The sequence below is a fragment of the Aquila chrysaetos genome, chromosome 6 (assembly GCF_900496995.4).
Source record: "Aquila chrysaetos chrysaetos chromosome 6, bAquChr1.4, whole genome shotgun sequence".
NCBI classification, from domain to species: Eukaryota; Metazoa; Chordata; class Aves; order Accipitriformes; family Accipitridae; genus Aquila; species Aquila chrysaetos.
The window spans coordinates 43,897,547-44,041,725 of NC_044009.1; the positions used below are offsets into that span (position 1 = coordinate 43,897,547).

At 39.4% G+C, this 144,179-nt stretch overlaps 3 protein-coding genes across 4 annotated transcripts; 1 reads left to right on the top strand and 2 right to left on the bottom strand.

Moving 5' to 3' along the window:
* The first annotated feature begins 29,402 nt into the window (after positions 1-29,402).
* CCDC93 (coiled-coil domain containing 93) lies at positions 29,403-82,892 on the top strand. Of its 2 annotated transcripts, none has more exons than XM_030017812.2 (23): positions 29,403-29,694; positions 30,850-30,959; positions 32,672-32,766; positions 35,341-35,452; positions 39,574-39,672; positions 41,083-41,139; positions 45,914-46,014; positions 51,146-51,185; positions 52,612-52,704; positions 53,184-53,234; positions 54,319-54,405; positions 59,054-59,170; positions 63,565-63,627; positions 63,825-63,898; positions 64,443-64,524; positions 65,845-65,916; positions 67,022-67,093; positions 67,353-67,461; positions 70,765-70,847; positions 74,998-75,035; positions 76,463-76,547; positions 80,380-80,493; positions 81,721-82,892. In XM_030017812.2, the coding sequence occupies exons 3-23, from the start codon at positions 32,684-32,686 to the stop codon at positions 81,772-81,774; spliced, it is 1,686 nt and encodes a 561-aa protein (XP_029873672.1). In that variant the 5' UTR covers positions 29,403-29,694; positions 30,850-30,959; positions 32,672-32,683; the 3' UTR covers positions 81,775-82,892. The 2 variants fall into 2 exon arrangements, with proteins under 2 accessions (XP_029873672.1, XP_029873671.1); XM_030017811.2 differs by having other exon boundaries at positions 29,404-29,694; positions 30,846-30,959.
* Positions 82,893-90,211: 7,319 nt separating this feature from the next.
* Positions 90,212-101,131, bottom strand: LOC115342801 (5-hydroxytryptamine receptor 5A-like). Its single transcript, XM_030017813.2, has 2 exons — positions 100,083-101,131; positions 90,212-91,039 (listed from the first exon to the last, which is right to left on the bottom strand). The coding sequence occupies exons 1-2, from the start codon at positions 100,863-100,865 to the stop codon at positions 90,707-90,709; spliced, it is 1,116 nt and encodes a 371-aa protein (XP_029873673.1). The 5' UTR covers positions 100,866-101,131; the 3' UTR covers positions 90,212-90,706.
* Positions 101,132-107,534: 6,403 nt separating this feature from the next.
* On the bottom strand, positions 107,535-122,917 carry DDX18 (DEAD-box helicase 18). Its single transcript, XM_030018243.2, has 14 exons — positions 122,696-122,917; positions 122,373-122,555; positions 121,223-121,366; positions 120,522-120,657; positions 119,939-120,039; positions 119,623-119,822; positions 119,420-119,534; positions 117,720-117,859; positions 116,148-116,309; positions 115,057-115,209; positions 114,213-114,326; positions 113,419-113,475; positions 112,376-112,553; positions 107,535-111,730 (listed from the first exon to the last, which is right to left on the bottom strand). Exons 1-14 carry the CDS (start codon positions 122,811-122,813, stop codon positions 111,588-111,590), a joined length of 1,944 nt encoding a protein of 647 aa, XP_029874103.1. The 5' UTR covers positions 122,814-122,917; the 3' UTR covers positions 107,535-111,587.
* Between the last annotated feature and the right edge of the window lie 21,262 nt (positions 122,918-144,179).

Below are 144,179 nucleotides of genomic sequence, written 5' to 3' on the forward strand. Positions count from 1 at the left end.
ATATATGTCCATCTGCTCTGGGCATAGGTGGAAGAGATGACTGAGAATCAGTGCTAAAAATAGCTAGTCTGTGACTCATATTAGGAGTATGAATTGGTGGAATATCTGGTGTGGTAACAAAAGACATTTCTTCCGCTCAGGTTGGAGTTTACCATGTTGCAGAAGCCTGGTACGAAGCCAGCACCACTTATGTTCCCATTTGGCTGACACAATGCATAGGTCTTATGTGCTGCACAGGGATGAGGTGTTATTTACATTTACTTTGGTTTTTTAGTCCTCCTAGTCAAGCAGAAGTGTAAATGACTGTAATTCTTCTCTCTATTAACTAGATATGAAACTTCAGCAGCTTCTGCCTAACATATATCTGGTTTTCTGGAGTACATCAGAGGTCCCTTATCCTGAGGGATTAACTGGACCTTCAGATGCCCTTCAGATATTAGATATCAATATGTGATTTTCAAGGTAACCCAGGAAACCCCAGGTAGGGTTTTTTTTTTCCTGTTTATTGCATATTTCTTCTATGGGGAAGGAGTATTGCAAAGGGTATTGGAAATACTCCCTCCCCTTTCTGAATGCTTACATTTGTTCATTAATTAGAGAGTGGCTAGAGGCTGCAACTTGGATGCACTGGCCTTCTTTCAAGAAATTTGGTTTTGAAAACTTGGCCACAAGCAATTGGCCAGGAGGGTTTTCACGTGTGCTTTTTTTAAGATGGAAGACCTAACACAACATTATTACACACAGTGCTCCAGCAAACACATCCCTCACACTCTAAGTGATGTCCTGCCTTGTGTCCTGCCACACAGATGTGTGCAGCTGTGCAGACCCCAGCCTTTACCTCGTGGAGGTAAGATCTATGGGACAGCAAGCTCTTTGGGAGAGGTAGCATCTTTTCATTACGGGTTAGCGCAAGACGTAGCATAATTGTGACATCTAGAAGCCACTGCAACATTTCTAGGAGCAGGCTGTGAATCTCTGTTGTAATAAACCTTTGCTTACCCAAATGACCTCTATGAAACTGGTGCTTGCACTATGGACCATAACAAACAATAATGACAGAAATAATAATAATAACAATGCATTTCTGTGGCTGCCTCCCTCTTCTATTACATGGGAGACATTCAGGTATTACAAGGTGGATACAGTATAAAATATAGATGTATTGTATTTGGGAGTAATAATAATGGCAGCACACACAAGGTAACTAAACGAACTATCTTGGAGAGTGATGACAGCGTATGCTCAGAATGTTACATGTCTCCAACTCTTAAAATTACGTACACTATTTACAACACCTCTTGGTTGAGTAAGGTTTTATTTATGTTGCTCCATGTCCAACTAAATGTTAAATATGACGTCACGCAGTACTGCTCCATCTCTGGGTGAAGGTACAAGTGGAAAGACATACAGAACTTTCTTCTGTGACATTCCCATCTACAGATATGTATGAATTGATAGAAATAACCTTTTGTAATACCCACAATTTTCTGTAGTTCTAATTTTTATTGTGCCTGCTGCCTGAAAGATGATAAGACATTCATAAATTCACACTCCAGTGGTTTGATAAATATATAACAGTCTGAAAAGGAGTTTCTTGGTGCAGTGCATGTTATTCATCAGGTCTCAGTTTTCCTTGGTTTTGGTCCTAAGGTTTATTTTTTTTTTTTTTTTTTTTTTTTTTTTTTTAATTTGACATTTTTGGCTGACTTCTCTGATCCTTTTCCTACCAATAGCCACAAGCAAAAATAGCACTTGGGACAACTAAAACTAAATATGGCATGACGAAAAATATGTTTATATACCTTTATTATATTATCTCTTATTTTCTATCTGACAAATGAGGAGGCGAGAATATTGTAAAATGATATTCTATAGCAGGCACAATGCTTATCAGTTATTTTCCTTTGACCTTCTGCCTTAGAAAATTAATTCACTTGAGCTGTTCGTACACTAGAACATTAGGGAAAAAATAATGTTAGCACTAGTGAATATAATCTCTGCAGGAAAGCTGGGCAATTATTCAATGGTCTAATCTTATCTCTTGTTTCATTTTTATATGGCAAGTCTACATTTAAAGTATTAGATATACTGTGCTTCTGCTCACTACCATCAAACCACAGTAAATAAATGCCGCTAAGTGCCACCATGAGTGAAGGAGCTTATAATGAGAAGTGTGAGTAGACATGTGCGCCATTCATCATTCTGTTCAGTCCGATATTGGGGTTCTTTTTATCAGCAGTATTCGTAGCGGTGTCATCACCTCTGGTATAAATCTTCTGTCAGTGTCTGTCGTCCCCGTGCCCTATTAAACTCATGCTCTCACATAATCACTGAATGACCTTTGGATGTCTTTCATTAACCTCTGACCTGAACCCTGCTGGCTTCTTGTTGGTAGGTAAATCTATAACATGACATTTGCTTATGACTCAACCTTTATCCTTGCTTAATAGTCGTGCCTTTCAATTTTTTTTTGTTCTGGAGCAAAAAGATAGTTACAATCTTAAAGCACAGCTTGGATTTCAAAGGTTGGAACACAATATTCACCTAAGTGTCTCCTAATGGACTTTCTAATATTTTTCCACTGCTGCTTACTGAATCTTATCAATTGTAAATTGATGCAGGATGTTAGCCTCCCAAATAATATTTTTGTTTCTGACAGAAGTTTGTTTTCTGTCAGATATTTTCTTCTTACTGTGTTCCCCTAATCAGGGATTAGGGATTGATTAATTCAAATTCAGTTGTGCAGCTGAGCCACAGCTTAGCCTAAAAATTCTGGTGCTGGAGATGAGGGTAGCTATTACACAGCAATAATAAAAATAATGCAAGATTTTGATCTCATGAGGATCAAGTGGGCTGGAGAGTAGTTACTCCAATGCTCTATGTTGCCGATGTCTTACTGCAAAGCCTTGGTCAAGCTACTTGCTTTTTCTATGACTCATTTACCTCACTTGTAAAATGGGCCATGGTAAAACTGTACTCTGCAGAATAAAACATGAAAAATGGCTTCTATTTACCTCTTGTGTGCTTGGGAACCAGACTGATGCTCTTATTAACCCTGCTCAGCTAAGTGTGTGTACAGAGTTGAGAGCGTATTGAATTATATTTCTCCTCCTTCAGCCCTGCCTCCCCCCTGTGAATGTGCCCCTAATTACAGCTAACTATAATTACTACCAATTAACTAAAATTCTTAGCAGTTGTATTCCTGCAAACCCATTGATGAAAGGGGCTCTCAGCAGCGCACAGGAAAGTAAGCGCTTAGGATTTGTGCGGGCATTGGAAGCGGGGGGGATCGTGGAAAATTGCAGGACTGGCTGGTGCTCCCTTGGCGAGGGCTTGCGGGAATGGGCTCAGTCTCTGCAGGGAAATGCGGGAGAGGAAATGGATATGGCACCGGGGGAAACGGGGGAGCACAAAATGCGGGTATTAACTGAGGGAGGTTGTGGGGAGAGAATGGGGCAGGTGGGTTTGGTGGGGGTCTGTCTGCAAGGTGCTGTAGTCCTGATTCAGTCTTTTCAGTGACCGCAGAAAAGAGCACGGGGCTTCCTGCGGGAAAATTAAAGGAAAAAACTGAGTGAATGTACGTGGAACGGCTTTTGCATTTTCTGCTAAAGTGCTATAAATCATCCTGAAGCAATGTTAAAATAAGAAAAGATTGGATGACATTATCTTCTCCTCAAGTTTATACATACCTTTAATAAGGGTATTTTAGCAGACTTGTGTACTTATAAAAATTTCAACTAGCTTGTTTAATGGCAACAGTGTCTCCTGAGCCATATAATGCATACACACTCATTAAATCCATGTCTTGATTTTGCTATGTAGAAAGCTAAAGCAAAATGCCATCAGTTTTTTCCTGAGTTTTTCTCTCTCCATTTCTTTTTACTGTGTTCAGGAATGGCAAGCAGGTTATACTTCTCTTTCCTGTTTTGGTATGAGGCTGTCTCCTCACAGCTGGAGGGCCCATCTCTTCTCAGCTTGTGATGAAGCACCATCAAAGTGGGGAAAAATTCAGGGAACTGGGAATGGAGAGATAAGCAGTTGGTCTCTTCTTTAACTTACTGTGGTTTGATATAGCATTCTTCCCTGTTTTCATCAGTGTTGTTCTTATTTCTCCTTTTTCTCTTCATTTTCTTCTGTACTTGGGTATGTCTCTTGATATCAAGGGCAAAAAAACCTAGTATTGATATTTTGCACTTCATAAAATGCCTGGAACAAGTTACATGGATAGCAAAGGAAACAGTAACAAACCGCAGATATCAACACATGCCCGACGGTGGTGTTGGCTGACTGCCGTAACTCTTCTACCTCTCCGGAAAAAGACGTTGTTCTGGGCATCAGCCACCTCCACTAGAAGGAGACAACACCACACGCGCTTGGGACCGGTGATGACTTGTGATGACTCGGGCATCGTCTGAAACAACATCAGGTTCCTTGTGGTGTCTGAACTGTGGATACAGGAGATGCCACCGAGGGATGTGGCTGCAGCCCTTTGGCAGGGAGCAGAGATGACAGCGTTGGTGTCTGCTTCAGTCCCTAAAACCATCTTCCTCATTTTCAGGTCACCACAGAGAAATCTTCATGTCCTACAGATGCGGAACAACTGAGAATTCATTTCCTGACCCCAGGCTCATTACATGGATGGTACTGTCAAACGTAATACAACTTATGTGTGGATAGTTTGATAACACTAATGCCTTTTATTCAACATGCATGTACTTTTTTTATCTTTTGTTAAATCAAAATGAGAAAGGATAATGACAGGGTAAGGAAAGAAAAGATTTCCATTCACGTGTGACAACCCATACTTCCTAGCTCCTTTGTAAGCACCTTGCCCTTCCCAGTTTAACATACAGCTGTTTTGGAGCTCACAGACAGCACACGGGGTAAACATTGAGTAGTGCGATGGGGTAGGTGGTAAATTAAACCAAGAGCTGGTTACATGCCAGTTCCAAGAAAGGGTGTACACAAATGTCCTGGTAAGATGCTCTTGCCAGGGCAGATTCTTTTCATTGGCAAAAGGGAAAAAAATGGGGCAACATACTGCATTATACTAATCCCTTGACCATTAAGGTCTATTAGTGCCCTCAGGGCACTGGCACAAAGTCCTGCAATGGCAGGGAGATAGGGGCAGACAGGAGGGAACCGTGGAAGATGCGACGGAAAGGTCGTTTCCCCCCGAAGTGCCTAGTGCCAGTCTTCACTTGGGCCCCAGCATCCCTGGTGGTGCCCGTGATGTGACCTGGTACCTGGGCGCACGTTTGTCATGTTACTGGACAGGGATCCGTTATGTCAGGTTTCATTGGAAATTAAGATTATAATTATGAATAATGGTAACAATAATGATAATAACAATAAGATACTAGAGTACTCTGGAGCTCTAGCTATGGATCAGAATAATATTGCGCCAGGCACAGCAAAGCCCTTTCCATCACCGCTGGAGAGTGAGACGAATAAAGTCACAAATGCATGGGAATAGAATGAGAAAATAAAGGATTGTATCTCTCTACTTTTTATTTGGATTTACAAATACCTTTGGAAAAGGTTGTCAGGGTGGAATTTGGCAAAGTGCAGTTGAGAACCTCTGGAAAAGAGTGGATTTTGAGGAGAAACATATAGAACAAGGACCCCATCCCTTAGATGGCTCAGTCCCACAGACCTGAGTGGGCTTTAGATCTGGCCATGGCAAAGCAGAAGATTTTCAACTGATGACGACAACCGAGAGGACTTGGGATGACGGCAGCAAAGAAACACAAATGGGTAGTTAATTGTGTGACCCACAGGGAGCACCGGAAGACATTAATGGGTATAAAGAGGCCATATTTCCATAAATGACCATTAGTCTTCTGCAAATGTTCCTTGAAATGTAAAGGAATGATTTTCTCTCTCCAATTAATCATCCCAGAAATCCTCCTTCGTGTAATCTTGAAAACACGGGAGAGGACTTAGTATCGGCAAATGTTGCCAGATGTACAAAATGGCAGAGTAATGTGTTGTATAAAATGATTTTGGGTGGCAGAAACTGGATAGGAAGCCAAGAATACTGCACCAACATTTGAGCTTTTCTGCAAGAGGCGTTGCCAGCCTCAGGAGGGAGCACTGGATAATTTATAGGTTAACATTTTCTTTTTATGTGAATAGCATTTTTTCTCATTTATAGTTAATTAGGTTAAGCATGCATGGGGAGCGAGGGAGGAAAGACTTTCAGAGAGAATCTAAACGATTAGTAATTTGAATGAAGTAAAAGAATCTGCTAAAAGATGTAGCTCTGGAATTAAATATGTTGCTATAACAAGTGTAAGTATCAGATAGGAATTTTAAAGGTTCTTACATTAATTATAGCAGCAGCATAAAAAGAGGTAGAGCGTATTTACAGATTTGGCACGTGGATTCTTTTCACAAGTAGCTGCTGTTTCATTTTACTAGAGGAAGAGAAACTAGTTGTCCCACCACTTCACAGGTTTATATCTTTTGCACACATTTTTTGTCTCAGGGGGGGTTGGTTCACATACAGGATCAGTTAAGGTGAATTACAAAGTAAAATGAACATTGACTTAACCACTGAGTTTCTTCAAATCTTTTTTTCCTGTATAAAATCCTCTTGACACTTCCTGGTTGGCTGAACATTTTTTTGGCAGATCTTGCGTGTCCACCTACACGCAGGGAGTGGAACAGTTTCACTAAGACCCATCTATCTAGACCGGGATAAACTTTTATGCAGCCACTCAGAATGGTTCAGGGCGTTAAAATCACCTGGGCTGCAGTTAGATTACTGGTATACAGACTTGTCAAATCCAGTATGTTGATGGTGAGGATCACACAGTGTGCTGTCACCTCCCATCTCCCACCACGAGGGCAGTACATCTCTCCTTTGCAGCACTGCACCACGGGCTCTCTCCCGTCCTGATGCCCCATTTGCCAGACACAACTGGCTGCTTGCCCCCACACGACCGGTTCTTCGCTCCCTGCCTCCCTTGGGTGATCCAGTGCATGGCTGTCATGGCCAGAGCTATCACGTTCCGGGATATCTGTGATAACAAGACAGAATTTTACAAGAAGGAGGACATTTATGAAAAATTAGTTAAAATGCATTTCCAGCTGGAATGCCTTCTGCTGTGTAATTTTTGAAAATGCTCAGAACAGTTTTGAAGTGATTTTTGGTTTCCTTTGCAGATTACCCTTAAGCGTTGGGTGGAGTTTTTACATGTAAGCATGTAAGTCCACTTTTATCCAAGGGATCTGATGTACAAGTTCTCCCAGCTGAAGAGCGTGCGGTACTTCTGAAAATCAGGCAGGACTTTGAGTTAGATACTAAATATACATTTAACGGTTTATCCCCTGACACCCAGATAATTCAAGAAGTGAATGATTTATGATTTCAAGAAATGAATGATTATTTATACTGGAAAACACTGCTGTTTTTATTGCATATGAGCAGTTCCACATGGAGGGTTATTCAAAGTAGTTTAATGTTTGTGCTGTGCCCATAAAAGCCAGTTTCTTTTTCTAGACAGGGATCTTTAAAATAGCCCGAAGGAATTGAATGCTGAGCCCCAGTGAAAGTCAGGGAGAGATAACCACCTAATTCCCTTACGCCTTTTAGAAAATCCCAGTGTTTATTGGCTTACCCCCAGCTGTAAATTAAGCCCAAATTCTGCACCAGTTGTGCCACATAACCGGTACGGTTTGCAGTCCTCTCTATCAGGCGACTCGAAGCAAGATGTACCCCGGGTTGTTCGGATTTACGCTGGCTGCATGCTTTTGTGTTTTTAAAAAGACGGAAATTGAGTATGCACACGTTGTCCGTGGCTGCTTCGTGTGTGTGGGATGTGGTCAAGGGATGCCTGACTCCGGCCAGAAGTAGATCGAAGCTCGGTGGAGCACAAAGCCCAAACCGGGGGATGCGGGTCCGGAGCCAGCCAGGAACGAATGAGCGCAGCCCTGAACTGCACTGCCCTGCGCTACGCTGTACTGACACAACAACATTTTAGAAGCAATTTTGGGTTCCTCTGACGTGACACGTGTGGTGCAATGAGTTTAAATGCCTTGCCTTAGGTCACACGGGGAAGCAGAGAAAACCACGTCAGAGAAAATAACGCTTCATCCAAGCTCATAATGAGCTTGGATAAATAGGTTTTGGTTGAGCAGCCAGAGCTGAGGACCAGAGCCCAGAAGTTTGAGTTCGGTTCCTGGCTAACTGCATCTGTGCCTCTGGTGACTCCTGCAAGTCCTTCACTCCCCCACCAGCCTGCAAAGCCGGGGCAGAAATGACTTGCAGATTGATTGTGAGAATTAGTTAATTAACACTAGGCTAGAGCTGCTCTGCCTTCAGTGGATGCTCTTGCAGGGTAGGATTTGATTGCACAAGGGCTCATCTGTTGCTGCTGTGGTCATTGGGAGGTATTTTGACCCATCCTCTAGCCTGTGTACTTGCTCCACCAGCCCCACTGAGCAAAGATACACCGAAGCAGTGACTGGTGCAGCAGGAGGTGAGTTTAGGCATTTGGGGCATCATCCAGCTCCCACAGAGCCGCTCAAAGAAGGAGCTACGTAGAGCTGTGCTGAAACAGCAAAGGAGAGCGTTGCTCCTGTGGAGCAGCACCAGGTCTGGAAGGGCAGCGTGAGCTCTGCCATACCTAATTGCTGCACCTCTAAAGCATGTCCGCAGCTCTCCATGAAGTGATTCCAGCACAGCTAGAAAGCTAACAGGGCTTGTCCCTCTGCCCATGTGTTGGTTCCCGCACATGGCTGGAAGGGCCACAGCGGAAGGATCCGGATGGGGAACCCCAAGAGAATTCATTTCCTAACGTCCCTTCTGCTTAGAGTCAGGCCAGTTCACAGGGGGACACCTTTGGGGTTAGGCAGGTGGACTGTGTGCAGCTGCCTCTTTATTTGTCCCAGCAGCATCGAATGTCTTATGGCTTTTGGTCTGAGAGAAGAAGGGAAGCAGACACAATATTTTGTCCCTGGTAAAAACTGCGATACCCAAGGTGAGGGGTCAAGAAGGGATAGGAAGGTTTGATGGGGCATCTCTTCCGTTCAAGACCTGGACCCCACTGTTGTCAGGTGAAACACTTCTCCTTTCACCGGTTGGTTTTCCCATCTTTGGGAAGGCCTCCTTCCCTTGCACCTGGGCTGTGTCTCTTCTCCACTCCTGTACCTGACCGTCAGGGCAGTGGGAGGTGCTGGGGTGCAGTAACATACGCTCTGGGGAACTGCATAGCTCTGCACAGCTTCTGCTATTTCCTCGTGGCGTCAGTCCTGGCGCCTGTGCCAGTGGACGTACCAAGGCTTGGCTCATAGTAACGTTCCCTTGAGAAATAATGATTTCACTGGAAGAAGTTGCCAGTATGTTAAAAATGTAAGAAGGACAGCATTTTTCATGCAAACACTTGCTGTCTATATGGATAATGAGCTATCTGCTGCTAGTTTTCTTCTTTTTAGGGCGGGAGGCGAAGAAGGAGAACTGGACTTCGTGCTGAATGGATGGTTGTGAGAAGCTGGTACTATTCAGTCATTTGCGAGCAGCTTGCAGACATCGGGAGTAAAGGTTCGTTACACCTCTAATTTTTTTCTTCCTTTGGGCAGGTGGCCTAACAGCCCAACAGCTGATCCTACTTTTTAAATTTAATTTTAATTGAATGCACTGCTAGAGATGCCTTAAATTGACTCTTTTTGTTTGAATTTCCTAAGGGAGTTTGCCCCAAGACCTCGATCCTAGTGATAACTTATTCTGGCCAATGGAGCCAGTGTGTATTTATTGTATATCTCTCTGTCCCTTCTCTGGCTTCTGCTACCGTGAACACTGCAGTTGCTGATGACTAGAAAATTACTCAAGTGTGAACTGTTTCACTGTCTGTCACTTTCCTCATTAGGCTAGTGAGAAAATGTATCTACGACTCAGTCACACACAGCCCTCATTAGGTTAGCAGCACATTGAGATCATTGCCTTTTTTAAAGATGGCTGCAGGAAAATGGCTGGGTAGTTTGATGCTCCTCAGTAATAAGTGGAAGTAGCAAAACTAGGGCTCACTGCACTCTCTTCTAAAATAATTGCATTGTTTGCAGAGCCTGATCAATGGAATGAAGTGTTACTGCTGGGGAAGTCAGACGGCACTGCACAATCCCACTTCTTACTCTGAGTAGAGGGGGCAGGAGACGCTCAAGGTAAGACTAATTCATTGTGCAAAAGAGATTTAGGACAGCAACACTATCCATTTTTGGCATCTGCTTCTCTTTGTGCCTGTTAAATTGGAGGAACTCTATTGAAGGTGGTATCTTTTCTTTCGTGTGTCAATTAGAGTAAATTCAGGTCTATCAGCTATAGCTCTAACTGCTAGCAACGAGGGCTACCAGTGCGTTCCCAATTCCTACCTCAAGCAGTTAGCCAAAGTAGCGCTAATCAATATAGACCCGTTATAGCCATTCCCAGAAGGCTGGATTTAGACAATATCACTGCCAAATGTCCGTGCTGAGTTTCTGCTAGAAAAAATGTGCTAAATGACTGCATGCCTTCTCTCTGACCAGTGATACTTTCTTTTTAGTTCTTTTCCTGAGCAAAGAGTGCCACTGCCTTCCACATTGGCATTTCCTCTGAAATTAGTCCATTAACACCTATATGCTCTAGAAAGACAGGTAGTTATTTTCATGCCCGGATTTCTTTATTTGAAGAAAGAAAGAAAAAAAAGAGCAACAGTAGCAATAATAGCTACTGTTGAGCTGCAACATACTCCAACCACTAGAGCAGCTACATAATCCTACTTGCGCTAGAGCCACCGTGTTGAATGGGACCATTGTATTGACGGGAACTGCTACTTGCTTTGCTGGAAAGGGGACTTCCGAAAACTGCAGCACAGCCCAGTCTGCTCTGGCTGTCACATGCTTGCTTTGGTGCAGTCTGCTGGTGCGCCAGGTTGGTGCAGACATAGTCTAGCTCACCTACTTGCTAGATGTTGTTAGCATTGGTAGGTGAAGCGTTGCATGTCACACTACATATAAAATTGCTCAGAAAAGTCATTTTACATGAGGAACTTCTTTTATGCTTTCATTGTAATGTATTTCTACTGACGATTGCTTCTGTATCGTGATCCCAAAGACCTGAAAGGCAGTTTACGCATAAACTTTTGCACCCACTGAATCTTGATAGAACTATCTGGTTGCCACATCAGACCTGCAGTGCTGATGATCCATCTCTGTTCTGCCATGTAAATGTTCATTCATTAGCACTGGCATAGAGGATCAGTGATGTACTGTAGTTGATTAGGTTCATAGCAGATATGTATCCCCTAAGGGTAAGGTGATGAAAAAAATTATGGCCTTTTTGCTTATTTAAAGTTGATATCCAACTCCAAGTTAAATTGGATATCAAGTACTTGACTTGCTCTGCATATACTCTCTTCAATTCCATATACATATGATTCTTCTCATTATCTGCATTTACAAATTCAAAGGCAATTAGCCCTGAAATAGCTAGAAATGTAGAGAAAGAAATGTTTGAATTTTTATTTCCCATGAAGTTCATATTTTCTTTTTCATTTAAGTGGGACTTTAATTTCTTTTGAAGAACAGAAGACAAATGATAAAAAAAAAGAAAGTCCCTCATGGCACTGGAGGCTGAAAAGGACCATTATCATGAAATAGAATATTTATTTCCTACGCTGAGTCTGAGTCTATACTGGCAGGTAGAAAGCAGCCCCTGATCTGTCATCCACATGTTGAGACTGCCAGCGCCGGGATAGCTGGGCTCTGGTATTTCGGTGGTTCTTTTTCTCTTGGCAGCTGAAGCTCAGGCTGTGTGCAGTGCTGAGTATTTCTGGAGGCTAGTCTGGTTTGTCTGCTCGATACCAGCCTGCAATGTCACTACAAAGCACTGACAAACGTGCAGCACACCATCTGTTGTGCCCAGACTGTGTCTGCAGTGGGCTGGCATTCAGCTGGCTCTATAGTCAGTAGTAGGAGCTCAGATTTTCATCCGCGCCAAGCTTTGGAGCTACCTATACAGGAGCACCTGTGTTCAGCCAGGTGCTGAGTGGATGTTAAGGAACATGTGAGCTCAAGAAAGGGCTCAAATTCGCATTGAAAACGTAATCCCAGTGTAGCCTATGTGAAATAAGCCATTCCAATTCCAAAGGAATAGGTGTCCTCATGCTAAGAATTAGCAGACTGAGAAGGGTTGGCTCACTTAAAATCCAATTACCGAGCAGCCATAGGATAGGGGCCAATTTCTTGGATTTTCTTCCTTTATGTCAGAATCGCACCGCTTTGGTCAACAGGAAAGCCGGAGTTGTGACTGCAGTGCCTGGTGAGGAGGGTAGCTCTGGGAACCCCTCCCCAGCTCTCTTGGCCATCGGTATATTCACTGAAGACCAGGCTGTACACCCCTACGCCCAAAACCAAGCAGTATTTCACATGGCTCGTACCAGCTTACCAGTGTGAATAACAGGGTGACACTCCGTGTTAACTTCATAATTGCCTTCAGTTTTATATTAGCAATTAGGTTTCCTTTTCACACATAACTCATCTTCAGACACACCAACTTTTCAGGAAAATAATTAATTTACAGCAATATTACTTAGTTCATCCAGCTTGCTGGTTGTGCCTTATTAATGCCTAGGTACAAGACTGGGTTTTTTTCTTCATTCTGACAGGGATTCTTGGAGTCTCAATGAGCAATTAGTTTAAAAAAGCTGTCCTGGGGAGACAGAATTAATACTAAAAAAACCCAAGCCCAAATCTGTAAATCTTCAACACGTCTGGGATTTTGCATATTTTTTTATTCATTAAAGGATACTTTATTAACTAACAATCTTCCCCAAAATACATATCAGCTATTAAAAAAAACCCAACAGACTAATAGCTTTTTCATAAAGGTTTTACAAGTTAATTTTAATAATTTTCATTTAAAGCAAAAATATAACGTCATATTCCAAGAGATCAAAGAGTGTCCTGTTTAACAGATGATGCTTCAAAAGTTGTTGTTTTTTGTTTGTGTTCATTGGGGGTTTTTTTGTAGAACAACATTTTCATAAATTTCCCAAAGCATAATTATCACAGGAATTTCCATTTGGAGTTTCAAAGGACTGGTGGTGGGATCAGTTTCTTCTTCTTTTTATTAGAGTTGGTGGGAGCCAAGGCTAGATTATTGGGGTTTTTAACATCTGTAAACTATGCAATTCCTTCTGCAGTAGGAAAAATAAATAATTAACAGCAATGCATGAAGACATTATATGTAACGTGGCCCGAACTAGTATCTCACTAATGTGTATATAACTTGCTTTACAGTACCATATCTTAACCAGGCTAAGGGCTTAATTATTATTGATTAGTTCTGCCCACTGTTCCAATATCAGTCGTTATTGAAATAATCTCCGTATCCCTCATTAAACATGCATCTGTTTCCATGGGAATGGATTTTTAAATAAGAAGTGCTATTTGAATATTATTGGTTTCACTGGTTGTTCAGGCACTTGGTACTGTGGTTGCCCAATCTGTCATAGTTAATCAACTCTCATCTCTTAACACTGGCTGCAGTTATCAATGAGTTGAGGATTAATATTCTGGGCGAAGCAGATGATAAATCATTTGTATATAATTAGTGTACAGCAAGGTTACAGCTGACATGAATTTTTATCTTAATTATGAGAGAAATTTGTTCCATTAATTTAATTTAGTTTGCATGAGTGGCTAGACACCTAACAAAGTTAATCTTACACCTGTCATTACAACATTAAGGAGAGTCTCATTTTCAAGCTGTAGACACAGATACTCTAGCATATAAGGATAATGTTGCTCATTCTGATGTGAAAATAGATGATCGTAGACAGAAGATATAGAGCCTACTCTTTTTAAAGTCTTCCCAAAGGATTTATGTGTGAATATTACAGAGATTCAAATCCGGTTGCCACTGTACTGAGTAGACTAATTTTCGTTCAATCTTCTGTCTGTACTTCCTCATGAAAACAGCATGCAGTACTTACAAACAAAGGGAAAGATTTTTCCCTAATTTTTATAGATATGTATTTTAATTACTTTAGCTATATACATATAGTTAACATGTGACAATGCCACAGCACTTGTATGACATGACATCTGCATTAATGGCAATGGGTGAGGAAATATGTGCTGCCTGCAATCCAGCCTTCATATTTATGTGAAAAAGAATTATTCATAACTTCATCTACTACACAAATGGCAATTATGCAGGCATTTCTGAGGTTTCAGCACACTGAGTAAACCTAAATTCTGTGTTAATTATCCAAGCAATTATCAAGCCTGATAAATCATACATGATTGATAGATAAGGTGGGGCTGTTTGGGTAACAGGATATGGTGTTAGTTATTTTGCTGATAATTAACCAAGCACCTAAATGAAAGAAGACTATTTGTGGCATCCCTTATAAAAATGTTTATCTTTATAGATTTCTTGATTATAGTTATTTTATTCTGGTAGGATGACTTTGGAAAAAGAAAAGCCAATACGCGAGTCTTTTTACAGCTAATGAGATGAGACTGAATACAGTGGAGACAGAAATATAACTGAAAATTGCATTCGGCACTAGCTCAAGTCCAAATACATATTTGTAATACAAGCCACAGTCTCCTTCACATTTGCAGCATAAAAATAACCCTCGAACAGAAACATTAATTGAACAGTAACTCAGATTAATGTTTTGTAATATTAGTTCACAATTATTACTCTCAGCTAGGGTCAAGAAGTATATAGTTGGATATTCACAAAGAAATGACTGATTTAAAAACAAAGAGCTCTAATGGAATTCAATAGTGCTTTTCAGTCATTCCAGTTGGCATCTCTATTACCTGAAATGATTCACAGTCCATTATGGGAGCTTCCATGCTAATAGAATGTCTATCTTCTGTAATACAGACACATCAGGGCACTAACTGAGAATCTGTCACAATGAATTTCATCTAGATTTCACTTCATCTCTTCATGGACTGTAAAATTTGCTCTTGTACAATGCCTAAATTTACTGTGGGTAATTGAGAGAGATCTATAGATGCAGCACACGGTAAAAAGCAGTTTTCCAAAGATCTATTGTAAATTGTGCAGATTTGGTTCAGTTAGGAAAAGATTATGAAGCGCTGGACACCAGTCTCTGCTAATTAAATGTTTTTGGTGAGCTCTGAAAATATTTTGAATGGATCATGGTGAATAGAAAAGTGAAAACAGCAGCCTGGTTAAAATGTCTCTCTTGCAGCTAGAAAGGCAATGAAAAAGCTTTTGAAATTTAAGAAACCCCAAAAAGAGGTAGGCAAATGAGTGAAAGTAGGCTCCATTACCCCTTGTAAGACTTATGGATCATATCAAGTAGACCTATGATATTTTTTATCTGTCTTGTGTTTACATAGTGCAAAGTGGGATATTAGCCACTTAATCTGACTTACTCCAGTTCTTTAGAAAATCCTCCTTAAATAGGGCCAGGCAACTCCATTTTATTTTTGTGACTGAGATTATTCATCCTAACTGAAAATGTTGCTGTTAAGTTCTATTCATGGACTGTTGATAAAAAATTAAAATAACGTTTAATGTGTGGCTCATTTTTTTTCCCAGCTGAATACTTACTGCTCTGCTCATGAAATAGATATGCTGAGCATTTTCAACTATTTCTGTCTTTTCTTTTTTTTTTAAATTTTACTTGTTTCCATTAAAAGCTAAACAAAATTATTGGTAACCTTACCGATCCCAGACTTTAATATTTGTTAGCCAATTACAATTGTGATATATTCTATAGCTTTTTTCCTAAGCAACAAACAGAATAATAGCATCACGCTCCACTGCAAGTGAAGTGATCTCAGCCTTTACATTAGGAGAAAATCAGAATGGTATGACTGCAGTTCATTACTGAAATAGGTAACTGATGAACTGAAAAGACAAAGGGCATTGTTAAATGAAATGTCATTATTAGAGCTGCTCATGTTTAACAAATGTACTGTAAGTTAATTCAGTGGTGTTTTCTCCAAAGTTCTCTGTAGGATGTTCACCATTCATGTTTATGTTCTTTACATGTTCAAGGTATTTTTATTTTCTTCATGGAAACAATGCTTACTAAATCTTAAATAAACACCAGTTAAACTGTTGCAAAAAATGATACATCAACTTTTGTCCAAGGTGTACCTCCAGAGCTATTGCTTATCCAGTGATGTCTGCAAGACAAGCCTTTCTGAATGTTTTTAAATGTTTATTTGTATTATGTTTGAATAAATGCCTTGTTTTCCTTGAAGGAAAATGCAAGGGAAATTTTGAGTTTCATGGGAAAAAGATTTAGTCTTTAGGCTCCAATTCAGCAATCTATGACTATGCAGCAAAGCACTTTGGCGCGTGTTTAATGTCAGGACCTGAAGCATCTGTTTTAATATGTTGCTGAATTGGGGCCTTAAAGCACAAGCAGAATCTTGGACCTCATATTTTAAGAGCTGTGTAAAAGTGGTGTTCTGATATTAAATAAAAAACGTATCATACTTTCAGCATCTGTGGGAAACTGTTTGCATTGCCCCAGAGGTGATAAAAATAATTTATGGACCTCAGTATTTTTCACAACAAGGAAATGACCTCAGCTTTGGCAATCTGAAGTAGTTAGTGAAGCTTTTCTGCTACATTTATGGATTTACTTGAGCTACATATTCTTTGACCTGTATTTTAGATTTATTGGCAGATACATAAGTCACAGTAAATAACCTAAAAAGCAATTGATGCTCTGTGCATTTTGTGCATGGACTGATTGACAGATTAAGAAGGGCTGCTTCTTCGCAAGTGATTGAGACTTGTGCCCTTGCTTGGTATAAATATGTCTGCTGGGGTGTCATGCACATTTTTTAAACAAGAATTCTAATATAACCGGAAGATTAAAAGCATATTCAGACTATAGTATGTGTAAATACGAACTTGAAAAGAAAATCTGTAGTTATGCATGCTATGATAAGGGCAATCAAACTCTTGAGAGCAGCCTTGAAGCCCTCTCTTCTCTGAGCAGTCCCACTGGCTTGATACCTCTCTTAGGAATAGGACCACAGAGTCCAAGACTGTGTTGCAGAGCATTAATGGTCCAAAAGAGGGGGACAAGAAAGATTCCTCTCCTTCTGTTATCACAGTATTGACATTCAGATCAGCACTGTTGATAGCTGAGGACTTCAGCCAGAACTTGCTAATGTGTTGAATAGGTTTTGAAATGAAGATCTGGGCCTTGAGTGCCATATGCAAGGCATCTTCGAGTGCTTTGCATAATCATACAGGATTGAGTAATTACCTTGGTATGTGATGGAGGGAGAGTCGTGCTGAGTTTCCTCAGGTGGATCAAGCACTGAGCAGTAAATAAGGGAAATAGATACTGTATTTGACGGTCTAGCATCTGATTGGAAATCACAAACCCCGCAAGCATGTTTTTTTCATGACACTGCTATGGAACTAAGATATTAATGACATTAAGTAGATATCCCTAATATCTTTTCATCCCTTTTTCACTTTAGGCAAGGAACTTAAAAGTTGCAATCAAATATCTGTACTGACATCTCCATCATTTGCCTGCTTGAAATTGGAAAACAAACATCCCCCTCTCCCATCCTTCCACCAGAAGTGAGATCAATTTAAAGTGTAAGGCAGGACTGTATAAAAGTTCACCCTCAATCTCTTTGTTCTTGTGGCTTTAAATTGATATCTTATTAACCCTTTCACACAGTTTTTTTGGTGGTAAAAAAATTGGCATTATAAAAGTTTTAAAGCAACCCATGGTGATATATCTTCATTCTCTCAGATGCAGCACAAGATATGTAATAAACAATAAAAGTTTACTCACTTGAAACTGAGCTCCATCCTCATCTGTTCAGCTATGCATAGGTTTTAAATACAGATGTAAGAACGAAATGATAAGAGATTCTATCTGTTCTACTGTTTCTATGACCAAAAATGTCACAAACAAAATAAACATGACATGAATTACAAACAGCTATGGATGAATTAATATCTTCTGCTACCTGAATGTGCCACGGGTGATCTGTCCACTGGAAATGAACCTTGCACTGGCTGAATATGCACGGAGCTCGATGAGCTCTCTGCAGCAACACCATCCAGCAAGCAAAACCCATTTTCGCGATTTATTTCCACCCATTTGTTTAACTTCACTGCCATCTGCTGTTAAAGAAGGGAACCTGTACCGCAGGCCCGGGAAATATCGGGGATGTGCCCAGGTATTGATTGCTATAGCACTTCTAACTCTTCCATATTTTAATGTGCTATAAAGAACAGGAGGGACATACTTGCCCACAAGGCTTGTGTCCCACGGGAGACTATGCTACCGCTACCATTGCCAGGAGTTCTGCTAATAGACTAGAAGATGCTGCGTTCCTACTCAATCAATTGTTAAAATGGCCACTGACTAAATCTGACGCAAGCCTGGCCCCCCAGTACAAATTGTTGCTTGATGCCATCCTGTGCATGCTTATGCTCCCCACCAAGGGAGCATTTTATCACCATCACATCTTGTGAAGACTCCAGCAACACCAACCTAAGTAAAGCCATCATTTGTGCATGTTTCCCCTTCTGCATCTTCCTCCCCCTTTTGCTCTAGAGAAAGCCTTCCTCATGTTCCTTTTCACAGCACTATTGCCCTATGTTCCTTCAAACAGATCCTGGAAAAGCCCATCTTTTCCACCTAACTTAAAAGAACCTAGAAGAACAGCTTGAAAAGTAATCAGTAATTATAACATCTCTCCTTCTGTGCATGGAAGCACCAGCAGTTTATTAGGCAGAGAGGACCAGACCAGATGGATCATCGGCTCTTGTCGTTCAGTATGTCAGTAGTTCCTTCCAGTCTAATTACTTGGTGCTGGCATTTTCACTGTATTTAACAAATAGAAGTACAGTCAGTATGGGTAATGGGTTGCATCCAAGAAAAAAAACCAACAAAAACCAGGGCTATATATAAAAGCTATGAATTTAAAAAAATAGAGTTTGATTATGGAAAAGATGTTAAAAGTGGAAAATATTCTACCACCGATGGGTGCAATTAGAGATAGGAAGTCTGTAAAAGCATGACATTTTCTTCCTATGTACACTTATCCAGCTTTGACTCAATGACTTAATTCTTTGGCCTGATTCAATATAAAGCAACAGAAAACTTTATTTTGACCTCACTAGGCTTTGGATGAAACTGTCATTCAAACTACTGCACACACTAAAGTGTTATTTGAAGACTAACCTAAATATTGTGTTTAGATAGTTAATCTGATGGCCTTGAAAGGTAAATGATGATATTACACAGTTATATACATTTATTAGAAATAGTTTAGTTTTCCTCTGCAGTGGCAGGGATAGGCTTTTGTCAGAAGCAGGTTAGTACTCTAGTATCAACTCTTTCCCCATGGCAACACCAACTATCTCCTTGCTTTTCTGATTTTTTTTTAATTACTAAAAGGTTTGATAATCAATACAGCTGTAGAAAAAGCAAGATACAGTCTCTCTCCCCTTATGCTTTAGCAATAAAATTGCAGTTCAGTCCTGATTTCAGAATATCTGTTGCTCTCAAACCTAAGTTAGGAACTATATGGCAGAAAAAAATGGATTTTCAGATACTCCAAGTGCAGACCTGGTTAGAAAAATCTTGTTTTGCCTTATAAATGGAGTGAATTTGATATAGAATTCAGTGAAAAAGCATCAGAATGGAACACCAACATGCCAGTTCCCAAGTAGAACAACATCCCTTGAGGCAACCAGATTTGTATGAAAAAATATTATCCAGCATTGGGTTACCTGTTAGCACCAGAGTGTGTTCCAGTGGACAGAACGTATTAACAGTCATACTCATGTCCAGATTGCCTGAAAAACTTCTGCATGAGATGTGGAATGAATATTCTTGAAATGAAAGAGTTAAGTAAACCACTTTGGAAAGAGGTTGGTCTAGAGCTGACCAAGGTCAAAGGCCAGAGACGTGCAGGTTTTTCTTTATGTTTTATTTCTCCATAAAGTGTTTAAAATAATTGTTCTGACTCTAACCCTTTGTCCATGCGTTTCTTCTTTTCTTTGGTTTCTCCTATGAAACAAGTGGATGCTTTCCTATGAACATCCACTCTTTTGCACAATCACCCAGCATATATGCAGGCAGGGTTTCGTAAACCAGAATCTCTTCAGAACTGGCTCAACATTTGAAATTCTGCCTCTGCTGGCAAGTTCATGGGAAATCACTGGTACTTCTGATTTACTGCATGGCATGAGAGCCACTGCGTGCCAGCTCACTCTGGAACCCCCAGTTCACTTCGCCTTACTGAAAGCAGCCTTGGCTCTCACAGATCAGCACAGACCTGTTTTCTCTGAGCAACTGTGAAGCATGCTGCTTCACTTCATAAACACTTCCAGAAATAAAGGCAGGAGAGTCCTGATGTGATGTTCTGATACAGTATATGCAGCTCATTTCATCCTACTTTCTAAATCAAAAAATTACAGGATTTTTTTCTGCTATACAAAGGGAGAAGTGTAACAGAAGGATTGACTACAAGGCAGCCAGCTAGGGAAGCAAAGAGTGACAAAAAAGAAAATGCATTGTCTGATTTTTCTTTAAATCTGCAATAGAAAGGGAGCTCGGAGAGAGTCTAGCCAGAAGAAATGAAGACAGAGAAGTGGCTTTAAGCTCAGTAGAACAATAGTCAAGGTAAAAGGTTAATTATTCTCTCTGTGGAAGTTATAGTCCCTGAATTAAAGTGGGCAACTGCATCTCCCCCCTAGAAGCAGTTCCTGGATTCGGTCATTTCTGCTCCACATGGACTGTGCTGAACTGCCAATTTATAGCATTGCTCAGTGCTCACCGCTCAGCTTCCCACCAGCCTGAGGCTTCCCAAAGTGAAAGGAAGTAATTTCTGCTAAGTAGTCCATCTGCAGGGAATGGATGTTTTTATAGGATGGCATTTTAGTTTACAAAAAGTCTGAGTAAGAGAAGCAACATGTTTCTGTGATCACAAGACATCACAGCCAGGGATACGGTGCTAAAGGAGTACCAGTAAGTTCTAAGAGCAGGGCCAAGAGGTAGCAAGCTGGAAGAGGTTATACTCCCTATACAGAGGCAGATTTAGGAGAGAAGACATAGCTGCACATCTGCTTCTTATACTAAGCAAAAGTAACACGGATCCCAAGAAAGAGGGCAGCAGCCATGGGAAGCAGAGCTTGCTGGAGCTTTTAATGCTTGCTTTGTGAATGAGCTGCAATTTTAATAGCCTTTCCGAACAAACTAGACTGGACAGCATATGGTATAGCCCAGGTGTTTGTGTATCTGTAGGAACTTTTTTCCTAATTTCAAAAGTCATGGAAGTTACAAGGCATCCTTTTCCATCTTCGGTTTCTAGAAGGTGTAGCCACTGATAAGAGGGCATGCTTTGGGGATATGCAGCGTAACTCCAAACATATTACTTCTAGCCTTTCAAACTCACAAGAATATGAACTACTGGAGACAGTGGAGAAATTGCTAGGAGAATTCTACAACAAAAAGACCTCATTAGTCTTGAAGTATAAAAAAATCCAACACAGTCACTGGAGTCAGCCAAACTGCTGCTTTTGAGTTGACTGATAAGAAAAATGCTAACAATCTTATAGGTAAAATCTTTGTCCTAAGTGGCCCTGCATAAAGGATGTGAAGCTATGTAATAAAGCATTGCCAATTCTCCCTATTTTTATTATAGGCCTTGCAATATTTGATGTTTGTTTAAAGCCCAGCTCCTGGAATCAAAAGATTAGGTGAAAGTCTCTGTTTTAATTAAGAAACAAACAAGAAAGCTTTTCTTCATCTTGTGGTTGCTGGAAAAAAAAATCTCCAAGGGTGCAAAAGCCAAAAAGAGTAGATAGAAAAACCTTCATATTGATATATGATTTAGATATATTAAATCACCTGATTTAACTTGATTACATTATTTACGGAGACTAAATTTTTAATGTTCATTGTTTAGTAACACTAATGATGCTAAACCCAAGAGGAGGTTTCTCTTTTAAATGACCCATCCTTTAATTAGCAACAAAACAGATTCAAAGAGATCCAAGCTCAAGCCAGTTGATTCCTTTGTGATAGCACTTGTGAAGGAAAAAAAAGCAGGTAGCACTGATAGCTGATGTTACCTGGATGACTGCAACTAAGCAGGATATGCAGCATAAAGATAGAGCATGCATCCATGGCTGTTTCCAGACTGAGTTGCCACATGACTGACATTAGATGCAAGAGATAACGGCAATAGTATGATGCTGTAGCACACAGAAAAGGACGTAATCTTGTCTGGAACACATAAATCTGCCAAAGAGGAATCTTCCCCTTCTGGTATGTGACATTAGATCTTTGGCAAGACTCAATTGCAGATATCTGATTCTAAAAGCAAGAATCCCCACTGAAGTCGATTCTCAGTTGTAAAAAATACACACCTTTCTGGCCACATTGGGCATCTGGTCTTGCCTTTAGAAAGGACAGAAAGCTATCATAAATCAATGTAGGCTGCTTATTGTCTCTGCACGAGACAGCTTCTTCCAAGTTGCGGAGAGTGCTGAATTTGATGAACCTTCACTGTGAATGTAACCCTACTAGGTGGCTTTTTAACAACTGAGCTAGAACATGGGTCTTCTGAACTTGGGTCTCTCTTGCCTTCTATTTTTGACAACTTGCCCTCTAAGAAGACTTAGAAGTCTTGTACAAATTGGAAAATAAAGGTTTTGGAGATAAAACTTTTTCCTTCCTCATTCTTTTGGGCAATAATGGACCTGGTTTCTAAGTCACCCTTTAGTAAGAGTGATTTTTCGCCGACTCAGTAACTACTGCAACCTTCCTCAATATTCCTCTCTGCTCAGAACAGTAGACTTACCTGTTGGGTGTTTCTGCTACAGTGTGTTCAACATCGGAACAAACTTAACACTTTAGATGGCATCACAGGCTGAAGATTTACCATCCCACTGCTGTGAGAAGGTGGGAGGAAGCAGGACATACCACTTTCCTTTCAGGAATATCACCATATGCTATGTGAGGACTTATTCAGACATGCCGCACAGTTTTATGCTAGGTGACATTCTGATCATTATCTTTACAATTTGGAGATGTAATGCTTTATTATCTTATTAAATAAAAGAAAAAATAAATATGATGTGGACCAGATTCATATGATAAATTAAAAAATGACTTGGTACTTACATGACCATGTTTTTCATGAATTATATACTTGAGTCCCATGGAACACTTAAGAACTTCCATGGTTCCCACATTCTTGACCTTTATCTAATTTTTGGCAAGGTTCCCTGAGGTTTAGGGGTTTTGAACAGCTTTTGAAGTGTGAGAGAGTTAGTCTGCACAAACCACAGACTTTGAAAACTAGTTCTTTGCAGACTAGAATTCCAGAAAGTGTTTTCTAAGCTTATTATAATTACTAACTGCTTTTATTAATTCCTAACCAAACTCACATTAATTTGCCCTTGAACTTTAATGAAATGGGTGTCATCATCATTGTGAAAAAGAACCTATTCAGAAAAATCATGTATTTTATTTGTTAGCATATTCAGGTTCAATTTGTGCTGAAATGAGCTATGATTTGCAAATAATAGTCAGGTTAAGATCCATCCTTACCTCTGAATAGCTAGAAAGGCAAAAGGTAATTCATTTTTCTTAATAATTGCTTCTGTGGAAAAAGAAAATCTTTGAAAAGACAGCTAAGCCAAGTTTCTTGAATACTGTAAGAAAATACTTGGATCACACACAGAAAAACCTTGAAATGTCCAGTGCAATAAAACTTGGGACTGCATTTCATGGTGCCCATAAAATCTGCTCCAAAGCCTCCTAAAAAAATGGCTCAGAACAATTCAGAAAATGTTTGATTCGAATTACAAGAACTTCTCAGTGATTTAAGGGACAGTAGAGATAGGGTCACTGTCAGCTCAGATTTGTTTTCAGGAAGTTCACTCTTGTATTCCTTATGCATAACTGAATAATGAATTGAAACATATTAAAACACATTGAGACAGGCTTTCCAAAATACAGGCTGTACACCACAAACATATTTTCTAATGGCAGCAGAATATAGTGATGTGCCTGGTGTCACCAGATGGTGCTCTTCCACCATTTGTCAAAGTGTTTGTTTTCATGTAAGCAAGATTTGATTCTTAAAAAGAGATGTTGTTCTAATGGCGGTTTTGGATTATGCCAGAATCCACTGCTTAGAAGTAGACTGAAAATGGAGGGAGTAGAGTGAATGGTAGCAAAGTTTGCTTTTCATTTAAGGTTAAGTTGCAGTCAGGCTGAAATTCCTGAAAAACTTTGCTCTGTAGGACTGTTTCATTTCAGAACACATACATGTATAAATTACTCAAGTTAAATTTGATGTCTACCCAGACACTATACAGCTAATTTTTTTCTGCAGGCAAGCTGCATTGTAAAGCAGCTTGTAAGTGGTCCTGGGTATCTTAAAGTTGTGTTATTAGTGTCATAATGAGCCATTAGTATAAGAAGAAGATGGAGGATTTATAGAAGTTAATATTTTTCATCCAAATTTTTCATCAAAAAAGGCTGTAGATTAAAGTTAATGAAGTGAAATAATTGTTGATGCAGTGCTTGTAATTCACAGAAAAGGCAATGTCCTATTTACTTGAATAAAACAGGAATCAGATAAGAGGAAATGTCTTTGTTCGGTACTTCACATGCCTTTCCACTCAGTCGTTAGCCTATTCTCCTTTTTTGCTTAGCTCTGCTCAAGATTACACTTCAAGTGCTCACCTTGTATCTACCTTCCTGTCTTTTCTACCTCTACATCACTGGCATTTTCTCTTGGTCCTCTTACTACTTCTCTGCCTTTTCAATTCTCTTTCACAAAAATTGACATGGAAGAAAAAAGCCAAAGAAACTCCTCAACCTCAGATTGTCTTTCTCTTGGGAGTGAGGAGTGAGACTGTGAGAAGTCTCTTACTGTTTCAGATTATTTGACTCCATCAGGGAACTTAATTGTTCATTCTTACAACTATTTTAAGTGAAGGCTGTGCCATACTATTATGACACATAGAAGGTAAAGTCTAAATCCATATATTTTGCCTAAAAAAGACACAGTTAAAATATATACTTCTCTTCCCCTTTGTAAGGATTTGTTCCAAGACAGCCAGTAATCCAACAACCTATATTCTTTTGTTCTTTGAACATCAAAAAAATCCTAAAGCGTGACTCTGTTTGGAAAAGTTTTACCTTTTAAAAGTATATCATAAGTTCCTGGGCTTTTAATTTCCCAACAATTCCAAATCAGATTTACACAGTCTAAATATAAAAACAAAACAGAACATTTCTTCCTGGTGCTAGCATCACAGACACAGTTGTGATCTGAAATTTAATATCCTGGCCCAAATCGAGGACTTGTGACGCACTTACAGTGCAATTGTTCTCATTTTCTTTGTACCTTCTCAAGTAAAGGCTCAATGACTCAGACTTAATTAGTTGTTCCATGGATGATACGTGAGTCAGAAAAACCCACTTCATTCTCTCATAGATTAATTTCAACTCTAACAGCTCCAGATGCCCTGAGACTTTCAGAAGAGAAGATGTGTAATGGCACTGTCCTGAACAAATTCCACTATGGGTAATTACTCTGTGTCAGGGTGTACTGTGCTTGTCCTTGCCTGGACTTTGCGATGTGTACCCATGTAGAAACCGAGAAACTCCTTGGTAGCCTGATTTTCAAAGAGGGCACAGTAGCCAGTCTCTGAAAATCAAGCCTCTCATAAAGTTTCCCAAAAATCGAAGTACCCAAAATGACTAGTTACTTGAATACTCTGACCACAGTCTTTGAGTGATGTGACCAAAATCATGACACTGCAAAACAGAAGTCTAGTAAAAAACTTTAGTATTAATCAGATACTTAGTTATAATACTCTCTTATTCTCCAGATAGACTGCTATGAGAGAGCTTGCACAGATGAAATTGTAGAGAGGACCAGCCACCAATTTTGTCAACTTTTGTCACGTAGACCATGAGGGAGCCCTGTTTTTTCTCTTACCAGAACATCAGCATTTTCACTATTGGACTGTCTTCTCCTCTGCAAATTCCACAGCCCATAATGTCTTTCCTCTTCTTCCTGCTTAAAAAAGGAACTATTGTGTGGCCCTTTGCTAACTACATCACCAAGAAGGTGACCATGAACGGGAGCTTCTTCTGTTTTCTCATCCATTATTGCTGCCTGTTTTACCTGTGTTTGCCTTGGGTTTGGTTGGGACAAACTAACAGCTTGGTATGTGAGCTAAAAAATGTTCATGTTAATACTGCCAATCTTAATAAAACAATATTTAAAATGACACAAATAAAACAATACTAAAAATGACATCTCAAGCAATAGATGAAGGGGAGCTGAAAAACTATAAGGAGATGGGATACTTCCAAAGCAACAAATAAAAAGGAAGAGTAAATGCACACAGAGGAAGATACTGCTGCTGTGCCTGGCAGTATTGCTAATACCATAAAACTAGATGAAAACCTTAATGGCAGGAATCATTTAATTAGGGATCAGGATGGAAGTGATCTCTGTGCTGGAGCTGCCAGGCAATGAAATGGGTTGAAAACAGACCTCATCCAAGATATGAGCCAAAGAAAAGAATGCAAAAATTGATACTGACTTTGGAAGGCTTGGATTCAGTCCCCTACAGATGACTTCAGCTTCTCTTATAACTAGGAATACAAGTCAGAAGATGCAGTCATGGCATTACTGAGGTCCATAGTCCAATGCAATCACTGGGATTCTTTCCATTTACTCCGAGATCTGTCCATGACACTTTGTTTTATGGTATACATAAAAGAACATTGTACCCTAACAAAAAGACTCTGTACAAAGGACCATTGCGCAGGGAGTTATACTTACTTTATTTTATCTATCATGCAGAATTTATGGAAATAAATCTTTCAGGCCTTCTCAGCATAGAGAACATTGGAAAATTACTTAAGTCTATCTATTTATTTATCTAACTGTGCCTGCCCATCAAAGAGTGAAGCCCTTGCTGTTGCTATTATAACCTCATCTCATGTTTTAATTCTTGTTACAAGAAAAAACAAATATGTGCTAAAAGATACAGTGAAACCTATTGCTACATTTTCAGTGGTGACCAAGTCTGATGTTGTCCTAAGTCCGGGCTGAACAGCAAAATAAATCGTGTGGTTATAAAAAAGGGAGGAAGCTCTTTAGCTCAGCTTCATGGGGTCAAGATTAATGGAATTGAAAAATCAAGACAGGATTGTTCAAACCAGCTGCACCAAGAGCCAGAGCTTGCTTAACTTCACAAAACAAAACAGAGCAGGGAAAGCAAAAACAAAGACTAAAGCTGAACTTGCTAGAGATTTGCAAGCACAAGATCTAGAGATCTGAAGGAAGGGAGGTTTTTCTTTTTTAGACGGTACCCCTCTTGGGACTTTTTTTAAACCTAATTGGTATTTAGAAGATTGATTATCCGAATGTCATAGGGGACAACGGCTCTGTCTGGATAACTGGGTGAATTTGCATCACAATTAGGTATTGGAAGCAATGCCTTTGCGGAGTATTTTATTGAGGTTCAAGTATCAGAGATGAGTTGTAATGACAACAGAGATACATTTTTGTGTTTTCATGCCTTTCCTTTTAATTTCCTAACCATGTACTAGGTGAAGGAAAATTCTAGCCTTCATGGTAAATAAGAAAATTGTTTCCAGTTCTTGTGGTCGCATAGACATAAAGCAAATTAAAAGAACCTATTACATTTCTGTAAGTATATCATTTCAAGCCAGCTTTGTGGTTTTGGGTGCCAGGTGCATGAGTTTTAAAGTCCATAGGAGTTAATTAGCCCTGTCTCCTTTACTAAGCTTTAAAAAGCCAGAGAAACAGTGACGTTTGCCAGGGTGGGTTTGATGCCTCCCTTGTCTGACACGCAGTTACTACTTAAGCTCCTAGTTTATACCACCCTTGGCTTTTTATTTATCCTTTTTCTTTAATGTGTTTCTTTGAAAAGGAATTTTATGACCATATCATGGCTCAGGAAGCTTTTTTCCAAGTTGATGGTTTTTTTTCAGTAGTTATCTTACAACGTGCACTGGCCACTGCATCTGAAGGTCACGTACATCCCTTCCTAACACTCTTCTGTTTCAAGGCTTCTTCTTGTCCCTGTTTTTTGTTTGTTTGTTTCAGCCTTCCTCTCCATGACAATCAAATTAGAGCCATACAGTTCTCTGTGAGGAGAAGGCAGACAAAAACCAGAAAGCCTGTATTGCTCTGGTGAGCGTGTTAGCCTCAGGGGCCGCAAAACTGTTTTCTGCAACTCTAATTAGGACGTGGCCTGTGGTTAGAACCAATACACGGCCTGAGCCAGTCTGGCATATTTTTGCTTTTATTATTATTGTTTTGATCGCTCTGTCAGGGCAGCTGCCTGTATGGACCAGCTCGTGCATGCTCTGCTGCCCTCCAACGGATGGAGACGATGCTCTCGCGTGGCTTTTCTTGTTCCTTCACCTCCCTGAGATGTTTCTAGTCACAGCCTAACACGAGTTTATTTTTTATAATGCTCTGTGTATGGCGAAGAGCCTAGAAACAGAACACCTGGGGTGGACTTGAAAAGAGATCACCGTCAGGTATTTCCGAAGCCGTCGTCAACAAGAAAGGCTACCCTGCCTCCGAGCTGCGGATTAGTTCACTACCAGGCTGTTGTCACCCAGTAAATCCTTGTGCACCGGTGGAATTTTATTCATGAGTCCAAAGCGTGGCAGAGCCGGAGCAGGGCATTACCGACCGAGCCGTCGGGGCGCAGCTTTCCAGCCCCCGGCCCTGCCAACGTACACCCATCGCGCCACGGGGCCTGCCCGGTGCTGCCAAACGCGGGATGGGAGGCCAGGCTCCAGCGCACCCCGTCCCTGCCGCAAACAGACTCCCGCCCTCCCAACAGGGCTGCGCCTAGACAAAGGCTCCTGAGCGTGGGACCTGCGTGCGGGACAGAAAAAATACGGTTAAATCCCCCTCAGCTGTTAGGTCACCCAACGAGACCCAGCTGCCCATGAGGAGGGTCGGTGCCCTGTGGGGCACCAGAGGCCGTGAGGCGTCTCTCGGGTCACGGGGCACTCAATAACTTGTCCTCCGTGCTGGCGAGAGGCCTCAGGTCCCCTTGCAAAATTAAAAAAAAAAAAAAAGAGAAGGGCGAAGGCCAGTGAAACAGAGGGGAAGTACTCGGCTCCAGTGGGCGCGGGCAGGGAGGAGACGGGCCCCGAGGAGACGGGCCGTGAGGGGACGCCGGCGGGGCCCCGGCGCGGCCGTGGGCACGGGGGACCCGGGGGGGGGGGGTGCCCAGGGGCGCCGCCCGCGGGCACGGACGGACGGACGGACGGACGGACGGACTGACTGACTGACTGGCGGGCGGGGGCGGGACGGCGCTCCGGCGGTTGCGCTCCGTGCAGTCAGTCACATGAGCCGCCGGGGAGCCGCGCAGCCCCCGCCCTCCTTCCCCCGCACCCCTTTGGCCGTGAATGGCACGGCCCGGATGCGCTTGTACGCAAGGAGGGTGCGGGCGAACCATTGAGCGGGGGCGGGGGAACCCGGCAGCCGCCGGCTGGGAACATCCCTTTGCCCGGGCGTTGCGGCGGCGGCGGCGGGGGGGAGCGGACGTGACAGGCTGAGCGGTTGGGAGCAGGCTGCCGGAGACGGAGGGCGATGGTCGTCCCCAGGGGACAGGAGCACCAGCCCCCCCAGGAGGTACCGTAGCGGCGTCTCTCTCCCTCCCCCCAAGTCCGGGCAGAGCGGCGTTGGCGAGGCGCGGCCGCCCCGCTGTTCCCCCGGCTCCCTGCCTGCTCCTTCCCCTCCTCGCCTCCCCGCGGGCTGGGGCGCTGACCGGCCCTCGCCGCCGCGCTGGGGCTGCGCCGGGAGCCCGGGGCTCGCTGCTGTTGAGCGGGCTCGGCCCCACCGCCCTCCCTCGCCTGCGGCCCACGGCCCCGTGGGGTGGGGTCCCTCGGGGCGTGGGGTCCCTCGGGGCGTGGGGAGCCGGGCCCCTCTCCGCCCCGCTGCCGGGGGAGGCCCTGTGGGGCTGCAGGCAGCGCCCGTGTAGGTCACCTTCTGTGCACCGCGGCGTTTCCCCGGCCCCTCTGCTTTCGAGGCTTTTCAGGTTTCCGTGGGAGGGAGAGGAGAGGAGGAGGCTGTCGAAGAGATTTTGGGGAAGGGAGGTGGGGAGGGTGTGTAGGTGGGTCCCTGCGGCCCCTGAGGGGGAGACCTAAAGCCCTGTTAGTTGTCTGTCCGGCCTAGGTACGAGGTGCCTCTAGAAAATCATGTATGTTCTTGGAGCTGTGGGGTTTCGCCCTGTAACGCGGGGACAGGAGCACTCTTACAAGGTTGCTGTGCTGATAAGGCTTTGGAGCACTGAAACTATCCAGGCTGCCCGTCACAGTTAATTTTTTTGTTACTGCCGTACTTTGCCTAAAATTGCGTTACCCAAAAAGTGGAATTCCACGTGAATTTCTTCTCCTGTTTCTGTAAAAAGATTATAGAAGCGTTAAATTGAGGTGTACGATTTTGTGAACCCTGAAATTGAAAGAAATGTGCAAAATGGAGAATAAATTAACTGTCTTATGGCAATAGGAGCAATCTGTCTAGCTGGAGGCAAGCAGTGGACCAGGAGTTTGAACAGCAAAAGCAGATTAAAGTATTTAACTGGCTGAAAAAAATGTGATGTTAAATCCATGTAGAAATGCATTACCTATTTCCTTAATGTCTTTCAAATTAACTACCACGTTGGTAATGGAAGTCATGGTTTTCCCTGATAATGTAGTCTATGTTAAGATAAAGTTTGGAAAACGTTCATTTGAAGAACAGAAGAGAAACACTGAATTAGTGTTGCGTTGTTCATTTGTCAGGTAGAAACAAGAGAAGATGAGGAACAAAACATCAAGTTGACTGAAATTTTGGAACTGTTGGTGGCTGCTGGGTATTTTCGAGCAAGAATCAAAGGGTTATCACCCTTTGACAAGGTGAGACCAATGCAATGTTTTTAAAAACCTTTTTTAAGTATATGAGGATTACATATTTTTTGCTAGTTAGTTTAGCAGTTTAGGTGACTTAAAAAAAAAAAAAGACACTTGCAACACATGACTCTTTCCTATGTAAATAATTATGCAAATGACCCAGTTTCAGACAGATAGGACCTCCTCAGTCTTGAAAAATGATTTTGTGCAGCAAGGTGTGTTTTAAAGGAGACAGTTGGATGCCAGGTGATTGCTTGTGTGCTTTTTGTGGGTGTTATGGCCAAAGTTAGTCATATATGGGCAATTTTGCCCTTCTCTCAACTGCACTTAGAATAGCTAGAAAGACTTGACACTTTGAGATAGCATGGTAATTTTAAAAAGACGTATTCATTAATGAGGAAGTATTTGTGTTGAGAAGCTCTGTGTAAGAATGGAACAGTTAGCCTAGTGAGATTATTTTGGAGTTGTTTTTTACATATCTTTAGAATGTCATGTATGTTAACCTTTCATTGTCCTAGACAGGAAGTATGTGATACTGACAGCGAGCAAAGTTCAGGTTGAAAAGAGACTTCTGAATTGTTTTAGTGCTGACTGTGAGAAATCCCTGAACCAAGGTTTGAAAACACAGAACTACAGCAGCCTTGAAATGGACTCCTCTGTTTTCTGCTGTTTCTTTGATCATAGCACAGCCTTACTTTGCAATGCAACTTTAGTTTCTTCAAACTACTTGGTGTTACTGACCTTAGCTGCTCAGGAGGCTGGGCATACAGACACAAAGGAGTTTCAAGGAGACCGCCTTAGGATGTAATATTGTTGCGTTTATGTGTAGAAATGGACGCATCAGGTTTATACTTGCCTAAATACAATTGCAAAGTTACTATTTCATGACAATGCCCAACCTTTAAAAAAATGAGCGTTGGTATTGAAGATGATCTAGCTGCTAGTATAAAAGGGATACTCGTTAACTGTTTCTGAGGGGAATATGAGAGGGGTAATGTGTTAGAAAACCTTGTATAGAACACCCTAATTTGCTGTGTGACGTTGGTAAATTATTCCACGTTTTAATCCCTTTTTCTGTTCTTTGCCTTTGCATACATTTAGGTTACCTTGCATATGTTTATGCAAGGTTGTCTTTAAATATTTATGTAATTTATGTAAAGTTGATGAAAAGGCTCAGGAGTTTAAATATGCCTAAGTATCTGTAGGAATAGGGCCCAAAATAGAGATTTCTGCAGAGCTGGGAATTTCCATTACTATGTTGATATAGCACTTGGTGTTGTATATGTCAGCGGGTGAAGAATACTAGTAGCAAGGTATATATAAAGGTAAATGTATGAATACAGAAATTATGATCCTTGATAAAATTTTGATATGGTCGCTTTTTAAAGATTGTGACATTTAACATACTGTCGTGTTTTATCTATTTTTTATTTTTTGTTTTTAATCTGAGAGCTGTTTCAAAACTAATATATAAAGATAAGAGAGAAACTTAGAATGTCACTAACTGCTGGGTTTTTTCTGTCTTCTTGTATATGTGTATTGTATGTAGACATGATATATGTATGCTATTTATATGTATTTCAGTCTCTGTATAAGAATACTGAGGATGGAGAAAATACTAACCTGTAGTTTCTAAAATAAATAAAGCCTTTAAGATGTATTTGGTTTTACCTCTTCAAATTAAAATGGAATTAACCATGCTGTTGCTCCTTTGCTAGGTGGTAGGCGGCATGACGTGGTGTATCACTACTTGCAGCTTTGATATCGATGTTGATTTATTGTTTCAGGAAAACTCTACTATTGGTCAAAAAATGTAAGTTGATTAAATGGCAAATGTGGTATTTTTTTTCTTCTTAGAAAAGAAGAAGCAGGCGGGGGGTGAAGTTACCTGATATCTGCTTGTCTATAAGAAAGGTTTTTAGTCCAAGTTTCCTGCTTTTCAAGACCACTTGTTTGCAAAACATTGTACTGGTTTCTGGGTTTCTCACACTGTAGTTCCACAAACTCTAAAACCAAAAAGAAGCTTACTCCAAAAAAGGCGGTGCTATTTCCCCCTGGGCTGCCATGTTCTTAAATCCTTACTAAGCAGTGAAAACACTTATATGGCTCTACATTGAACTGGATTGGGAACTGATCCAGATTGAAACCTACAAAAAAAAAAAAAAAAGAGGAAAATAGTTTTAACATGAATCAGTTTCTCGATCCAGTTCTCTATGCAGCTGTACAGATGCTTGTGCTGGCACAAGGAGATGATGTAGAGGCCAAAACAAAGGGCAGAGGGAGACCATGCTGCTGGAAAGTGGAGTGTAACATTAGAAGACCTTCCTTGAGTTCTCTGTCTGCAGTTTTGTTGTGTAAATAACCTCTGGTTCTCCTTTATGGTTCTGGGTTGGAATTGTAGGAATCGGCCAACACAATTTAAAGCATGGCACTGTTGCCAAAACAGTTACGTGCCCCATACTGAGGAGGAGGAGTTCCTTCCTGATAGTGACCCAATGAGACCATTTCGGTTTGATTCATTTCTTATGCATGCAATTTACTCATAAGCCAGTTAATTCCTGTATTAGAGAGGTTGTAAAAATTGTTTATGCTGAGAAAGGGAATACATTCTGAACTACATTATTGCTTTATGCATTTCTATGATAAAAGAGCCGTAATTAAAATTTGCAGGAAGTAAGAATAGCCTGTCAAGTTACAGTTGCATGAAGAGACTTGTTTGCTCAACATTGTTGAAGAGAATGTCTTCCTGTGCTGTTTTCTTGAAAGTCATTTAGCATTGGCAAGAATGGAACACATGGGAAAGTAAAGATTTGTGGTTATTGCCATTAAATTTGAAGACACTCAAATCGTCACAGATAACTATATAAAGCATTGTTAAGTGCACAGAATTAAGCAGAGACTAGGAATGAAGATGGTGGTGGTAGTTTTTATAATTGCCAGCTTTGTTATCCTTAAGAACGGCAGGATAGGAAATAGTTAAGTTGTTCTGAAAACATTCTGTTATCTTTCCAGCTGACTGGATGCAAAACTGGCAAAACAAAACCCAGGCTCCTCTCCCAAAACAGCAACAATGATTTATTTGTAAATCTAAAGTGTTCACAGTCACACAAGCATAGGCTGTTTTGATGTCCATGTAATGTTTATATTGGTAGTGGCTCAGTGCTTCTGTGATGCTCTCAAGATAAGGAAAAGTTAAGTTGTGTTTTCTTACTATTATTCTGGAGACATTTTGATGGTGTCCTGTTATTTAATTGCTGGGTTGAAATAAACATGGGAACATATACTAGGAGAGTATCTTGCATCTATCGGATAAATCTTTTTTTTTTTTTTTTCATTGCATTTGCTTTGATTGTGCTGAGAGGTGCTGCTATTTTCTTGTTGAATATTAGTATGGTGCCGCAGTGGAAATTGTCTTACAAGAATTATGTCAAAGTTTTCACTTCTGTTAAGAAGTATAAGTTTTCAGGCTCTGTTCCCAGACTTTGGTCTCTGTCTCATATCTCTTGTTCCCCTTTTGTTCTTCCAGAATATCAGTTGTCCATTTGGGCAGTACTGAATATCACTGAGGTCAGTACTGGACCAGTTAAATTTTTCCTTCATGGAAAAATAGTTTTAGTTTTCCCAGTACAGTGTTCATCCTCAGTGCTGACACGTGCTTTAAAAATGTGCTGTATTGGCAGCAAAAAAAATACCTTGCCCTAAAATACAGGATTCAGTAGAAGCAGGGTGATGTTCTTGTAGATTAATCCCTTGTGTTAGGGTAATCCTTTCACTTTACCAGCTCTTACCTGAGCTGTAGAATGAGATGGTTGCCAGCAAATTCAGTTTTACTCACTTCAAAACCATGTGAAGTATACCGTGTATTTAGCTTTTAGGTGTAATACATATTTAAACTCAGACAGTTTCAGTAGTAATGTCAAGATCTATTTTGGGAGTTCTGCTAAAGAAATTTTTAAGTCCTCGCGTTTGATTCTGGACTTCCTCTGAGTGCATGTTTTTTACTTACTGTAACTGTTCTTAAAGCTAGTGTTTCTTCAGGTGTGCATATATTATAATATATGTATGCAAAGGTATTTGTGGATATATCTTACATGGGCATTTCATCTGACCAGACATGCAGATCTTAAAATTTTGTGTGTCATACTATAAATGAAATCACAAGCTAGGAGGCTGTAAGAGGGGTTTAATCACCTCTTTACAAGCTAATAATATATATAGTACAATGTAAAAGCTATTTTGTAAATGAAAGTTTGATTGCTTTTCACAGCTGTATACAATGGAAGCCACTAGAGGGAACCTTTTAACTGCTAACTGTTTGCAAAAATTTGTGATTTACAAAAGAAAATTGTAGCATATATACATGTGTGTTTTTGTTGTTTTATAATAGTGCCTTAACTGAAAAAATTGTGTCAGTGTTACCAAAAATGAAGTGTCCTCATCGTTTGGAACCACATCAGATCCAGGGACTGGATTTCATTCATATATTTCCTGTTGTACAGGTAATAATTTTGTGATGTATCAATACTTTGCTGAAGAAGACCATAAAACTTGCATAAAAATTTTAACAAAGATCTGTATTATTGTTTGGCTCTTTATTTAACTTTGGAATGAATAATCACAGAGAAGTAGTTTAATGTTTTTAAAGAACTGGGTGACGTTATGGATGATAGAATTCTTAAGTATTGTTTGATCCACATTTAAGAAAAACACAAACCAAACTCTTTACGTTCTTTGAAATGGAGTCAGATTCTGCCTTTTGTGGAACATCTGCTTAAAGAAACTAAACTTTAAGCTTGTTTCGGAATCTGATAATTTACTTTGCCAGACTAGGAAATAGAACAAATATCTTACAGTCTATGTTTAAGCTTATGGAGTAAGTTATGCAGATAGTCATTCAATCAAAAGGATATGAATAAGGCAAAAGCCAGTTGGGGTTGTTTCTTCAAGCATAATTCATCCTTCATTCGTATCACGTAAAAACTGTATGCGTGGAAAAATAAATTGCTCTGACGTGTGATCCTATTACTGTGTATTTGTTGAGCACTGCTAACTGACCATGTGCATGCTTATATTTCTCCATTTTATTAAGCTTTAAGCTAACATGTGATGTGTTCCAGTTATGTGTGGTATCTTGAGAATCCTTGGTATGTTGTTATCATTTTTTTATTTTACTTTCATCTGCACACAGAAATGTATCTTTGATAAATAGGGAAAATTAAGACCATTAAGCAAGCTTCTTTTTTGTTAAATATCTCCTTACCTCCTGCCTGTGAAAGAATTTAGCAAGTAAGAGTTTAATCTAAATTCCAGTTTGTAAGAAGTAGGGAAGACTTCCTGTTGTCTCGTTCTAGTTATCTTCTAATAGGAGGCTCCTGAGGAAAACCACACTTAACTGCACTCCCCACAAAAAGTTATGTGGTGTGTGCTACTGTTATACAGCTTTCAAGCTGTGCTGATGCTGCCTAAGGTGGAAAGTTTGTGTCTTGTTAATGTGAGTTTTTACTTCTAAACTTTTATTTTCCTACCAAAAAAAAATAATCCCAACGCAGGTTAATTTCTTTCCCTGGTCATTTGATGATAACGATGATGATGATAATGAATGGTTACATTTATCAAATACAAGACTTCTCTCACAGGAAAAATAATTCCTCTCCTGAAGTGAGAACATGAACTATTACTCCTGCTGTAAAAACTATAGCACTAGGTATTCTTTTCTCTGACCTGCTTTATCTAAAATCCTTATTTGGGGTATTACCTCTGGAAAGGAGAAACATTAATTCTAAGCAGGGAGGAAATCGGCTTCTAGATTCTCTGAGAGTAGTGATTCTCAGTATTATCAGCTGGCCAGTAGATGGTATATCTAATCCATACTTGGTGAAGAAGTCTTTCTTCATGAGCTTAGTTTTTTGTACATAGAGGATCTTTTTTAGAAATTGTGGCTTTCTGTCAGGTCCCTGTGAAGTTCTGCCTTCTCCATATACTACTGTTGGTTCCTCATTTCGTCCCAACCAAGATAGGCTTTCAAGAAAACTTTTATTGGTGTCACCAGTATACTATGTTCTGAAAAAGACCATGCAAGAGTCATAACAGGCTGCCCACACCATGGCATGTAGGAGCTATGTATTTGATAATGACACTTTACTCAATGCCTTGTTAAATTCCAGATTTCACTTGCTATCTGTAAATCTCAAATCAGTCCCCAAATAATACAGAAGCTCTTTCCTCCACCTGGCATTGTCTCCCAATAGCTCTTGCGCTGTGCAGGCTAGTCTGGTGAACTTGATGGGAGGAATTTAGATGAATCCTTCCCTACAGGAAGAAATTAGATTGAGTTGGCTCACTGCCATAGACTGTAGCAGAACTTTAAAAAAAAAAAAAAAAAAAAAAAAGAAGAAGAAGAAGAAAAGACTAAAAAAAGATTCCAGTAGGCAGAAATTGTGTTCTTCCTGTTAAAGTCTGCTTATGTTCACAGGAAAGTATGTACGCAATCTTGTGTTGAGATGTGCTTTGTAATTAATAGTCTGCCTTTTTTATCTCTCTTGTTGTCATCATCTTCCCCTCACTTTCCAGGGGTTCATAGTTACAGCACAGAAAACAGTTGCTGGTTCAAACTTGGATCCCAAGATTGATCTGATCTCTTATGTGACCTCCTGCACAGGCTGTCAACAGCCCACAAGATTTATCTTCTCCAAGATTATTTAAAATGTACTTCAATCTTTTATGGCTTTTTGTGTGGTCTTATAAATGTCAGGAGAAGTCTTTTTTTTCTTATATGGGCATGTGGTTCTTCTTGAACACTTCATGGGCTTGACGATACGTCTTTTCACGATGGAGCTGTAGTTTTTGAACACAGTAAGGGATCTGTAGTAGGAAATTTTGATAGAAATGCATATAACCTAGTTGTAATGGCTTCTACCTGGGGTACAGCCAAGATTAATGAGATGAGGTCGTGTTCCAAGTGGTGTCTTCTGTCAGAGTGTAATGGACTAATGATACAAGACAGGTTCAGTGTTGGGTCCTGGCACTGAGAGCCCAGAACGTTTTCTGTTCAACTTCTAATTGCTTCAGATTCCAGCATAGCTCCAGCCCATCTCCTCCCACTCAGACTGATAGAGATGGTTGCTGTGAACCGTTCAAGCTTGCTTTGGAGAAGGATGACCATACCATAGCCCACAGGCTGTATAAAAGCCACCTGGACTATCTGTTTGTTTTAAAGTATGCTCCCAAGGGCTTCTTTGGAGTAGAGGGGGATGAACCTGTATGTATTCAGAGTATAATCACATTTTTGTATACGTGCTGTGAATCCAGTGCTTCCTAGAACTGAGGGTTTTATTATTTATTCAGTATGGCCTGCTCAGTAGAAGGATAACATTGATAGCTTTTACAGTACAGTAGAGTTTTGAGTTTTTTGAACGTAGAATAGAATGTATGTTGTGGAGGCTGGTACAGCTGAGCTCTTGGTCTGGTGAGTTGAGATGTGCTGGCTGTTCCATGGTATAGACGAAAACAAAAAGCCAGAAAATTAACATTCCTTTGTTTCGTGAACTACTGCTGTGCATTTTTTTATATTATGTGTTCTGTATTTTGATAACATAATGTTATTTATGTTTAGCAAGTAATAACAATGAATAATATAGATCATATAACTACTTAGTGTGGTGAAATGTACTTTGTTAAAACATTTTTAGCTTCAGTAGTAGATTTCTTCTGCTAGGATGTAGGGTTTATGCAACTCAGATTTTTGGGAGGGCAATTTAGGGGTTTTTTGGGGGGGTGGGTTTTTTTTTTTCCTTCTTCTTCCTTAAAGATGCAAGCTAAAAGATTAATGTTTAAAGTGGCCCACATCCATTGCTGTTCCGCAGATGTTCTTTGTTTTCCTTTTTGGAATGATTTATTGAAGGTACAAATATTGCTTATGAAGATTTCATATGTTTTTGTTTATAAATGAATTTGTCAACTAAGAATTCCTAATAGTTGAAATTTGCAATAGCATTTTCTTTCCATACTTACTATGAGAAATAAATTAGAATGTAAAAGCAATTCAGTATATGAGAAGTTACAGTGCAGGCTAAATAAAGGGGAAATCATGCAACAAAATAACTATTTTTGCAATACACTATTTACAAATAACATTCAGAAAAGTGTTTTTTTGGGATAACAGGCTCTGCTCCAAGGAGCTTATAAGGGAAGGCAGTTTGATCTTCTTTGGACTATTGAATCCCACTGTAGTATGAACAGTATGGCTCATTGAGGTTTATATGGTTCAATATAGTTCAATAGGATGAAGAATATTTAGGTTTTTATATGTAAAACTTTGATTATAAGAGAAGCCATGTAGTTTCTTAGCTTACGCATTATCTGATTGCTCTGTTGAGCTTTTTAGTACATAGAAGAGGAGCAAATGTGAAGTTTATAAAATAGCTAATGCTGAATCATTTTGTTAGGAGTAGGTCTCTAAGTTACCATGTTTACAAATAAATGTTCTTGTTTGTGTGCTTAAAATGTGTTTTTAGCTTTTATCATATATTAAAAATAATTATACAGTAGTTAGGTGTTTGCTGCTGTTATTCTTCCCCTTTCCACTGATACAAACTTTTTTTTTTTTTTTTTTTTTCCCCAGTGGCTGGTGAAACGTGCAATAGAAACAAGGGAAGAAATGGGAGACTATATCCGTTCTTACTCTATATCACAGTTTCAAAAAAGTCACAGACTACCAGAGGTAAGATCAAGCCAGTTCTTTTTTCTGTTACAATATGTCAAATGCTCAGGTGCGGTACCAGCTTCACAGCTCTGAAATCAGCACAATATACCAGAGTTGCATTTGCTATCATTTTGTTATTTGGTCCTAGACGAATCCATGTACAAATTCAGCTGGGAAAAAAATTAAAACGTTATTATGACAGAGAGTTCATAGATACTGGTTTAACTTTTGCTTAATACTTGCCTTAGTTTTTCTGCAATATTTGGTACTTCTCAGTCAGCCTGTCTTGCCAGGTAGCTTGCTTCTGGAGTGGATGTAGAGCTCTGTGCAGTGTATGCCGGCTAACCATGTGACTGGAGCTACACTGGCCAAAATGTGTTCGAAACAACTGGCGTACTGTGGAGAAGCTGATCTAGCTAAATGAGAATTTATATGCTGTTAATGCTCTATAACTTGGGTTTTGTTTTAGAGTGCTTGAAGTCAGCTCTTGTCTCCCTGTATCCAAACTCCAAAATTTGTTCTTGAAAACTAGATTCCTAAAAAACTTCATTCAAAAACTGAACTTGGAAAAAGAGAGAGGGACAGGTTTGGGTTAAAAGGAAGTACATTTGTCTCTGTAAAATATGATTGCCAGAGGAGTGAGAGATGCAGTCTTATCAAGAAGTGTAGTGGTAAGAGTAATTTTGCACTGTTTGAGATACCTTGATCACATCCCTTCTCCTTCTGATAACAGGCAAACGCTGCCCACTTTGAAGTTACATGCTTAGAACAGTGTTGTGATCCTTTCCTCTTCCTATTCTGCAGTAATGATATGATGTTTCCTTCGTGTAGGAGGAGGGCTCGAACGAGCTTGGATTTGTGCCTATAGTGCAGAGCCATCCGTTCCGTTCTTGCATATCACAAGGCAATTCCATATTTAAAACCTAGAACCCAAGTTTTGTCTCTAATTCAGTAACAGCATTAAAGGTAGATGTCACTAGAATTGGGAAAGACAGCTGGATTTTATTAGCTTGGTGTGGTTTGGATCTTGGTTTGGGTTTTTTTTATCATTTTTAATGCTTAGAAACTAAAATAACAGTAGGGGGAAACTTCTCTTTTCCACATTAAGCCCATCCCAACTTCATTTCTTCATAGTGTAGTAATGATTGGAGATCCCGATAGTGGGCTGGGATTACATTTGTGTCAGGTACTGTATAAGCAGAGAGCAGAAAGACTACTGATCTGGATACAGTTTTAAAGACCTACCTACCTATCTGATGAGAAAAGCAAATACTTTCCTATGTTACAGGAAATGACTAACATTTCATCAAATAATTGGTCAGTCCAGTTAGAAACTATTTGACAACTTTGTTTGCTAAACTTATTACAGTGGTTGAGATTTAATCTCCATTCCCGCTGTTTTTAATCACTTCCATTAATGTCTTGCAGGATGATGAATTTTTGCAAAGAAAAGAGAAGGCTATCAAAACTGTTACTGATATCTTTGTAAGTATGTTAGAAGCACGTGGTTTTAGTAATGAAATGGTGGTGGTTAATTCTGTTTAATGCAGCCAGTCCTGGGTTTTCTTATGAGAAGGTCCCAATTAAGTTACATGTCGAGCTTCATTCTTATAACAGCTCTCAAATCCTAACATATCAGATTGAAAACCTTTTAGGTGTGCACTGTATGAGTAGATAAACCATATCAACTGCCTGCACAGAGAGTGTGGAGTTCCACGCTATCAAACAAAAGTCACAAAGTAGCTTACAGGCTATTAAACCCTCAGCAGACTTAAGTGTTTGTTTGAAGCTATCAGCAGTTGGACTATTTATCTTGAAATTAATCAAAATGACATTCTCCTTAATTTAAATGTCTGCATTTCCAAACTTGTCTTTTTTACTTCTTATAATTAGCAATGAAAATACACACCCTACTTTGGAAATGTTTTCTTCCAAGTAGCAAATGTTGGTTGGGAAAGGTGGTATCACTTGTGTTCTCCCTCTTCAGATGCAGATCTTCTAGCTCTTGGATAAACTGTTTGTTTATATTTTTTGAAAGCTTGTTGGTGAATGCTACCAGGAGTGACATGCAGAATACATATGCTGTATCACTGTCTTATACCTGAATTGAGATGCCTAGCTAGCAACTTGAGTTTCTGTCCTTGGCTTTCTCTCTAATTTCCCTGTTTGCTTGGGACTGTCAAGTCACCATTTCTGACTCCAACAGTTTGCTGCCTTTTTTTGACCATCTTGATAAATTCACAGGCCAGTATTTGAAAGGGATGAGAAATCTGGGTATACTTTGAATGGGACACTTCCAAGGCTCTTGAATACATGGTGAAACCCAACTCTTCTGAGAAAATCAATGCTATTTCAGGTAGCTCTAGCCAGACACCCTAACTCTTTGTCCATGGATAGAGGTGTTAAGTGCCAGTATAATGAGCTATATGATAGCTTGCATAACGGACCCGAGCCTAATATATGTGGTTGAATGACAGTGTATGTTTATAGAAAAGCATTGCTATGAAAGTCTCCAGGTGATGACCAATGCAAATCCCTTGTTAATCTATTTGAATAATTACTCTTGCTTTGAAAATTTCAATTACAGTGTCTAACTGTTGTTCCCCATGGTTTGGTTGGTTTTTTTTAATTATTAGCAGACTTATGATGAGTCTTTTACTCCAACCAGCAATACTTGTCTTTCCAGTGACATCTGTTTTCCATTTTACAAGTTAGCTCCCCTTTAAATGAATATTATTGTTTTGTTTGTGCACCTGTATAACCCTTTAAATTGAGAGAGAATGCAAATCTGTGTAAGAAAGCAAAATCCAAATGTGTGTTGTATCAAGTAGCCCTTGAAATTCATTGAGCTTCTGCTTATTTTCAATTCTCAGAATAATTGTCCTAATTTTCCATGTGTTTCAAGTGTGTCCATTTTCTACCTGCATTGTCTTTAAGTAGCACTAAAGATTCTGTATCCAAGTGGCTGATACCAACCTTGTCACTGAAGAGACAGAAATAAAGTAATCACAATTCTGTTACGAGACATCAGTACCTAGAATTTTTAGTGTCATTTAAAAAAATACAGAAGATATTTGATTAACAGTGATGAAGGGATCCCTTTGATTGCTGAGGAACAGAGGTGGTTTCAAGGCTTAGTTTTTATGTTCTAATAATTTGGGGGTTTTAAGTTTATTTTATTTAATTAATGCAATTTTTTTGGAGAACTTGTCTGAAAAGAAGGAATGCAATCTACTTTCAGTGTGCAGTTACCTACTAAATGTCAGGTTCATTCAAGTGGCTTGTCCAAAGTCCCATGGTGCTTGGTTGGGTTTCCTTTACGTATCTACCTGCATGTTTTCTGAAATCACTTTTTCAGCTTGAAGAGAATGACACGGCAAAGATGAAGCAGGTACATGTATGCCAGATCAGGTGTTTCTTTGCTGGTTGAAGCCAGTGAATTGGTTTTCACTTGCCCAGTATATTAGGGCTGTTACTTTAAAATTCATAGGTCATGGTCCTGGAATCAGATAGGCGTGTGTCTACTTCTGCAGCTAAGGGAAGAGTTCCGTATTCAGGGTCCAAGAATGAAACAGATAATGGAAAGCAAGGTTAACAAGGTATGGTCTTGAAAGTTTGGTAGTATTTTGCACCATTCAGCTAGCCTGTCCAAGTATCTCTGAATAGCTCTCCTGCCTTTGAGCATGCTGGCTGCTTTCCCCAGTTCGGATCTATCTGCATGGTCGATAAAGGTATATTCTGTCTTCTCTGGATCACCGATCTCTAGTTTTTAGGTGCATCTTCATGGTAGATAAAGTTTTGACATTTATTCATCACCACTCGGGGTATCTTTAGACAAACACCTCTTCTTTAAATATATGAGCTCTGTCAGGATTATATCTTCTACAGCTGGCACCTGATCTTATTAATAGAAAATTAGTTCATGAGATCTCTTAAGGCATCAAGGCATGAGTGCAGTCTAGAAGAACACAGAGTGAATTTTCAGGGGAGAAGGTGCACAAGCTTTCCTATCTGTCCATAGGAACTGGAAGAAGGAGAAGGTGGCTATTAGATGAAGGTTCTTTTGCAGGTCACCTTTAAATCATTATGTATTGGAATTGGAAGAGAAACCCACTTTCCTAAAATAGGGCTAGCAAGAGTGAAAGATTAGTCTGTTGTCTGAATTCATTATTACAACTCTGGTCTAAGGACCTACCCTTCTCTTCTCAAGGGGACAATACAGTGAGATTTATGGTCACGATCAGGCCTAAAGGTTAGTAAAGGGAATATTAAATATCAGTAATGGTTATTGGAATAAGAGCTACTGCTGCTGAAAGGTGAATGTCTAGTGAATTGAGATTATCTTGCAGTGGTTTTGTTCAACTACTCAATTATCTGATGCCAAGACTAATGTTTATGGTATGATGCCTACACTTTATATAGCACAGGTATAATGTAGAATGCCATCATAAAAGCTATAATTACTTTTATGACTTACATTGCTTTTCTGTAGGTGTGGAAGTACATTTTGTGGGAGATTCTTGATCATAAAAAGCTTTTTCATGTGACAGTCAAAAATGTAGCAAGATTTAATAGCTGGAAAAAAAGATGACAGAAATTGAGATTAGAAATGAAGTAGAAATTGCAAAGGGTAACTGGCAAATTCAGGAGAAACTTGCCAAGGAATACTGTCTATTTTCACTTGTTTGAAATCTCTACTTTGGGATTACATGCCTTTGAAAAAGATTGAAAGCTATTTCAGCAATGTTATGGTGCAGGAATTGCTTGTTGAAAATAATAGTTTGTGTTGTACAAAAAGTCAGATCAGGCAAAAAATCATCTTCCTTTTTTATTTTCCTTTAGAATCTTTGCAACTTCTTGTATTGAATCTTTTGTCCCATGTGAATAGCATTTTCTGAAATTAAATGTATGCGTGGAAAGCCCAAGCTTTGATTTCAACTTTTGTTTTTGTAAGGTATTCATTCAAAGCATTCTGAGCCTGGCCCTCAAAGGATTTAAAATACATGAATGTAAAACAGACCAGAAGAGAGGGGGGTATTCCTTTTTGATGCTGATTATTTGGTGGTGGTGATGAAGCTTTTCTCTGCTGTGACAAGGGCTGGAATTTCATTTCAGAAAAGGGAGAAGAGAAAATGTCATCTATTTGAGGGGGACAATTTTTAAAAAATATCAATTGGAGTAAAAAAAAAATCTTTTGAGATCACAGGTTTTTGGTTAAGTTTTTTTTCCAGTGTCCTTGCTAGCAGGATAGCACTAAACACTAGACTTCAGTTAACTTCAAAATCTTGGTTCCAGAAACAGAAATGTTGTACTACAGACTTACTGTGCCCTAATCTTTCACCAAACAAACAGCAAAAATAATTCTAGTCAAAGTAAATGTTATCTTGGTTCCAATTTCTAATTTGGGGAAAGCTGAGGATCTCATCTTTTTTTTTTTCTTTTTATTGTTTAGTTTTTGGTTTGGTTTTGTTTGTGCTTGAGGTAGAATAATTTTTCTAATGTTGTTATATAGCCTTTTATAGTGGCATAGTTGATGTATATTGAAGGAGGAAGAAAAAAGGTACTTTAGGCCATAAATATGTGCTATAACAGTTGTGTCTATGATGACAGTCAGGATAGCAATTCTGTCCTTTTGTTTCCATTTGGGTTTAAATTGGAAGTAGCTCTATCAGCACAAAATAGTACTTGTGAATCATTGCTTTATTTGATGGGCTGATGTCCAGCTATAGGATCACATTGAGATAGCATGAGATCGAATTATTTTAGTACCAAACTTCTTAAGATATTTTTGTTCCTTAAACTGCAATAAAATCTGCTTTAATTCCATTGTAACCTGTGATCACTGAGTAGATGATAATTACATTTAATTATCTAAAAAGAGATTAAAAATAGAATTAACTCGCAAAGAGGTAAATTTTCCAGACGCTGCCATTATTGGCTACATCATAGGGCCTTTTTTTAATAGATGTTGACTGTTTGATGTGTGATGGAGGAGATGGTTGAAGAAATCATGTTTGTTGTTAAATACTTATGTATAATTTTTTTAAACTCTGGAAAGACAGGTCCTATAGCAAATTGTTTAGAAGTAAATTCAGTAAGATTTTATCATGTAATTCAAAAAGAGAAAGTGAAGGATGTTTATTTGGGTGGGTATATTGAGTTGGAAAGCAAACAGTGATATATATCACTCTATATAACAATTCATCATTTATTTTAACAAAGCCCTTTGCAAGCTCTGAATTCAGTCACTGTCTTGCAGGAGGTTTACAAACCCCAGAGAAAATATAAACGTCAGAAGGGAGCTGAAGAACTGCTAGATGAGGAATCAAAGGTTCATGCTACACTTCTGGAATATGGCAGGTGAAAGCTTCATTTAATTGTCTGTGGGTTTTGTACTGTGAGTATTTAGAAGCATTCCATATAAAATTTGGATGGGGGGGGGGTCTGCTACTTGAGAATCAAACTGTTTGAGATTTACTCCTGTTTGGTTTCAGATTTTGTTTGCTTACCCTGTAAATCCTCTGGGGACTGGACAGTCCTCATCTGTGAACAATGTTTTGTACAATGGGAGCCCAAGTTCTGACTTTATCCTGCTAGTAGGGTATGTTTATTTAACATGCTTGTTCTTTGCTTCACAAAAATGGCTGAAATTCGTGATGCTTCTAGGTCGTGTCTGTCAATATTGCCTCTTTGCAAGCAATCCCCAGGAAGTGGGGAAAAAAGGAGCTGATGTTGTTATTGCTGCTTCTTGTAGTTCTAATGTGGTTGCTACATTAGGAGGCTGAATCATGGTTTAATGCTATGTCGTCTTACTTTCTGCAGGCTTCTATATAGAGACGAAGTTACCAAGGTTTGCACTTATCCATTACCTTTGGAAGTCCCTCTGGTTTACCGAGAGTTCTCCTAACACATAAAAACAACATTACAGGGTTTCTATTTCTAGTTTCTATTTCCAGTTTTCTTTTCATAGTTTAGTGATGCAGACAGCTTGTCTGCTGTCTGAGCTCTTCATGAGTGCAAATGATATTTGAATTCATTTTTGTATCTTCTGTGCCACCTTTTCCCCCAAAGCCATAGATTATTTTTTATTTTGGTCTCACTCTTTTGAGTACCTTCCTTTTACTCTTGACACACAGTTGAAATCAGCAAGTGTCCTGGTTGCAGATTGCTTGTAATCTTCCCCTTTCATTCATGGTGGTATTTTGTGAGGGCAGCATGGACAAATTAACGTCTTTCAGCTTATTTTCCGTTAAAGTGGAGTGAAATCCTCTGTGTGTTCCTAGTGGAATGAAACTATTGGGAGATATCTGGGTGTCCTGTTACTCAGCAGAGCTCTTCTGACATTGCATAAACTTTATATACAAATGGTTAACTGTAGAACTTTTCCCTTCCTTCCACCACCAGTGGAGTTCACTGCAGTTATCTGAAGTATAGCAAGCTGATTTAAAAGCCTAAGATGACTGGCTGCTCTAATGAGCTTAATCTGTTCAAAACACAAGAGAGCTACAAGGAAGTACAGTGGCTCTTCTATGTATGTTTATATATATACACACGTTTATATATACAGCATTCACAAATTCTGTGGGCTGTAGTTGTGAATGAGTCTTATTATTTTTGTAATGCTAGTAAGGAGTTAGGCTTGATTTACCTCATCCATTTTAGAGTCCAGTTCCTCACTCCCCAATGAAAATGAATTTGCAAGTTGGTGACAGTATTCTACTTGGCATGTGGATTTCTTCCTCTACTCTTCAGCGGAAGACATGCATGATTAGATTTAGATCGGGTCATTGATAGCTTATCAGTGCTCACAATGGGAATCCAAAGAGCTGGTATGGAAAAATCATAGAATCATAGAATCATTTAGGTTGGAAAAGACCTTCAAGATCGTCGAGTCCAACCATCAACCATGCCCACTAAACCATGTCCTGAAGTACCCCATCTACTCGCTTTTTGAATACCTCCAGGGATGGTGACTCAACCACTTCCCTGGGCAGCCTATTCCAATGTCTGACAGCCCTCTCAGTAAAAAAATTTTTCCTAATATCTAACCTAAATCTCCCTTACCTCAACTTGAGGCCATTTCCTCTCGTCCTATCTCCAGCCACCTGACAGAAGAGTCCAGCACCCACCTCACTACAACCCCCCTTCAGGTAGCTGTAGAGAACGATAAGGTCTCCCCCCAGCCTCCTCTTCTCCAGGCTAAACAACCCCAGTTCCCTCAGCTGCTCCTTGTAGGACTTGTGCTCTAGACTCTTCACCGGCTTCGTTGCCCTTCTCTGGACACGCTCCAGCACCTCAATGTCTTTCTTGTAGCGAAGTGCCCAAAACTGAACACAGCACTCGAGGTGCGGCCTCACCAGTGCCGAGTAGAGGGGAACGATCACTTCCCTGCTCCTGCTGGCCACACTGTTTCTGATACAGGCCAGGATGCTGTGGGCCGCCTTGGCCACCTGGGCACACTGCCGGCTCATATTCAGCCGGCTGTTGACCAGCACCCCAGGGTCTTTCTCTGCCGAGCAGCTTTCCAGCTGCTCTTCCCCAAGCCTGTAGCGCTGCATGGGGTTGCCGTGACCGAAGTGCAGGACCCAGAACTTGGCCTTGTTGAACCTCATACAATTGGCCTCAGCCCATCGATCCAGCCTGTCCAGATCTCTTTGTAGAGCTTCCCTACCCTCAAGCAGATCGACCCTGCCTCCCAACTTGGTGTTGTCTGCAAACTTGCTGAGGGTGCACTCAATCCCCTCATCCAAATCATTGATAAAATGAAGTCCTGCTGTACTCCTATTCTGTCTGTTTATAGTCTTGTACTGTTTCAGTGTCATTACTACATATTGGTGTCAATAGACATCTCCTAATAAACAAAAAGAGTATAAATAGCTTATGCAGTTCAAGGGAATTTTTGTGTATTATTTTTCTAGAGTAATTTTAGTTTTTAAAACAGAAGGGCAAAACTTGAAATCACTGTACAGCTTGAAAATTGAAATAAATAGAAGATGTTTTCCATAGATCCTTACAAATTGTTTTAACTTTAGGTACTGTGGAACAGTTGAGGCCTAAGTAAAGCTCATTTCTGCTGTAAAAACCAGATAAATCTTTAATATAAAAACCAATGAAAATGGATGATGGAGAAGGTTTAAGTACAGAGAGAGGAAATAAGAACAGGAAAGTAGGAGGTGTTGATGGTATAAGGGAACTTTTCTTCTGTTGTATTGTGTGCAACAGCACATAGGTATGAGGAGTGGCTTGGGATCAGTAAGAAAGATGACCAAGAACTTGTGAGCTTTTGGGAAGGAAAATACTTCTTCAAGACAGTATTTGTTGAGGTGATCTTGACGGTATTGCCAAGCCCTAGCAGAAGAACAAAGGGAGAAGAGGTGTTCAGTGTTTGAAGGGCATTTATTTAAATTCATGATATGAAGGAAGGACAGTACTTACCAAAAGACAAATACAGTTAGCTATTTGATATGAAGAGTTTAACATGAATTGGATGGAAGTGGGAGAAAATTAGGATAGTTGCAGGATTTGAATGTGTTCTGGTAATGATTTCTTAATGAATTCTCAAAGCGTGAAACTCTTGATCAGAAAACTGTTTTCGATATCGTGTGAAAATGAAGAACATCTGAGAAAATGAGACTCTTGAGGCACTCAGATATCTGCTTCACGTGTTTTGGTAGAGAAACTCTTAAGAAAAGTGATAGTGTCTACTGTGAACCTAGTGATAAACTAACAAGAGTACAAGGACTCTGAGATACATACAGAAGTCTGTGGAGGCAGTAGGGATTACTGTCTGCTGTTCAACACTGTTCGGGGAACTAGAACACTGCTAAAAAAGGCAAATAGTAAATTTTTGGTAGATTTAGAAATAGAGTTGAATGTTTTTAGAGTTCAAATGGTTAAAGTGAACCTTTCATTCTTTTAGTGCATGTAGATGGCAGTTGTAGAAAATTGTGACTAGAGGGGGTTTTTTTCCTCCTAAATGCCCCTTGGTTATCATAAAAATGGATCCTTTCAGAGCACACTAATCATGAAAGTTAATTTTCTCAGCCCAACAAATAGTATAGACTCTTGCAATGTCCTGATGCCAAACGCAGCATTTTTCAGATACAGCCAGCGATAGTGCCATATTCTAAATTGTGTTTTGATCCTGTGGCCTCCAGCTTAGAGGTTATCACAAATGAGCTTGACTGTGGTAGGCCAGAGTCTGGCTTGAGAGCGGAGTGATGCCAGTGAGCATCTTTCCACACAGTTGCATAGTCTGCTTTAGCTAAGGACTTTTGTCACCACATCTTTGCGTATTATCAATAGGTTTTCAGCAAAGTACAAAGTCAGTTCCTGTAGCAGGTGTGAAACGTTAAGCCTGGGAGGCGTCTGGGTTCTCTGTTGATATAACTGATGGTTAAGTTTTTGTTATTGCTGTTCTGGTGCAGTTCATTACTTGGATGCAATTATCTATGTGAAAATAAAATTGTGCTCCTACAAAAAGCGAGAACAGATATATGTTAATGGCAATACTACTTACAAATGCTTCTATACTAATATAACTTTATGCATATTCTGTGGAAGGGCAGTGCTCTGCCACATTCTTTGTACTGCTACGCTTTAAAATGCAGAGAAAACTTAGTGTGGGGAACTCTTGAAAACTTGGAATTATGCTGTAGTAAAATATGGCTGAATTTACCTGTTGAGTGTTGAATAAATGGAGAATGGGTGACGATTGATACTGATGCTGAGGATCACTTTTAACTTTTAGCCATAAATGGCTTATAAATAGTCCTGCTTCTGCAGTAGTTAAGGAATTAAACAGTTGTAGCTCTAAGTTAGTCAATCAGGAACATTACTTCTTTTCTTATCTGTGTACATGCTGGGTTTAGTGCTTTGTAATACTGAAGATGATTGCTTGCTTGTATCTAAAATTTCTTTCTACCTGTCATTTCTTTAAGATAATATTTCCAAAATAACATAACTCAAATGTCAATTTTTCCTCTCCCTCAAAAAACAAGATGTAAAAAAGTTTATTTGAGTATATATTTAAAACTCTGAATGCCATGCTTCAGAAAGAAATTGCAGATTCATCAAACCACACAAGCATGATTTTTTGGGGGGAGTAGAGGCTGCACTGACAATATCCTGAGGCCCTTCCAGAATTCAGTAGTATATAGCTAATAGCTCAGGATTAACTTCCAAATGGAAAGAGAGCATTGCTTTTTTCTTTCATGAGCTTTACATGACAATATTTTACGAACAGTCTAGATTTGCAAATCATGATGGAAGCAGTAGATGGAGCTGAAATTATTCCGTAAATATGCTACAGTACCTGCTTATTTAGTTTATTTGAAGCATTCCAAATCTAACCTGAACCTGGCTGTTGGTTTTGTTAAACAACTCAATTTTTACTGCTTCTTATGGTGAAAACTGATTGATAGAAACTTAATGTATTTGTGAAAGTTGTAAACAACAATATGTTTGTTTCGTGTTACTATTGTTCTTTTAGGAGATATGGATTTAGCAGACAACCAGGAAAAACAGAACAGGTAAAAAAATACTAATTTAAATACTCAAATTGTGGGAAGAATTGCATTGTTTTTGGTGAAATGTTGGTTACTGTAAGATCTTAAAGGAATACAACAGAATAAACAGCTATAACTTCTATTATTACCATCTCTTAAAAATGACTAACCGGAACTAAACAACTGCATGCCATGAAAGATGTAATTGATTACTGTCTCCTTTTTAAAGGGTTTCCTTCATCTGTACTCAAAGATCACATCTTGCAAACATTTTTTGCTTAGAATAAAGGGGGTTTGGGTGTTTTTGTTTTGTTTTTTAATGTGAAGTAATGACATATCCTGTCTGTTTAGTGAGTACCTTTTAACTAAGTGTTCCATGATGTGATCATTAAAGAGTTTTTCCCTTTTCTTTTTTAAGAACCATTCAGCTTGGCAAGAAATTTTGTAGGCATTTATTACATAACAGGTTATTTAATGATAGAGAAACATGATACCATGCCATAAATAAATCAGAGTGCCTCTTGAAAAGTAGCATCCTTGCTGTGCTTTTGATGATTACAGAAGCACAAAATGTCCTTGTCAGAGTATTTGCAGTTTTATTATTTCAGTGCAGATATTACTTTGGCTACAAGTTTTTATTACAGAGATAATGAAGAAATGCATTAACCGTGTCCTGGACCCAGCAATACATTGACTATATTAAGGTTGCCTTCTTCATTATCTCAGTATTCTGCATACAAATTTAGCATTTAAATTTTATAAATGGAGATGTTTCCCAATCTAGGCATACCTCTTTTTCCATCAAAGTAACTGCCAGACTGCAGTCATTTTTATAGATTTTGTTTCTTCAAAATTATTACTGACTTTGGAATATAGTATATTAGGTGGTCATCATGTTTGTTGTGTGAATTAAGTCTCCAGTAAGGCAGAAGTGGAAGATTAAATAGTCAGGTTAGTGGTACAATAGAGTAACCTAGAAATTGAGTCTGTCTGTCACCAGTTCTCATTAGTTTAGTGGTACGAATTCTTCTGACTGAACTAGGCAATTTTACACTTTTTTATGATGTGTGTTTGTTATACCAATATTAAGTTACAAAAAATGATTTATGTAAAAAAAATTTAAGCTTTCTTCTATATAGCAGACTTCATATGCTGGAGTAGCTAGTTGTCTTGTGAGGTTGGTAGTTCTCAGAAGGCTGTGGAATAAGGGATCTTTGCCCCAGATGTGTCCGTAGCAAGCCAGAGACACTGTCTTGAACAACTGGAATACTTGTGAAATCAGTGAGGGTTACATTTCAGTTGGCATGAATTGGAGCGTGAGGATGTTCCAGTAGCTGAAATGTGTTTGTAAAAACAGAACAGCTATATTCCAATTTTCTCCTTGCTGTCTTTCTTAATACTTAAGAACACAGGAACTAGCTGCAGTATTTTCTTAATTTTTCTTTAAAAGGCTGAAGATAAAAAAATTGCGCTACCTCCAGGGCTTGCAGCAGCGGGAAAAGCTGAGCCTTGTGATGAAGATGACCTTCAGGCTGCTGAAGAGGTGTGCCACATACATAGTAGGCATGGATGTTACTAACGTGGGGGGAGGGCAGCAGTTATCACTGCCCAGTCATTCTCTGCAAGAAGGAAAATTTCCATGCTTAGCTGAAGAGAAAGTTGCTTCCCACGGGAGAATATGGAACCTGAAATTGATGCACAAAATTAAATGTTTGTTGATGTTTAATACCAAAAAAATTCAACTTTTGGTTTGGAATCCGAGCATTTTTAAAAGGTCAGTTTTCAGTTGACAATGGGAGCTGAATGCTCCGAGTGAACCTGTACTGTTATAGGGAATTTTCCTTAAATTTGGTAACTTTAGCCACTTCTTCTTTAACTTTCATAGACTTACTGTCCCATTACATGCATTGAAATACATGTTATATGATACTAATTGTATACATGTGTCCCTGTCACTAGGCAGAAGTTAGTTAAATAATGATAGATAAATTGTTATGTGTAATTCCTCATATTTTGCCCTAGCTTCGCATTAAAACTCTGATGACTGGAATGGCTGCAATGGCAACAGAAGAGGTAAGCAGCATTTAAAACTGATACAGCTTTGTTTAAATTATGGTTGATTATGGCAATTATTCCTAAAATTGGGTTAATGGTGAGTCTGAAGTCTTAGAATGACTGCGTTTAAATTTTCATGAAGGGAGTGCAAGAAAAGATGGTTGAATTGGGAAGACAGTAATTTTTACGAGGCTGGTGATTTAACCATTTGCCTTGAAATGACAAAAGCAATATAAATAAGTGCCTCTTTCAAGTGGTTTCTACAAGGAGAACTTCAGGGGAAAGACATCACAGTGCAGCTACCCAAGATGCAGTATGATCTTCCTTTATTCAGCTTGTGAAGATATCCAGAGGAGTAATGGTTTTACTGGGGAGAGTGGAGGAAAATTGCATGCCTTTCAAGGTGTTTTTCAAAGCACTGATATTTATGAACAAGACCATTAGTCTAAGACGCTGAAAATACTGGATATGTATCTTGTTTTCTTCACTAGTTGTAGTTAATGATATAATGGAACTTGTAGGCTGTTGTAATTTTGAAAATTCTTACGTTTTGATTTCTGGGTGAGAGGACTGGGAAGAAATTCAGTTGTTAAACATTATTTCTGTTTATGGTGAAGTCACAGAAGAAAAAAGGTAGTAATTAGTCTAGTCTCAAAGTTGATTGACATGCTTTCTACTTGTCCTGAAACCAGGACACTACTGAAATTCACTGCAGAATTCAGCTCTACGTGAAGATTGTTTTTGTACCTGCATCCAATTTGAAAGGTGCATTCTTTCACACATCTGCATTTTTGTAGTTTGGCTCAAAATGTGGTCTAATAGTTTTATTACTGCAAATGCAAAATTCAGTATACAGAATACAGTTAGAAGTTTTTGAAAATCTGAATTCAAATTTGCTAGAAGGTTGTAAGTGAGAAATTTCCATCAGCGAAGGGTTTTTTGAGGTGGAATGCTTCTTAGGCTTTTTTTTTATTATTATTGGAGATTTTTACCCAGTGTAAAGGTTTTGTACGTTTCTATTAAAATTAGAGCTTGGTGAAATTGCCGTGTAAAAAGCACAGGCAGTTTCAAAACTCCAGATGTTTTCTTGACACAATTGCAGGGCAAATTGACAGCAAGCACAGTTGGCCAGATTGTTGGACTCCAGTCAGATGAGATCAAGCAAATAGTGTCAGAATACGCTGAAAAGGTAAGTGTGTTACCTGATTGTGTTTTATCAGGTCATGTTTGATAGCTTCTTAATTTAGGCCTTAAACTTCCAACTTAATTGCCATGATTCTTTTGAAACACCACTGTTTCATATATGCTGTGGATAGCAGCACAGTCAGGATTCAGGAGAGTATTTTAATGAGATTTAAAGATGCACAAGCTTTTGGTGTGATTGTGTATATTCCTGAATTGTATTCATGAGTAGTTTGGATTTAAGCACCTGCTTAAATGTTTTCATGAATAAAGAAGGGCCTGAGTTGATATCTATTCGAACTAGAGCCCTAAACTCGTAATGCATTTAAAAAATGTTCAGTGTTAAGCACAGAAATACAGTTCTGTGGGCCTGCTCAGAGAAAAATCCAGGCCTCCTCCTCTCATATTTTCAGACATTGGGATCTTAACTTGCACTGGTCTCCAATTCTCAGTCATGCCCTGGATCTCTAGTTTTGAATCTAGTATCATCAAAAGCAACCTTTGTTGCTTTTAGAAGTTAAGGCAATTAAATGTGCATATTGGTTCCATTTATTGTGTTCAACTGTGATTGTTTTTACAGTAACATGAAAACAAAATCTGGCTCTTCAAGCAATTAATACATACAATACATCACTGCCAGATATGAGTTATAGGTCGCTCTAATTTGTCCAATAGTCTTCTCATATTTCTTCCTTTTTGTTGACACATATGAGGCATGGCGCTTTCCCATTTGGGAGATAAACCCTATAACTCAACAGAGTCTCTATAGCAAATTCTTGGCCTTTCTTTATTATAAAGGATTGGAAGAACAGAAGCCCAAGGGTCATATTTCAATGTTACATTGCTTCTGTTCTGAGAGAAGGCAGCAGGACCTTGACTATTATAGTAGAACAATGATTAATACTCTGGAAAGTAAGAACTGATTCAAGTCAAACCAAAAATATATTGCTCTTCAAATCTACTGGATGTGACCAAAAAGAAATTTCTGTGTGTGCGTGCATGCGATAGGAAAAGAGAATTAAGGATGTTATCAAATAGTTTATTGAAGCATCAGCAATGTTTGGCTAGAGTACTAATAGTTTTAACCCTTGTAACTATACATAGTCTGAAGAACACAGCAGTGCTTATTTGTTTACCAGAGTCTTAACAGAATCCACAGGCCCAGTAAATACAGCTGGCAAACAAAATTCTAGATGTGATGTTGCCATGTGCCAGGACCTTTCTTACAAGATGGCATTTTGTCAGAAGATCAATGCATACAGTTTTCTGCATTTGCCCCTCGTTTCTGCTGCTGTGTTAACTTGCTGGGTAAATGGGAGAGTGTTGTTCCTCACTTTCTAAAAAATCCTGGCAGAAAATTATTAACGTGGCTTTTATCTGTCTATTCATCACCAGCTTTCTAAGGCCAATTATTCAAAGTAGCTTTGATTTTACTGTGTTAGGAGGACTCTTCCTCTGAGAATTCACAAGTATAGTCATATATAACAAGTGGTTTTGCTAGGACTAGAATAGGAGGAAAAGCTTGTTCCCTGGTAAAATGAGAGAATGACTAGTGCTAGAGAAGTGCTGTCTCAAAACTACCCCCTTCAAAAATGCCTGAAGGAGAGTCCTCTTCAACAGTTTTAAATGCTGTTTGCAAGTTGCTTATATCTTGAGAAGTTAACTCTGAATATTTTTAGACTTCTAGAATCCTGTATCAGAGAGTACTATGCACCCTACACAGTCAGTTGATGTAGCATACAATAAGCATTTCAGCCATTTAGTATGGTTAGGGGTTGTCATTCAAGGAAGATACTAAATTGGATATTTTTGTTTGTTTGTTTGTTTGAGGAAACCCTCAAAGATAAAGTGAGATACAGTGATCTTTATCTTTGGGTTCCTGAGCCTTGGGAGTGTCAGGGAAAAATGGCAGCAAATTACATTGAAATGACTGCTAAAGATCTATGTGGCACTTGACTGAAAACAGATATGAACTGTTACGGGGCTGGAGGCTGTTTGCTTCTCTTTTTTTTTCCCCAGTGGGCTTCAGACAGTGGACTTCAAATTGAGGCAGCTGTGATGGAGTTAGTCACAGATCTAAATCTCTGAAGTATGTTTGCTTGTAGGCGGTGGTTGAACATGAGGAGATAAAATGATTTACAAAGTTTGTATTTTTGTACAGAGACTTTTTTTTTAAGAATGCAAAGTTCTGCAGAGTAATGATTGAATTCTCTTTCTTTAATTATTGGAAAGTCTATAGCACTAATGTGTGTGAGAGAATCTCATTACAAAGAATAACATTAATTGCGTATATTTCCTTCCTTGTTCCCATTTAAAACTTTTACATGTGAACAGTGGGAGGCAGGCTCTTAAAGTCTAGAATTATTCATTTATTTTGGCTAGCAGTTTTTGAGCTGCCATAGATTAGTGATCCTCATGCATGATTAATATGGCATTTTAATGCAACAAATTCTGTCATACCAAATGAGGCTATTAACGCTTTTTGTTTAACTTGTTTATTTGAATTGGCTAAATCTTTGTAGGGCCGTTGCAGGAAACATGGAAGAATGCAGAAGTGAGTCTACACCTGTCAGTGGTGGGAATATTGTGTGTTAACAGAAAAGTTGAAGGATGTATCCACATAGCCCTTTTTGTCATGTGTAATTGAGTTCTTGTTTTGAGATAGAGTAGCAAATTGATAAACAGTCAGAGATGCTAGTGCTCAGATACAGCTTTCTTAAATTATGTTCAAAAGGCAACTGCTGTTTTCAGTCTAGTAAGAGGCCAGGTAACAACAATAGTGTCAAAAGCAAAGTAGCTTCTATAATTTGTGTTTTCTTCCTTCTATGCTGAAAGATGCATTTTTCTACACCAGTTGGAACCCGATTCCTCAGTAACTTTAAAGCTATAGCGTTGCTGCAGAGCAGATCCTTAGCCCACTTTGACTGCATGAGCCTTAACCCTAACTTTTTTATTTGCAGACCAGAAGGATTTTTCTGCAGAAACCTCTGTGTTGTAGTGATGGTTAATTCCCATTTTCAAAAAGCAAGCTTTAACAGTCCACTTCTTGAGACATGACCTTTTCTTTCCGCTAAAGCTGTACTGTAGGTATTTTTACTATTTTTTCAGGATCAGTCTCAGACTGGTTTAGCTCATGTTTTTCTCTTGCGTTTCCAGTTTTCTTGATTTGCATGTTATGCATATTAGATAGGTTAATGGTATTGTGAGAAGGATGGGGTCTTAGAATGCATGACATGATGAGGGAATGTGATTTGGCTACATAATGAGAGGAATAAGTAAATCTGTGTGTTTGTTGAATAGTTCAGTGTTATACGTGTTGCTTAGAGGCATTTTTCCTTTCCAAACAAATGGAAAGAAAGTACATGAATTGTTGGGTTAAGATGTCAGAATTGGTCTTTTCTTGCTGTGGATGTGAAACTCTAACAAATCATCAAGCTGCTTTTAAATATAAATAACATAGAAAATTGAGAAGAGGAAGACAGGTTTTGCCCCTTACTTTCATTTAAAATTAAGCTGTTAATGAAGACCTGCTTACCCATCTGCCTAGAGCGGATACCAGAAGCAAATATGAGTGAGGAGTATTTCATACTTCTTGTAATGTTTTTGCTGATTATACATTGTAGTGGTTGTCAACATTTGGTAATGATTCAAAAAGCACTTAGTATTGAAGTCTTTGACATACTCTGCAAATTAGCACCTGAAGTACTTGAAAATTAACTTTTTCTAACGCAATATTGGCAAATGGATTAACTGGAAAAAGAAGTCTGAGTGCGTGAAGCAAATTACCAAAACAGGTGGATGTAGGTATTAAAGTGAGGGCTTTCAAAAGGTACAAATAATGTTTAGGCAAATAGTGACTTAGACATCGAGCTATCACTGATTTTTAATCATACTTTTGTCTACTGCAAATAGACATTTTCTATTCTAAATGTTACTCCTGGTAAACAATATTTCTGGCAGCTTTCCTTTCACAATTCAGAGAGAACAGGAGACTAAATCCAGATTGCTGTCTTCATTATGTATTTATGAGACACTTTCTTGGCAATGCATGTTGGATTGAGTAGTTTTCAAAGACTGGTGTCCATAGTATACATGCACACATAAAAAAATGCTTAGAGTGGTAAATGTATCTATCACACTGAGTATGTCATTGTCATTCAGCATAAAGATGCATCCAAGCTGGTACTTCGGAATCTAAATACATAATTGTTCAAGGCTTTTGAAAGTTCTGGATCTACTTATTGGGGTATGGAGTATCTCTGATACAGCAAGTTCAGTAAATACCACCGCTTAAGGTGGTTTTTAGAATGTTTGTATTTTTTCCATTTAAGAACTCTACCAGGTTTAACTGTGATGCTGATGAAAAAATATTATTTCTTTCTGCTAGTACGCTGTAGTATTTTCCACCTGTCCCAGGGCACCTGACTTTATTTTTAGCTTAGTTTACCTGTTTCCTTTGGGATATAATTCAGTTGTTCAGCTGCTTCCTTATCTTTATGCGAGAGAAATTGGTAAGTCATTCTTTCTGTTGGATAGTGGGACACAGTTCTTGGTAAGTATCACAGGTGTGTCCCACTTCAGTATTTCCTGAGCTGCTGAAGAAGCAAAAAATAATGGTGTGAGGTCCAACAGGCTGTTGTTACTGTTCATTTTAGCAATCCGAGCTTTCCGCTGAGGAGCGACCAGAAAGGCTTGGAGCTGCCCAACAGCATAGAAGGAAGGTGGCATCTCTGAATAAGCAGATTTTGCAAAAAAACAAACTCCTGGAAGAGGTAAGTATTGTGTGTGTAATAAAGAAGAAAACAATCATAAATGTGGTTGATCACAAAAGCTTTGCCATCCAGAAAAGATTTGCAAGCTGTCTTCTGTACCAGCAGTTTGTCATGCTGAACATTCATTTCAGCATCTCTGAATGTCTTGCTTGCACATTTATTACTAACACAGTGTGTGACTGGTTTTATGTTAAAAAATTGTATAGCCCTGTCTGTGAGGAGGGGGCTAGCTAATCAAAATATGCTTTTCCTTTTTTTTTATGCATACCTCTCTTGGAGAAAAACAGAGTATCTGCATTTGACTTGTTAGCTATAGTGTTGAATGGGCTGGTTTCACAGTTTCAAGAAACAATTTAGGAAGTTACTCTAGAATATGCTACAAATGACTTTTTATCACTTCCTATCCTTTATATGAGCCAGCTTGTCTCACTGACTAAGATGGGTTTGTTGCTTGTTTGTTTGTTTAGGGGTGTTTTTGCACAGTCACTGCTTGGTTCACATCTTCACATTTGTTTTAGGGGGCAAAGACTCTTGAATTTGTGACTGATGTTCTGTTCATATCTATAAGTAAGAGCAAGAACCACCATTCCTGTATTTTAACCTACTTATGCTATTGCCACTTAAGCCCAGAAAAGTATAAGTGGAAAAGCTATGCCATTAATGAAATGTTGCTTTTAATTATGCATACTGCTGTAATCAGCACCGTGCCATCTTTAGCTTGCAGAATCTGATGAAAACATACTGCATCAGAGTGAGTAATTGGAAGAGTTTGCCAAAACACAAATAGTACTTGAGGAAAAACTGTTGCTGATGACTTCTGTGATTGATACTCTGTCAAGTACAGCACTGCTTCAGCAGCCTTCATCTGTTTTTTGTTTTGTTTTGCTCTGATCTTGTCAGTAATGTCTTAACGCCTACATCTTAACTGGTTTTACCTATTAAATGTTGGCAGTACAGGGGTTCCAAAAGATAGGTGTCTGTATGGCACATTTTATGAGACAGTGATATGTTCAGTTTTACAAACAACAGAAGTAAAAGAATGGTAGCTTTGAAAGCCTTACCTACTATGGTATAACTGTGGGAGCACTAGATTTTAAACCTTCCTGCTCAGCCACTTACTAGACCTGACTTATTTTTTTATTTATTTTTAAAATGAGAATAAAATAGTCTCTAACAGTGCAATAAAGTCTTTTATTTAAAGGATATTTATCCCTTCAAAACTGAAATCTCCTTTCAGTAAAGCATCTGCTATGAATGGTTTTTTTGAAGTCTCTGACTAACATTCAAGTAATACTGAGTTTAAATAAAGCTGTCGAAATAAAACATGCACAAAAAATTGGGAAGACTAATTGTCTATCCTGTCTTTGCTTCTTTCTTCTTTTTTTCCAACTTTAAGCTTTATGAAGAACTGGTGCAGGTTCTTCTTAATTTATTTTGCACAAAAAAAGACTTTCAAAGGGTAGAGTATGGCTGTTTTAACTGGTAAATATTAGAATGCATTTCCTTTGGAACATGCTGAACTCGTTTCATTCTTCTTAAACTGATACATTTCTGTTTGTGTTGTCCTCTGGCATGGCCCATCTGTTAAATATAGCATTTTTTCATAGTCAATAACTACAATTATTATTTGCACTGTATATTGAATGTAAACCATGTCTGTCACAATTCCCCTCCATTCTAGAGTGAAATATTAGAAAGTATTATGATATACTATAATAATGTTATACTGAAATTAAATATACTTTTTTTTTTTACTTGAGTTTGTATTTTTTAACACTTTGGTAATATGAATTTTCCATGTCTCTTACGTGAAGCGTAACTTTGGTGCCCTGTCAAGGTGATGACCATTTAGTAAAAAAATATTGACAATAGCTAGCATTTAAATGCAGACTGAAGTGTCAGGCTTTCAAAATCATAATGTGGGCTTACAGATAGTTAAATCCTACGTGAATTCCCATGTTGGTTTGAGGGTTTTTTCCCCTGAAGTAGAGACACAGATTACAGAATGAGATCTTTGGAATTTCAGAAGTCGAGGGAAAAGAGGAAGTTCAGTGTATACAAAGTCATTGCAGTACGTTTCTGTCACACTTTAATTCTTCTTTTAAACCGTGAAGGCTGTAAGACAAATACATGTGAAGAGAGGTACAGATGTGCTGCGTGTATATTGTAGAATGGAGACAGATGCTGGCGCTCGCAGCATCCACACTGAGCTAGCAGGTTGCAAACCTGTTCCAGATGAGCTTTGTCATCATGACTGGCAATGGTTGACCACTGCCCTATTATAAAAGGAGGCATGTTTGCTCAGGTTTAAGGATATTCTGGTACAGTTTGACAGATTTTGGATGGATTTTGGTTGTGTCCACCAGCTCACATCCATCCGCAGTTCTTCTGCGGGCAGTATGTAGACATACTGGAGGCATGTTCAGTTTGCATGTATGTATGTACTAGAACACTGCACCACAGCAGGCTTTTTGTGAGAAAAGTTTGTGTTCTTGGAGGAAGTTAGCTCAAGCTTAATTTTGGGGAAGACAGCCTGGGTACAGCTGTGTAGCAAGAGGCATTAGGAAACTGCAACAGCTAGCTTGGGTTTCAAAAAATGAAAATGTGCACTAGCACAGTTCTCCAGCCATGCTGTTTCCTTGATCTTTCTTGCCTAGCTGAGCAGTAAGAGAGGCTGGTAAACGAGCTTAGCAGTTGTGGGTGGCTTTTGCAGCTATTCTGTGTTGTGCTGTTACGATCCGCAAGGCAGAAAGGATCCATCCACCAATGTATGCAGTCTCAATGACTGAAATGTTCAAAAGCATTTTTTCTGTAGCAGATGCCTTTTACATTCTAGAGAATTGTAGCATAGTGTGGCTACTGAATTAGTAATACAGAGTATGCCTGTAACTAAATATATGTTGAGTGGATTACGTTTTCATGCCTGGTGCAAGTAATTCCCTTTACCAGTTTCCCTGGCATATGAATGAATGTATTTGCTTGCTTTCCACATACTGCTGAGAAGAGAGCAGTTTGGGGTGGGGAGGAAAAATGGTTGTAAACCACACAAAATTGGTAGAATCCTTACTTCATTACAGAGCTGATTTTAACTGCCAAACAAACTTCATTAATCCACAGGAAAACTTAAGTATTTTCTAAATCTGTTGTCATGCTATTTGCCATTTTAACAGTTGAGGGCCCTTTAATTCTGTGTTGCTTATTTCCAGTACATAGCAGTCTCAGTGCTGGTTTTTTTATATGGGAAAAAAGTACTGACCGCTATAAGCCAAATATAATTCTTTTATTGCTTTAGTAAAGTAAAGATTTCCTTTTTTTCCTGAATTTTTTTTTACCACTTACCAAAGACAGCTTTTGAAATCAGTGACAGTCAAGACCCCCCTTTTAAAAAAATGTTTGTGAAGTTTTGGCTTCAATACTGCAGTAAGTTTCAGCAAGAGTTCTCTTAACAAATAGTTCTTTAATCTTTATTTCAGTTTTCATGAGATGTGGACTGCAGGCTTACCTTCCCCACCCCCCCCACCCACCCCCACCCCCCCACTAGTTAGAATTCAGTCTATTGGTGAATTATTGGTGCAAAATATGAAAAACAATGAAAAGGCTTTCTTTTTGTAAATTCAGCTGTGGAAAGGGATGAGCAGAGTGTTGGGTCACAGCTAACACCAAACTAAATCAGCATGAAAAGAAGTTGGACAGAAAGCAAGCCAAATGTGCATTTCTTTGCAACACTTCTGCTCCACTTTTGTAACCCATGTCCCGTTTTTGTTGTTACTATTTGCAATGTTATCTTAAATCATAAGGACTTTAAAGAAAGATGTTCTTCTAAAATTAGCCTCTAAATTATTTGACAAGTGAAATATCCAGTGGTGTTTTGTTAACTGACGTCTTATTAATTAGACTTTCCATGGTTACACAAAAGAAAATCATAAACCAGCTTGCTTATTTGGTGTGGACATGTCTATGGTATGGTGCCATGGTGCTTTTATGGAAGTCTTGAATCACCCTAACTTACCTGGAGAACAATGAAATGGGACTCTCTTCGTAGCCTGGTGTGAAAGTAGGCCAGTATAACCAGGCTAAATAACTTAGAGCAATTTAGCAGAGATTCTATAATTTATTATTCTGTTGGCATCCATTTTGTAAAAGCTGCTGGTTATTCTGGGTCCTAATACATCTAGAAGGTCAGGTGGAAAATGTTTGCTGTTATTAATTATTCAATCAGAATTCTTGCAATCAAATGTTCTCAGAGTAGATGACAAGAAAAGACAGTGTTTGTGATGGTTGGCCTATTGTTTAATAAACAATCATTATTAACAGCTCAAATACTGCTATTCACCATTACAGGTGTAATTAGCATGAATATAGAATCAAACTCTTTTCTTTCTCTTTCATAATAGTTGCAAGCTAAATGTACTGATCTGCAGGCAAAATGTACCGAAGCGAAAAAGACATTAACCGAGGTAATCTTTCTTTGTTTTTCTGTGTACTGATTCTAGCTGAATCATTTTTGAGAAGCTCTGTGTGTGGAGGAATGTATTAAATGGTGAAGGTGTTTGACAACTTAACTCACTGATCCCATGGTGTGGGAAAGCTAAGTACCATGAATCGTTTTATGTGTGGAAGTGTAGTTCAATTTATTATTAATTCCAACCCTTAGGTTAAGAGTTACAGTGAAAAGCTGGACAAGGAATTGGCAGCCTTAGAAACAATAGAATCCCAAGCAGATTCTAGGTAAGTTTCGTCCTTTGTGACCTTTGAAGTTCTGAAAAATGATGGTTTTAAAATGAATCATTCAATGTTTCTTGCTTTGGCAACCTATACAGATAACTGAAATTTAAATAATTCTCCAGCTTATTTTCCTGTCTTTGGAAAGCATTACCGTAGTATTCAGTAAGAATGAAAAGTGTCAATCTGTAGTTGAAAATAGTTGTAGGTGTTTAAAGCAGAAGAACCCTAGACACATTTGATAAGTAGATGAGGCCTTCCTGATTTATTTTGTTCATCTTTGAAGCCTTCATCTCACATAAATTAAATAGGAGTCTAAAACTTCCACAATAATGAGGTCAGAACATAGCAAACCCATCAAAATACTCAGTGTAATACTACATTTTTATTTTGATCTTGGTATATCAGTGATGATACTTGGGTTTTGAATTTACACAGATTTTATTGGAAATATCTTTAGAACTAAGCTTGTTCTAATGTCTTTTGGTTCTCCATCTGTTTCAATTAGAAACTAAAATTCTAATGTGGTTTACTGGATCTTCAAATTTAGCATATTGCAGAGTCTGCGAGCACTGGTGGCCATGAATGAAAACCTAAAAAGCCAGGAGCAAGAGTTCAAAGCACATTGTAGGGTAAGTTTTAGTATCTTATATAAGGATTCATTTAAAACTTGGTAAATAAGCATTATACTTCTTCCTGATTTGTTGTCGTGTTGTGTGTCCCTTTCTGTCATCTGTCCACCCCCGCATTTACTGGTATTTTCAGGTTTATATTGAACATTGCCACTAGCTTGATTTGCAGCTGAATTATGGACAGTTGCCCAGTTGTGCAGTGTATCATATCTACAACAAGGCTGATGACCAAGAAGGTTGGAACTGGATTAACCAGAAGGACTTGCCCCCTGCTCTGAAGCAGGGAGGTATAAGGAAAGGCTGCCAAGGCATCTGTCTGAATTAATGTGGCCTTCAGTGTTCTGTTGTGCCTGGGAGTCCCTAATACAGGGCAGTTCCTAGACGTGAAATGCCAGATCAGCCCTGTACTGGTCACAGCTTTGGCTCTTCTCGTTCCCATTACCATTCTGCTGAGAGCAACTTGGGATGGGTTGACAGGGAGCACTAAGATGTAAATTTGAGATTGGGCTGTACTAGATACCCTGTGTGCTATTCATAACTTGAAATGGATTGTCTCTTCTTGGATAATGCAGCTGACAGTGACCTGAGGAGCGGGACAGTGCCAAAGAGGAGGGCTTCATGAAGGCCCCTAGCTTTGGAGCAACCCACCAAAAGAGACAAGACTCAGATGAAGCTATTGCAGTTTTCAGAGCATGTTTCAGTTTTACTGCTTAATTGCTCTGGTTTGCTGTCCTGTTCACTGCTGTGTTTATGGACTTCCTAGAAATATGGTCAGAGGGAATTGTTTTAATTTTCTTCTATTTAAACAATAGTGGATGTGATTTAATAGAATGAAAAGAAGTAAAAAGAAATAGTGCCTTGAGGCATAGACTGAGCATAGGAACCTCATTTTCCCATACATACTCCTTTGGAAAGCTCTAAAGGATTGTAATGAAAACTACCTTGCAAGTAACTTTAGGTTTGTTCATTTTTACAACTGTTGCAGTCCTGTGCTCATGCTGTTGCTATTGTAATACTCCTTTGCTTCCTCAGTTTCATTTTCCATGTCACTCATTAGTTGTCTTGGCTGGATCTAGTGTATTTGTAAGAAAGAAATAAATCTGTTCCTGTGTTTGATAAAAGCAGACAGTTTATGTAATAAGTAGTAATGGATGCCTTACCCTTAAGCAGGGAATGCTGTTTAATCTTACAAATTTAAATATACAGTGTGTGGTCAGCTCCAGAATTTTGTTAGAGGTGTATGTTGTCATGCTTCTTGCTCTCCCTTGTTAAGAGGATAGGTCTCAGTTAAAAGCAACATACTTTTTTTTTTTTTTTAAGGAAGAAATGGAGAGACTTCAACAAAATATTGAGAATTTAAAAGCTGAGGCAGTGGAAAATGCAGAGGAAGAGGTAATAGCAAATGTCGAAGTTTTTATTTTCAATTTGTGTTTTAAAATGTTGTTTTAGGTCCTTCTGACTTTTGGGACATTCTCGTAAGTGTTAAAGTATCTGTTGCAACCTCTGAAAAATTCTGTTCTCCCCCACTGGTGAAGCCACTGTTGAGGCTAATAATCATAGAAATACAGTAGACTGAAAATAGCTGTAGTATTCTTCATTATTCTAGCAGAATCCATTGAGCTAACTCATAGATGCTTTTGTGCCTTTTACTTCTTTCTTTGTAGTACCAGAGAAGAATCTCTGGATGTTGTGTTAAGAGCAGTGCATACCTCTGACAAAAACAGGTCTTCCTCAGAAAGCATGTTTGTTTTGGTTGTTTTTTTTCTTAACAGTGGATTTATTTGAAGGATGAAAGCACAAGTTTTCAGTGGCTCAGTACATGGCATGCCGTGAGCAGCTGTCAGAAGTTAGGCTTTAACACAAGTGCATCCAGACTGATAGCAATGAATAATGAATGAACAGCAAAGGAAAAGCTTGAATGACTTGTGTTTTCAGTGGGTAAACATTTGATACATTTATGCCTCTGAAATGAGGTAGATTACAGGTTCCATGATGCTGCTGTCCTTCTGAACACAGCATGAAAAAATTAAAATGTAAACCGAAATCTTAAATTTTTAAACAAGAAAAAAGTTATCTTAAAGTCCACAATTCAGGAAATCTAGAATACATGTCAGAGAGTTTATGTTCTGTCCTGGGGCATGTTTATCCTTAAGCATAAACATTCAGACAAGGTGTACAGACAATCTTTCGATACATACCTTCATTTTAAGTGTGACTGTTGTAAAGCACTGGAAAAACTATTGACAAATCTTAAAAACTAAAATATCAAAGCCTTAAAAGCTAGCAAAATGCACTTGTTTACAGTAAGAGATGTCAGGTTTTTAATGCAGATAATGAATCATTGTTAAAAAAAATAACAGCAAATGGTGGTGTTACTGTGGGAGCCATTAAATGGAAGATAGACAAATACAGAAAACAAACCCAGTCTGCACATTTTTGCACTACAGCTCTCGTATGCTACCGTAATACACAATTGTTTTGGGTTCTCAAATTTTAGGAGCCGAATAAGATTATAGAACAGCAATACAAAACTGAGAAAGATAAACTTCAAAAGATCCGGCTGTTACTGGTGAGTAACTCTTTGTAAATTTACTTGTACAAAATTATTGACATTTTTCTTATCTTGTAACTTCTAATACTTCTTTTTGTTGTTCTAATTTAAAAAAAGTTTTTCTGTCACAAATCCATTACAAAAAAAATTAAGCCTCAGCCAACACTTTTTTTAATTAATTATGTAGTAACAAAATGTTGCTGGGGGGGGGCTTCATCCATTTTAAGAAGAGAACAAGAAGAGGCTTTGTTTTCTCCCCTCCTAACTTTCTATTCAGGCACGAAGAAACAGAGAAATAGCCATTTTACAACGCAGGATTGATGAAGTACCCAGCCGAGCTGAGCTAACACAGTATCAGAAGAGATTTATTGAACTTTACAGTCAGGGTATGTATATCAAGCAGGAACATCCTGCTGAAGGCTAAAGCCCTGAAAAGAGGGCAATTACATTTTAAGCATACGGCATGTAACAACAGCACTTGCTAATTTTGTGGTATTTTAAGGGTCTTTTGGTATTCATGCTATACACCCTATTTTCAAGGTTTTATAAGCTGGCTATAAGAACTTTCCTGAGGGTGAAACTCAATGCACAAGATCTCTGGAGTAAATTTTGTCTGCAACACGTTCAGTCATTTAGGTTAATGACCAGTGTGTTTAGAAAGTCTTTAATTCACCAGTTACAAATGAGGTTGCTGTGAATTTGACCTGTTTAATTAATTGCTCTTAACATTAGATTATTTTCATCATTTTCAATGATGTAAGATATCTGGTTCAGAACCAAACTATGTCAAGAACTACAAAGTAAAGGCAACTTCTTGAAGGGACTGTTTTCTTTCATTTTTTATTTATAAATGTCCTGCAATATCTTGGATCAGAGTACAAATTGTCTTTAACTTTTTTTTATGGTAAGAAGTTAGAAAATGGGAAATGTGCTTGGTTGACTTTTTGGATAGGCATGTGTTTGCTATGCATGGATGGTATGGAACATGCAAACTGAATAAAACTTTAAAGTTGTTCCATTAAACTGTTAAGAGACCAGTATACTAACTGGTGTATATTTAATGTAGCTTGTGTATTAGCATATGCTAAAATAAGTTTCTACCAAGAAGAACTAGCTAATGTTTTAAAGATATTCTGCATTTATTAAATATGTGTGCAAACCAAGCTCTTGAAGGTTGAGCAGTTCTAAAAGTGTTACTTAACTTTGATTCAAATCCCTTGCCCTGGTAAGGCATAAGGCATCTCTAGTGACGTAGTCATGTGCTACCTTCCACATATGTTGTCTAACTCAGTGTATGGAATACATGTACTTTAGTGAGTACAAATGCAGTACTGTCTTCCCCCCACTTTGCTTCTTATGTGCCATGCACTTTATTTAATCAAGTCCAGCTATAAAGACAACTTTGTTGTCTTGCACCGAATTTTCTACAGACTGTTTTCTCTGTCATGTCTAAGTGAATTCAGACAAATAATCTAAGAGCGTCTACCTGCTCAGAAGATGGGGGCTTCATTTATATATGAAGTACGGTACATATATATGATTAAGGTCGAAGAGATTTGTGCAGCATTGGGTGTAGATTTAAGATGCTTTGAATTTTATGGGGCTTTTGTTTTCTATAGTACAAAATATGTGTAGTAAAAGGATAACACACTGCTCAGTCGTTGACGGGAACCTGCGTTGTACAGGCTAAGCTTTTGGAAAAATGAGCTGAAAATATCTAGCAAGTTTTTCTATGAATTGTGGTATTTTTTTAGAGGCTTTTTATTTAGCCAGATTCAGGTGATCTTCAGAGTTGCCAAACCTTTTTTTTTTTTTTTTTTTTTTTGAACTTTGATCGAAGGGCTGTTGGACAAGACAATCTTCAGCGGTGCCTTCCAACGTCACTGATTCTGTGACTCTGTACTAGAATGCTTTTAAATTCCAATATTCCATGCTTTATTTTTCACCTAACTGAACCTCTTCCCTTGAAAACTTTAAGCTGTGGTTTCAAGAGAATCAATGAGCCAGTTGGCTCCTTCTTCCTTTTCTTGTCTGTCTTACCTTACATGGGCTCTGGTGTGCGCCCGTAAGGCTTCATAAGCTGGTACAACTTTCTAACCCAGTGGAAATCCTGAAAAATTTTCTTCTGAGCTGGTATGTGGAATCCATTCATAAAAGATCTGTGACTACCAGAGCTGCTGCAAGAAAGGGAAAAGCTGCACGAAGGAAATGGTTTGGGAAAGGCCTCTTCCATTTGGCAGCAGTCCTGCAAAAACCAAACTAACAGAGCACACCTGAAGCAAGCCTATTGGCGATCCTTGTGTTCACGCAGTTTTTCAAGAAGCAGCCTGATTTCAGCATTTGGAAAATCTTTGTGGAACCTGCTGAATAGCCCTTACTAATTTTTGTCAACCTGTCTCAGGCTTTCCTGAATTCCTCAGTGCTTTCAGGCTCCCGGTACTCAGTATGTTTCTCAAGGCTACAGCACGTGCAGAACATGTGTCACAATCATAATGTGGCAATGAGAAAGCTCTTTGGTCCTGAACATTTTACTACTGCAGAAGTAGTCACTGCTGGATTTCTGTCACTAAAACATTCAACTTCAAGCTGTGGGTTGCTGTTGGGCTTCAGCTGGAGAACAGAATTGTACAAATCAAAAGTTGGAATTTCTTTAAAAATTTGGATGTTTAATGACGTTGTGATGTAGGACAGAGGTCATGCTTACAGTATGTGGTTCCATTCAAAAGCTTAGTCCAGCGTATCAGTTCAGTAAAGGTTTTATTTAAAGATGGCAACTTGTTAGGCTTTAGAGTTTAATGTAATGAGCATAATTTCACTCAGGTTTATATTTTTTAACCCAAATGTTTTTTCCAGGTTCACGATTCTAGGCAGTGCTTAATATATTAACAGTAATTTTTGCCAACTGTCCTTCTCTGTTGAACTCTTTCCTTGGGAATCACAAATATCTTAGGTTTCTTTAGGCGTTGAAAAACTAAAGAAGAGATGAACACTCAGCAGATTTGAGAATCAGTCATCGTCTTGTAAGCCCAAAGGGGAGTGCATATCTGAGCCTTACCTCCCCCACTGAGCTATGACCAACATCTGCTGTAATCACCTAAACCAGAAAGTATTATTTGGAAAGAAAGTATTATTTAATTCTATCAGCATGAATAAATTGTAAGAAGAGAAAAAAGGCTTTGAAACAGTAAAAGCTTTCTTGGGCTTCTTGCACAAGTGTAGCTTAAAATATATAGTATAATGCACTTTTTTTCCACGCAGTACTATCAGATTATCTGTTTCCTATCTGTCCCTGCCGAGCCTGTGCCTCTCTGCCACCATGGGCAGGCTGCGCAAGGCCAACTGTTAGCAGCATGGCAGCCTGTATGGTGTAAGGGTAAAGATTATGAAGGAAGGATGAACAGACCGTGGTAAGGAAGCACAGCTGATAGTGCCAACATATGTTCACATAAAGGACTGTCAGCAGTTGAGGCTTAATTTAAACAGTGAGCTGTGGTGTTCTTGTAAAATCTGATAGCTGCAAACCCTGCTGGAGATTGACATGCAGAGGGAATATTCTTCCAGAACGTATTAAAAAGTGTGTTCCATTCTTGATAGTGGAAAGTATATTATAGAAAGCCTACAAAGTATTTTTACAGATTCCATTTCACCTCATGCTCTTTTATTATTCTACCCTTTTTTTTTGTTTGCAGTCTCAGCAACTCACAAAGAAACGAAGCAGTTCTTTACTCTTTATAATACACTGGATGATAAGAAAGTATATTTGGAAAAGGAGGTAAGAAAATGTTATTACTGTTTTCTAAATATTCAGTCTGTGGAGAAGGAGATAAAGAGCTTTTACTCGGCTTTCACCATATTCAGTCCTGTCAGAGCAGAGTTAACAGTCTTTGTAAGTAAAAATGAAACAACTGATTCATAAGAATATTTCTAATGTTGAGGGGGAAATGGCCTGTGTGGTAAAAGAAGTGCTATTAGTACAGCATGTTTGAACTACTCACTGTGTTCACAAAACACGAGTAACATTTGATTAGTAAGTATCTCTGTCTTGGTATTGCAGGACCAAATTACCCTCGTTTTCTCTTTTTGATCAATATCTTTTATTATGAACCAATGCTATAGTCAGTAACTTTGGAGAGCAAATTCCAGCTGCTGTCAGCAATGTCAGAGTTAGTTCTCCGGGTCTGAGCCTGCCTACACTGAAGTCACTGGAGAATTTTACCGGATCAGGATCAGAAGAGTATTTTTCTTGAAAGCAACTTGGTGGTTTCTCTCCACTCTCTCCCTACTATATACAGTTCACCTCTTTCTTGGGGATGACTTAATCGAGTGATTTCAGTTTCCATCACTTCCTGTGACTTCAATAAAGGTGGAGAAATAGGAGCAGTCAAGACTTGATAAAAATTATGACATTACTTTTAAAATATGTGATGTTCTGATACTTCAGGCTGCTCTGTTTGTTCTAATAAAATAAGAACAGATAGTTTTGCATTACTTAGATATATTTGTTTAGTTTGTGAAACAAGCAGTAGTCAAAATTCTGTGTAAAGACACTTCATCTCCTGTTTTTGAAGATGATGAGCAACCATTCCTTCCTTTAAGCAGCTGATTCTAACACGTGTGCTAGATAGTTTTCAGTTTTTCAATTCAGAGAAATCATTAATTTATGTAGCTTCTTTAGAGGGTGTGTGATCCTCACAGTTGCTTGCAGAAGGAATAGGTTTAAATACAGAAGTATGCTTTAACAATTAACCTATGCTGCATGTACTGTACCTGTGGTAAAACTGTGAGGAGAGGTAGTTGGGGGAGCAGGGGGAACTTTGGCAAACAACAGCTCTTCAGCATAGAATAATGTTAGGCACATACGAGAGCGTGTTAACTGTGGAGAAAAAAATTACTTCATCCCTTCCCTATTCTCTTACTTAGTTCTACAGTAGCTGCATACAGTGTACTTGCTTTCATTCTGATAACCTTAAAAAGTGCTGTGTCATGGTTTAACCCCAGCCAGGAACTAAGCACCACGCAGCTGCTCACTCACTTCCCCCCTACCCAGTGGGATGGGGGAGAGAATCAGGGGAAAAAAAGTAAAACTCGTGGGTTGAGATGAGAACAGTTTAATAGAAGAGAAAGGAAGAAACTAATAATGATAACAATAATAAAATGACAATAATAATAAAAGAATTGGAATATATAAAACAAGTTATGCACAATGCAATGGCTCACCACTTGCTGACCGATGCCCAGTTAGTTCCTGAGCAGCGATCCCCCCCCAACCCCCCCACCCCGGCCAGCTCCCCCCAGTTTATGTACTGGCCATGACATCACATGGTCTGGAATACCCCGTTGGCCAGGTTGGGTCAGCTGCCCTGGCTGTGTCCCCTCCCAACTTCTTGTGCCCCTCCAGCCTTCTTGCTGGCTGGGCATCAGAAGCTGAAAAATCCTTGACTTAGTCTAAACTCTACTTAGCAACAAATGAAAACATCAGTGTGTTATCAACATTCTTCTCAGACTAAACCCAAAATGTAACACTATACCAGCTACTAGAAAGAAAATGAACTCTAACCCAGCCAAAACCAGGACGTGTTCCATGGGAGTCTGCTAGAAAGCTCACCGATGTTCTACTGTGCAGAACTTACTCAGAGATATAATACCTTTTTTCTTTGGCAAGTGTAGAAGTCTGGGCTTCTTACAGATTTTCTGGAGGCCAGGATGATGAAAAAAACCCCACAGCTCAGGATACTGTTTTAACACTACCATCTTAAACTTTAACTTTCCTTTCCGCAGTTTACCCTGATAGAAGTATTTTAAGGCACCACTGCAGTGTCAGGGTAGATCTGGCCCTTTTCTTTTGCAGTAAAGTATTGTACTGCTCTATGAATGTTGTCAGAATCCAAGTTGCATCACAATAAATTTAAAAGTAACTTCTGTGACTAGGTGATTTAACAACACATGTAAATAACATGTAAAAACATCTCAAGTTCTGCACTGAATTGAGCCTTATGGCTTTTTTCATTGATGTGTATATATATATATATATATATTTTGAGTTAGGTCGGTGATCGGTCCAAAGCAGGATCTTACCAAAGTTTAACCTGCAATAATGATTGTCATGTGCTCCAGAAATACCTAATTTCTGGGAGAGGTTTCAGTTTAGCATGAGACAATGCTGTTTCTAAAAGTTACTCTACCTGATGGTCCCTAAAAGCCTCAAATAAACTGTCTTGGAATTAGTGGTGTAACTTACCTTTTTGTCTCCTGAAAATATCATTAAGAATTTTCCTTGAAAGTTTTTCAAAAATCAACTTCTTACAAACCAACAATGATGATGCCATGTAATGTCAGTTACATACTGAATATTGGGGAACCCTAGCTGTAAAACTTCCATCCCCGTGCAAGAGTGGATGGTATAATGGCTGCCAGCGGTCCTGGCAAATGCCTTACCTAAGTCTGTAAGAAGATAATCACATGCTTTGTTTTTCTGTGGTCTTTCATTGTTTTTATTTTCTTATTGTAAATGGTGAAATGTATTCATAATATATAATAAAGCAGGTTGCAGGTAACAATATATCAGCTTTAAAATACTACATTAAGTAGCAGCTATAGAATTCATATTACTTTAACTTCTCCCCAGTTTAGAGTTTAATACAGATTTATTTTTTTTTATTTCTGTTTTTTGAGGGCAAGCCTGCAAATTTAAAAAGTCTATAGAGATTGTTTTTTAAATGGGCACATAAAAAACAGCTGACAGAATACAGAGCAGATGTATTTCATTGTTGTATAAATTGGGAGTACTCTTGCCAATATAATTCAATGCCTTTTTGGGGGGTTTTGGTTGGGTTGTTTTTTGGTTGGGTTTTTTTGAGTTCCAAGCTTAACTTACATGGATATAATTTCAAAAGACAAATAAATTGATCAAGAGTTTCTTTTAGCTTGATGTCAATCACAAGAGAGAGGTCTGAATGTCTTCTAATGCAGTCGTAACTCTGTTAAATGTATGAGGTTTCCTTGTGTTTCATTTAATATTAGAACCAAAGTTTCAGCAAGTAAATATTATCTAGTAATGTACAAAAGACACCTTTGGCATCTGTGCCTCACAAAGATTTCTAGAATATGCTTGCACTTTTTTTTTGTGTCCCCCCCCTTTTTTTTTTCTCCTCTCAAAACCAACCGTTTCATAAAATCCGCTGAGTGTAATTGCTTTAAAATAACAATACCAGGAATTGTTATACAGTGGAATTTTGGCTGTAAAGGTTATAGTTCTGACACGAAAGGTCTCTGTGACTATGGTTCATGTTTTAATCATATTTTGTGAAAGATTCATTTTTAAAATCTTTTAAACTCATTTTTTCATAACGTCTTTGAATTTTGGGGTTTATACAGTGATTTTACTGTTTGTAATGTAACTCATCAGCACTCTTACTGTGCAATAGCTGTGCAGTATTACTTTTCATGACTTGAATGTTTTGTGATATAAACTGCAATTACATTCTTAAACGCATGCTTACTGGAAATATCTTGAGGCAGGGATGTGGACTTGGCTAATATTGATGAGTCATGCAGTAATATCTTTCCTCTAAGTAACAGGAATTCTTAAGCATCTTAGCTGCTTTGGAGTCTGTTCAGAATTTGTTTGAATTTTTCAAAGGTCAGGAACAACTTCAGATTCTGCCATGCATGTGCTTATAGCCGTCTCATTCTGCTTTCTGTGGCTCCTCCACTGGGATAGATTTTACTAATACAAAAGGATCATGGTTTCTCTTCTGAAAGCAAGCTCATGGTGATTTTCATACAGCTGGATGCTTGCCAGGGCAATATCTATATAGTCAATTTTTTGAACTACATATCATTTTATTGTCTGTGAAAACTCAGACCAAAAAGGACAAATGTATATTTTCTTCTTATTTTCTTTTTTTTTTCCTAATTCACAGGTTAACTTACTGAATTCTATTCATGACAACTTTCACCAGTAAGTAATGGTCCTTTTTCTCTTGATAGTTGCAATGAGTCATATGGTTGGTTGGAAAAATGGGAGTGGGCATGAGTTGCAGAGACTAAAAATCTGTTAGAAATTTCTATAAACATAAACTGCTTTATAAAATACTCTATTAATTCTGTTTAAGCCAATGTTTGAGGAATCACAGACTTGGAATTACCTAACTTTTATAGCCAACATATGTTTTTAATATCTGGCTTTTCAGTTGCAGTTGTGGAAAGAAATCATTCGGTCATAATTTTCCTGGCATTAATTTAAATATTTTTCTCCATTTTGTGAAGTTGTGGTTATTACATTATGTACAAAACATTAGACTTGGACATATTTCAGACATGTTTATTATAAACTAACTCTGTATTTAAAGGTTTTGATATAGTGTGAAGTCTTTAGGTAAAGTCATGGTTCTCTTGGAAGTTTGAGGTCAAATATCAGTCTGTTATGCTGCTAGCATTTATTTTTCTCTGTGTTTTTTTGACTTCAGAAAAAGAAGTCCAGTATGAATTTTTGTCACAGCAGTACAGTTCAGGAGAGTCATGGGGGAGGCGATGGCCATTTAATAATTTTAAACAATTCTTCTGATTATATTTTTTTTCTAATTCTGCTGTGAAATTCTAAGCTGCCTTTTTTTTTTCCCCAGAGTAACTATCTCTTCACTTGCTTCTATACACTTGTGTCCTTCTGTGTTTTGTCAGAAATTTTGATATTTTATGGGTGGTTTTTTTCCTATTGTGATATCCAAAACTTTTAATTACAACAGAACTAGGAATAAGTATTTCAGATGTTTTCCTTTGCAGCAGGGACTGTAGATCTGTTTTTTTCAGTGATGAGATTCTTTTGATTCTGTCCAGTCAATAGAAACCAATACTGTAACTGACAACTGGGTTTTGGATTGGTTTTTTTGTTGGGTGGGTGTGTGTGGGAGGATTGTATTTTCTTTGGTTTATTTTTCTTAATCTGTTTAAGATATATGTTACAGGTCTAAAATTACTTCTGGGCTTTCCCTATTAGGGCGTGAATTTATTTTTTAGAATATTTGCTGATCTTCTAGTCCTCTGCTTGCCTTCTTAATATTCACAACATCTGCTTTTCTTAAAAGTGTGTGCTTTTGGTTAGTTACTAGCAATTTATTTCTGTACAACACATGAGAGAAAGGAATAGACTTGAGCTGATAGGGAGAACACTTGTGATGAGCTCTGTACTCTCTGTTCCCATCTTTTTGATAGTTTATACCAGCTGAAGGGCTGCACTGTTACTTGAAATCAGTGATTAAAAAGATGATTTTTTACATAGAACACTAAGCAATGTGAATCCTTGGACATGGGTAAATATGCAAGACAACAGTAGATGAGACAAGTTGTCCCACATCCCTGTTAGTTATCTTTTTTTTTTTTTCTTTCCAGAGCAATGGCATCTTCTGGTTCTCGTGAGCAGTTTTTACGACAGATGGAGCAGATTGTAGAAGGCATCAAACAGAATCGAATGAAGGTCTGAGACTCTTCTCACTTTCTTTGCTAGAGCCTGGGAATTACTTCAGAAAAGCCTCTTGGATAATAACTGTGCATGGAGAAATCCATTACATGAGGTGCAAATTAAGCAAGCAACTAACAAGTATTATTTCTTTTCACATTCATAAGAAACTTCTCACCACTAAAATGTTAATGAATAGAGTAGAACAGAGGTATTGTAACACCTCTTTCCTGTCAGGAAGCTTATACCCCTTAACTTCATTATTGGCAGCGTAGTGATTTTAGATGCTTGAAACAGCTGTATGTCACTGAAGTAAATGAGAATTTTTCCATTTGGATGGCATGGATAGAGTCAGACCTGTGTCTCAGGCACGGTTTCTCAGGCAGCTGGATCTGACTGAAGCTGCTTTCTGCTGCTGAAGAGGGTCAGCAGCACCTCACAGAGTCCCAATCATCAGCTTCCTTTGTCCCAGTTGCAGCACTCATCTGACACGTTGTTGAATCCACTCGGGTGTTTTTTCGTTGTTTTTATTGGTTTTAACCTGATTTAGAAAAGGCTCAGCATTGATGATGAGTGTGTTGTGTCCACATAGCAAGTGAAAGGGGTTTGTGGGTGAGCAGAGCCCCAGTGCTCGTTCAGAGAAGACAAAACTGCTGGTAACATTTGGGGGCTATTTTGTAAAAGCACAGTCTCAGTGGACTTGTGTGAAGTGATCTTGGGGCAATGCAAGGGTGAGGTCCAGCAGTGGCTCCAAGTAAAGCTGTCCACAGGCATATTTGCATACAATGGATAGGCTGAAGTATTTCTCGATAATGGCAGTTACTAACTTGTAGCTATTGTGTTGTTTCACTCTTTTATTTTCATATGTGAACTTAGGCATATTTTCCTAAGTCCCGTAAAGGGGCTCTGAGTTTCTTTTCTCTATAGAGCCAGAAAATTCTTGGTAGTAGATTATAGCTGTTCTTTATTTGAGTTTAAATGGAAGTATGATAGACTATGAATCGATATATACTAGAGTGTGTACTGAAAGTGCAGTCTCTCCGGGTATTGGGCTGTTTTATCTCAATAGCTAAATAGAAACTTCAGGTACAAAATATGATGAGCATGTATATAGAAAAAACAGAATGGGATGCAACTCAAGCTGTAGTAAAGCTCTTTCACACTAGTAAACTCTACTATAAAAATGTATGACATTTACTATAGACTGATGTGTTCAAAGAGGTGGCTAGTTCATTGCCTTTTTTTGCAATGAATTATTTTTATTTGCTTGACCTCTTATTTTCAGAGAGGACAAAATGACAGCAGAAAGAATAGTGATATTGGTGGTCGTATGGATGGATCATCTTTCTGTCTTCAAGGCTGTTGACATAATGAGTGACTCGGTGTCAAACTGAGATTATGAAAATACTTTAGAACAGTGCAGTTCTGACTAGTGAAGATGAACTTGAAGATAATTACATTTCTTTCTTTTGGAAAAAAACCATTATTTTAATTGCTGCAGCAAGCAACTGCCCTAAATTGAAACTGTACAGGAGTTCAGTGTTTTGTTTTCTGTCTTGTCCTCCATTACGCACACAGAAGTGGGTAACAGCACAGCAGATGCAAGGAGTGAAAGCAGACTGAGAGCTCTGCTGTGACTGACTTCAGGTTCTTGCAATTGAACTCTTAAATCTTTGAAGTCCATAAAATCATTCTGGACTCTCTTAACGTATTCTCAAATGAAATCAAAAGTTTCAGCTGCTTCATGTACAGATAAGGGAGAGGGAAGTGAATCGGAACTATCAAGTCAGATGGCTCATTCTTTTGGGGGAGAATACAATTTCAGCATCCCTGATGGTTGCTGAAAGCAATGGCAGCTCACATCACTTCTGCTGGGTTCCTGCACTGGCAGTTTGGCCACTTGCATATTGTGAGAGGGTTCACAAGTGACATTTCATTCCTAGGTGTAGGTGTCTGAATCAGCAGGAGGTGGCAATTACAACTAATGGAGAAAAACAAGAGTTTCTGAATGAAAAAGCTAAGCTTATCTCGATTGAGAGAAAAAAATTGGTTGTTAGTGATGGTGTAGATAATAATTCAGTACCTTCTAATAGTTGATTTCTCAATGCCAGTGAAGGTACTGACAACAAATGGATGCTAAGAAAGTTTTAACAATTCACATGGTTCCTTGGGGAACAGCTCTGCAGCAAAAGGAAAGGTTTTCTTATTCTTCACTTAGGAAATGTCTGTCAGATGACTTTTTCAACAGACAGGCTAGTTGTACGCTGCAAGGGTTATTCATCCCCGTGATGGTTTAGTCTTACTCATTCAACTTCTGTCTGCAGTGCATTAGAAGTGCTCACAGTCAGTTTCACGATTCACTCTTGAAGTACATCCACTTTAACTGTTTTCTGTACAGCCCTGAAGACCTTATACCTGAAGAGAAATTTCAGTTTTCAAAGCCCGTCATATTGTAACTGCATCGTAAAAGACGCCTAAGGAGAAATCAGACATACTTGTTTCCAAGAAGGAGTAACTTGCGAACGAGCATTTCGATGTGATAACAGATATTCATGAGACTTTCTGAGGACAGAGCAGGCCAGTTTCTACTGAGAGGAGCATGTTGAGAGATTTGTCATGGTCATGCATAAAGGAAGCAGTTTATCAAAGGATAGTACTAGGGACCTTATCTCTTCACAAGAATCTAGTTCCTAGATGTTTTAGCAATGTTCTTTTTAGCCTTATCCTAAAGAAATAGGATGCATGTGAAAATGCTTTTTTCTGTATTAATACGTGATGCTTTTTCTTCCTCAAGCATAACTTTAAAAACCTACTGGCCCTGATAAGTTATGTTAGGAGAGATTCCCTGATGTTTCAGACAGCAGCTGGCTTTGTAAAGGAGATGTACCTTCTTAGCAGTGTTCATACTCAGGGAGAGTTTGGGATCTGCTGATTTCTTTTAGGCATAAGAATCAATAAGATCAATGTTGATACCTAAATCTAGAAATACCGTGAGTTCTGCAGCTGTGGAATTACCTGCTTGTTTGGGCTTCAGGGGATTCTTGCAGTTTTTAGAATTGCATTTTTCCCTGTCAAAATTTAGGAGGCAAAAGTGTGTTGGAGAGAATGCAAAATTAATCTGGGGAGAGAGGAATACAACAGGGCTTTTTATGTGGTTGTGCCCTAGCACCAGTGGGAGGGAGGGAAAATTTACTCTCTAGACTAGCAGCAAACTTGTCTATGATGCTGTGATGGAAGAACTTCATTAGAACTACACCTGAGAGGAAGGCAGTCTGTTCTATAATAAGAACCAGTCCTCTTCAGGTTTAGGGACTTAAGTTACATTTGTCACAACTTTGGCACAAGGAGAAAATAAAAGAGATTGCTTACGTGTGGGTCTTGAGCAAGTACAGCATTTCTTTGGAAGGCAAAGATGTCTCCTGCCTTCCCTGTTTGATACAACTAACAAAACAATTAAGACAAGATCTCAGTGTCGCATCAAAAACCTTTCTTTTTTCTTTTTTTTTTTTTTTTTTTTTTTAAATTAATTTCACTGTGTCATTGTTGTGGTAGGATTGTTCAGTGAGCAAGATTCCTGGCTTGCAGAGATGTGAGCCTTAGTTTAATTCTGAATGTTACCTGTAGTGCCACTGGTACTGAGACTTCAGCATTAGGTTTTTAATTTTTTTTTTTTTTAAGACCTGGCCTCAACGTTCGTTGCATTTAAAGCATGAGCCAGGGGTATCATTTATGAAGCATCTGTCTCCCATTGTCTATTATATAGAGTTGTTCCTTATACAGTATATATGTGTGTCTGTGTGTGTATTCCTTATACAGTGTATGATCTCTTATCCTTCCTGTATACCAACAGATGGAAAAGAAGAAGCAAGAAAACAAAATGCGAAGAGACCAGTTGAATGATGAATACTTAGAGCTTCTAGAGAAACAGAGGCTTTACTTTAAAACAGTGAAAGAATTTAAAGAGGTAAGAACATTTTTGCTAATGTAAACTGTCAAGTGTTCAGTGACCCATTTTGGCTTGACTTGTGCATTAATATATGCACAAGATTTCCTGATATGATGCATATCACACCATATTCACATTGTCTCTTGGTGGTTATCTCCACATGATTCTTGGACTCTGAATTTGATTCTGGAAATTCTTTCCTCACTGATAGACTAGCACCCCTCCGTGTTACAGGGGAAGGACAATTTGTTACCGAGCAAGCTGTATATGTGGGTTTCAAAATGGAATCTCTTGAAGATCTGTGAGCAGTTAGGTATTGGAGCAAAGAGGGTTGTGGAAATGTGTGAATAAGGGGGGTAATCCAGAGTCTCAGTAGTTACAGATACCTTTAGGAACCAGCCTTGTTTTCTCACCACTGTGAAAGCACTGTTTAACATTTCATTGATTTAGCTGTTCCCGAGCTTTTCATCATAATGTGCTTCTGTTAATTATTGTCTCCATGATAATGAATGACAAAGTAGTGCTGCCAGGCAAAATTGTCATTTGGCTTCAGATGTTTGAGGAAAAACATCTTTCTGTAATTTGTCCTACTTTGTTCTGAGACAGTTTCTTCCTATTTCAGACAGTGTATTCTGGGAGAATGACAGACTGTTCAGCTAGTTTTCTGACATACAGAATTTTATGTCCTAGGTGGAGAAATCAGGTGGATTTTTTTTTTTTTTTTTTTTTTTTTTTCGGTGGAGGCATAAATAAGCCGTTTATCTTCCACTGCCTTGTAAGGGAACTTCTTAACCTTCCTGTCCTTTAAATGAAGTCATGGTTGTGGTGTTGAAAACAGGTGGTATGTACTTACGTAAATGTATTTCTTGATCTAGAGTTGTTCCCTGAACACTGACTTTTTTGCAAAGTGTCTTGTGAAGTTCCAGATCACCTAAAAGTAATCTCAATTTCAGATTTATTCAATTTATAAGTAAAAAGGTGGGTTTGCTTTTGCTGCTTGTAACAGCTTTAGATGAATGGTCAAGCAGCATTCCTTTTGGCTTGAATGTCATAAAGTTTAATGAGTATTACCATTGGAATAACACTATGGATGAATCGGAATTATCTTCAGCTCATCACTCACTCCAGACTATGTTGGATTTTGGAGACCTTTCAAAATAAAAGGGTTTAGTTTTGCTGATGTGAAGATATAACTAGTAGAGGTAAGAGCAACTACCTCCTCACCTGTTTGCTTTCTGTTAACAGGAATGCCGTAAGAATGAAATGCTGCTGTCCAAGCTGAAAGCTAGTTCTTCCTGAAGAACTCCAGCTGGTGAAGTTTATAGATGATTGTTCAGTCCATTGAATCTCTTTTGTGAGGTGACAGTTAAAACTGCAATGTAGATATATATAGATATATATATATAAAAAATATATATACACACAGCTGTAAAAGTCTGGTTTTTTCCAGTATGTATTCAGTTTCACATTCCTTCATCACATGGCTGTATTATTCATTATTGCCTCCACTAAACAGTAAAGAGTTAATGCAGTACAGCAAAATAGAAATATCGTCTAATTTTATTTATTTGCGTTTGGTTTTTTTTCCACAGTAAGGACAATGGGGATGCTTCTTATTTGGGTTTTAACACTGAATTAGGTCAAGATTCTGGAATAAGTAGATATGTACTGTCAATAATATGTCCAGTACCACAAGATGAGCACTGCAGAATGCAATGGTTTGTTAATTTTGGCCAAAAAACTCAACAGAATGAGATTCTTGAAACTCTCTTCATCACTTAATAACTTCATATTATTTTAATTTACTCTCTAGCCATAGATAAGATTCCAAAGGGTAAAAATTAATTTCTAACGGTTAAGACATAAGAAAATGGAAACTTACCTTGGATAATTCCTGGTGTAAAATTATAGATCTATATTTTTATAAAGTCTAGCTGTTGTATAAATTTCTTTGAAATTTCATTTTTATATAGAGAGAGTGTGCTTGTTAAATTAATAATTCCAGGAAAGAACACCTTAATCACTAGGACCATCATGTTATCCCTGGCTGGGATGAAAATCAAAGTCTGTCTCACCTTTAATATAGGAAGATACAGATTCAGACGTTCTGCTCAAATGAACTGATGCTCACCTTTTGAAGACAACAACCTATTTACCCTGCTGAAGATTTGCCCTTGAAACTTCAGAAACTTTGTGGAACACTTTCTGAAACGTTTTTCTATCTGTATATACAGTATTTTATAATTCAAACAGTTGCTTTTTGTACTTAACATCAGGATTTTGGACTGACTTCTTAATGTACATCACAACTTCAGGAGAAGAAAAACCATGTTCTTTTTCCCAGTAACACTGATGACAGTGCTGGTTGATTTACTTTCTATGGCAGCGAATATAAAATAAAGAATGTTTGCAATCCAGTGACCTTCTGTTATTGTATTTTTAAGGTGGAACTTGCTTTAGAAACTTTAATATGCTTTTGAATTACGAGTGCATTAAAAGATGAATTGTGTCAATATTCACTCATACGGATGTTTTCATGTGTCACATAGCAATCAGTAACATTTTGCTTTCCCTTGCTGCTTTTGGTAAGCTTGGTGTTCTGGTGTTTGGCACAAACTATCAAACCTGGTATATGCAAAGGAGGTCCGTGGAGGGTTGTATTTGTCTTCCATAAGCATCAGCTTAAGATACAGAATTCTCAGTGGAGACGGCACGAGTTCGTCACACTACAATACCTGACTCCACTCCTTTTGAATACAATGGAAGGTTTGATATTAGCATGTGAATTTGTGCAAACTCTGTAGCATTGAAAATGGAAGAACATAGGCATTTGTTAAGCCTTGCATAAAGAGATTGTTCATGTACTGTCCAGGTAAAATGCAGTGAGCTACCAGAACTGTGGTAGACTAGGTTCAATGTGATGTACCTTCTCATAGATGAGACTGTGTTTTTGTGACAACCTGAAACACTTCTCCTGTTCCTTCAGTACAAACAGAAAGAAAACCTTTCTACTGAGCCAGCTGGTACCTTATTCCCCCACACTAGTTAGTGGCAGAATATATACAGGCTGCTCCTCTTGTATGTATTCAAAAAGTGAGTCTTCCTAGAGCTAGTGAAATAATGAAGGCAAAATTACATTCTGAGTACCTTCAAAGAAGGAAAATGTACTGTAAGAGTTCCTTCAAAGAAGGAAATTTGCATTGAGTGCTACTTGCAGACTTTCTGTAGTCAGCTTTGATATTAGGAAACATTATTTATGTCTACAAACTTTGCCCTTGATAAAAACTGTAATTCTTTTTCTTTGTAATTTTTAAATCGAATAATTTCACTTTGGCACCAAGATAACCTGTTTGTGAATTCAAGCTGTGATGTATTTGCATACCATGCACTTCTAAAAAAAATAACTTTAATGGACATTTCAATTTGGGTTTTACGATTTTCATCAAAATTGCTTTAGTATTGAGCAAAATTTCCTAGGTAGGGTAAGTAATGAAATTCCAGGTAGAATAAATGATGTGAGTGATTGTTCAGTATAACATTAAACTTCATGCTTACCTGTTACAAACACTGTAACCTGGAAACTTCGACATGGAATGGAAAAACATTAGATCCACTGCTCTGGCTAGGAGCTAGTGATTTTGACTAAGATATTTAAATCTGGGGTTTGTGAAGATCCAGTTATTGCTCATAGAAAATAAATCAGAGTCCAGATTATAACTTACTGTAATGAGTCAATTTCTTTCTACAATAGATGGAAATCTAGGACAGCTGGACACTATCCTTGCTTCCAGATCCCGGTGTAAAAATGAGAGGAAGAAGGCTGGAGAGGTATGGAAAATGTTACATGAGCTGTTCCTTGCTTTCTGTTGGAGGCTGTATATGGGGGTACCATTTCTTCTGATACCTGGGGAGGAACCAAAATGAAAGAGGCACTTCTAATAGCCAACTTCATTCCTCCTCCTGCTTAACTTAATGACTGCTAGGCTTAACCATTACATCAGGTTGTCCTCAGTCAATTTTAGTGTGGAGGAACAAGTACATGTTGTGCTATGGCTACTCGTGGGGAGGTGATTTTGGGGAACTGTATCCAAGATGCTTTAACGCTATAAACACAACAGTCCTGCTAAACAGAAACAACTGAGTTACCATTTTACTGAAAGCCAAAATTGACAGCTATTTGTCAATGTGAAGGGCAGTGACAGGAGGTCACTTCTAAGTGGAGATTTCAAAGAAAGGAGGGCAGTGCTTTGAAGTGGTTATTTTCCTCTAAGTCAATAAGGTTCAGTGTGTACCATGTCTTTGCTAGAGATTTAAGGTCTTTTTGTATAATTATTACACTAATTTTTTGATCTACAGAATTAAAAATATTTTTAATGCCCCCAGTTTGGTGATTGGAGCTGTACAGCTGAGGCATTAAATTCTGGGAGTGTAGATGTATGTATGCAAAGGACTATACAAACATATAGCAAGCAGAACCTCTTTTAATTCTCCATTTGAGCTGGTTGCTACGGAGGAGCTAAGAGTTTCTCAGAATTTTGCCTCAGTATTGCTGGATTTCTGTGACTGTTTAATGAGAAAGATCTTGCCTTGAATTCATTTGGTGTTACCAGGCTTGTAAAATAACATTTACAGGACTTGTAGCAAAATTTCTTTTCTTTTTCTATTTGACAGAGCCTGTTCAGAGCTTTAATTTACATTTAAATAAATTTAATTATTTTGATATGCTGATGAATAAACTGCTGTAAAGTAAGTCTCCTCTTTGTTTCAGAAGCTGAGACAGTCTCTGAACTTAAGGCATACACTTACCTTTTAGACCGTGACAGCTTTCTTTAAATGCAGTTCCACAAGTGCACTTGTAAAATATCTTTTGAGAGTGAAATCAGTGACATACACCTAATCCAAACATGACAAAATCCAGATAATCTTTTTGTTACAGTATATCAAAATGAATGGAGTACTGCACCAAGTCACTATTAATTTGAATAAAAGAAAATCTTTGAAGGCAAGTTAAAATGCGGCCAATATTTTTTTTTTAGGGTTTCTTCCCTTCTTTCTCTTTATTTCATGAAAAATTATTATTGAAGTGTGACCTTAGTGTGTAGGTTCCTGAAGCAAGCAGCGTTTGATAGGGGAGAAATGTATGACGCGCAAAACCATTTTACTGTGTGGCAAAGTAGCACATTGTACTCTTTATTATCTGGTGACGCTATGGTATGGGTATACCCAGCCATATAGGAGATAGCAAAACTCTGTTGAAATTTCTTTAGAAACATAAAATCACTTGCATGAGAGAAAGGCTATTACTTCTTTTAGGTCCCGCGTTGTATAGCTGCTGGTACTCGTGCAAAACAGACAGCTGGAGAGTTGTGCTTTGCTGGTACACCCACCTCCTTAGAGCCAGCTTTGCTATATTAGGCATGTAAGTAGGTCACACGTACAAGGCGATATACAAATCTTACTCGTTCGGATGGTGGATGACATATTCTTAGGATAGTCTTTTATCTAAAAAAATTAATGAACACAAGCCTGTTTACTCATGCAGTGCCTACACAGCCACGGCTGCAGCCTGTGCAAACTCCGGCAGCCGGCATCGGAGCTACGCGGGCTCTGGTCCCTGGAGCTGGAGGCAGGCGCTGCCTCTTCACCAGCTCTTCAGCCAGGGTGGTGGCTGCTTCGTGCCCAGCAGCACGTTCCCCTCATCACCCGCTCCCAATACCGGGTGTCTCGGTGACTGTGGTGTAGACTAGCTTATGCGGTACTGCTCACAGGGGTTTGTCAACGTGTATCCTCGGGGCCAGACCCTTCATCTCTTTTTTGCATCAGTTTTCATGTAGGAAGGGCTTGGGAATTCTCGTGTAAAACTGCTGTTTAGAAGGGGAGACTGAAGTACCGCTGAAAGATCAGGAACTCCTGGGTACAATAATTATTACTGAAGAGCTTTCATTGTGGAAGCTGTGGCATGGATGTGGGTCTCTTGAGGAGAGGAGGAGCATAGAAAGTTATTAGCATTTTCTGTTCACGTTCATCTTCAAAAAAAGCTTCACAAAGCTCTTTGATTTCTGCACAATCTGTGGATTCCAACAGCACAACAAAGCGAGGCCTTAATTTCAATATAGCTGCAGGGTTCTCGGAGCCTTGCTGCAGGATACAGCCGTGCCTTTCTGCTGAGCAGTAGTCTCCCGTGAGTTCTTCTAGGAGCAGCTTCAGTGTCGGGAAATAAAATTAAAACTACCTGTTCACTCTGCACAAGCAGAGGTGACTGGGGTACTCTAAACTGGCAACTTGTACGGTCATTTATTTCCCCAAATATATCTAAGCACTGCCAAATGATGTTTCTTTAGAATAGCTGATTTTTTTTTTTTCCCTATTTGGATATTCAAGATATTCCATCACTTATTTTAGTTCACATGCGAGTTGTACTTTCTGTATTTTCTTTGGTCCATCTTGAAGCCAAGGATAACAATACAGCAATGACATAAGATCTAAACTCTAAGGCTTGCAGTGCCAGAAAGAGGAATGCTTGCATGCTTGATTTTACTCTTTCCTCTTTTTTCAATTAAAATCAAGTTGCAAGTTTTAATAATGAGAGTAATTAATCACAGAAATGAAGTACCAAGGGAAGTAAAAAATTATCCACAGTTCCAACTTTTTTTAATCAAGGTTGATGACTAGCCAACAGTTATGCTCCCATTGCACCAAGTTACTGGGTTTGGCACAGAAATCCGTGGTAAAACTCTGTGCTTGCTGTGCAGAAGGCCAGGGATGGTAATGCCATTTCTGGCTTTAAGCGGGAAGCAGCATCCAGCAGGTTAGGCCAGATAACGTATTTCTTTCCCCTACACTAAGCTCAGATTCCATGTGATTAAAATCCAGGATTTTAAATCCTGAGTATGTGCCACTGCTCTTCTAAACACAGACATGCACAGAGCCAGTGTGGGAAGCCGATTTTGTTAAGAGCTTTCTAAAACTGCACTGCAGTGAAATGAAAGCTCCACTTGTTTCTCATCGCTTCTGGGTGAGTATGAAGCCAGGCTGCTTTCGGTGGAAGCCTGTCATTCTGTAACAACTCACTGCTGTCACAGATGCTTGAGTGGGCAGAGTACTAACCTAGTTGTCTTGAGAACTTCTCACAGTAAAATTACAGAGGCTCACATTCACCTTCTAAGGAAGCTAAATTCAACTTTGAGGAGGTGGAGAGCTACACTGCAGGCTACATCGGTAGCCCTGCTACCAGTTCTCAAGCTAGCTGAAGACAGACCTGCGGCACCTTCAGCACTTGCAGTAGTAGCACTGCAGCGTACAGCTACACTGTACTGCCCAGTAGCGTTCTGCCTTTATGGCATGTTCTCCAGTTCCAGGTGCCAAGCCCTGGTAAAACATACCTTCAAAATCTGTGTTGCTTCTTGGAAGGGTTCCCGCACCAGAACCAGAGCCTGGTGTTCCTCCAGTCAGTGGGCACGTACAGTTGGAACAGATCTCTCTGCTGCTGCAGCCACAGACGGTGATGTGCCTTAACTTCAGCGCAGCAGGGTTGGTGTTAAGATTTGCATGCTGGTAATGGCTTGTCTTACCAGGCTGATAGGGTACCGGCACTAAAATTTGGCCACAGCGTGATCATTGGAAATTTCAGGAGTGGCCACATGCAGGAGATTTGTATGCTTTTCAACAACCAGCTTAAGATGACCTCTTAGTTTTCTCCCTCCATGTCATCTGTTTGGATTTTAAGGTTTTTAGAGCAGTGACTATCATCTTGCATGAAAAATTCAATTCACTTGAAAAATTTATCAGTGTTTCTGAATAAGGCCTGCGTGTTTTAGTAACTTTTAGACTCTTATGTATTTGTCTTCCTTCTGGTTTAATTAAGCCTCCAAACACTAGTTTGAACTGTAGCTATTCCACATGCAGGTAAGTTGAGATTTACAAGGGAAAGAGTTACTTAAGGTGGTATTTAAAAGTCTGAGCCACTATCTAACAACTCTTTGAAATTCTAAGTTGTTAAAATTTCTTAATTCCCATTGAAATTGAGAGGAGAAGCATCCTCTGCAGGTACATAAGATACACAGGTGGCTGTGGCTGCAGACATCGCCGGTCACACTGGAATTTCACCGTACTGCAGGGTGTGAAGTACAGCAGTGCCTGATCTCACCATACACCACACTAGAGCAATGAGGCCAGGTGCTTCCCTTAGGGAAGTGGAGGAATGTATGCTTTGATGGCACTTGTTTAAATCACTTACTTGGAAAGGAGCTGGAACTTGCTCAGGTCTAAGTTGCTCACGTACCTGACATTAAGCTCAATCTGACATCACCAGGTGCATGAAGCATTTTAGGCTGCGCTGCAGTAAACTGTGCTTTAAAGTTAAGCAAGTAAAGGCTGCATCATTTTTTTGGTTTTCAGAATACACAAGCTACTTGATAATACCTCTCTGACACGGCTGTTAAGTACATCAGTCCCCAGCTGACAGAAATACACCTAGCTGCCATTGCCTGTGAGAGACTGCCAGGATACCAAGACTTGGTAGCAGCTTCGCGGTCAGCACTCACTCCAATGCAATGCCCGTTAGCTTGGTAACTGTCAGAGATGAGGCCGAGTGTGATGCACCGCAGTGAGATCAAGATGCCAGTGGTGTATATTGCTGGAGCTGAAATTTGTGACTTTTAGTCATTCTGTGCAGTTTTGTGTTAGTTGCCTGAGGGTATGCTTTGAATCAAAGGGTTGCTTAAGCAGCAGAAAACACAAAACTGGCAGAGAAAGGCAGTGTAAAAGGTTAAACCTCAGCTTCAAAAGGAGTTGTGATGTTGTCCAGCCCCATCAGAGCTATGAAGTTTTGCCCTTACAGTACCTAAAGAAGCTTTAGGAGGAGATGGGAGAGGGTGTCAATAAAAAGTTGCCATGCTAGAAATACTCAGAGATGCTGTCAGCATCCCCCCCTCAGGGAAAGGGAGGAAGTAAAACCCACTAGAGGAACGAATATGGAGAGAGACACTTGGCAGCATGCATGGGAATACTTATCTTTTAATTTATTTATGTATATATTGTTGGGACAGGGGTGTTTGTTAGATCTTGGAAAAGCAATTTAAGGCTTGGTTTTGATTCACTTCTTTGGAGTTTCTGGTGTCACTTAGACCTGATGGCATCAATACCTTTCTTACAGTAGGAAGAAGCTGATGCAAGCTGACAAATTGTGGACTTTACTCAGGTAGAGTGATGAGCACAACATTTATGGTGCAAGGGCCCCAGACAGTGCAGTGCAGGTACTCACCTACCACTGCCAAGCAGCCGTGTGTTGCTGCCAGCAAACCTGGTGATTGAATACAACGTGTTTGGTGTCTGTAACACAAATGCATGCTTAGTTTTATGGTAGCATGAAATAATAATGTGTACAGTCTCCCTTCACTTGGAGGTATCAGGTGCCTATCTTGAGCTCACCTGGGTTTCAGAAAACAGGGAAAGCCTGAGCCCTGCAGAGTGAGAGAGTACAACGCAGGTGAAAACTCCTCGCTAGATCCTCCTCCTGTGCAAGCAGTGCGAGCACATTCTCAGTAGCTCTAAATAATTGTACACTTGGCTCTAAAATTTCACTTAACCCCAGGGAACGTAACTGACCTGTATTTCACCAAGACTTCCCATCAAGGACTGCTGCTTGCTAGAGAACACGCAGCCCTTCAATCACACTAGGGCATGTTTTTGAGCTGCTTAGTCATCCATTTTAATTTCACATCAATTCAACAACTGATTCAATACAGCATGTTTATTCCCTTCCAAATAAATCTCAAAAATGAAGCCAGTATCCTGCCCATATCACAAACATTTCAGTATTGCTCAATTAGCAGTTCCCACTGGTGCCTTTGCTAATGATGAGCGAGCTACAGCCTGGTACCTGTAGCTTGATTAGATGAGATCAGTCCAGTTAGATTTGACAGTCATGGTATTAGACACATACAGTGCTTGGCTTGCAGACCTTAACACATGTTGATTCAAAGAGCAGACAGGAGGTATTCACTGATTCCATCTTCTTTGCCAAACCCTGGAGCAGCATATATGTATTTCCAAGGGGGAGCTGTAAACTCTCTGTAGGTTTATATCCAAACATCTTCCGTCTTCTTTTTCACTTCATAAATCCCCTCAAACAGCTCTTGTGCATGAAAACGGTATGTATCACAGGCACGTTTCGCTCCAGAAATCTCTGTATTATGCAATAAAGGAATCAGTTTCTCCTCTGTGTCCCCTTTTACCTCTGCTTTACAAAAAGGTTCTTGAAGGCATTGTTGTAATTTTTGTTAAATGCTGTATAAATGAGAGGATTAAAGAAAGAATTGGAGTAGCCAAGCCAAAGAAAGATGCTTTTCCAGATGGGTGGGATGTTGCAGGAACAGAGGGGACTTATTAATTCTGTGATGAAGAAAGGGATCCAGCACAGTACAAAAACGCCAATTAAGATGCCAACCATCAGAGCTGCCTTTTTCTCTTTCTGTTCTCTCCATGTTTCTCCATCTGTCTGGAAAGCGATAGCTGCATGACGAGCTGTAAACACCATCTGTGGTTCAGGCGAAGCTTCCTTCACCTCAAAACAAAAGCAAACATGGATTCTTACCAAGACAATTTGTTTGAGTGAAGTACTACTTTTAAATGACAGCACGACATCTGTGCACCTACCACAAAAGGCCCCAACTCTGTTCCTTCCATGCTAAAAGAAAGAAAATGCCCCAGAGTGCCAAAATTACCAGACTTCTCATTATGTTGGAAAAGCTGCCGAGTGTGACTGACAAACAAAGCTAAATAAAGAGTAACTGATGCCGTATGTGTTGTGGGCATTCTTTTTCAGTTTATTTTATTGGATGCCTTGATGCCTACTGGGAAATCAGGTTGTTAAGGAAGGCTAACAAAGGCATGTGCCTTCTGCCTATCCCTATGCTGCTACATGACCTTTAGGGTTTCTCAGGCCTGAATCGTAAATGAGTTTCATTCCATTGCAGGCCCTTTGGGTCATTTCCCTAAGGTATTAGGGAGGGACCTGCAACAAATGCCTGCTCCTCGACTGCAAGATAAAGCTAATTTCTTCAGCCTAACTGCCTGGATGCAGAGCTCAAAATCCCATCTCTGGTGGGTGCAGGAGCTTGGCACTACCACTTGTTCTGCAGAAGGGACAGAGCATACCCTAAAAAGCTCAGAAAAATCTGCAGGAAAATTTTTCCATTAAAGGGAATTTTTAAGGAATGTGTCTGATCTTTGGAACATGCTGATATTTCATTACCCCCTCAAAATCATAAATGCCTGAAATAAAACTGAATACTCTGGAAATATTTCAGTGGAAAGTAAACCCTTCAAGAAGAGTCCCTTATGAAAGACAGAACTCGGGTGCCTTCTGCTCCTCCTTGACAGAGGCTATCTCATCACAGGCACTTCTCCCTCCTGGAGAAGGACAGAGCAGTGTATCGCACCAGCTGCAGCCTGGTCACGGTGCCAACACAGTATATGACAATGGGAGCATAAGGATGCACCTGAAATGACATAGCCTCAGGCTCTGTGCCACCATTTTGAATTAGCTTATAAAATACTCTGGTGGTAATCAAAGAAAATCTTTGCTGAAGAAGCAGCATTTTCTGGTCCTCATTTTCTCTCTTCTGTCACCTGTCCTTTATTTCACTCACATCTACTTGGTATTCTCACAAAAAGTGCTCCATTGCCAGAAAACCACCATTTCAATCAGCCTTCAGTTCAAACTCTGGCTTCAGCAGAATTTACACAGACAGGGGAAAACATCAGCTACTGCAGACTACCAACAGTACTTCTTGGCTCTGTCTCTCTCACTAAGGGCAAGATATTCATCTGTGCACTAAGCACAGCACAGTGCTCTGGGTGGCAGCGAGACTGTGGCAAACGGGTTCTGGGCACAAGTTACTAATGTGCTTAGAGTCTCACAGGAAGAAGATACTCCCTTATGATTTTAATCTGAAGATTAAAGTATCTGTGAGTTTAAAGTTCTTCTAGGCAGTACAGTTGTGAAGACAGTGCAATAAAATAAACAGTTTAAGGATGCAACCTGAGGCTCTAAAATTTGCCTAAGTGATAATTCACAGGCACTGCAAGACTTTGACGCCACACAGAAGATGGCTTGTTGTTAAATTAGCTACATATTCCACATGCATGTGCCACCTTTGTGCAAGCTTTACAATAGATGGAGGGCCTCTGTTTAATATGAGCACAGCAACTCAGAGAGGGAAGCACTGGCAATGGCTGAACAATCACTCTTCAAGATGGATATCCCTGTGTTCACCCTCAGACATGAGACATGGCTGCAGAATGTAAGAGCAGCAGATTATGGGCGCAGGCAAATAATGGAGGAAAATGAAAATCACATCTGTCCTGACAATTAAAATGGGACACCCCTCATGTAGCAAGGATCACACCATTTGTCTGCAGAAGGACTTGCTCTGCACATCCTTAATCACACTCTGCAAAAAGGGATGAATGTATGACACGAGGACAAATTTGTGACAAGCAACCCTGAAAGATTATGTTTTAGCCCCGAGGAATAGCTGCATAAGTACACCTCTTGGGAAGAGCTATACAAAGGACTTTGTCACTAGCATCGGGCATAGTTTGGTACTATATTTAACCTTCAACTCTCACTCAAAAGATAGAGCTTGCAGTGTGCCATCATCAAATCAGAGCCTTTTCGGTACTTCAGGTTTTAGGCGGCTTGTGACTGAACTGCAGAATTTAGTAGTAGTGACTCTTTTATCACTTAATTACCTATTGTGAGAAAAAGTTATTTAATTTATTTTGACAGAAGACACCACAGTCCTCAGGTGTTTTCCCTAATGAAGCATGCATTTACAGCCTGATCATGTTCCTACAGAAATCAGAGGAATTTTCACAAACTTCACTAGTTGTCAGATCAGGCCTCTGAATAGTAAAGAGCAAGTGAAAATAGATCATGATTATTTTTTGTAAATCACAGGACAGTAGTTGTCTTCCTATCTACATAATTTCTACTTTCTCTGTTGTCATAGCTGTTTTTTCAATTAATTTTTACTAGTTCTGCCTAGGACTTCTGAATAATGTTGTAATAACAGTAATAAAAGTGCAAATAGCAGCCTGGTGGTTTAGGAAAAATAATGGGATCTCTCATGGAACTTTCCATTAAGTAAACTGTGTAAATATCTCTGGCAGACTGGAAATATTTTGCTTCAATTTTCCGTAAGAAATCCTTTGAAAAGGATACACAAAATGTTCTTGAAAAGGTAACTAGTATCTCTGCTCAGCAAGGTCCTTCAGCCTGTGCTTTCAACAGGACTTACAAAAGCATTTAAACCTCGGAAGCTGTAAGAAAGCTCAGCTTTCCATGATCATCAGTGTCTAATGCTCACTCTGTACGTTGTTTCCAGCTGACCAGCCGCACACGCTGTGAACGACACTCACTCCGTTGGCTCTCCATCAGACTCGCCCGCCACGACACCTGCCTCTTGGGCATTCCCAGCATGGGGTACCATTCCAAGTGCCAGCCCCCGGCGTGAGCACTGCCACTTGGCAGACCGGCGATCCGCTGGCCAGCTGCTCCTGGCTTGTACTATGACAAAAGGGACCAGACTTTGCAGAGGGTTTCTAGCGAGGCCCTGTTCTCAATGCCCCTGTAAACCCGTCAGCTTTTCGGTACTGTGCTCCCTCCCTGCCTGGTCACCATATACACTTACTACAGGACTGCCAGCATCTCATCCCTGCTGTGGGAACCAATTCATCAGGGGACAAGTCCACTATATTTTTGAAGTTAAACATGGATTTAATCTGAAGTGCCGTTCATATCAGAAAATATGTATCACTGCGGACTGCAAATCTGGGAAAGTCCAACCTTTCATTATAATTTCAATTTTTTAAATTTTTATTGCTCTCTATATGATTTGCTGCAGACCTGACTCATCTCCCTGGCCTGGTTGGTGCAGGATTATCCTTGCTACAACTATCAGCCCCCAAGACTATGTTGTCAAGGCTGTTTGTTAGAAGCCAACCCACACAAAGTACATGGAAAGTAAATTAGTCTACTGTAGGCAAATGCTGTTGCGGTACACCGTGCTGGCAGGGGAACCATGCTAAAGGATTCTCCCCCTTATGCAGGCATGGAGTAATCCCCTGTAATTTGGCATTGTATGAACAAGAGCACAGGCCAAAAAGATTATGTAGCTACTTTCCAGCCTTGCCAGTTGCGATTTTCTTGAACTAAACACAGCTCTGACTATACCAAATTTGCAGTTTCCAGTGCCAATCCTGGAGGCTTTGCATGACTCCAATTTCTAACGTAGGTCAGAATAATTGACCGTTATCCCTGTGCCACGTGGAACACAGGACAAGCCCAGTATAAAACCTTTCCTCCCATTTTGGGCCTACTGATGAGCGCTAGCAAGCAGACTGTGACACGGGAAAAGGTGGTCACAGACTGTAAATTAAAGCAATCCATGAAGATGCCTTAATTTATACTGGGGACATCTCTCATATGTGAGCATCACTGTACTGTGTTGCACACTGTTCTCACTCGGTGGCTAGCAGCACACTATGCCTCGGGCACAGATTTCCTTCCCTCCACCCCGGCTCTGCTCCAGGAGCTGTGAGTCAGGAGCAGTGGGGAAAAAACTTGGTATGAAAGGACTGCTACTCTGAGGCGAGAATTAGGTTCTGAAATAGTGAAATCAGCCATTTCCAGGACAACAGGCTTTGAGCAGTGCAGAGATGACTGCTTTCCAGTGAGAGTATCATAAAGAGAGTTAAATGAAGGAAAAGAGCTCTCAAGTACACATTCTTCTACAGGCACAAAGGAGTTTGGTTTTAGTTTCAGAATTCATCCTTCTGTACGTTGATCAGCAGTTGCAGTTCAATGCCACTTCCGTTGTTTGTCTGTCCCCAGTAAATTACTACTACTGAATGGCTGTATGTTCCCAATTCCTGTGTTCCCAGCAGTGTTATACAAAACATGCCACCAAAGAGCTTCTGATGAAATCCCTTGATTTAAAATGTTCCTTACAGCTTTAATGATTGTTATTACTGGTCCTTCATGGCAAGTACTGTGTATCTGTTCGTACTGTACCTCCAGGGTCTGCAATAACAAAACAACAGTAAAGATGATAAACATCAATCAAATCTGACTTACTACCACAAATTCAGAGTTTTGCCTATTACAGTGTGATTCAGCAAAGATCATGACTGCCTCAGTGCAGCTTTGGCACACTTCTTGCTCTTTGAACAAGAACACAAGAAACTGAAAGGCACAATGAAGGATCAAAACAGAGGAATGTCTACACTTTCTTGGATGCTCCACCAATATGACAAACAGGACATTTGATAGGGAAAAGAACACCTGCTTTCTCTCACAGGATTTTCTTCTGCTGTAAATAGCTCTGCATTTCTCCCAGGAAATCACTAGCCACTCCACTTCCTGCCTCACCTTTCTCCTTTCTGTCATCTGTTGTCACTCTTCCAGACAGTTGCACTTTGTTTCCTGACCCATCTCTTCTACTTGTACAGTCAGAGGCAGGAATAAGAAATAGAAGGCCTGTGACTCCTTCAGAGGAGAATCTGTCTTCTCTCCCATATTGTCCTGAATATTTACACGGGTTGGAGGGGCTGAACGGGCCAGGTGCAGAATAACACTGCACAGTTGGAGCTCTGGGGCCTGATACTATCTGAAGTGGGAAGGACTCTCACAAAACTGATACGGTTTGGATCAGGCTTAATTACTCATACACTATACAAAGTACTTTGAGAGCGGAGAAAGAAAAAAAACAAAACAAAAAAACCCAACCATCAACAGAACTTGGTTTTTAACTCCTCACATGGAAATTTAATCCTGACTGCCATTGCTACATCTAAGTAATCCTGACTTTCAGTCTACCATCCTTGGTTTTGCTGGGCAAAACCTATGCTACAAGTGACTTCATTGATTTAAAAGGGTGCTATCCAGCAGATTCTGCTGTTTTTCAAGCAGTCTCATTTATTTCAATTGGACTGTTTACAGAGAGAATTATTACCTACTGTCAGCAAGGTGTGACAGAGTATAGTTCTCTGTCTGTGATGGTATGTCACTAGTTTTTTTACGAGGGTCATTCACATCAGTATTGACTGTAGAATTCACTTTTTAAGGAGTTTCATAATTAGCAAATAAATAATTATAAAGGCACCAGCCTAATTTAGGGTCCCAATTCTGCAATATTTTTGTTTCAAGGGAAAGTAAGAAACAAGGTCTCATTAAAACTAGAAGCACCTCAGATGTTTCATGTCCATCTCCCTCACCTGAATTTTTTTCAAAGACTTTAAAAAGTGTTTTTCAAAAAACACAAGTAAAATTTTAACCCAAAATGACTCAAAATAGTTATTTTGTAACTATTCTATTCTGCACCTCTGTAAGAGTATAGAAACATAACACATGTATTCCAGCTCTCAGCTTGGAGACAACTGCCCTTTCCCTGTATATATATATACAGTGACAACCTGCAAAGCACTTTGGTGCCTGGCTCTGTTGGCTGAAAAGCACCGTGCAAAAACATCAAGGTACCATCACAACTGTTTCACTTGGTGCATTGGTTTCGTCAAGGCATTTCTACTTGCATATGAGTACTATGACCTCAAACCTTTTCCTCCTTAAATTAACTTGCTAGAATTAACCAGCTACACTGCTGGGTAGACCTCAGGCCATAAACTGCAGCCCTGGCACGCAGTTCCAATCCAGCGCTACCTGACAGCTAATTCCCGAGTGCAACACAGACGTCACTCCCAGCAGGGATCACAGCTGTTACTACTCACCTCCAGCCTGGGAAGCACTGCCAGCCTTTGGCATCTGCTGCCAAAAGCCCCTCTAATGTTACTCAGATCAGCTAGTGCAGGGCACCCGGGGTGAGAACTGACACAGATGCAGAGGGGACTTCACACCCAGAGTAACAGTGACAAAAGAAAAATGTTGCAAGGGTGAGCATGACAGGTGAGCATTCTCAGAAAAGGAAGGGATGAAAGAAAGTAAAGGTAGGAGAGACATTAGATGAGAAAGAAATGGAAAATTAGAGTAAGCTGATGGGCAAAACGAGGTAAGTGGAACAGAATTTGTCCCATCAGAGAGGACAGTGCTGACACTGACAGCCTAATTACCCCAGGATGTGAAGAAGCAAAGCTGGATCAACTCACTAGGTTTGCCACATACCCTGGCAATGTTATCTTTGTGTATGCATGTTAAAAAAAAAGGGTTTTGCCAAAGGAACAGTAGTGATGTGTTTGAAGATTCTTCTCCAGAATTCACTGGGGAACTGCTACTGTTTCTGTGGACATGATGGATCCTGCTCCTATAAGCTTAAATGAGATCAGGATAAAACTCGGTGAGTAAGTCTCAGTCTCTTAACTAAATTGGAACTCGTATTCATGACGTGTCATACTAACCTAAATTTGGACAAAATATTAATTGGAAATGTCAAAATTTTTACCAATTTGGACCACTTTACTGGACTGGACACAAGTGGACAGGCCACCTTTACTTAACTCGGAAAAGAAACATATATAATTTATATGTGTTTGTTAAATAGAAAGAAAACTAAGAAGAAAGGCATCCTGAATGCCAGCCCCCTTGATCCACAGGTTCAGTTAACGTACACGTGTACAGCTGGGGATCAGCTCTTCCTTCAGATGACGAGTAAAGGTTTGCACGTGAATCACAAAAGTCTTTTTATTTAAGTAAGTCAGCAAATGAAGCTGGGACAATGGGGAAGGTTGCCACTATATACCAACTGCAGATTCAAGAATCACTGTTATAAAAGGAGAAGTTAATATGTCAATCACTGCCAATATAATAAAGATGAAGAACTGCTAGTACTGCAGTAACAGCTATACTGGCAACCCCTCCAAAATGGGTATTCAGCTCACACTGACAGGAGCTCTTTTGTCAGTATAGCCTAAACCAGCTCCCAGACACCGCATCAGCAAAAAGCACTTACCTGCCAGTCTAGCTGTGCCCACGCAAGGGCTTTTGCAGACAGAACTAAGACCTAATTAGGAGCCAGACTTTTTCATGTTAAAACTGACATACCAACAATGTGTCTCTGTACAGGCTAAAATTTAAACAGCAACACCTCAGCTCATTTAGCTTCCCAGAATTTTAGATTCCAACTAGTCCTGTATGAGTATGTGTGTATGTAAAATGTAAAGCATGCAAAACCACTGTAAATATTCAGTTAGCTTTTGTGCTTGGGAAGATTATACATTAACGCCAAGCAATACATTCATCACACATAACAACTTGGAAAGAAATTTGGTGCAAACAAGCAGTTGAAGGCTGTAGGAGAAAAAAAGAATGCCGCTAGAGGAGACATTCTCATCTTTTCTAACACATTTTCTGCTTTTGCATAGAGGACAGCTTCATAAATCGATTTATATTATAAACGTCTTCAAGACATCAGGACCCAAATCTGCAAGTCTGACCACATAATTGCCAGTGCTGTTATCTCTTGCTAGAATCAGGGGACACAACCTACTTTTATTCATTACCATAATAACATTTCCTACCATGACTCCAAATCAAAGTTAGAGGGATTTAGCAGAGGAGTGAGGCTCTGCAGGATTAGTCCGAATTGAACAGAAAATGCTACATGTTTCCTTATGTATCTTTAACATCTACACAGATCATCTTTTGTTATTGAGGAAGGGACTGGATTTAGCAAGTACAACATGCAACAACAGAAATGCACTATAAAGAATCAGTTCCTCCACAGTCAGGAGTGAGAGTCAGGGTATGTGACAGAAAGAAGAGGGAGTTTACAGTGAGAACTACTGAGCACCTTGGTGACATGGCATGGGTGACAGTGTCGTCATGCAGAGAGCCTGACTTAATGGGACACAAAGGGCCAACCCCAGGGACGCAGCTTTCCCTTCAGCTAGGTGTATCCCCAAAATGAATGAGACCTCCCACATGACTTGGGCTTTGCAGGATTACAGGCAAAGTTTGGGATAAGAAGAAAGAGGACATGTTTTTTAAGACAGCTGGTAATTTTAAAATAGAAACAATTCATTGCTTCAATACTATGCAGTGAGCAGTATGTTCCCACTATTCATAAAGCACATATTCACAAGCACATAAATAAAGTGTATAATCTGCTTATTAAAATCTATTCAGACACTGATAGATCCCACACAAAGTCCGTGCCAGCAGATAAATGTGCATGCATTTACTGTGTACATGACCTAGGAATTTGTTTATGTCTTTGCTTACCCCAACACCACTGTAAAAAGATAAAGAGGAAAAATAAAAGCAATGAATGGTAGGTTCAGACTAAAGAGAGTTTTTAAATGGCTCTCCAGACTGGCAGCGAATGCACCTGTCACTTACTTTTATAGCACACTTAAGAAAAAAATGTGAATAAAACTCTTCTCCAAGAGTGGCACTTTTTGACTGGCTAATTACCGCTCACGTCCAGTCTGTAACACAGCTAAATTCACACGAGAGCCCCAGGGCACGTCTCGGTCTTCTTGCTGTGCCGAAACCACCGATGTAGGGGTGACGGCTGGGAGCAGACGAGAAGCAAGAATGCAGGTGCCTGGGGGAGGCAGCGGGGGCTCTCCTCCCCGTCCCCCACCCTTACCTGGGCAGCCTCGGGCAGGGGCACCACGGCGTTCCTCTGGCGGCCCCCCACGCGGAACTTGGCCGCCTTGTAAATCTTCCAGTAGACGAAAAGCACCACGCAGAGGGGCAGGTAGAAAGCCCCGCCGGTGGAGACGATGGTGTAGGAGGGCTCCTGGCTGACCTGGCAGCGCTCCTGCTCAGGGCTGTAGGTCTCCCCCCAGCCGAAGAGGGGGGCGAGGGAGATGGCGGCGGAGAGCGCCCAGGTGAGAGCGATCATGACATTGGAGATGCGGCGGCGGGTGAGCAGCGTGTACTCCAGGTGGCGGGTGATGGACCAGTAGCGGTCTAGGGCGATGGCAGTGACATTCCAGATGCTGGCCGTGCAGCACAGCACGTCGAAGCAGACCCACACGAGGCACAGCTCCCGGCCCAGCCGCCACCGCCGCCCAGCCGACAGCTCCTTCACCAAGCTCAGCGGCATCACCAGGGCCGCCACCAGCACGTCCGACACCGCTGTGGAGGCCACGAGGTTGTGGGGCACCCGGTGGAAAGCCTTCACTCGCAGGATGGTCGCCAGCACCAGCAGGTTCCAGAGGAAGGTGGCCACAGTCAGGAGCACCAGCAGGGTCAGGACGAGGATGGTGAAGATGGAGAAGGGCTCCCGGCCCCTCCACGCGCTGCCGCCCACCAGCGCGGAGGCAGCCGAGGACGCGTTGCTGTCGGCGTTGGCTGACGAGGCGTTGGCACCCATGTTGGCCTGACACTGGCCCCGTGGGGTGCAGGGGCTCAGGGTCTCCGCCATGCCCGGGACTGGAGCTCGGCCCCTCACTACTCCCGCACACGAGCGCTCTCCCCCTTCCCAGGCCGCCTCACGCCCCAGCACCGTCCCCAGCCCTGCTGCCGCGGAGCGGGAGCCCACACCGGGCCTGCCCTCAGCGGCCGCCCGCCAGGCACCGCCGCCTCAACGCGACCCGCGGCTCCGCCGGGCACCCGCTGCCGCCGGCGCCCGCCGCTCCTCACGCCCATACCGGGCGGCTGCTGCGCCGACGAGGAGGCTCGCCGGGACCGCGGCGGGAGGCAGGCAGGCACGGGGGAGGGCGGCACCGCCGCTCCCGCCCCGCCCCGGCGGCCGCCTCGGGGGCGGTGGCGGAGCCCCTCCGCGGCGGCCGGCCCGCTCCGGTGTGGCGAGGGGCGCCGCCTCCGCCGCCTTCTCCCCGCGGCCCCCGTGGGGCTGCCGGACACCCGCTTCTCCCCACAGACCCCGTGAGGCGGCGGGACACCCCCTTCTCCCCCCGTGAGGCGGCGGGACACCCCCTTCCCTTCACGGCCCCCGTGAGGCGGCGGGACACCCCCTTCCCTTCACGGCCCCCGTGAGGCGGCGGGACACCCCCTTCCCTTCACGGCCCCCGTGAGGCGGCGGGACACCCCCTTCCCTTCACGGCCCCCGTGAGGCGGCGGGACACCCGTCTCTCCTCACGGCCCGCGCCCGCCATGTTCCCCTCAGCGCTCCGCCAGAGCGTCGCCTGGCCTCGAGCAAGCGGCCCCTTCCCGCCGCAGCCGGCAAGGTTGGTGACGGTTTTAGCACTGAAGAGGAGTCGTTTCTAGGCTGCAGCATTTAAAAGGGAATCTTTCCAGTTTAAAAAAAAATAAAAATCTCTGAAATTCTCTTAAATTTTTAAGTGGCCATGAACATCTCCAGCTTTACATGTTTCAGGGGAGGTTTACGGCAGTTTCTTTACTACGGGTACGTGCCCAGCCTCTGAAAACGCGCCCTTGTCCTGTCCTTTTCCAGTAACTACCCTGGAAATCAAGATGTTTCAAAAGTAATTTTAAACCTGTTACAAAACCTGTTTCAAAGTCTGTAATAGATGTTAACAGGGTGGTACACATAGAGGAGACACAGCGATGAGCTTTGTCACTTTCTGAGTAATAAACAGTGACAAGTACTGTGACAGGATCATATAGCAACCTGCGTATTATATTTAAGGTGTGTTTAAGGTATTATGTCTAAGGTCTTTGGGAGGTATCCTTTATCCCAGCCTACTTTCATTCCTCAGGTCCTTCACAACCCGTAATCTGCATTTCCAACCGCTTTGTTTCCCCTTAGTCTGTTACCAGGACAATTTCAGTGAGAGTTACTGGACAAAACACAGGCTCTTTTTCCTTACCAGATCATTTGGTGCTGTTGAGAGATCTCCAATGGGGTTTGAAGCTGTTGAGAGTCAGAAAAGAAGATCAAAGAAGGTCAGTGGCGTTTTTTCCCTTGCAAATAGCAGCACACCTACAATCACAGACTGTAACAGGGCAGGGTTTGGGGACAGGAGATTGGTTGCTCATTTTTGAGGTAGAGGACTCTTTTCTGGGTCAGAATAGTCCTGTCTAAATGAATGTTGCTCAAATCAATGTTCTTCGCTTGCATTCACGTTCACTGAAGAAACAGCACCATCTGACAAAACACAGACCTCTCACAGCACCGTTACGTTACCCACAGCAAGGAGGGTCCAGCTTGCTTTACTCAGGGTTCCCAACTTCAAAAGCTGGAACAATGATGAAATATTACAGAAATGTAAGACAATGACTGTAGTCATAATAACCAGGCTGTTTTGTTGGTTAACTTTTGGATGCCACTTCACTCACCAGATGAACAGTAAAGCAAATAAATCCTTTCCCAGGCTCTTAAATGCAGATATGATTTTAATTGTTCTTTCCTGCAATAATTCTAACAAGTGCTGTAGTGTAAGCCAGCAGCAAAGAGAAAACTATCTGCATTACTTACCAGATTTTATTATTAGGAGAAAAGGACTTCTGAGTGCCAAATGTCTCGCATTTTGCCACTTGAGCTTGCAATAGGCAGAATCTGACAGAGCTTGTCAAGAAAAGCCTTTTCACAATACTGCTGCAAGTTAAGCCTAAAGCGGCATCTGAAACAATTAGAGACTGGTAAAAAATTGTCAGGGTTGGCAGACAGCACGTGACTGCTTCACAAGGAACTTGGTATGCTTTGTCTTTATATTGCTCCTTTCTAATTTGTGTCTCGTTTTGTGAGTTAATGCCACTTTTAAAATGCCAGGTAGAGAATTACTGAACAACATTTTAATCCTTTAAAAGGCACCCAGACCTAAAAGCAGTAAGGGAAACAAGCAGATAAAAAAGCCCTTTAACTTCTAAATGTTTCAACAATTGTCAGTCCAATTCTGTGAACTTAATAAAGGAATAGAAGAATCTTGTTACAATTTGAGTAACTCAGCTATTAAAGAAAGACTGCAAACAAACAAACAAAACTCAGACTAACTGCACAGTTTAATATTTAGGGACCCAAATGGGCCAGCATATGATCTGTTTGTTCCTGCTCCTGCAGGAAATGAGGTGGTCTTTTTTCTTGTGTGAGGGTACTTCATTTGTGAGTTGCAGACTATGTGTGGGCCACCATTAAAGCAGCCCAGATGATCTCAAAATCTTCCTCTCCTAGAAGCCGTGTGTCCCATCCCTCTACTCCTATTTATTATGTATATGTGCCACATCCTGATAGTTACATTACAATTCAGACATCAAATGCATTGAAATCTCCTACTTTTTCCTCCCGCTTGGCTGAAATAACCTAGTCTTATAGTACAGAGGCTTGAATAAAGTCTCAAAGGGATTTATTTTTTCTTGATAATTACTCCACTGCTGTCTTGTCCTGTGAATGCAAAGGCTTAGTGCTCCTCAAAGATTGCTATGGCAACACATTACAATGTCTCAGAAACCAGGGTATACTTTGAAAAAAAGAGGGAATTTTAAAAAATGAGGAGACTGGCATGTATTCATGTACTCTAAAGAACAGAAAAGCAAATAAATAAAAAAATAAAAAAAAAAAGAAAGAGACAAAACAAAACTAAAACACACTTTTCTTTTACTGAAACTAAAGGAGGACCTAGTTTACTTTTATGTACAGTTACAGTATTACAAGTTGCTGTCATGTCAGAGTGCAATGAAAACAATTAAAATCCTTTGTTTCATTCACTGATACTTTTCAATGACTTCAGAAACTACAGTCTGCATCTTCACAGTTACTTCTTACAACGAAGTATGGCAGTGTGTATCCTGAAAAGATAACCGATATCACCAACTGTTTCATTACTCTTAAAATAAGTAAATAAGTGTGTGACTAAGGACCTGGAGCTAGATAACAGAATTAACAGTAAATACAAAATGACATCATCTTTCCATCTGGAAGTTTAGAGCTTTGTGGGCTGAGAAGTCTGAAGGATGCAAAACACAAAAAGTTGGAAAATAGTAATCTGCTTATAAGTCTAGGAGTAGAAATACTTTACATCTTCCTTTGCATCTCTTCTCATTTTTCCCTGGTGACCTGAGCACTGCTGAGAAAAGGACTTGTGACAGAGGTGAGGAATTGCAAAACATTTCCTAGTACTTACCACCTTACCAAACACCACCTGCAAAACTCACTCTTCTGGCTGCTGACGTTGAAATTAATCTCCTCAGACTCAGTCTTGTCATAATTATATTCTTTTCTGTCACTCTAAAAGTTCTTAACTTAGCTTAACCCTCCCCGCATCCTTGTAATTCCTGTCCAAGCTCCCCTTTGTACAGTTGTGTAAAGAACAGTCTGTTTTCACCAGACAGCAGCTACCCAGGCCCACTTCATTATAGCTCTCTCCATTTTCAAGCACCTTCAAGGACAGCATGCTGCTTAGGAACAGCTTTGGAGGATGATGATTCATCCAGATAACAGAATTTCAACTCATTATGTGAAGTGATGCTGTACTTTTATAGCAAATATATAAAATTTAAATATAGTTTACATTTTTCAGAAGTTTGCTTTTAGCTGTTAGAGATAGAAGCACATTATTTTTAGACTGTTATAAAGGGACTACACTGAACTTCACTGTTTTGACTCATTTTCCATTTTTTTTTTTATATCTAAAATCCTATGAGAGCTTCTAGTAGATGCAATTTTATTCCATCTTCTGTTCTCTGCTAGCTCTTTAACAGAAAACCAGCCTCCTTTATAAAGCATTTTTCAGAAAACTCGGTTATATAAACCCTGCAATTAACTTGATAAATATCTAAAAAAAAAATTCAGCTCAAGGGAAAAACAAACCCTCAAAAGCCTTTTGACAGCTAGTTCCATATTTTTGTGATTGAAAATGTGATGGAGAATCCAGATGTCACATAAATCCTCGCTAGTATTGATTTTATTAATAATAATGAGCAAATCTTTGACAGAATAAGTTCCATTCAAATATCAGCTTTATGTAACCTATGAGGATGCGAGCCACTAAGTGCAAGGTTTTCAAACACAAGGGGTACTCAGCAAAGATCTGTATACCTGCATGAATTAGGTTTGCCACAGGGACATGTGCATGTATTTTAACAGATAATGAGCCCTAGTACAGCTAAGGCCAAAACATGAGTATAAAGGGGATTATATAGTAGCAGGTTTGCTAAGATCAGGCTTTCCTCCTGTTAGAGCGGCCACATAACCCCCCCCCCCCCAACTAATAAACTATAATTGAGTAAATCTAATTTGTTTGACCTTGACTATTGGCTTCTGCTATTGCCAATAATCTTGAGGAGGAGCCAGAATTTTGGTGTGGTTTTTTTGTTTTTTTTTTTTTTTAAATTATTATTTTGACTATGTACAAGACGTGGGCTTTCCACTTGCGAATTTTAATATTTTTAAGTGTCAGATTCAAAGTTATTTAGGAATCCATATCCACTGATTTCTATTTTAACTGGTGTCCAAGGAAGTTGCAGTGCCCAAATGCTTTGGATTCTCGTTCTAGCTCACTTCAAACACGTGCAGCAACTCTTCACATTTGTCTTAACTTTGCTGGAAACAGACTTCCTTCCTTGGACAAAGTGTTCACAAAACATTCCCCATATGAGCCACTGATTACTACTAATTAACTCCACTGCCATTATAATGTGAATGTAAAGCAAGGCCTTTGTATTAATTTATCGTGACTACAAGGCTGGAATGCATGTGTGTGGTTTACTTCTCTGTGCAATACTTCTGAATAGACAAGTTTCATACCCATACTCAAAGAAAGAATTCTTTGAATGAGTTTAAGATTAATGAAAACCTGTATACCTTATTGATTAGTTTGCACCTGAAATAGCACTGGTGTGGCCTCATCTTGAGTAGATGATCAGTGTAGGTCCCTTCCAACTGAAAATACTCTATTCTATTCTGTATCCTGATTTACAAATAATCCCTTGCTGAATTTATGTAGAAAGTGGGACAAAAAATTATGGAGAGTTTACATAAAGTTATAGTAGCACATACGTGCAAAGCACTAGACAAAGATTTGCAAAATTTTGCAATGAAGTGGAAAATACAATGTTTAAATAATAATTTAGCACTCATATAGTTTTGTTACAGGCCATCTGCTGCTATGGCTTAGTACAGGTCAAGGATTCTTTTTCTACTATTAAAGAATTATTACTTCTTTTAGTACTACAAGCCATTTGGCTAACTTTTCTTCTGCCACAATTAAGAGAGGAATGTAAAGATATCACTGAATACAACTTCTATGGAAAAATGAAGTTGCTTTATGGTTTTTTTTGCCTTTTTTTTAAAAGCAATGTAATTTTAGGGTTGCATTTATGCTCTCAAATTACATTGTGTAGGTATTAGTGTTACTATGCACCCTTCATAAATTCATTCTCAGGTCTCTTAATTACAGAAAGGTGCAGGGCAGAACTTACTTGCTACTCAAGCCTGTTTTCACTTTCCATACAGAAAGGGTTTTATTAATTAGAAGTGACAATATATCAAGAACATTTATCCGGAGCTTAAAAGGAAGTCGCAATAGCTCCTACAAATTCACATGGTCTGTCAACCCCTATAAGTGAACATCTAGGTTTAGTTATGTAGAGTAACACATTTAATATTCTTGTAATTATCAACATTCATAGGTGATTGCAACCACTCATAGAGGAGCTCAGAAAGCCCTGGGTGGCTGAACATCTTCAGATGACAGCAAAAACAGAGAGGAGCACTTGGAAGAAGTTTCACAACTGTCATACAAGATTTTGCAGAGCCTATGATTTTCTTCTTTTTAATTCCTACCAACTGGGAAAAAATAGTAGATAGTTATGTTTTTCAGTGTTGTACCTTCCCAAACATTTTTGTAAGATGGACTGCTATTGTAGAGTATGCTGAGATTTTTTTTTGAAAGGTGAATGCAGTTCTTAAGCTGGATGACACCAATATAACAAAGTGACTGTGTGTCTAGACAGCACCCCGATTTTCCATTTGTCTTCCATTCTCTTAATGGCATCCTTCCTCTACCTCTCCTCACAACTCCGTATCAAAAGTTTATCGTGGTGGCTAAGAGGAGGAAAAAAAGGTAATCTCTTCCTCATGTGGCTGTGCAATAAAGAGATTTGACACAAGCAACATTATAGTATTTATGACTTTGATGCAAGCCAGCAAATTTTTCAGAAGCAAAGAGCATTCCAGTTAGAGAGGCTGGATTTTTATTTTCACGACTCAACATCTTCTATAAATCTAGAGCAAACAAAAGCATCAGAAACAGTTGCATGAATTCTCCTGTCAAGCCAAGCAGCTAAAATCCTGAGGAAATCAAGCTAGTAGAGCAAAAGTCAAGAGCAGAGACAGACTTTATTCTGCATGCCTAGCCAGTTGATTCTAGGCTTCTTTCAGCATTGTTATTTTAGTCTGAACCCCCCCCCAACCAACCCACCTTTTAAGGGCTAGTAACTGGCTCTTTTCTAGTTGCTAGGTTTTTAGATCTCTGCAAAATCCCTTGTAAGTTCTGGGGGTTTGAAGTGACTGGAGAACTATCTCCTAAACAGGACTAGTGGGAAACCTAAAAACTAAGTCGCAGACCTATGCTGTATCCTGTCAGTACCCTGCCTTCCTTCACAGTGTGAAGAAACTAGAGAACTCTACTAAAAAAAATTTTTTTTTTTAATCATATAGTTCTTTTCACCCTTCTGTGAGAGCTTGTTTCCCCTGAGCCTTAGATTACTGGCTTGAAAGCAAATCATTAGAGTATCTAAAGCTTTGGTAGCTAACTTAAATTGAGTCATCAACTCATACATGAAACAAAAAGGCTAATTACTGCCAAAATATAAACATACTTATTTACAGCAGACCTAAATAGATAATATCTTATCCAGTTCTCAAGTATTCTTGCTCTACACTGTCAATAAACATGCCCTCTACCTGTGACATTCATCCTGAAAAATTTGATGACAACACTTTCTGACTAGTCTTGTGCTTGTCTATAACTTGGCAGCATTATGGGCAGAGGAAACTCATATCATGACAAGATTTTTTATGATTATGAGCAGTAGCTCAGCAATGGAATTTTCCTTTATGGGCCTGTTCCAAGAACTGTCAAAAAAAATCTTCCAGTTCAAGCAGGACAGTTTTGATCACCCCCTTAAGTGGTTTAAAGAGTCCAATTTCTTTGTCAAGGTTCTCAGAGAAAGAAGGTAATTTCTCAAGGCACACAATATTAGTCCCCAACCTATCAGTCACTGTTATGAGACAAGCCTTGAGAGTCTGATGGCTGAGGTCTATTAACTGCTCACAAGATTGATAACAGGGTAAGTTGCAAAGGAAACGTTAGATTTCCAATCAGTTTGACAATCTTTTAAACTTCTTGCAATACCATAGTAGAATAGATGCTGCCTGATACACACAGATATTTCATCAGAAATTATTTTTCATTTATGATTCCATAAACAAAGAGAAAGGTAACTGCATCTGCACAGTCGAGGAAGCTGAAGCCTTTCCCTTTCAATTCCCACTTAGTCTTAGCTCGGGAATTTCTCTTCTGCTTAATCAGGAAATTACAGTGTAAAATAGCAGACTATGTAGTTACTACAGACTGTGCAGCCATTATACATCTATAATGTTAAAGTAACAGTGTTAACTTTTTTTTTTTTTAGGGTAAGCTAGTACTACTCTAGAGCAATACCATCCAGTCTTTTCCATCTCCTAGATGAAATTATTTCAAAGATTTGTTACATATTCTTGATATATAAGTAAATGCAAACCAAATATACCAGGGAGGAGTTGTGCAGTCTTGTGCCAAACCCGTATTTTTCAGTTGTCCTCATAACGGACTTTAGAAATTGACAGTGCCTCAACTCTTCCAAAGAAAAAACTAGGTGGAACTGGAGGTTGTCTAGCTGCTGAGAAAGCAGTCAGCCTTCTGTTCCCAGAATGACAAGGAGCAACAGAAAAAAGCAGTTCTCTGTGAAGCAGATTTTTGCCTACACAGAGAAGTGGCAGGAATTCTGATGCGCTTTTAAGCCCAACCAGTTCTGGCTAAGCACCACATGGTCACACAGGTGGTCACTGACTGTGCCCATCATCTCAGCTTTTTTCCTGTTCCAGATGAATACTCCACACTACTTCATTCACACTGCTTGTGCCCACATAACCATGCTCTAATCTTTACAGTGGTTTACTGCAGCTTTGCTTACATCTCTTTCCAAGTAATTAATTTTGCATTCATCTAAGGAGTCCCTCAGAGTTAATTTCACTACAATGTAAGTTAATTCCCATACCATAACTGCACAGCCTGCAGGTTTAGACAGAACCCTTCAACTACATGATGCTGTAGATCTCAGAGATAATTCTTAAAATGTGCTGTTAATAAACAGACATGAGAACTACTTTGATGTGTATTATTTATAATACATAAGCAAACCTGGAATCAAAGATTAGAACTCAATGAGCCAGGCATCATGTACTTCATATCGCTTACCTTTCAGAGCGGATTTTCCTTTTTCATTGCAACCCTGGAAGTGTAAGACATTCAAATCCTAGTAACAAAATTAATCTACTTAAATATTTTGACATATCAGAAGTTCTTAGTATCTGACCAATGTCAATCAAGAGTCTTGAAAAGTCCATTAGGACTTAAAGTCAGCTCTTTCACAAAACGGGAAAAAAAGGCAACACTCAGTTCTGAATGGTGGAAGCACTAGCAACAGAATGGTGATACTATTTTCCCCAAAACTATGATCTGGTTTCTCTAAGGGTGGAAAGTTTGTTCACCAATGCTTTTCTGCAATACTTCAATGTGCATATGAAAGTTTTAAATCTGACATGCTACTTCAAAAGACCTAAGGAATAACAGTCCATTTTATACTGGAATAACTACATCTACTTTTGTATTCATAATTGGTCCTGGGTTACATTTTAGATGTAAATTAAAAGGTGTAGTCATACAGGGCCCAGATTTCTGGAATCTGTGACATTTTAGTCTTTCCCTGCATTGATGGATATAAATTTTTGAAACACCATTGCCCACCACCATTGTAGCCTCCTAAGAATAGTTACCCACTTCTACAATGGTAGAGATCTGAAAATAATATATGTAATATAGTTACTCTACTTTTGCCCAACTCGTGTATTCTTTTTGTACTTAGTCGCCATGTTTGTTCTGCTTGCAATGTGTATTCTGCCCTCTTTCATTTCAGCCTTTTATATTTCTCCCTCAAAATATCCTTCTAGTATATTTATACCCCATTTCTCTTTTTCATTTATTGAGTCTCTCCACCCCCTCAATCCTGTGACAGTATCTTTGAGTTTGCCCATCACTGATCTGATAAACTGAGACTAAAAAGCAATTCACTTTTGTAATTTACAAGATACAACTGCAAAAATTCTCACTGCATCAAGGTTATGGAGCATTTTAAAAAAAACATTATCTGGGCCAAGTGCTTCAATTTATGTAATCTGCTTTTCTTAATTTTCTTTGCATATTCATAAGAACATACACTAGAAATTACCAGATGGAGAAATTCAGATTTAAAGAGAACAGGAAAGAACACCAAACATTTTACTAGAATGTTGCCATTTTATCACAACATTAAAAGAAACAGTATTAAGCATATCCCAGATGTGCTATAAAAGGTTTTTTTTTTTTTTTTTTTTAAAATCTTGGACACTGTACTTGTTATACAGATACCATGATTAAAATTAATCACAAGGTCATACAACCTTAATTATTCATAGGCATGTTCTGTTCTAAAGGAATCTTCCTATATTCTTCAGCATATTTGATGGACAAGCAGAGTTCTGTAGCACTAAAAACCCTTGCAATGATTCATGTGAGCAAAGTTTTTTTTAATCTCACACTATAATCTGTCCTTGCGTTGTATATTCCAACAATTTTCAGAGGTGTGCATAGAAAAAAGGGTACATGTAAAGCAAATTCTTCTATAAAACCTAAAAGTATTTTTTCTTTCTTTAATAAAAAACTCTGTAGTATTGACTTAAGATAATCGTATTCAACTATCTTCTTCCTTACAAGTATGGCAAAATTAGCTGGCCATATTCTCCCTTTCTATCTTTAGTCTCCCTTCCAAAGAGTCTTCCTGAACTGAAAGATAAAAGATGTTCCCACAAACAAAACCATAAAGACCCCTAAAAATGTGAACAGAGCAGTTTAAATTAGAAGTAACTGCCAGATGGTTTTGATCACGGTAGTCTATTCCAGTGCCACAAGCCATTTTAATGAATGTATGATTAACGAGAAAACTGCCGACTGTCCGATTTCTTGCTAATGTGTTTGAAGATTTTAGCTTTGTGGACGTTCTTCGATTTCTGGTAACCAAATCCCCCACCTCCACCTCTTTTCTGTAGTCTTCTGCCATGGTTGCTGTTCACATCTGGAATTTTATTGGTTAAAGAACTTAAAAAGGAATACTTTGAAATGTTGCTTTTTAGGTATTGTAAGGGTTATTAATGTGAGAAAAAATAGCAGCATTATACAAAAAGTTCAGTTGCATAACTACAGACAAAACTAGAACTTTGTGCCTATGGTTCTAAATAATGCTCTTCTTCCTCCAGTTGTCCAACTAAGTTGGCCAAAGTACTACTGCTTCAAATTCCATCCACTGGCAAGTTTGACAGTAATCTATACAGAGTCTTCTATTTCACGCTCTTCACCCTCTATTTCAATATTCCATGATTATTAAACTTATGCACGTACCTTTCAATGAAAATAATTTTGCATGGAGAACAGCACTCTAGAACACGTATGCATTCCAGCATCTGCTACCCCACAGCAACTGAAGCACGTACAGCATGTACGTACATTAAACTACAGAAGTTTGTAGGCAATTTTTGCAGTTTTAGTATTTGCTATTTAACATTTTCTTTGATAACCTATTCCTGGAGCATGATGCATTTATGTGATTAGTAGCAAAAAATAATAATAATCAGAATTTGAAGTAGCATAGGAACTTCAGTAAGTTGCATTTAACATTTATAACACAGAAATTCAGCTTTGAAATACTGCAGTAAAAGGATACTGAGGTCAACAAAGGGAGGAATTTTAAAACCAAATGAAAGGCTGACTTTGGGAAGATCCAAGTTATTGACATTATAGATCTGCTTCAGAGAATGGGAATCATAAGCTCTAATGTAGGCTTTGTATGCTTCCTGGGCTGACTTGTGAAGGAAGTAGTTCTTCTCAATCAGTTTTTCCAGCTGTTGGAGGAAAAAAACCCCCAAACAAATGACAAAACAAGACACACATCCAATTATGGCTGTAAGAACTGTATAAATGATATTGACGTAGATTTACTGTGTGAGTTGTAGTGACATTCACTATTCACTTCAGCAAAATTGCCCTGTGACAGTAGAGTGCACATACATATATTAGAGTGCTTTTATAAACAAATAGAGGGACAAAAAAGCCTGAAGCTGAATTACAGTACAAAGCCACAGCAATATGAAAATTTACAGAATATTAAATTGGGTTATCACAATCAAGAAGGAGTATACAACTGCAGCCACACCATAAAACTATGTGTATTGAGAATTAATGGACAACAACAGTATACTTTTAAGGCAGACATCTAAACTGTACCATTCCATGTAATTCTATACATAGTCTTATCTATTGTGGTGCAAATGCATTGTAAAATAAGCAGTATTAATTCTAAGACAAAAATACAAATGGACTACTGTAAACTGAGACATTTTACAGCTACCAAAACCCCATTTGCTATGCCAGACAAGAACATTCTGTTCAAAAACTGAAAGCAGGGTTACATCACTGTGGTTTTGCAATGTAATGCGAAAAAACAATTCTTACAAGCAAATTCATACCACATCATGATGACAATTTAGTATTAGATATTAAAATTCATCTTTAATTTCTAAACTTTTTATCGTTTTACTGTCATCAAAGGACAACATGGCAGGAGGATTTACTGCACAGTACTCATCTACCGGAACTTTTCCAAACAAGCACACACATTTTTAAACTGCAGTTGTTATAGACTAACAGTCTCCATGTAAATTATTATACAGATATTCAGAGTAGCTGTAGTATGAAGTCATTTCATACCTGAGACTGGATGTCTGAAATTTTTGACCAGGAAAATTCAAATTCACTTAGTGGTACCTTAACAAAAAAAAAAAAAAAAAAAAAGAAATAAGATATCTAAATTATTTATACTATGTAAATAGCAAATGTGTTTAAGACCTACGACAAATAAAAGATGACCCACTAGATAACAGAAGATTCCTTTTTTAATATCACAGCTGTATCTGTAAAGTGCCTTTACATCAATATGCCAGTATCATCACTTCCTTTAAGCTAGAGTAATTAAGATGCCAGTATGACACTTCTACCACTTTAGCTTTAGAAGCTATACCACTTTTGTTACAAGTGGCAAAACTCTGTAAACAAGCCCATCAAGAGAGCAACCAAGAAACTACATGCAGTTCTATCATAGTAAAATGATTATATTTAGAAGGTGGCTACACTTCTTTTGGAATTGAACAAAATGCAATTGAATCTTTGAAAAGAAGAAATAAAAACTGCAGAAGCAGCATCTGGGTTTTAATTTCCTCTGGATGGTCAAACTCCCAGTATCCTTCCACAGAAAGCTCACAGGAAATTTATTTATTTTTTAGTAACACAAGTTGCACAGTTGCAAAGCAACTATAAATACACTCAATATTGACTTTTATGCTGCTGACTTTAAAGTCAGGTGTTCAGTTAAATATTTTCTAAGCAACAGAATGCTTTTTGCTTAAAAAATTAAAATGTTTGATTAATCATTACAGTTTTTGCCTTTAAAAACCTGTTGCACAGTAAAAATAATAATAAAAAAATAAATCCAGACATAAGTTTACCCTGGCTTGTTTTAGGTAACGAAGAAAGCCCAGTTCTTCTGGTCGTAAAATGAGCAAAGCGTGTCCTCTACCATTTATGCCTCTGGCAGTTCTACCGACACGATGAATATATTCCTTTTGGAAAGAATAAGAAACAGCAAGTCCAATCAGTCTTTCAAATACGTAATAATCAAGCAGCTTCACCCCCCTGCCCCCCAATTTAACATTAATATGGTGTAATGCATCATCCATTATTTTTTCAAGACTTTTTCTTAGTACTGACACATGGATGAGGGAAACCAAGTGCGGACAATGCAAAGCGTAATTAGGCTGAGACAGAACACCTGGCTAAAAGTATTCTACCTTTTACTGAAAAAAAAAAAATGTAGTCTACTGTAACTGAAAATTAAACTTTGCTTTTGGTATATTTGCTGTGTATATTTGTCAAAACTTCTGAGTTTTTTGAGTTTTGCTTGTTTACACTGGACTTTTATTCAAATAAGAATAATGACATTTAAGTAAAAATAAAATTTCCACTGGAAAACCTGTTAGGGATTCAGGGGTGCATATATAAACTCATACTCCTCCTGAAAAGTGTTTTGTTGTTCAGCTGATAAGATTTTAAATTAATTTAACAGCACAAAGAATAATGTTTTAAAAAGCAACTCTTAAAAAGCTAACGAAGGTCTCTGCTAGGTGCAGCATTTCCTAGGAGCTGGTGAAGGGAAGTGGAAGCAATCAGTTGCTAGATATGAACATGGCTGAATCCTGACCTCTGTCAAGCAGCAGCTTCAGCTTTTCTGTGCGAGCTTGTTTGCTACAATTTAGTTTGTTGCTGTGAAGTTTCTCTATTTCTTTAACTTACTTTTGGATCATCTGGAGGGTCATACTGGACAATCCAGTCAACTTCAGGAATATCCAATCCTCTGGCAGCTACATCAGTGCACAACAGTATTCCAGATTCTGCATTACAGAACTGGAAAAATGTTGTAGTACGTTTGGTTTGTTTCTGCTTGCCCTAAAAGGAAACAAACACATTAAGGATGAAATACCAACTAACAACAACAACAACAACAAAATCTGCCAACTTGTAAGCTTAAATCTATTTCCCATTTCACATATTATATCACTGCAGAAAATATAAACTAGTTTGGGGCATCTTTCCATATCATGGAAGCGGTATCTCTCAGAGGTTACACTGTATCTTCCAAAGCATTAAAAATTTGGTTGCATGAGTATTCTTTTCAGGAGGACTGCATAAATGCCTGAAGTTCAGAAAAAGGACATTTGCAAGTCTAGCAATATGTTAGATAGATTACAGGTTAAAAAAACCAACCAAACAAAAACCATACTTGTAACAGTTCTATTAAGTAGAGCAAAAAAATACCCAAAAGAACAAAATAATAATTAAAAAAAAACCCCACAAACATTTGTGGTCAGTTACAACTGTTTCATAAACTTTCAGTCAATTCTTTCTCCTAAACTATGCATTTTATGGTTTTGACAAAAAATTTAAAATACTTATCCAAATGGCAAGAATTGGCGTAGTACAACCAGACATCACCTTGGCCTTAAAAAAAGCACGCAATGTGTCAGAGATCAGTGTTTGGATTCCTCTGACAATAGCTTTGCTCCACAAATTGAGTTTTAATGCTTGTGAAAGGCAACCCCCTTGGAAGAAAACAAAAAGCTTTCTACACACAGAGCATTAATTAGTATCAGAGTTCAGCCCTGGTTTGGAAAATAGCAAGATTAACAATATTGAAGTGTTGTTATTACATAGTCTTTGCTTTATCTCCTTCTTCTACAGACTAATCAAGATCATCATCAGTTTTGTGAGCAGGATGTCTGTTTATTAGAAACTGGACTGAAATAAACAAGGCAAATGTGAGGTCAGTAACAACTTAGAGGTACTATCAGATTAATTAAAAATAAATTAATGAATAAAATACTTACATGAATGGCCAAAACAGGCAGATCAATATAGTTGAGTAATTCATAATGGTACTTCACTGACATACATGAAGAAAAAAATACCATTAATTTCTTCTTCCGGTTCTTCTTGAGGAATGTGAAGAGCAAAAGGAATCTTTTTTCTGATGGACACACTACATACCCCTGGAAAATTTTTAAATATTGTTAAATAAAGTAGTATGGAACAAACTTTTGTTTCAACAATACAATTAAATCAGGAAAGCATTATGTTGTGAAACAAATATACCAAATAGTTAATTTTTCTAGGTATATTGGGCCAAACCATTTGATTTAGTGTCTGTCCCCCACCTTGGTATATGAAACTCCTAAAGATGATGAACTTCCCCTGTACTCAGCACTGGTGAGGCCGCACCTCAAGTACTGTGTTCAGTTTTGGGCCCCTCACTACAAGAAAGACATTGAGGTGCTGGAGCGTGTCCAGAGAAGGGCAACGAAGCCGGTGAAGAGTCTAGAGCACAAGTCCTACAAGGAGCAGCTGAGGGAACTGGGGTTGTTTAGCCTGGAGAAGAGGAGGCTGAGGGGAGACCTTATCGTTCTCTACAGCTACCTGAAGGGGGGTTGTAGTGAGGTGGGTGCTGGACTCTTCTGTCAGGTGGCTGGAGATAGGACAAGAGGAAATGGCCTCAAGTTGAGGTAAGGGAGATTTAGGTTAGATATTAGGAAAAATTTTTTTACTGAGAGGGTTGTCAGACATTGGAATAGGCTGCCCAGGGAAGTGGTTGAGTCACCATCCCTGGAGGTATTAAAAAAGCGAGTAGATGGGGTACTTCAGGACATGGTTTAGTGGGCATGGTTGATAGTTGGACTCGATGATCTTGAAGGTCTTTTCCAACCTAAATGATTCTATGATTCTAACTTGGCAAGAAACTTACTGTACTAACTTGAAATATGAAGAAGTAATTTTTAATTAATTCTTCAAACTAATTTAAGTTCAGTGAAAAGTAATTATTTTATACAATAAAAATTCATTTCAGTAACTGAATTACTGACATTAGGCATGAAAAAACTGCATAGGGTTCTTAACATTTTTTATTATTTCAAGAATTTTATTTTATGGAATTCTTGCTACTGGTTTACTCTTTTAAGGTAATACACAGCTACTAGTAATTTTATAGCAAAACTAATCATGTCAATTGCACAAACACAGAAACTGCTGTGCAACTCCAGTTAGCTACTATCTGAAGCAGCAACAATGAAATATATCTGAAGTATGTATATGTCTAGTCAGTAACATGGAAAATACAGTTAGAAAGACAACTGGAGCTTAGGTATGTAACATAGATAGGAATAGACAAGTGTAAGTAACTATATTACTATTTCATGAGGTTTTATATCATGTCCTGCAAACACTGACTACATACGTATAACTTCCTATAGTTAGCAGACTGAATAAAGCACTTCAGGCAACTGATAGCTTTTGCCCATTAGGATGGTAAACACCATTTAAGACAGTGTTTGTACAACCCAGTTAAAAACACATAGGTTTTGATATGTTCACAGATCATACCCCTTTTAATAACATTTGTGTTTTACCTGTTCAAGACCATCTACTGTTGCTGTCTCCTTGTTATCATCAACCCCAACATATAGTGGCTCTTTCTTCAGAGATATCTTTGCCAGATCTTCAACCTTTCTGGTTTGTGTAGCAGAAAAAAGCATCGTCTGTCTGCGCTCTGAAAAAATATTTATTTGGAAGGACAGCCTCATTTTTTAAAGGAGAATTCAAATAGCAAGTCCATAAAATCTCTAGCTGCAAACTTCCCTGAGCAAGTCTTCTATTTTTTTAAATTAAATTCTAATTCAAACATACTGCTACTGACAAACAAAAAGAGGTGCAATTGTATTATGGATTGTACAAGATGCTTACTTAGGCTGCCCCCACCCCCAAAATCCTAACAGCTATCAAAACACAATATTCTTTCTCTCTGGGAAAATGTTAATAATCATTTGCACTCCAATTTAGACACAAACCAATGATTTAAATGGAGACCAACCTTGTAATTCTAACTATAAATTGATTTCATTTGCATGAATATTAAAATGTTTAAAAAAAAAATCATGCTAGAGATTGTGCAAGAAAAAACTTACAAAAACTACAGAGCATTGTAAATGTTTGTCTTGCATAGTCAGTCTACAACATACACAAATGTGCATGTTATTTAGTCATGTGGCAGTATGTCTGTACTGAGCCTCGGTGACTTCCATGGTCTTAGAGCAGGTGTAGGAAATCTCTTGCCTGCCTATCACCTCTCAGCTCAAAAATATATCCTCATCCTGTAACATTTTCTTGTTACACGAGTACATGGAAAATGCATACTTAGGCTGTTCCTTTTCACAACTGCAAGAACAGTAGCAGTTGTTCTTGCTGAAGAACTGGTGCCACCATTTTTGAATTTCATTTTTTGTCTATTTTGAAGTGTCTGTTTTAAAATATAATTTCTTTCCTAATGGGACAAAACCAAATTGAACTCATGCAAAGTAAAAATTTCTTTTATCTATCATTTTCCACTTCACAAAAACCATGTAATTTTCCCACTCTTCCTTCTCTTTCCATTTTTAGCACTGTTCATTAATATTCTTCACAGGATGTTGTTTATTAGATTTATGTATCTGCATTTTAAACACACAGATCTGAATTTCAATATTTAAGATGTGGAACCTCAAAATATTTATCACCGATTTTTTTAAATACTATTTCCATGGGGGAGGTTTTCTACATTTTGAAAGTTAAAGGGAGAGCCTTGTTAACTCTGAGAATGTGTTTAACACATCAATTATGAAGAATAGCTAAATGAAAAGTGAGGCAAAGAAAATTTTAAGGTAAACACTTAAACTTCCTTAAGATACTGTTCTTTAAGGTATGAAGAAAATTCAAACTGCAAGTCAGAAGACTTTTTTCCTTATATTTAAGCCTTATTAGGAAATAATGAATTGCAGGAAATAAATGGGCAGAGGAAGATGAATGAGAGAACGTAGGCGTTAAACTAAAAGGATCTTATATGAACAGAATTATAGCCCTAAAGTGCATATGAAAACTCTGTCCTTCATATAAATGATGTTAAAGTAATATATACTAGCTATCAGGAAAAAAGAACAGAGTAAGACAATCACTCTGAAGTGCATTTACAGAACTATAAAAATTAATGACTTCTCTTATAATAATTGAGTCATAAAGAAGACATAATGTTAGTCAAGTGATTTCCAGGAAAGACAGATTTTTTTTCTTTCCTTACTTGGTAGAAGTTTTATGATCTGTTTCATTTCTTCTTCAAATCCAACCTCCAAGATACGATCCGCCTCATCAATTACCAAACACTGCAAGTTCTTATACATGAAACCTGGAGTGTTCTAGAAGATTAACAAATTCAGAGTCAGACAGTGACAGGAGTTTTATTATGTTTCAGTAACAGAGTTTAGGCATCAATATTTTATCTACCTGCATATGATCAAGCAGTCTTCCTGGTGTTGCTACAATGATGTTGATTCCATTTCCAAGTTTCTGTGCTTCTGCTGATCTGTTACTACCCCCCATTATCAGACCATAGGTGTGAACATGATGATTCATAAGTTCTTTAAGAACTCCGTAGGTTTGCATAGCAAGCTCTCGAGTAGGAGAAAGAATAATAACACCCGTTCCTAAAAAACACACCAATCAGACAAGACTAAGTTAAAACTCATCCAATCCCTCTCCTCACCGCATCCCTCAATGGCTGCGCCACAGTAAAATTAAACTGTGAAACAAAGAGCCTTACCATTTCTAGGCATGAATTTTAGCTTGTAGATGAGCTCTACTGCAGGAATAAGAAATGCAAGTGTTTTGCCACTGCCTGTTTTTGCGGCTGCTAAAATATCCCTGTATGCAGTGGTTAGAAAAAGAAGTATTTAGTTGATTGTACAGAAAAAAGAACAATCCTATTTTGTACAATGTTGACAACATAAAAACGTAACATGGCTTAAAGGAAACCAGTAGTTAGTATTAAGAGCTTGGTGGCAGATGCGGTCCACAGCAATGTGTCACTGTGTCTCTAGTGACAGATGTGAGACAGTGTCTTTGAGACACACTGACAAGAAGACTAGTGAAAACAGACTCCCCTGCTTTCAAAGCTGAATGCAAAGCAGCTTCCATGAGCTTACCCTAATATTTGTTCACAGGCAACACAGACATACTTTGTTAACTTGTATTAATGTCTATAAACAAAATATGTAAAACATATAAGAACACATTTAAAAAAAAAAGTTTAGCTGCAGAAAATCACATTTCATGTATTTAGCTTGCTAGCAAAATTTACACAACATTTGAGGTCAATACAGTGATTAAAAAGACTGATTTCTTACCTGCCTTCCAGAAGCGGCTTAATACTTTTATGCTGGATTTCAGTCATGTGCGTAAAACCCATGTCATTTATGCCTTTCAATGTATTCTCACTGACAACACCAGCCAGGGAAGTGAAAGAATTGTCTTCAAAAGCACCTGAAGCGAGGGGGAAAAATAAAAAAGTATTCAAACTTACTTAGTTTCATGTTGAAACTATTCAATGCCATCTATCCTCTGAGATTACCCAGCTAAAATTGACCTAGATGAAAAAAAAAAAAAAAAAAAATCAAAGGACTTTTTCTTATTCCTTTCTACCACAAAATGCCAAGACATTGACAAAATACTGTGTATGAATGTGTTCCTACAAATACTACACAGAGCTGTTAAAAATGAACACGAATGCACTGGTTCTCCTGCCAGATTTACTAGCTGTATACCTCCATCTTGCTCTTCATTGACTTTTTCCTCTATAGTTAAGCATATGTGTGCATATATGTTTTAAAACAGTTTTTCACTAGTAATTTTAAGGCTGACAGGAGTGTGTACCTAATAAAAACTTCAAAGAACAGTAACTGAGTAACAGCTGTACAGTTGCCAGTGTCATGTCACCTATATTCAAACCCCTGGCTTATAAAGCTAATTTGAAAAACACAACTTGCTCTGAAAGAAAGCGTTAGACCTTGGCTTTCTACACATGTACGAAAAAGAGAACACGAGATACCTGTTACACCTAGTGGTAAACTGGGCACTTCATCCTCCTCCCCCTCCTCCTCTTCCACTTCTTTCTCTCCAGAATCCTGCTCATCTTCATCTTCTACCCCCACAGATTCATCTTCTTCACTTTTTGCTTTTTTAGTTTGTGCATCTAGAGCGTCATTTTACAGAAAACAAGTCAGTTAGAGATATGAAGGACATGTTCATCATTAAAAGTTGTTCCACAGAGTGATTTTCTTTAGTCTGTAATCCACGTACAAACACCATGCTTTTTTCATGGGGTGGGAGTGGGGGGCAGGAGAAGGGGAGGCAAGGTTTCTGTGGAACTTTCTGAAGCAGAGAGCAAAAAATTCAGAAGTTCCTTACACACAGTCCACTTCGCACCATACAGCAGCGAAGCTTAACGTATACTATATAAAATTTTCTGTGGAAATGAGGAACAAGTTACAAAATTCTTTCCTATCTGTAATGCAGGCATCAAGTTTCCAACGCGGTTTGTGCTCAGGTCACGTGAACTGTAATGTCTGTTCTAAGTACCTGAATCCTCAGACAACTGCATGAAAAAACCTGTTTACTTCCATAACCATGGGAAGTATCACCAAGATCAAACACATAAAAGATGGAAGATTCAGATATATATAAAAATATACATGCGTGCACATATATATACACATATAAAAATCTAGCAATATTTGCAGGATGCAATTTTTTGTGGTAGTTTCCCAGTATACTTTAGTTTCATAATATACAGATGTTGCCAAAGGCTGGATGAGTTGCTAAAAAGATGTAGTGGCTGGACATTCAGAAACCATCTATCTGTCAAAGCTCTACTTTGAAAGACAGTATAGGCATTTGTATAATAAACAAGCAAAACATCCAAACTTAACGTTAGAAAGCAGAATCCTACGCAACAATTAAATTAGTTGCTATGGGTTTAGTACACATCAGGGTTCAACTGTCGCAGCTGGAATAAGGAAACAGGTAATACGAAAGGCCTCCAGGGCTTTAAAAGGTACACCAGACCAACACACGGTACTTCTCCCAGTCCAGCCCACAAATCCTCTCCGACAGGGCGGAGAAGGAAAGCAGGCGCTTGGCGGGCTCTCCCAGACCAACTCAGCCCTGGGAGACGCGCTGTGTTTGTTGAGATACCGTACCACCACCCGCATTCGCCACCGCTTTCCTCTTTTTCTTCTTCCTCTTCTTCTCCTCCCCGCCGCGGGGGCCGGCAGCATCTGCAGCCTCCGAGGCCGCTCCGGCCGCCGCCGCCTCTACCTCAGGGGCCGCCTCCGCCTCCTCCTCCGGGGGGCCCTGCGATGCCGCCTCGCCTGCCGCAGGCACTGCACGGCGCGGAGACACGTTTCAGAGAGAGAGAGAGAAGGGGGAAAAAAACACCAAGTCAGAGACGGCTGCGCAAGCGCTCGGTGGGGGAGAGGCTCCGCAGGGCCGCCCGCCCGGTCCCGGCCCGGCCCCGGCGTACCTGCCCCGTCGGCCGCCCGCAGCTTCAGGTTGCGCTGCCGCAGCTTCAGGTTGCGCTTGTGGATCTTCCTGCGGAGCAGCCGCATGGGCAGGTTGCCCGCGGCCACCGACACCGACATCTCGGCCGCCTCCCTCCGCTCACCCCGCCGCACGTGGGGACCGCGGCTCGGCTCGGCTCGGCTCCGAGCGGCGCATCCGGGCCCCGCCGGAACCCCCCGCCCCGGCCCGCCAGGCCTGACGGGCGGCCCGCAGCGGCCTCCGGCGGCCCGGCGGAGACAGCGCCGCGCAGCCGGCCGGGGCCCGCCCCTCGCCGGGAGGCCGTGCCTGGGTCCCCGCCCCGGAGGCGGCTGCGGGGTGGCCGCGCCGTGTGTCCTGCCAGGGACCCTCGTCCCCGCTGCCCTGTAGCTCAGAGAGCGGGGGCGGGAAACGCCCCCTTCCACCCCGAGGAAGGGAGTCGGCGTCTCCGCCGCGGACACCCCCTGCCCCACGGTACCCGTGTGCCCGGTGGCGTTGCCTCCGCTCACGGCTGCTGGTGTTTTAACTCCGGCGGGAGCAAGAAACGCTCCCGGGCGTCCAGCTGCGCGGTTCCAAATTCAGCGCCTGCGGGAGAGGCGGTTTTGGGGACACCCCGCGTGTCCTCTCACGTACGGGCCGGCGGGGCTGGCGACGCCGCCGTGTGCCCCGCAGTGCTGCCGAACTGCAGGCAGCGGCTGAGAGCGGCGATCCCCGCCGGCCGTTCGCTCCGCTGGCGTCCCCGGGGGACGCAGCACGCAGCGGTGCAAACCCTGATGCCGACTTCCAGCCCTAAAGCGGGTGAAACTTGCAGAATCCCCAGCCCCGACCCTGGGGAGACAGGACACAGCTGCGCCTTCCCTGAAGTCCCGCATCTTCGGTAGCCACCTGGTCCGCTCTCTGTTCCTCCTGATGGGTGCAAAGAACGTGGAAATCCCCGGGATTTTCACCAGCCTGGCAGTGTTAGCGAGCGGGCCAAATGTGGGAGCCCGTCATTTCCAGACCATGGGTTCCTGGAGCTCTATCAGGGAGCGCTTTCCAGCTGGCCGGCTGGAGCTCCCAGCTGCACCTCGATTCCGGTGATGGGCAGCATGACCTTTCCTTCCAGTGTCCTCCTGCTTTTCGGCTCTGCATCCTCTTCAAAGAGTGATTCCTGCAGGCCGAAATGCAGCGCCCTTCAGATCCTTCTTGACCAGCAGATGGCACAAACAGTACAGGAATTTACAGCGGATTGCTGTGCTGTCTTAAACCAGTAACCACCGTGTTCTTAGAAATCTGAATGACTACAAATTGTGTAAGGTTCAGCTTGCAATGCCTTGCTGTAGCGCAGAATAAGCTGCAGAACTATGACTATATTAATTTCGAAGTGTTTATTGCATATAACATTTTTTTAAAAAAGCTACTGATGTTAAGAGATGAAACAAAAGGTATTTTTCACCATCTGTAATTGTTGTCTTGCAGAGGTCATGTGGATCACCAGCATAAGAATTAAATTTGTTTTGCCAGAACTTCAGAATATGAACCATGTGATCTTGTCCTGACTTTCACAGACTGGATAACAGGTCTGGCCACTGGCTTACTGAGTTGAAAGGATAACCACCATCCCCATCAGCTGCATTTGAAAATAAACTGAACCATCCTCAGCGAGAAAGGCTTTTGGTACAAAACTCCAGGGGATCTCAGTTCAAGGCTGAATTTTAAGTGGGTAAAAGTTCCTTACTGCAGCTCAGTGTAATTTAGGTTCTGGACATATTTTCTTCCTGACTACCTTATATTGTGTCTGCAGAATATATTTTTTAAGTAGATATGGGTTTGCTCTTCCTAATCTGTGCTGATTTATACATATGTGACTAGGTTTACTGTTTGGATCCAGATTTAACCCAGGTGGTACTCCTTTCTGGAATATGGTCATTGTGCAGATAGAGTGAATTAAAAATCTGGGCAGGAGGGAGCTGACACTAATACTTACATTGAGGGAGGAGAAAATTATGTCCTTTGGACATGGCATGGTCCACATGTTCCTATCTTAACCAGTAGTGCCAGGACCATTGCTATTTTGCTTTCACCCATGTCATCACACCTCCAGCTCTGCCAAGAATTAGAAACTGGAAACACTGGTCTGGTAAAACCCTAAATAAAGAGCTCACCTCAGTGTCCATGTTGGGTCCTGGCTGACTTGGCAAGTCTTCGTGAAATTGCATTAGTGTGGCACGAGGCTGAAATTGATAAACTGTCCTGAGAAGTTATGTTAGATCCCACTGAGCAGAATATATTGGCTATGTCAATTGGCTATTACCAGTGTGGCACACAAGGAAAACTTTGTTGTGTTTGTAGATAAATGATGATCTTGCATCTGTGTAAACAGGTGTCATGGCATTATGTATAGGAATTCAGAAATTCCAGATTTCATTAGGTGGCAAAGTATTGTGTGCTCCAATATTGCTTTGTCGCAGTATCTTGTAAAAGATGTTGCTTAGAGTTAGGAAAGAAGTGTGCTTCTCTGGAAATTTCAAAACATGTTTTATGAGCTTCTTTCTTTTTGTCTTGTTTTTTCTTCAAGCTGCAATTGTGGAAAGTCACAAAAAAGAAGACTCAGAAGGCAATAATGGTAATTTTATTGTGACAGGTCTAGACAGTAGTTTAAACCACTAAGTCATGTTAATAGTTTTTCTCTGAAGTTTGACATTTCTTAGATATCATATGAATTCCCCCTGGTACATGTCTCATTTCTGTCCAATAGATTCATTGCTAATTGCTTGACTTATCAGGCAATCGTTACTAACAATAGGATATTCTCAAATGGTTATTGAGTTGTTGTCAAAATGTCTCAAATTCTCTACATATGATCTTGCAGAAAGGTTTGTAGGGAATCATATTTTAGGTTAGCAAAGCCTTTATAGAGCTGAATAAGTCCATATTAGATACTCTGAATTTATCTCTGAAGATGAATTTTTTTAATGGGCTGCCAATGTCAGTATTTTATCTCCCAGAATCAATTCATCATTAAAACCAAATTAAAAATCTTTGCTCCTGCTTACCTTTAACTAACTTGTGTTGATTAACAATGTAACACAAAAGTAGTCATTGATTTTGGTTGTATCATTTCAGGTAGATGGTGGTAATTTATACAAATTTATATCAAAATCCCATACAGAAAAGATCATGAAACAAAAGTGTGTAGTCATTTTTGGATACTAGAGTTGTGGTACACAGCTGAATTAAGGCAGACAGGTTTTATTTTCAGAAAGGAGAATCTCTGAAAAAATGCTTTTTTGATGTCTTAGGTTGGACATGAAAAAACCCACCAGTTATGTAATTTATGAACATCTGTACCATTAAGCTAAAAGTTTTGAACTAGAAAACTAGAGCTTTTATTGCTTACAGCCAGAAACTGGAAAACATTTGAGAGCTGTCTTCATTTTTAACAGATTATAATTTTCCCTGTTGGATCAAATTTATCTGTCAGACAGTAATAAGTTCTAGATAGGGACTTGGTTTAAGATCAAGTATCAAGATAGATATAAGGTTTTTTTTCAAATGGGTCTAACTTATGTAAGAAAAAAATCTGTATATGTATGCAAGTAATGGTTACAAATGTATCTGCAGAAATAATCGATTTTTCTAATTTAATCGAGTCATATAATTCTGAAATCTGGACTTTGGCAGAGAAAAGTTACCCACTCCTGAACTGATGTAAATGGTGTAGATACAGATATATCCAGATATATCACATAGAGAACAAATGACTTGATTTATAGAACATGTCAATGTTAACGGGGGTTAGAAATTGCTGGTGCAAGTCATATCTCCATAGGGTATCATTGAATATCACTGAATCTGTGAGGAAATTTAAAGTACAGCTTTGAGTTTAAGACAAGGAGAGTAAGATATCTGTGTTTGGAGAAAGCAAGGTAGGCTATCATAACCACCGTTCTTTGGGGTTTTTGTTTAATACTGCTTTCAAATAACGTCTCCCTTGTGTCCTATGGAGGTATTGTCTCAGTTACAACTGGTGGCATCAACACTTTGTGTAGTGTGTGGAATACAGCTGGATTCAAATCACATTTGTGAGTTTTTTAGGAAATTTCTCATTTACCCTGTATTTTACAACTGAAGCTATTCAGTCTATCAATTGTAAATGCAGATGGACATTCACCTGAATGTGTTCCAAATCAAATCCAGTGCAGATCTGCAGCTGGGATGAGAAAGTAGAGATGAGTTGAATTGCATTTCATAGGAGACCTTGTAGATTTTGCCTAGTTCTCATGGATTTTCTGGAACTTACAACTGCTCAGGTGTTTCTGAGAAGCAGTTTAGTATCTCAAAGTGTTAGGCCATCACCATTGCTCTTATTGGTTAATTAAAGGGAAGCCAATATTCTAGAGTTGGAATAATCTGGATTATGCCAGGGTAAGGAACTGAAACCATTTTAATTGTTCTAATGAATGATCTCCTCTTTTATACACATAGAAGACCAAAGTCTAATCACACTCTTTTAGACCTCTGCAGAGTTTAGCATGGTTGATCATGAAATCCTGGTGTGTCATATGAGCTGGATGGCAGGAGTCCAGGTTACTGCACTAGTCTGGGCCCTTCCTGAAGCGATGCATCCAACAGACAGTGACGATCATCTGCATGCCTACTCCACTTGATCCTTAATGGCTGGAAACCCACAAAGATCAATTACTTTGTGTCCTTTTCTAGCAAAGGAATGCAACCCCATTAGCAGCTGGACTCAGAGGCTAGCCATTTGCAGGTAATACCTGTCTGTCTGTATTCGTTACCATCTGTGACTACATCATTAACTCTGCTACTACCAAGGTGATCAGCTAATTGTGTGAAATTAGCTTAATTAAACTGATATAGAATGTGACTATAGCTAGATTATGTGACATTTATAAGCAAAAAATCTTCAGTGTTTAGGAAATGCCACCTACTATAAAATGCTGTAGTTCTTCCCTGCAGTAAGAGGAATTATGCATTGGTTTGCCACAGAAATTTATGCTAAGGTCAGTATTTTGGTCCTCATCTCCAAAATACATCATCACTAGGGCCCAGTTTATCTAAAATATTGCTTAAATCTCTCTGAAATGAAGAAGACAGTTGCAATTGTAGAATCACAGAATGGTTGAGGTTGCAAGGCACCTCTGGGGATTGCCTAGTCCAACTCCCATGCTCAAGCAGGATCAACCAAGCAAGTTGCTGTTCACTCAGGTTTTGAGTGTCTCCAGGGATGGAGACTCCACAGAAGACTCTGTTTTCATTACTCCCTCCTATCAGGTATTGATACACATTGAACCTTCTCTTCTCCAGGCTGAACAGTCCCAGGTTTATCAGTTTCTCCTTGGATGCCAGGTGCTCCAATCCCTTTATCATCTTTGTGTTCATTTGCTGAACTCGCTTCAGTATGTCCGTGTCCTTATATTGGGGAGCCCAGAGCTGGACACAGTACTCCACATGTGTCTCACCAGTGCTGAGTAGAGGGAAGGATCACTTCCCTTTAGTTTGTCACAGTTGTCACAGTGGGATTTTCTGTTATAATTGTGTAACTCTTTTTTTTAAGAAAACTTTGCCATTTCAAAGAGAAATATATAGTCATTTTATAGTTAACACCTACACACTGCAAACAAAAAAATCCTCTAGGAAAACAAGGTGCAATACACATTTTTATCCTCACAGAGGCAATGAGAGAACAAGTAATACACAATACAAGAGAAGTGCATAATTTGAAATGTGCTACTGGCAGGCAGGAGGGTACCATGGGGATAACTGTAGTGTAAAAGCATGCATGGCACACACAGCTGAATAGTTTAGGTTCTATTTTGTTGTATTTTAGCAATGCAGAAGAAGTCGTTTCTAACATTTGTAATTTAAACTTACAAAATATTTTTGGGGTACTCAGAAATTGCCTTTCTGAATTGGATGAAATAATAATCAAGCATTTTCTGTTCTATTTTAGGAGGCTGTTTACAGCTGTTTGTTTCAACTGTTCCACCATCACTAGTAAGTGTTGATAAATAGCCTGTTTTGCACATGACAGTAAGGTATAGTCGCTTTTATTAAGATAGCATTTAAATTAATGATATTCTTTTTTTACATATGAAGATCCATTTTGTAATATTTCCCTGTTTTTAAAAACTTAGTGAAGGTTTTTCAAAATACTGCAAAGGCTACAAGTAGGATCAAGTGATTAATTAACAGATTAATCAAACTGCAGGTGTACCAGCTAGCTTATAACTTACAGACTGACAGGTTCATAATCTTTAAAATAATAATTTTCTCAGGCATAAAAGGCTTTCCTTTTACAGTGCCCTCATTAATTTAAAGAATCCTAGTAAATATATTACCGTCTCCTTTTCAGAAGGAGTGTGTCTTCTTATATTGCCTTATCATTTACACATCTTCATTTAAAATGGCTCTGTTCAAATAATATAAAGTCACAATTAAACTCAAAGAGAGTATGAAATCTGAGACAGTAAATGAAATATAGAGGGTCAGCTAAAGTTCTTTGCAACTATTTTGAAGATAAAATTTGAAGAGGAGGGATAGAGCTTCTGCGTGCATGGCAGCTTGATGGAGACAGATCTGTGGCATTTTGTGGATGGAACGAACACAAGATGTCACCCTAGCTGTGAGAGAGCTCCAACACAAAAATGCCATTAGCTGAAGAGGAAAGAAAATTAAGGATTTGGGTTACTTTTTATTTATTTTTTTTTTAAGTTGTCCATCCCATGTGTTCCTCCATTTACCTATCACGGAACATTGTTTCACTACAAAATTTTCTACACCTTGCTGAATATTTCTAATTCAATTCTATCATGTCATTTAGAATTTTTAAAAATTGTTGTTTTAAAGTAGGTTCCTGAAATTTGAAGTCAGATTTTACTTCCTTGAATAGTAGCCCTATGTTTCTTACACTGTTAGTGACAAAGATGATGGAGAACAGAGTGCAGTGTTTTTCTGAGTTTTCTTCAGTCTCATTCATTTTCATACACTTACCTAGAAGTCTAAAAGCTTATAGAAGGATGCAATGGCAAGTATTGTGAAAAACTTTCACATGTCACATAGTTAAATTGTTATGTTTCTTCCTAAAATTTGTAAACATTTTTGTGCTGAAGAATAATATTTTCTTTATGTAACAGTTTGAAATTCCTTTTACCTTTACTCTAATTAATGCACAATTCTTCCTTCAAGGAAGAAGGGGTTGAAAATCTTGAATTAAACAAAGCATTGTTTAAACAATGGTATTAGCATTCTTCTGATTATGGATAAGGAATGGATACCTTAAATATTAAACTTCTTAAGCTCAGGCCTCTGATTTCAGTAATATGGACAGCATATGTTCAAAATTACATTTATGCTTTAAATGTTTGTTTCCTTCCTGTATAAAATAATAAAAAAGATTTTGCAGTGAAGACATCTGGGACTTGTGAGGGCAGAACTCAATGCCTTGTTGTGTTGTAGATGCTCCTGTTACCTTAAGTGATCATTCTCATTTCATGTATCTCATCCATACAGTGAGAATATCTTAATCTGTAAGATGAGGATAGCCATATTTCTTTACTCCCACTGCCTGTTTGTGTTTAGACAGCAAGTCCTTAAAGCAAGGACTAATTTAAAAAATATATTTGTATGGGACCTCTAACAGAGAAGGCCTGTATGTATCAGGGAGCTCTGGGCGCTATTGTAATACTAATTAAACAAAAGTGTATTCTGTTAACCACCAAAATTTAAATATACGAATGATAGTAAAATATTATTTTGTTACAAGGTATACATCTTAGGGTCCAGATTCTCATCAACCTGGACAGAGGAGGAAACTAAATAGTGAACACAGACCATTGTAAAATAATCTGTGATACCTCTACCTCAGTGTGCTGTTAGCCCATAGTGAATAACAGAATACCTTCAAGAAAGTATCAGATGAGCTCATTCTCACATTTTCTGCAAGATGCAGTTAGGAATACACTTACTAGTGATTTCCTTGAAGTGGCTCACCCCTCCCTTGCCCAATATTATTAGTATGCTCCTACATCCATAGTTTTACACTACTTTTCTGCTTTACATAATTCTGCATGTCCTTAAGACCAGTGTAAGTTACTTTTACTTTTAAGACCCTTTCAGATTGCCATTTAAAGGAGTTTTAATATTCCTGAGAATGAGAATGGTTAATTCTTATTCTGTTATGTAATACTGCTTTTTTTGATTGAAACTCAGTGGGACCTTGAACAGTCAGCGCTCTATAAGAGAATGCTCAATAGCCTGTATTACTGGACTCTGAGCTTTTACAGTTCAAGCCTTTATAAACTGTGTCAAGCTGTGATAGTTATAATTATTGCACACGTTGGCTTAATCTATATGGTGTAGTCATAATGCATTAGCCTTTCCAACTTTCACTTGCCTGTCCTTTATTATCAGTGACATTTTCCCTTAAAGGTTCAGAGCAAGCATGACTTTATGATCAGCCGTAAGCTTTAACTAAACCAACTTTTTTTTCCGAGGAAGACTGTTGTTGAAGAAACCGGGAGATGGCAGTCTTTCTTAATGGATCAGAGATAAATTCTACTGGCGACTACAATTTCTGTTCTCGTGCCCCACAATAGGCAAAAATTAAAATGAAGTGAAGGAAGAGCCACACTTCTTGTCTTGTTGGCACAGCAAATCATGGCATGCTTTGACCCCTCTGGTATCTTCCAGAGCCTTTTCTTTCAGCTGTCAGATCTTGAACAATCACATAAATCTAGGGGGAATTGTGGTCTTCCCAGTCTTCAGATTGGCCTTATTGCAGTTTTCTTACCTGGCTGTTTAAACATACCTGAACTACAGTTCTCTGTTCTCTGGTAACACATAGGAGAAGTCAATGACTAGCCAGCCTTCCTAGGACTGTGTACTTCATCTGAAGGCAGGCTATTTCAGAGAAAACTACCTTAGAAACAAAACACAATTCATTCATGTATGTTTAATCATTAAAAACATAGTAATCCAGAGACTGTATGACCTAGTCTGTCTCTCTGTTAGTTTGCTCTTTAATGTATCTGTCACCATTCTTGGACAACTCAGAGCCTCCACAGGGGATCAAGATGTTTTTAACTGGCTGTGGTGCTTTTGGTCTCTGTTAATGTAACCTGACAAAAGGCAGTGTCACATCAGCTTATAACCCAGTGGGATATCATTATACTAAGATATGTGATTGTCTATTCTTACTGGAGAAATAATTTCTGCATGGCAGTATTAGATATCAGTTTCTTTCGAGCTGTTGGCTGCAAGCGTGAACAAAAACTTCTTACTTTTCTGTATGTTTTTCTGTAGAGTAAGCACCAGAAACTCTGAGATGGGAGAGCATAAAAGTGGTTTGAATTAACTCTTTGTCCTTATTGTCACAGTCCAACTCAAACAGAGCTTAGGAAAACCATGATCTGCCTTCAATTATTTACTAGAACCGAGTGATAGATTTAATTCTAACAAACTAATAATCTTGCATCTCCATAGTCATCATGGCTTTTGGACTCCTAAAGCTGCTTCTCAGTGTTACCACTCCTTCCCTTAAACTGTAGTAAGGTGCTTGGGAATTGTAAGTGTATAGAGACCAAGAGCACATATTATTCATGATCACATCAGGCTTATACATTGTTTGGACTAACGCTTTGTCTTCTATTGGGGCAAATTCTTGCTTCGTACCTTCCAACCCTTTCAAACTGCCTTAAACAACCCCTCACTGACTAATAGCAATAATAACAATAATAACATGAATAAATTCTTTTAGGCAATGCTAAATAAGATGAGGAGATGTAGAAGGTAGCTAATGTTTATTAAGTATTCTGGTTGCTACCTGAGCTTACTGCAGAACCAAGCAAAGGGGGAAAACAATAAATTGTTTCAAACATCCAGTTATATTCTCACTTGTCATATTTGTCAGTATTGTAAGGGAAAGGTTTTTGTTTTTTTAAGCTAGTGATAACAGACCTCCCTGTCACATTTGTGTGTAAAGATCGTCAACCTTTCTTCTGCAGCTCACCATGTTCAGTTTGATGCACGTTACTCAATGTCTTGCCACTGTTTTCCTGAGCATTCATGCCTGTAGACATCCTGCAGATGACTGGTTCTCACAGCAGAGCTCTATTTTTAACTTGGCATGCAGGAAGATGAGCTGTTCACATCTAGCAGAAGGCAAATGTCTTTGGACTTGCGTGCCAGGATTCTGCAGGTGAGAATCGTGTACATGGTAAGAAGTATCTGGATACAGGTTTGGAATATGGATACATTGACAGTGCAAAACTCCTTGGGGTGGCAAAACTGCTTGATATACAAATGACACTGAATATATTGACCAAAGTTTGTTATTTTGCTGCTTCACAAAATCTCAGCAACAATTCCCAGGTAGCTATAATGGAATTTACCTTAGCTGTGTATATGAAGTTTCACTTGCTATGCAGCATCATAATATAAGCCTCTAAAAGCTACGTTAAACATTTAGCTTGCACTTAATCATCTGCCAGGAATGTTTAAAGGCATAATGTCTCATTAATAATTATTAAATCATTGAGTCGTGCAAAGAGAGATGTTCCGTCTTTACTTACATAATGGTAAAACACAGGTCATTTATCAAGCATGGAACAGCACATCAGATATTGGAATTTTCTTGAAGGGAATTAACAGAGCCTTATTAGAGGATATGTATTAGTAAAGGAAGGAAGCATTTGGTGATTGAAACACTGTTCAGCCATGGCATACAGTCTAGTTTCTACACTCCCCCATACTCTGACAGCTTAAAACATGCTCATGTAAATTGGCAGGTGTAAAGAAACAACATTAATCGTATAACCCCAAATTATTTCAGTGTCACTCACTTATGGAACTGGCAGTCAGAAAATACACGTGGAGCTTCTGCCTCTGCCACAGACAACATGCATGATTGAAATAAATCGTTCATGCTCACATTCCTGCCGTCTGACTATGGACATTAACAGAGGTCCTGTGTTAAAGCACTCACTTCAAGAAGCAGTTCAAATGTCACATGAGCTCCATAGTGGTGCCTGTCTCTCTTCATTGACTGTTGGGAGTACAGAGTGAATAGGCTCTTAACATAGTCAAGGTCCTTAAGTGCAGTTTTGGAAATAGTGCTGGATGTTTATCTGGGTTTGTAGGCTTTAAGTATGACCTGGTTGAGTTGAAATGCTCTGCTTCCCTAGAGGGTTCCTCATACCCTTTTGTAGAGAGTTCAGTAATTACTTATGCTTGCTCATCCATGATAACAATAATTTTTTGCCCCAGGTCCTGGGTACGTAGGGAATCAAAGCTCCTGGTTACTGTCAGCTACAGGGTCTGGCTTAGAGCTGTTCCTGTGTCCTTCTGGTAAGCCCTTGGTCTCTCAGAAAGCCTGTCCTACCTCAGCCCTCTCTGCACAAAACATGAGGGAGTTCTGGTATTCAGCTTGCTTTGCAGCAGTTTTTGTGCCTATGCCTTCATTCTTCTTCTGGAGGGTACAGAATGAAAAAAAGTTTTTTAAGTAAGATTGAGTGAAACACATAGGATTTTTATTTTGTTCTAGTTTCAGAATGACATTGCTTCTATATACTGCCCATCCTTTGGATTAATAGTATGTTTTACCCTTTCCCATCTATGTCCGTAAGGAATTAAGATAATCAAAGACAAAGAAAAGGAGGCAGCAAATCAGTATAGGTAAGCTCCAGGCAGAGAGCAAATGTACTCATTCTGTAGTGTGTAAAGGGGCAATTTAGGCCTTTAAATGAAGCCTGAATTACTTCAACCTCGAATGGAAAAATGCATTAATCTGTAATTATGTAATTTCACAAAAGAAAGCAAGAAAAACAAGAGATGCCTAACTGATTTAGATGGCAAAATGTCAAAAAAAAAAATAAATTCTGAGCTGGGGTTTGTACATTTCAAGAAAAATAAAGCAAGGATGCACATGGAGACCTGGAGCATAAGACATATATACACTTTGCAAATATGCAGCAGGTTTTGATGAATGAAGCATATCTCTGTGTGACTTCTTAGGCTCTAAGCCTTAACACCCCAGCAAGCATAAGCACTCAAAAAATGTCTTCTGTCTAGATACCGAATGTGGAGCAAAATTTCTGTTGTAAAAATACTATTTCAAGTGCCATAGAACTAAGCTTTGATTAAAAAAAAGTTATAGTCAACTTCAACAAGAAGATTTGGGTTTGCTATGCCCTGGAGTCCCCTGAGTGTGCTCTTCTGAAAGGCCACATTCCCTCACTGACCCTGACAACAGAAGTGGGACAGTCCTTTGATGATACCAAAATGCAATGTCTCACATCCAAACACATAACATATTTCAGTTGCCACCATCTACATGTTGTGTGTCCTCAAATTTAAGCTTGTGTTTTCTCAAGACCCCTGTTACATCCTGAAATTAATGGCTCCTGGTTGATCATCTCACATCAGAAGGACAATAAGCATCTCTGCTAATGAGTGGTTCTTAATAAGAACAGTGGACATGTCTTTGGCATGAGGTCAGTCATGTTCCCTGTGCTTAGAGGCTGCCTCATCCAGGCCCATATCTCACATGGGTTTGGGCATTTTAGTGTCTGGGATAAGCTGGATGCTATGTCTCAGCTCCCTCAGTTGTTCTCTCTGAATTTCATGAGCCTGTTACAGGATTCTGTCAAAATAAAGTCAAGAGAAATCATCAGGGAGAGTAAGGAGCTGGCAGGACACTTTACTGAGCTGTGTGTTGAGCCATGGAATTGTGCATAGCGCAGGTGAGGTGGTGAGGATATAAGTATTGCAAGGGCTATTGGAAGCTCAGTAAGGATGGAGTAGGTGGCACAGGTGTTATTTAAAATAAAACTTGCTATGCTGGCAGCTCAGACTTAGGACATGCACAGATTTTGACCTCCTCAGAATATACATGCCCTGTGAAAATAGCATTTTCAGTTGTATTCTACATTCATGATCTTGCAGTACTCTCACGTTGGCTGAGGTTGTACAGCTATTTGTTGGTCTCTATGAGACTTTCTCTGGAGTCTGATTGCTTGGGATAAGAATTTACCTGCAAAAGTAGTCGTGTGTGCTGTGCCATAGAATTAGTGTTAGTCACTTTTTTTTTCTGACAGAAGAAGATAAAGCATTGAATAAGTCTGGCCCTGCAGGTGATGCTGAGGGATACTGGGAGATATAACAAATTGAATTCCCTAGCCAGCCTGATTTTAGTGTAGAATATTTACTTCTTCCAGGGAAGTTAAACATCACCTTCATGATGCGTTTCTACACATTTACACCTTTTACAGCTTTACACCTTCTAGGTAGTTAACTATCTTCAAAAAGGATAAACAAACTAATTGTAAATAATGTTTTTAATTACATAATTTCCAACATCATATTATCTTTCCATTAAACAGCACAGCTTTAGCAGACACAGACCTGTGAGGCAGCAGCTGTGGATCTGTTAAACTCTCCTTCATTATTAATGTCTTGCTTTCATTGGTTTTAAGACAGATTCTTTGAGTCATGTTTTTCAAAACCATATTGTAGATTGCACACATGATTTTAAGTGTGAGTGATTTGAAAGTGTCTCCCAGTGTCTCTACCTGACTTCTGTGATTTTGCCTTTTTATGTTGCAGTGAAGGTTCTGAGTGAAGAACTGATCCTACTTCAAAATTACGTCTCTATCTTGTTATATTGCTCTTAATGGGAAAATGTTTATAATTTCAGCATGTAATTTTCTACTATTCTCAGACAGCTTTAGTGGTATAAGCAGTACTCAGGGTGTGTTTGAGAGATACACTTTGATTAATAAAGAACAGACTAGCGAGCTAATATGAAGAACTGTGTAAAGATTAAGGTTTTCCTATACTGTTGGAATGGAAATAGACCCTTGGGTAAAATATTTTAGGAAACAAATCCAATAAGGGTCCAATTTAAAGAAAGAAGTCCACTTACTTGCATAAGTACAGGTGTCTGACTTTTCCTCTCTTAAAGAATTGCCCCCAAAGTTATAAAATAAGAATAATTACTCTTAGAAAAATTTTCTGATCATTTATTCTACCTGGATTTTCTGGAGTACATTTTCAGATCATGGATTATATGTGCATATCTCATTATCACTAATGAGAATTTCAATGCAGCATATAATTTTACTGTGCTATTTTGTCTGACTTGTATTACACCTGTCAGTCTGCTTTCCTCCTGCTATTTCATTAATATTTAAATATTAATATTTAAAGGTCAAACTTATCCTGCAGTGATATTAAAATATATTATTCAGTTTCATCTGACTTGAGGAGAACATCTTTGGGACAGTGTGCACTAGATAGGGAAAAGAGCAATCACCATACAATTTGCTGCCTTTTTAATGCATTTTTTTTCCTCCTCCCTCCAGTAGAAATTGGACAGTTTCCATCTGAGAGAGAGAAGAAAGAGATTTGTAAAGGAATGAAGTGTAATTTATACTGCAGTCAATGGGAGTGAGGTGCCACTGTTCTCTGTATCTAGAGAGTCTTGCATTGAAGCAGTTGCAGAACTGGAAGTCTTCATAGGACAATGAAGCAAAACTCTTTGTCCACTAGAATTTCTCAGTGGAAGACGTACCTATCAGGCTCAACGCAGCTTGCATTCAGGTCAGTGAAACAAGGTTTGTGATGGCAGGATCTGGACCAAACCCCTCCCGCTCTGTGCTGGGTTCTTGAAACAAACACGGAGCACAGTTCAACAGTGTGGCATCCTGGAATGAAAAAGAAATGCTAAGTGTTAAGTATAGTGGTGTGGTAAAGGTAGTGCTCCAAATTAAGCAGCATTTGTTTACACAGATATTTAGAGAGCTGAATTGTGTTCCATGTGTGGGATTTTGCATTTTAAGCAAAACTGGATTATCCCAGAAACTGCTTATTTGTGTAAATATTTGTGACATCAGAATTGAAGGTTATGAGGTCAGGTTTGCAAAGAATTATGAATACAGGATGCAAATTCCATAAAACAGTGTTATTTGACTTGACACCATGCTAATGCTAACATTTTTCTGTGACCGAGTCCTCCTGAAAACACCAAAGAAATTATATGGCCTTTATTTACTTGCTGTGTTCCAGAAGGTAGTCTGGTGCTACAGAGAAAATGGAAGAGGTCCTACAAAGAGTGGGATGGATCTGCACAGATAATCTTCACTACATCGAAGCTGCTTCTCTTGTGAATTTAAGGGAGTCTGCCATGCAAACACCTGAGAGGAAGGTAAAATTAGAGCTGTGCATATACTATGAATGTAAATTGTTGCCTATAGCATGCACTTGCTTGGAGTGTAGGAGTCCTTGCAATATTTGCTCATGTGCAAACAGAAGGGTCCCAGGAAAGACCTAGTAGATGGTAAGTCTTCTTGACCTCAGCCATCAGCACTGCTGCAAGAGCAAGTGGGATATATGTGGTAGCAGCCAGGTTAAATGTAGTGTATCTGTCCTATCCACACTGGATATTGATGTATTCAGACTTGTGCCAAGGAACACGAGGGATCCAGTTTTTCTCTGTGTCTTGTCTCAGTACACATCAAGGGATTATGCAGACTTAAACCAAAATTGTGTCCACACAATGTGGACACAGTAGTAGTTTGGACTGAGGACAAGTTTGACCAGATGTTGGTTATATACACATACCTCTGGTGCTGGGAAGCTGTGCAGCTTGACATATTTTATTGTAAAAAACTATCAACCAACAGGGAAATTATTTAGTCAAAGTGTCAAATCTCTACCATGGATGTGAACAGAAGTGTAATTGTTGACTTCAGTGGAAATAAGATCAATTTCCAAGTGCCTAACAGTCTAAATAATCCTGAGCTGATATCCCAAATCTGCCCTTGTAGTTGTTCACCACTGTTGAATGCCAGGCTGTACGTTTTTGTTACCACAGATCTACATATTGTGCCATTTGAGAGTATATTAGTCTTCCACAGGCAATGTAAAGAGACCACAGTCTTTGAGCCTTTGAACTTGCCTACTAATGCATGGCTGTGAGATGGTAAATTAAAATGGACTGTATTTCTTGTTTCTGCAACATTTTACCTAACCCAAACTTGTTAGAACAGAACTTTCCGTATCTGCACAATGAGTTGGTGATTATAGTTTTTGCTATCAGATACAAAAATAGAAATTGTAAATGCATATACTTTTAATAGGAGAAATTATCTTCACCTTTATAGCTGTTTATCCAAACCCTAATGTCATTCTTATGAACCTAGAGCTACCTGCTTGTAAAGGTCTGATGTAAAGTTATAATTAATTTTTGACTCTCCTCAGCTTAATATCACTAATCAGTGTGATTTTCTGACCTCAGCTGGTGCTGAATAATCAAATGCCCTTGCTATATTTCTAAATGCCTCTTTTGAAACTCAGAACAGCAATAAGAAAATACAGTTGCAGATACATTGAAGGAAATGTTTAAAGTGGGATATGATGTAAGTAGCTGATCTTTTATCACTTTTGGCGTATCATCAAAGAAGAAAAAGTATTTTTAATAAGCTAAGTGAATCTTCCTAAATTCAATAGCTGAATGGTTCCTCTGGGGGGTGTGTGTACAGGAAAAAACAAAACCCTTCTTTTCTGCTGCCATAGAAACCAGCCTTAATCAGGACATTGTAAATAAAAAGAGCACCCTCTGGCTTCATATTTATGTTGCATATGTATTCCTTTTTAAATTTGAAAAATTACACTTAATTTCTCAAATAGGTAGTCTGTTGATCCCCTTTTAGATTTGGCTGTATTTGCAGAAACAAGCTTAAGAAGTAATTTTTGACTAAGAAATGAAAAATACACAGACCCTAAAGAGACTGCAGAGGCAGCCTGAGTCCCCCCATAGACCTTTAATGCGTGGCAGAGTGCATTGGGTGGAAGGAGTCAGAATGCTCCCATTGCATCTTGGCACGGGGGAGAGACAGAAGATGTGCACCTCTCCCCTTACTGTGCCATCACCCTTCATACACCTCATCATAGATAGTGCGTTTTCATAATTTCAAGTCTTTTTTGTAAGAAATTAAACATTTTGTTAGAGTGGGGCAACTGATACAGCCATTATCCTGTACAGCTCAGTTCTTACCATAAAAAAATAGACTCATGTTTTCCAACGAAAAGAGCTAGTTGGTGCTTTGATTGATAAGTGTCCATCTGACAGCAATATTTGCTTTGAAAAGGAGTAAGTTTCATTAAAGTGTCACAAGCTGAAAACCCCAAAATGAAGGCACTGAAATGACACATGAAATGCTGTCTCTATTGGCATGGAAATTTTGGCACATATCAACTGCTTCTTGTGGAAAAAAGAGTACACTAGTACATTTTTGTAAATATCATGTCCAAAATTGCAGAAAACTTATTTCAGTTTATTTTAGTGTTGAATCTACTTTTTAAAATCAAAACCTTTTTTTGGAAAATGGCTGAACTTACCTTGTTTCTCAGTGTGATCCTGCTCTAGCTCTCTATTTCTAGAGAAAACTTTAAAATGTGCTAGTTCTAGAAGAAACTCTGCTAACTACTAGTATAGCTATGAACTGAATTAACAGCTAGTAGTATTTTTCCACACATTATGTGTGTTGTCTGTATAGATGCTTTTGGTGCACTACAAAATTGCATATTGCAGATTTGAACTCCAGTGATCTTTTTATCCTTGACACTGTGGTGACTCTTCTAGGGAGATAAAGACTGGGCTGGACTGGACTGGGAATATGACTGTGTAAAATGAAGGTCAATCTGTCTGCTCAGTGCAGCTATACTTTTCCAGCCATTTTGTCAGTTTCTGGATTTAACTTGAGGAAGAATATATATATAATGCCAACATAGGTTAAAAAGGCTTTCTACCACTCACACCTCCTGCCTCAGGAGGGATGCCTGTCTGATTGGTGTGACTCTAGAGTAAGAAGCTGAAATGCTTATTTTAACATCTGTGAGAGTGAAACCAAAAGACAAGGCTGGGTACAGCCTATTCTGGAGACCTGCAGGGGCATTCCTATGTACGTATTCTTGTGGACCACGGGGAGTCCAGCTGCACCATTGTAACAAAGAGACCTGGTAAAGAACACTCTTAGGAAAGATCCTACACTGCTGTTTGTCTAATGTCAGTCATAGAGCACTGCCACAAGGATAAACAGACAAGTGAAAGCACCCAAATCACAGCCTAGTTAGTTCTACGTATTTTACATATATAATGGAAAAGCAGTCAGCCACCCACAGGCTGGGTTATTATGGTGGCTGATTGTCAGTAGGTACAAAATACCGTGTCTGTTGCAAGAAATGTATAAATATCTGCAGTCAAGTCAGGGTGCAACTAGCAATATTCTATGCGGAAGTCTGCTGTTCATTTCAGTAGGGTCTGGGTCAACCCTCAAGGCTTTGTGAAGGGCACGCTGGATATCCATGCTGTAAAAGAAAGTATTTCATCATAGTCCTTTTTTTTTTTGCCATTGCTGGTTTTATTCTAGCACATGCTGCTTTTCTTTCTTCTCTGACTGGTCTCTGTGTTCTCACTTTAAAATATATACCTCTACCTTAAAATGCATTTGTAGATCAAAAAGTATCTATGTAAGGATAGCTTCTTCCTTCTCAACAAGGCTGCACTCAAAGAATAATACTCACTGACTAGTGTGACAAAAGACAGCTTTGAATGATTTTTTACTCTGTTAGCAGAGTGCCTGCAAGGTTTGCTCAGCCAGTACCACAAAGAAAAACACTTCTCTCCTTGTGTCTCTTCAGCATTAGACCCATTTGCTAAGTCACAGCTGTGCAAATACACTGACAGCGAGGGTGTTACACAGGTGAAACTGGGCACCTCATCTGACCCACACAGCCTTCCCCCTAGATGATAATATCCTACAAGAAATAAAGAGCCAGTATAAGGTTTAGATCTCTCTGCCTTTCTAGATAGAAAGACTATTCTTTCACAGAAAGACATGGTTTAGTTCAAATAAGAATTAAATGAAGTCTCTGGGACTTTTCCAGGTGCTAATGGCTTGGGTGTGATATAGGATGTAGGTGCCAGTATCGGTGTTCAAGGGCTGCTTCTAGGGAAGAAGCAAAGTCAGAGGTGATGCAAAGGCAGCATGTGGGGGGGAAAGAATTGTTTTATCCATTGTAGCTCCCTGGTAAATGCTTGTTTGACCAAGGATCTGGGAGTCTTTCAGGGCTCAGTTGTACCCTCTGAATTCAGAAGCGGCTTCAGGCAAATGCAGCCAGACTGTCATGGCATGGGGCTGTGTGATTAGCAGATGTGTCCATAGAATGACTGACAAATTGACTATGGAGATGTAAGCTTGGGACCAGGTAAAACTTAAATATGAAGTTATGTTATTTATATTTCTTCCCACTTCAAAGTGATGCTTGTCTAGATTAACAGTCTACTTCTTATTTGGAGCAATGCAGTTCATTAAGACTGTTACTTAGGTTGCAAAGTTAAGTATTTTGAGGCTGAAAAATGCCAGATTTATGGTTGGGCATGCAACATTAACTAGATGTCCGGTGTCTTAAATTATAACATCCTACTTTAGTTCTCTACAGGGTACCCACCTTATTCAGTGTGCAGAAGGGACTTACGAAAGGAAAGGAATCGGAGCAACTGTATTGGCCTTGACTAATTGCTGTGTGCTAGACTTTGTTCCTAATAGCTCCCATTTTGCCTGGTTTTTATTGAACATAACGGATACTTAATGTTAGCCTGGTGATGCCAGACTGCCCTTCCACCTGAAGACTTCGGGTCCTTTATAAATGGTACCTTCCCTTTGCAAGCATTCTGCAAATTAAATACTTCATTTTACAAAGACAGCTAGATACACAAATATGAAATTATATACTTGGACCCACAGGCACCTAGAGTCAACCCAGAAATATAACCCAGATATATGGGCTCCTGACCTTCCATTTTAATAACAAATCTCCTTCTCTTGTTTTATGCCTAGTAGTTATTGATGTTCAATACCAATGGGAATCAGAAATCTATGGTCCCTTTCAATAGATTTGCTGCAAACTTCTGGAATAATATTTTATAAAATTTTAGGCAGGGTCTCTGAAACAGGTAGAATAAATCAGCTGTAGATCTGTTTATATATTACTAAGTGACAAAGTCTGAAAGTGAATCTGTTGATACATCCAGCAATGTTAGTGGGAAAGAAGACTTAAATGGAAGAGATTTTTCTTTTCGCAGTAACACTATGTGAAACTACAAGTTGAACCTTGTATCTATACCTGTATCTTCATTACAGTTCCCCCTTTCTGCTTTCTTCTGCAGTGCATGCACTTGTCATAAATCCTTAAGAATCAATTGTACTGTTACTCCCTCCTACCAAATTTTGTGTGAGTCTGTGGAGATGAAACTGAGATTGTGACTGCATTCTCCCCAAGGAGCCAATGTAGCTGGTCAGCGTGGGACTGGGAGGGCTCTGGATAATGGGAATGCCAGAAAAGCATGGGGAGATAAGGTGACAGTCCCTCCTGGGGATTGTGCTTGGAGACAGTCCAAGCCCCATGCTAAGCAAGGTGGATTTTTGCTTGAAAATTAGTGCTTCATTAAAGGCATAAACTACCAATTTTTTTTGGCCCAAGTTGGAAAAAGGGGTGCTTTAAGGGTGAAAAAATATATATATAATCCTCCAACAAATATATAATACAAATATATAAAAATATGTATATAAACCTCCAACAAACGTGGCCTCATTGCCACGCATAATACAGGTTTGTAGAACTTGGAGACAATTTTAGTAACAAGCATACTAAATACTTTCTAAAAATGCTCTACTAGGGCCATAGGTGCTTTCTAGCAGAGACCAGTGACATGTGTACAGCATCACTGGAAGGTGTGACTGCAGCACAGAAAAGCAAGTCAGTTTGCTGCACGTAGAATGAATATTGATAGCAGTGATACTCTAGCATCACAGGCTTCAGTGTGAGCTGCACGTGTCAGTCACAAATTCCAGGTGGATCTGTGCAAATAAGGAGAGTCAGCTGATATGCACTGGTGTTGGTCTACTGTCCCCTGTCACCATTAGCACCAAAAAAGATCTGGGCTTGGGATGTTGTTAAGACCTCAGATACCCTACATATTCTTTGTTCAAGCAAAAATGGTGTTGTCTCAGGAGCATAGAGAAAGAAGAAGAGAATAATAGTAGATCTTGTTCTGGATGTAATGGAGGCCTGTTTACAGCGTGAATGATTTGTCCACATATCTGTGTGGAGTAAGGCTGCCAAAATTCCTGCCAAAATGTAACCACCAAAAATAAATATAATCATACTAGTGTCTTCGCTACATACTATGCCAATTTCTTTACTTCACATGAAGCCTGGAAGGGGATATCCATTAGCATGAAAAACTACTGTGTAATTTAAGAAATAATATTTGTCTTAATCCTTTCCTTTTATCTCCTTTCCCTCCCCCATTCTGTCTTCTCCCTGCTGCAGTATGATGTAGTGCTACTGAATGCTGATGAGACCATATTAAGTCCAACCCCAGCCACTCATTATTGGCCAGCTAA

Coding starts and splice junctions, on each gene's coding strand:
- LOC115342801 (XM_030017813.2), bottom strand. CDS start 100,865: ATGGCGGAGACCCTGAGCCCCTGCACCCCACGGGGCCAGTGTCAGGCC. Junction 91,040..100,082: donor CCCTGCCCGAGGCTGCCCAG/GTAAGGGTGGGG, acceptor TTTTGTTTTGAG/GTGAAGGAAGCTTCGCCTGA.
- CCDC93 (XM_030017811.2), top strand. CDS start 29,653: ATGGTCGTCCCCAGGGGACAGGAGCACCAGCCCCCCCAGGAG. Junction 32,767..35,340: donor TCTACTATTGGTCAAAAAAT/GTAAGTTGATTA, acceptor GTTTTATAATAG/TGCCTTAACTGAAAAAATTG. Junction 59,171..63,564: donor AAAACAAACTCCTGGAAGAG/GTAAGTATTGTG, acceptor CTTTCATAATAG/TTGCAAGCTAAATGTACTGA.
- DDX18 (XM_030018243.2), bottom strand. CDS start 122,813: ATGTCGGTGTCGGTGGCCGCGGGCAACCTGCCCATGCGGCTGCTCCGC. Junction 119,823..119,938: donor AAAATTCATGCCTAGAAATG/GTAAGGCTCTTT, acceptor TGTGTTTTTTAG/GAACGGGTGTTATTATTCTT. Junction 119,535..119,622: donor GACTGCTTGATCATATGCAG/GTAGATAAAATA, acceptor TTAATCTTCTAG/AACACTCCAGGTTTCATGTA.